General features: G+C 40.2%; 1 protein-coding gene and 1 pseudogene across 2 annotated transcripts; both read left to right on the top strand.

The window, feature by feature from the left end:
• The first annotated feature begins 5500 nt into the window (after nt 1-5500).
• Nucleotides 5501-63786, top strand: agpat5 (1-acylglycerol-3-phosphate O-acyltransferase 5 (lysophosphatidic acid acyltransferase, epsilon)). 2 transcript variants are annotated; one of them, XM_089117253.1, is made up of 9 exons: nt 5501-6297; nt 6774-6800; nt 10736-10802; nt 17484-17599; nt 17800-17889; nt 32144-32234; nt 39865-40026; nt 49107-49230; nt 58773-63786. In XM_089117253.1, exons 1-9 carry the CDS (start codon nt 6079-6081, stop codon nt 58996-58998), a joined length of 1122 nt encoding a protein of 373 aa, XP_088973379.1. In that variant the 5' UTR covers nt 5501-6078; the 3' UTR covers nt 58999-63786. The 2 variants fall into 2 exon arrangements, with proteins under 2 accessions (XP_088973379.1, XP_039508109.1); XM_039652175.2 differs by lacking the exon at nt 6774-6800 and having other exon boundaries at nt 5502-6297.
• A 57045-nt stretch (nt 63787-120831) lies between these two features.
• The window catches only part of LOC120463332 (uncharacterized), a 2850-nt pseudogene continuing 1785 nt past the window's right edge, over nt 120832-121896 (top strand).

Below are 121896 nucleotides of genomic sequence, written 5' to 3'. Positions count from 1 at the left end.
TTGTGGTGTATCTGTCTTGTGAAGCACCTTGGTCAACCTTGGTTGTTTTAAGTGTGCTATACTTAAATAAAATTGAATTGAATTGAATTGAAAATAATGACTTGTATATTTTCAAAGTACACTAAAGCTGATGATTCACAGAGCAACTTTTAGAGCAATTGTGCTGGGCAACGTTGTCGTCAATTGTAATGAGTAAATATTACTACCGTTATCCCCTTCCCCCACCATCTTACTTTTTCTTGTTTTACTTGCGTTTTCTTTTTCCTAGCATTTTAAACCCGATTACTTTTCTTTCTTGGAGCACAAAGCATGGACAGTCAAAGCTGTTACACAGACTGTTTCTATTTGTCCTGCATAGAATTTCAACAAAAAAAGTGATAGAACAGATGAGTGACACATTTAAAATTTTATTTAAAATACACATTTAAAATTTAGACAGGACAAAAACTTAAAACAAAGTAGATAATTGCCAAACTAAAAATCAATCTAATAAACACATTTCTACAGCTAATTTCTGTCTTGAACAACTGTTGGAACAACCCTCACATAACGTCCAACAAACCATCATGGAAGAGTGTGGGATGGCCGATGCGTTCATTCCTGCAAAGTATAAAAAGAATGTAAGAACTCAATTGATAATGGCAATCACAAATTACATAAAAATTCACTGAGATTGGTAATATTAAAGGGGACTAGGCTGGAAGATTTGACCTAAAATCAAAATCCAGATTAAGAGAACATTTTACCACAATTACAACTAATGAATGATTTTCTTGTACCGCAAACATGCTCAACTGTTGTAGTTGGGGTGTTTTTTGTAATCTGTATCTGTATTGCATTTTCAAACTTTAAACAAAAATCATTAAACTTAACAAGTTAATAGATGTTTTCTCTGGAAGTATGTTGGTTTGAGGTGAAAAAAGTTAGTCTGGAGCCCTGGTGGTCACACCCCAGTGTAACAGCGTGAGAAGATGGCCTCCATTGTAGTCAGCGCTCAGTTGGTTTAGTTTGTCATTTGCTAAGTGATCGTAATAAATAAACACATAGGCTTACACAATCCCTTTCGTCCTATAGATGCATCCTACAGAATATTTCTATCGTTCCCAGGACAGCCCTGAAAAAATATGTCACTGTTCCTACGTACTACATAGCTGCAATGCTATTAACAACAATTTGCTAAGTTAAACACAAAACAAATGCTTCTACAAAAGACTAGCACAATGATTTATCTACAATTTACCATTTGTAATGCATCTCTGGCCATGGCACGTTCTTTGCGGCCACTTCCGCGGTCAGAGACCAGGTTGAACCAGCGGATGGCGTGTTGGTTAATCTCGTTGTCCGATGCGCTGCTAGCAACTTGGTTCTTCCGTACAGCCTCTGTTAAGAGAGAAAGTCAATTGGTTGATGGGTACAAATTCTGAAAATTACCTCTAAGTCAAGCCAATAACCCACTGTTTTGAGAAAAGCTTTAGATGTTGCCCATGTTTACTATTGTTGGTGTGGCAGAAGACCTAATTTTGTGTAGACTTCCATTTAGTAACTCAAAACAAATGAATAACTAATCAAAACTAGATTGTATTGGATCATCCTTAAATCAACCTTTTCAAGAGGAAGTTGTAACAGTTCTGAAAGAATGTTACATTTCTTGTGCTGTAATTCAACTCCCCGCCTCAAGGGGGAGCTATAGAGGTTTCTTTGGGTAGGGCTATCCTTTTAAGAGAGACAAGTAAGAGTGTTTAGACAGGTATTGGCATGGCTTTGAGTGTTTCCTCAACTGAGCCGTATGCAAGAACCCCTATTTTGAGGAATCTTTTTGGTTCAACAGCTCGATAGGGTTCTCTGTTGACTTCATTCAATATGGACACTTCATCTGGACTATGTTGTGCTCTGGTTCTACACCTTTGTTGATTACGAGGACTGATGCTTTCTGATTTAAAACACTTTCTGTTGGACTTCTACTCCGGGACTTCTAATGAACTTTTGGAATATTGGAACACTCACTCCTAACAAGAGCTACTTGTGATGTGATGATTTGCTGACAATTTTGATGTTGTGTTTATCTGGGCTTTTCACAAAACCATAAATATACTTAACTCTACTCTTGGATGAATGGATCCCCTTCATTTAAGTATGTGACCAAACAAGAGAGTGTTACATATAATGGCGCCCGAACAGGGACTTCCTGAGGGGTATTGCACAAAAGTAGAATAAAGAAAGCCAGGATAACTGAACAGTCGTGGTTTGACCTAGTCTGATCAGTGCATCCTGGCTTAATCCGTTGCACGTTTGCTGAGCCAGGATGAGAACGCACGGATATGTCAAGCCAGTGTATATAGTTTGGATAAATGCACGTTCACGGCATTCTTAAAAAGAGCGCGAAATCGATCACAGAATCACCGATCCAAAAATGGACAAAACGCGTGCGGCATACTTTTCACCTAATGAGCAACAGCTTAGGAAACGTATGAAGAAGTGAAACATATAACATGTAAAAAAGCTAATAAAGCTGCCTGGCAAACAATAGCTGACCGATTGAATGCTAAGTCCATAAATAACCACACTCTAAAAAATGCTGGGTGGTTTTAACCAGGGGCGGCTCGCCCATAGAGGGCGCTGGGGCGCCGCCCTCCCTCCGACCTGTCTGTCTGTTTTTTTAATATATATTATAATTTATCATTTTGAAAAATAATCTGTGTTAATTATATGCTAATAATGCTTTTACTTTGAAAAGTGTTTTGAACTCACCAGAATGATATTTGCATTCACTTTCGTTACTTTTATCATGTTGGTGTAGTAGTATAGCCAATAGGCTGTCTTCTCAGGGCGCCAGTTCGCTCAGCCCCACAGTGCTGGAATTTAAGCCAATGGTTCCCCGGTTGCTATGCAAAAAAGTTTATATTTCGCCAATCAGCGTCGTCAAATTTTATGGTTTGGGGGCGCTGAAAATATCGCCCACAGTATCAGATTAGGGGAGTGCACCGTGCACGCGCACCACGGGACATTTTTTTACCTCAGATGAGAGCAGAATGGCAGCGCCAGTGACGTCGAGTGGAAATAATGTAAAGTTAGTCGTGGGAATTGACCTGTCTGTCTCTGTCACTCACACACACATAAACACTGTTTCACACACGTTTGATATTAAAATAGTTATAGGAATATTAATACCTGTGTGTTTGCTTTGTTTTTTGATGTTTTTAAGTTCTGAGCTAGATTACTGTGTTTCATACTAGTTAAAATCAACTTTCTTCTCATACTTGGGTGTTACCCTCAAGAATGTTGTCCCATCCTCTCTTTCAGAGCCTTTTCTCTCTCTCTTTCTCTAGTATCAACACATTGTTATCCATTATCCAATTGTCAATTTGTCAAAAATATGTAGTCTACAGCTGGGGGTTGATTAAACTAGATTGTTGTATTACCAATTATTTTTTGTATTACCTATATTATAATTTATCAATATTAAGCGTTTGCACTTTTTCTGTCAGCACACAGAGCATAATAAACATGCAACTTGTTCATTATCAGTAACTGTCAAACTGTTATTATTATTATTGTATTATTTGACCATTGTTATTGACTGGTTTAAGTTATTTTATTGGTATAGGTAAGGGCATGGCCTAAAATGCACCAGAATGCAGGAAATCACATCTACTAAATTCAAAATTTTCTGGGGGGGGACCCCCAGACCCCCCTCTTATTCAGCCCCCCCTCCAATATTTTTCATCAGCCGCCACTGGTTTTAACCCAATTTTGGGTCAAATATGGACAAACCCAAATTTTGGATTTAAAAATGCAATTAATAAATTTAACCCAACAGCTGGGTTTGTCCATATTTGACCCAAAATTGGGTTAAAACAACCCAGCATTTGAGTGTGCAGTGCTCCACTGTAACCCTCATAATTACAATTCGAGGAGTTACTTGTCATTTAACAAAATAATTGTATATTTTGCCTTAAATGTGACCAGTGGACATACATTTAACATGAAGAATAATTGCAAACACTTACCCACTATGTGTATATTTGATGTATTTAATTTATTTTATGTCTATCTCTTTAATCTTTTTACTCTTATCTATTTCTATGTAGGTTTTGTTTCTAATTGATTTAATGTAATCTATAATCAGATATTTTGCTCTATTTTTATCTATCTAATCTATTTTATCATTTGTATCTATTCCTCTTAAAGAACAATGTCTGGCCAAAAAAGGTCTTGGCAGAAAGTTAAGATTAAATACAAAAATATTTTATAGGCTGGTAAGTGACTTGTCTGCAGAGAACATGGTGACATGTTTGCTGACATTTAATCGCCTGTGCTGATTTTAGCAATAAAAAAAGTCATAACAAAGGGCAAGCCATTGTGAATAGGAAAAACAAATCTTTAGTCTATATATACTATTGACCTTGTTGTTACATGAAACCACATTTACGACTTAATGAGCCATTTCTTATTATCTCATCAACTGCAATAAAATAGCCTCTAATTTTTTCTCATTCAACTATACATTTCTACTCTATATTTGCATAGATATACATATATTCTATTTCTCATATTGTATAGTTCTTTTGCATTGTGTTGGCATTTATTGTGGACAGCAAAGTTATAATTGCTCAGGAAAATCTGCTTTCCTCACTGCAAGTGTATGCCAATAAACGCATTTTGAATCTCAAATAATATATTCATCAAACATCTGACAGTGAAATGAACAGCAGTTTTTAATAATAACTAAAATAGCAGTACGCATTCTTAGATGAATGGCAGTATAGTATTTTAATGCTCAAGCATAAAGTAACTTAAACATTAATATCTAGGGAGGAACTAGCCGGTAAATCACTAGGATTAATCTTAGCCTGGTTGTTAGCCTGCTCTGGAGCAGGCTAGCTGCAAAGTGTAAATCTCCATAGTAACTTAATGTAGATTAATTTAGCCTTCATTCGTGCAACCGAGTCAGGGCTAAATTCAGCCAGGATAACTGGAAAATCACAGCTTAATCCCTTATCTTGCTTTTGTGCAATACCCCCCAGGAATGACCCAGTTGTTCCTTTATGATAATAATCGTTTAAACAACAATCGTTTAAGCCGTTTTTGTTTTTTTTTGTTTTTTGGGGGGGGGGGGGGGGGGGGGGGGGGGGGGGAATTATTATAATTGATATTTTTGTTTTGACTTGTATGTAATATATTGTTATTTATTTTGGCGGAATGGGTTATTGTGGGGGAAAAACTTTGATTTTGATTTTGATTTGACTTTGATTTAACTTTGATTGTATGCTTTATGTTAATGCTTTCTGTTAATGCTTTGAAAAAGTTGATAAATAAATGTATAAAAAAAAAATATCGTTTAAACATGCTGAGACCGATACATATTTAGAAACCATGGCCAGTATGCTCGAAATCTTAAATGTCTAAAAGTTCGTGAATATTCAAGTATGTTCCGCCCACGGAAATCGAAAATCTCGTCACACCGGAACTCGTTTGTCAGCCAATCAGCGAGCTCGATACAGGCATGTGGCCGGCTGATAACAATCATGTAATATGGAGGCTGCCGCTGCCTGTAAGGCGAGTGTGACTTTTGGGTGCGAGCAATGTTGCTGGTTGTATTTGTAAGACATAACGTTTGTTTATATGTAGTTATAGTATTAATGGAGAAGTAAAAGTGTTCTCCATGCTTAGATCAGCTTAGGGTTTCTGTCATTGGTATGTCCTCTGTAGGTTTTAGCAAGTAAAGAATTGCATGTACTTTATTTTTTAAGAGTAACGTTAGTGCAAAGGGAAAATCAGAGTGTAGTTTCAGCAAAGTGTAGAAGCACAGTTATTGTCTCTTTATGTCTTTATGAATTGTGCCTTATAAGACTATAATCACAATTTGGGATGTGTTTTGCATTAAAAAAGGCATGTCATGCTTAAACCTGGAGGAAGTTTCCTGGAGACGTCAAATTTTGCATAAATAGTTTTCATTGAAATTGACTGCATTGGGCTAAAGGATCAATGCATTTTGGGCAGGGTTATTTACTGAGTTAGTTTGAGTTTCAGCGGTGTAGAGATTAGACTCGCTTGAGTCATTGTGGGTTTCCAGTCATAATGCTGCTGTCTGTAGTCGTGCACACATACTCGTTGCGGTACTGGCTCCCAGCGGCTGTGATGCTGGGCACTGCTCCGGCGTACTTGCTGTCCTGGAGCATCTGGCGGCTGCTGGCCACTGTGCTGCCCGCCAGACTCTTTCACAGTGTGGATGACCGTGCATATTCATTGTATCAGAGTATGGTCCTGTTCTTCTTTGAAAATTACACTGGCGTGGAGGTTAGTGTTATTTTTGTCTTTACTTTAATGTGTGTGTGTGTGTATATTGTGTGTGTGTGTGTGTATATATATATATATATATAAATATATATATATATATATATATATATATATATATATATATATGTGTGTGTGTGTATATATTTATAATAATTACACGCAGTATGGACAAATATTCTGTAAATCAAACTTTTGTTTTTGGTGATCGTTATACATACATTATGTGTGTGTTATGGGGGGGAGGTGCAAACAGGAACTAATTTCATGTAAATTTCATGTAATTTCATGTATCAATTCATAGCCTTTTTAGTTTTAGCACAGAATTTCCATAAGTTACATGCTTATAATGTGTTAAATCCATGCAAACAATAATTCCCTATAGCATACACTATAGCTGTTTGTAAAGTGTGTTATCACGTATTTGGGTGCTATTTAAGAAAAGTGATTTTTATTATCCTATATTATTTACTTACCAGAGTTTTGTGACTGCAATCAACTTGAAGGTATGGAATCTTGTTTCTGCCACAGCATATTTAGCACATTATAAGCTTGGAACGTGTGGGCATGCATGAGTATAATTATGTGCAATAGCCACCAGGCCCTGCTCCAGCGTTGGGTGCCGTGGGCCAAGTGAAACTACTCCTCAATGTCTGTGCATGGCCCTAAAACACAGTAATAAAATAAGAACAAATTAATAAATTAAAATGCACTAATAACTACTATCAGGGCAGGACTTGAGGGGGTCGCACACCAGACAAGAAGCGTCATTTCTTTAAAATTCGAACACATTATTTTTTATGAGTGTGTGTACACACTGGCAGCTCCATTCGGCATCTGTCCGCGGCGCCCAGCTACAGCTAAGTCCTGGCGCACCACAGAGCACCATTTACATAGTTTTATATTAAATTTAATGTCTGTCTTTTTAGAGTTATAGTACTATATAGTACTGTAGTTATAGTACTGTGGTTATAGTTTTATAGTACAGTTATAATTGTAATTACACTGTTGAAGATGCCATTTTTTTATTTTATTTTTACTTGCTCCACTCTTTTAGATAAACTTACCAAGCCAAAAGGTCAAAAGCTGAAATATTGAGTTATAACTATATATTCAGGATTTACATTTATATATTCAGATTTGTAACTATATATACAGATTTACATTTATATATTCAGAGATATAACTGAATATATGAATGTAAATTTGAATATATAGTTATAACTATTCAGGATTTATATTTAGGATTCACACGTATATATTTAGATTTATAACTGTATATGAAGGATTTATATATTCAGATTTGCAACTATTTACTCAGATTTAAATGTATGTATTCAGAGTTTTAACTATATATTCAGATTTACATTTAGAGTCCATCTGGAAATTCACAGAACTTCAGTTTTTCCACATTTTGTGATGTTACACCCATATTCCAAAATGGATCAAATTAATTATTTTCCTCAAAATTCTACAAACAATACCCTATAATGACAATGTGAAAGAAGTTTGTTTGAAATCTTTTCAAGTTTATTAAAAATAAAAACATGAAAAAAAAAATCACATTATTCACAGTTTTCACAGCCTTGACACTCAAAATTGAGCTCAGGTGCATCCTGGTTCCACTGATCATCCTTGAGATGTTTCTACAGCTTGATTGACCTCCAAGACAGGATTTGGGTTACAGAAAGACTGAAGGGTTACAGAAAAATTTCTGCAGCATTTAAGGTCCCAATAAACACAGTGGCCTCCATCCTTAAATGATAGAAGTTTGGAACCACCAGGACTCTTCCTAGAGCTGGCTGACCAGCCAAAATGAGCGATTGGGGGAGAATGACCTTAGTCAGGCAGTTGACCAAGAACCCGATGGTCAATCTGACAGAGCTCTAGTATTTCTCTTTGGAGAGAGGAGAACCTTCCAGAAGAACAACCATCTCTGCAGCACTCCTCCAATCAGGCCTGTATGGTAGAGTGGCCAGACGGAAGCCACTCCTCAGTAAAAGGCACCTGAAGGATTCTCAGACCATGAAAAACTAAATTATCTAGTTTAATTAAAGGGGACATATCATGCAAAATCCACTTTTTTAGCCCTTAAATGCATTTTGTTGTATATTTGGAGTGTTTATAAGTACAAAAAATATGAAATTATTCTCTTTAGGTGCTTCGTTTATATCTTTATATTCTGCTTTGGTCTTATTTTTCAACCTGTTCAGATTTTTCTGTTTTCTATGACGTTTTTTGAACTACAACGTCACCGTATTTGCAGCGGAATTGCCAAATAAAGACATCGACTACCGGGTCGCTCAAAGACTCACATCAGAAAAGGGGTAGAAAAGGGACTTGTGGAGCTATAATGAGGAATTCAGACCCAAGCATTGCAGTTATGTTTTATATAGACCACAACGGTATGATTTATATGTAAAAATGAATGATTTAAAAGCATGATATGTACCCTTTAAACAAAGATTGAACTCTTTGGCCTGAATGGCAAGCATCTTGCTGTGGGGATGTTTTTCAACAGCAGGAAGTGGGAGACTGAGAGCACTCTGGATCTGAGATTGACATGGCGGTTCATCTTCCAACAGGACAACAACCCTAAGCACACAGCCAAGATAACAAAGGAGTGGCTATGGGACAACTCGGTGAATGTCTTTGATTGGCCCAGCCAGAGCCCAGAGGTCTGAAAATTGCTGTGCACCGACGCTCCCTTTCCAACCTGATGGAGCTTGAGAGGTTCTGCAAAGAAGATTGGGAGGAACTGCCCAAAAATATGTGTGCCAAGCTTGCAGCATCATACTCAAATAGACTTTGGGCTGTAATTAGTGCCAACGGTGCTTCAACAAATTATTGAGGAAAGGCTGTGAATACTTTTGGAATAAGTCTGTAACATAACAAAAGGTGAAAAAAGTAAAGCGCTGTGAATCCTTTCCGGATGCACTGTATATATTTAGAGTTATGATTATATATTTAGGCTTATAAATATATAGGCCTATTCATAATATATATTCAGAGTAGGGCTGCAAGATTAATCGCAATTTACATGAAGTCACTTAAGCTGATTTGGCTTATTGTGATTATGAAATCGCAAAAGCTGCCTTTTCTTCTCAGGTTGAGAGGGTGACAATAAGATGATGGAACGCAAATCTTTTAATAATGTCACTTATTAAACCCACTGCCTATTTAGGGCTGCACAATATTGTAAATAACTGACGTTGCAGTATTTAGTTTTCCTGCAATATATATATTGCGATATGAAAACCATTCACCAGGGGCCGTATTCACAAATAATTTTATCTTACCACTAGGAGTACTCCTAAATCGCACTAAAATATTATAGCTAGGAGTTTTCTCTTAAAAGTTATTCACAAAGCCTTTCAGAACTACTCTTATTAAGGAAAAATGACAACTCCTAAACTAAGAGTGAGTTTTTGTTGCTATGGATGACGTCAATTCTCATGCACGAGCTTCCTCGCAATGATCACAGTGATTGGTTGTTAGATGACAGGGCCGTCAAGCGGAACATAACAGCAACATATCGTGGAATTACAACATCTAAATGTCTGGGTCCTACACAAAATAATAATAATAATAATAATGTCATCAAAATGCATATATAATGTTTGTGTAGGCTCCAGTGAAGTGTAATTCTAAAATGGCAGAGAGAGAGAGAGAGAGAAAAGTCGTGAATTAAATTATTCAAGTCATGACTTATAAATTATTTAAATTAACTGCTATGGCGGTTGTCAGGTACAGACTGTAAATAATAAAATGCAAAATAACACAGCTTAGTCTGCACCGTATAAATTAAATATTGTTAATGTAATGTAATTATTTAATACAATTTATCTGTTAAAATTACAAAAGTCATTTTCCATCTTTGTGGTTTCTGACCATATCGTAGAACTTGTAGAAAATGTGAACCATTTTTTTTTATTTTTTTTAATGGCAATAATATTGCATATTGTGATATTGAGTAACTCCGAATCACCACAAGGGAAATTCCATCCCTGCTACAGCCCTAGTCTGTTCAGCAGTTCTGGGTCGTCTTCTTGGATATGTCATTTTTGGCTTGTGGGGAGTACTGGTTAAGGTGTTGTTAAGCCCATTGAAATGCTTAAATGTGGACATTTGTATGTTACCATCTGTATGTTCTGTATGTCTGCATTTGATATTCACCATCTGTTTAAATAAATATACCATGGATCATGGCCTGCGGCCTCGTATCTACGGCCAAGCCACAGTCGTGCTGATATAGAGCAATATCCCACTCTTGCTTGTGATTTTTCACTATATGTAGTTGAACAAAAGACAATTTTCCATCCACCATTATGTTAGAATCAAGATGGCCTTTTTTTCATACGCTAATGTTGCCAGGTTCATTCTAACTATACCTTTGCTTTGTTTTTTTTAATGTATTGTGTTCATGTAAATCTCTTTCCAGATTGTCATTTATGGGAATATACCAAAGAAGGAAAATGTGGTTTATCTGTCAAACCACCAATCCACAGGTAAGTTTCTGTTTTGCAGTCAATACATGATCTTATTTATAAACATTACAAAATCTTTGATTCATAAATTAGCGAAACATCTCGGTTACTATCGTAATCTCATTTCCCTGAGAGGCGAGAACGAGACATTGGGTAGCAACGTTGTGGGAACTTTGTTGGAACAGCTGGCCAATTGTTAAGTATGCAAATACTGACAGGCTCACGGGCAGTATAAAATCCATAGACGTGACAATAGTCAACCACGACTGAACGCTTGCACAGCTGATCACACAGCGAGCACGGTGGTTAACGTAATGTCTCGTTCCTGCCTCTCAGGGAACCGAGGTTACCAAAGTAACTAGAGACATTCCATTTTGAGAGCGGTTTGGCCTAACTCTACATTGCATAGCAACGCTGTGAGAACTGTATTAAATCCCGCTGTGAGTAGTGAAGTTAAGCCTTGAGAAATGGGGTCAAGGTACTCCAACCAAGGAAGAGACAAATAGTCAGCCAGTAGCCACACTGCTTGGAGTGCTCGCATCTGATGGACAGAACTAGACCAATGAGACTTCAGCACCGACCCTATCCAAATTTGCAAATCCAAACACAATGAAATTTAAGACTGCACTGATCCAGGGCAGACACAACACAATAAGCACTCCAAGTGTGAAGGTTAAATTGTGTCAACGGTGGTAGCAGTGAGAAAGTCCCTGTTTTAAGACAGCATGTCGGTTAGTACATCCACAAAAGCACACAAAAAGCTGGTCCGGCTGAAGAAAGGCGGCCGAGCGATTCACATACATCCGCAAAGCCCAGGGCAAACAGCGCTCTGAGTCACATGAGGATGACTGCTCAGAAGATAAAGTGGGCATGGAAACAACCTGTGTTTTGAAGAGGTTTAGAGAGGGATTCACTGACTTATGCACGTTGCCCTGTCTTGACTGAAGAGTGACGCTTGCAGTCACCAGGTCTGAAATCGTCGTTCACCGAGAATGTGTGTAAGTCTCCAATGCACTTCACAGAGGTGTTTTCGGGGAGAGCTCCTTAACAGCAATCAAAGCTAGGGGCTTGAACGGTGAGCCCTCAAAACTAGAGCCAGATCCCACACTGGCACAGATGGTGTCCATTAAGGACACAATCTCCTCACTTTCATGGTGCAAAGTCCAAGTGCGTTGAATATGTTCCCCGCGATGCTGCCAGGGCTAGACTCTGGCTCTGGACGGTTGGTTTGCCATCAACCACGGACACATCTAAAGATGATCTAAACTATAGTGTGTGCCGCGAACATTTTCTCGAGAGAGCTGCGAGAAGTGGAGAATGGTGGACTTCGCCTTGTTGACAACTAATCCAAGTGCGTCTTGCGAGTGATGCAGTATCCCGAGGACTTTCTATCCCTTCAGAGGTGTGTGTGTGTGTGTCTAAAATGAGAATTCATCCACCTCCGCAGAGCCATCTTTATTATGAGGGTTCAGAGGGCGCGTAGACTATGCACGGAATGATTTTTTTTAAGCGGAAAATTAATCATTTTTTTCTGAAATGTATTTATAGTGTCTTTATAAACCACTATATATTTTATAATGAGATTATAATTATACATGTAGCCTACATTAATATGTTTTAAATAGAATTACGATTACTGGAGGCTAATATATGTAGCAGGACATTCAGTTACTTTTGAAAGGACAATAATAAAGTGTCAGTGTATTTCATAAGACTTTAACTTTGCCAGCTATATATGAAAATCTAGCATTTGCTCACGTTTTACCATTGCTTTTTAGTGACAGTCGATATGCATGGAACATTGACGTGATGGCCATAGAGAGCCTAAGTCCTTCCCCTTCCAGGCGACCACCATGGGACCTTATTTCGGAAAAATATTGAATGGTAGTCAATGGCGAGAGACAACAAATATTTTGATCTCGTTTGAATTGTGCCCTGAATTACACATATGATGTTTGTCAATTTAAAAGATACATTTTAAAGTAAAGAAAGTCGCAGTTTGATGTAGTTGCAGTTTGACCCGTTGAGGTATAAGACTGTGAAAATACGTATTTACAAAGACTACAAACCCCAAAGGGGCACATTTTCTCTCAATGAATGAAGCTAACTTTTACTGAGGCTGTCTGTCATTATTTCATACAGTCTTGCATTATAATCGTAGCATTACGCCGTCCTACCTGAGTGTTTTGTACCAGACTGCACACACACGAGCAGCGGATCTCGTTTTTCTCTTCCCGGGAGATGTAGTTCACAGAGTGATTTTCACATAAAACTAAATGTAACTCTTCTGTTGTATGACAAACTGCGACGTTTTTGTCTTTCAGAATTATCTTTTAAATTGACAAACATCATATGTGTAATTGAGGGCACTGTTCAGACGGAATAAAAAGATAAGTTGTCTCTCGCCATTGACTACCATTCATATTTTTTCCGAAATAAGGTCCCATGAGCCGGAAGCGGAGGGGCGGGACTTAGGCTCTCTATACCACACACACTCCCTCCCTTCTTCTCACAGCTATCCACGCCCATTTAAGTTGCATTTTTCAAAAAGATTTTGAGCTAGACTTGAGCTGAAAGAGGGGGGTTTAATGACCCTTTAAGGACTATCATCAAACCCATGAAGAGGCGGATGGCCTGGGTGGAGTGCTTGGTGTCACCATAGGCTTCTCCAGACATTAACATTGGTAAACATCGGTAAACATGGCGGCAGTGGCGGCGCGTGAACAACGCGAGGCTTAGCGTCTCTCCAGATTATGCTATTTAGCATTTTTTTACCTACTCTTGACTGGATTATTCATCCCGAATAGCTGTGCGTTTATGTCTTACAGCAGACAGGAGCTTTTGGATATTTGGACTCAAAACTCCAATAGTTTTATCGCCGATCTCCGACTCATCCCAGAGATCTCTAGAACATCGGAGGCTGCTCACTTTTCCCGGCCGGGCGGAAGTGCATGCAGACGGCGCAGAGAACGTAAACAAAGGCGGGGTAGGCGCGGAGGGCTACGAGCTAAGCTAAAGCTAACACCACTCCCTCCCTTTACCAAGCATTCTACTCGCAAATGGCCGTTCTCTGGCAAACAAGATGGATGAAATCCGGCTCTCCTTTACCAATAACAGATGGATTATGGATTCTAATATCATGATTTTCACCGAAACATGGCTAAACAACAGCTGCCCGGGAAATGCTATTGAGTTAGCAGGACGCCACATACATCGAGCCGACAGGATAGCAGATGACTCCGGCAAGACCAAAGGTGGAGGTTTGTGCATTTATATTAACAATGCTTGGTGCACGAACTCTGCTACAACCGAGAGTCACTGCTCACCTAATGTGGAGTTTTTAACGGTCAAATGCAGACCTTATTATCTCCCCAGAGAATTTACTTCCATAATATTCACTGCAGTGTTTATCCCCCCAGATGCAAATGCTAAGCTGGCAATTAAAGATCTTTATGCAGCCATTAGCAAACATCAGACTAAACATCCTGAGGCTGCCTTTATTGTTGCTGGTGACTTCAACCACTCCAATCTAAAGACAGTCCTCCCCAGATTTCACCAACATGTCTCCTGTCACACCCGAGGGGACAAGATTTTGGACCATGTTTATTCTAACATTTCTGGAGCCTACAAAGCAATATCACTCCCCCACATTGGACAATCGGACCATCTCTCCCTGTTCCTCACACCACGGTACTCACCCCTCATCCAACGCGTGAAACCCACCGTGAGGACGATAAAAGTTTGGCCAGAGGGGACAGACGCTGTGCTCCAGGATCGGTTCAAAAACACAGACTGGAATATGTTCACACATACAGACTTGAACCAGTACGCCACATCTGTACTGGACCACATCTCCATGACTACACACATTGTCACCACCCAGAAACAGATTATCATGTACCCCAACCAGAAGCCTTGGATGAACCGGGATGTCTGTCTCCTCTTGAAGGCCCGTAATACCGCCTTCAGGTCAGGGGATGCACAGGCCTACAGTACAGCCAGGGCTAAGCTGAAGAGGGGCATCAAAAATGCCAAACACCACTAAAAAGGGAATGTAGAAAAACACTTCTCCAACTCCAACCCCCGACGTATGTCGCAAGGACTCCTTTTTGCTCGTTTTTGAGCGGGGGAACTCAACAACTGTGACTAAGGCAGTGGTGACTTCCGAACATCGACCTCTGACTCTCTCCCCCACTGATGTAGGAGCGGTGCTGAGCAGGATTAATGTCCACAAGGCTCCAGGTCCTGACGGCATCCCTGGGCGTGTTCTCAGAGTGTGTTCTGGGGAGCTGGCAGGGGTGCTGACGGACATATTTAATCTATCCTTGGCCCATGCTGTGGTACCAGCCTGCTTCAAATCCACCTCCATCGTTCCGATACCCAAGAACTCCAACCCATCAACCTTAACGACTACCGCCCGGTAGTCCTCACCCCAATCATCACTAAGTGCTTAGAGCAGCTGATCCTAGTACACCTCAAATCCTGTCTCCCCCCCACCCTGGAACCCTACCGATTTGCATTGATTCAGAGAAAGAGATTGCATCGAGAACAGGAGCACAGAGGACGCAGTCTCCATAGCGCTGCACTCTGTCCTCTCACACCTGGACAATAAAAACACCTATGCCAGAATGCTGTTTATAGACTTCAGTTCAGCATTTAATACAATAATCCCCTCACAACTCATCAGGAAACTTACAGACCTAGATAGCAGTTCCCTCATGTGTAACTAGTTACTGGACTTCCTGACCAGCCGGCCCCAACATGTCCGGCTGGTTAACCAACGCTCATCCATCATCACAATGAACACCAGAGTACCACAAGGCTGTGTGATGAGTCCCTTCCTCTACTCCCTCCTCACCTATGACTGCAGACCTGTCAACTGTTCAAATAACATCATTAAGTTTGCAGATGACACCACGGTGATCGGCCTCATCGAAGACAGCAACGAGGCCGCCTATAGGGAGGAAGTGGTTCGTCTGGCTGAGTGGTGCGACACCAACAACCTGCTCCTCTATACTCAGAAGACCAAAGAGCTCATTGTGCACTTTAGGAGGAATGCTAGCCCACACCTACCCATCTACATCAAGGGGACAGCCGTGGAGCGTGTGAGCAGCTTTAAGTTCCTGGGAGTCCACATCTCAGAGGATCTCACCTGGACGACTAGCTGTTCCAACCTGGTCAAGAAGGCTCACCAGCGCCTCTTCTTTTTGAGCACTCTGAGAAAGAACCACCTGTCCTCAGACATCCTCGTGAACTTCCACTGTTGTACCATCGAGAGCATCCTGACCAACTGTATAACAGTTTGGTATGGGAGTTGCTCTGCTTCGGACCGGAAGGCGTTGCAGAGGGTGGTGAAAGCCGCTCAGCGAATTGCCGGAGCATCACTGCCTTCTATAGAGGACCTCTACAGGAAACGTGTCTGAAAAGGGCTGGGAAAATTATCAAAGACCCCAGTCACCCAGCACACAGATTCTTCACCCTCCTGCCCTCTGGGAGGCGCTACTGGAGCCTCCGGACTAAGACCACCAGGTACCAGAACAGCTTCTTTCCTAAAGCTGTCAGACTCCTGAATTCTGCCTCCTGACATCTCACCCCCATTAAAACTTATGGATTGAACATATATTACTACTGTATCCATATATCTCACCAACTTTTTTAACTGCACTACTGTAAATACTGTATAGACATCACGCTGTATAATACAATAATTATAGTTTTACAGCTGTTTATTGATATTAATACTTGCATATTGTATATTTATAGTTTGTCATAGCCTTTATATTTTTAATCATTTACGTATAAACTTTTCATAGCATGTACATAGCTTGTAATATATTCTTGCTAAAGCACTTCTGGATGGATGCAATTGTATTTCATTGCTTGTACTTGTGACATGCAATGACAATAAATTAAATTGAATTCTATTCTCTTCTAAGCGAGAGTTTTGATGCCGCGTGCAGATCCTTGATGACGTCAGCGTCCACAACACCACTATCCAGGGACTGCAGAATTTTGTCTTGAAACACCTGCACCTGCTTCCGCCCCATCCATGTGGGCAAACACAGTCTCCGTGGCAGAGTGGGTGTGCGCCGATTGGGGTGCGAAAACTTGGATCCACGGAGAGGACAGGTGAGCGCAATGACTGTGGCTCCAGGCCCTGTCATCATCTACGCATCCAGCCGGGGGGTCTCACCAGCTGCTCGCGGGCGGCAGTGGGCCTTGTCCCTGTTCTAGCACGAACCATATCCCTCCTGGTCCAGGCAGACGATGCATAACTCATGTTCAGGTGGTTCGATGGGGCCTGCACAAATCTGGCAAGTTGAAGCCATCAGATGCTTACAGAAAAAGGTTACTAGTCCTCCTGGTGCAGCTTCCATTATTGCAGTGTGAAGAAAGAGATTCTGACGCAATTTCGTGTCTGTGCATTTTATACTGCCCACGAGCCTGTCAGTATTTGCATACTTTGTGGCAATTGGCCAGCTGTTCCGAGCTGGTGTTAGCCAATAAGATTTCAACAAAAGTGGAGAAGGGAGGAGTTTCCGCAGAGTTGCTACGCAATGCAGAGTTACCGCTCTCAAAAAAGGAACCATGTTTTTTTTAATATACCTATGTCGATTGTTAAGTACTACGGTATGTATATCTGTGTAACATTTTTTTCTGACAGAGCTGTACCATTTGTAAGGGTTGTGCTCTCTATTTTAGCTGATTGGATTATTGCTGACATGTTAGCCATTCGACAAAATGCACTTGGACACGTAAGATATGTCCTGAAAGATGGTCTGAAGTGGCTTCCTTTGTATGGATGGTATTTCTCACAGGTAGAGTACACATCTAATTCAAGGAAACTGTCTCTTATTCATAAAACGCACATACGTTTTTATGTAAATATTGCAAAAATGCATTCTTAAATAAAAAAGTATTGAATTGAATGGTTTTAAAAAACATTTTTCATTACTCTTGTGTTTTATGAATAAGACCGGTTGTGTGTTTCTGGCTACATAATTTTTGTCATTCACAGCATGGGAGTGTGTATGTGAAGAGAAGTGCCACCTTTGATGAGAAAGCCATGAAAAAGAAACTATCATCTCAAACCAAACTGGGGACGCCTGTGAGTATATATCCATTGCACTCACTGTATGAAAATCCAGAAAAAGGGGCACGGGAAGTGTTTTCACAGGATTGTAAATGTAACGCAAAATTTTGTTCATTTTCATTTATTCATTAAGCATTTAGTAATTTAGTTGTAATAAACACCTAAAATATCTTCCCAAGCCCCTGTCCTGAAACTGTTTTTTGTTTGGTGTAAAACATTTTCTTTTTTAAATGAGGGATTTAAGAGCCAATGTTGTTGTTTAGGGATATTATAAGGCATAACTCAGAGCATTGTCACTGCTTGCCATGTATAGAATTAATTTAATGTGCAGTTACGTGTCTTAGTAAATTAACAGTTTTGTTTAATGGTTTATTCAGAATGTGTCTCAACCAATCAGAATTTTGGGCATATTGTTGACCTTGTTTGGTGAGAATTGCATGGAAACAATTGGAGGAATATTTAAAATTCTGTCAGCAATATTTAAAACATCCAAAATGGCAAAATTCTGTTGGGCAGAGCTAATGATTAATTTAGAAAGTTGTCCGGCTTTATGAGAACAATATACACTCACCGATCACTTTATTAAGTGCACATGTTCAACTAATTAACACAAATATCTAATCAGTCAATCACAGGGCAGCAATTTAATGCATGTAGATATGGTTGAGATAATCTAGTTCAAGCTGAGCATCAGAATGGGGAAGAAAGGAACCTCCACCTCCACTCAACCTGCGCTGTTTTTGCACTGTCCTCCGCACTGTCCTGGCCTCGGGCTTGACATCACTCGTTACCATGGAATTAGGGCTGGGCGATATTATCATATATCATCGATGTCTGGCAAGTATCGCGATTTTGATTATAACACTCGGTTACCAGACGATCATCGACAATATTGGGAAAAAATATATTTCACATATCTCCATTAGTTACCACATTTATTCACATGCAGCAGCCATCTGCCGAAAGCTAGTTATTTTAGTCGATAAATTTTTAAATATGGATGATTTTTTTTTACACGATCGTATCGCTTCACTTCAAAAGGCCTTTAACCCGCCAGAGCTATGTGGAGGACTTTTATCATGGAAGGATGCACTTTGATAGACTTCCAAAAAATATACCCATTCACTCTCATTATAAATCTTGGAAGAGCCAGGACATTTTTTTATTTAACTCTGATTGTGTTGATTTAACATTGAGATGGCGCCAGCAGTGTGCACGGTGCAGCGTCTCCCTGCCCTTTTCAGGCTTATTGTTTGTTTTTATTATTGCTGAAGTTATCAAAATGTCTCAGCTCTGTTTGTATACGATCGCCAGACACTTCTTTCTGTTCGAGACCAACATGCTTTATTTCTAAAGTGTCAATCACAGGAAACAGTCTTCGGATACACCCTTTCCTCCATTCTTAGCTCTGCTGGTAGACCTGCAATGTACACCTAATGTTGCCCCGCAGAGGAAACACTCCAGAAGACGGAGAAAACGTGGTGGTAAGAGTGAGAGCATAGCTGCGGTCGGCATGGAGAAACGGTTCGGGACTGCAACACAATTGTCTTTCGCTACTTCCCTCGGACTTCAGGATGTGGTGTCTCCGCCCGATCCAACTCGGAGCTGGTGTCGCTGTGAACCGGCAGCCTGCACCGGCGAAAGAATATGAAGAGCTCTTTTCCAAAAAGCGATAAACGCCATTTTTAAAAAAAATGAGTTCGTCGTGTCATTCTGCTGTGGACAGAACCCTTTCACTGCTCCATCAACGTTTCATGCCAAATCGCTATATTTCCTTGTTTAAAATGTACTGCAAGATACAGTTTCTTTCCAAGCCGCGATAAGCGCCAGCCCTGTTTTTAGCCTAAACACGATAAATCCTCAAATTCAATGAGCGCTCTACACAATCCAGCACGGCGGCACTCTGAACAGAGGTTTATTATGTTCATTCATTCCTCAAAATGAGTCCCAGTTTTCTAGTCGACTAGTAGTAGATCATTTAAGCCATTTGTATTATCAGTAATCACATATATTGATTTAATTAAATGGGAGAGAAACCATATGAGCGTTTTTAATTGCCTATTCCGCATTTCAACGTATGCATAAAGCTTGCCACAAAGAACTGGCAAAAAGTAATGATTATGCATGAAACATTTGAATTGTTTATTAATAAACTAGTGTTTTCTGTCAGTGTCAGCAACAAAGATAAAGTTGATGATGCTTACTCGCCATCTTCGCAGTGAACGCGCATAGGCCTATAGAAACGCATACTTCGAATTAGCCTACATACGCAGAGAGTTGCCAATTTATTTTAGTTTTTAATTGTTTTGTTTAAAAGTAGATATTTAAAGCTTTCTGTAGCTTAGTTCTCAGGCCTGTGTGAGGCAAGCATCGCGGTGTTTCGGTTCATATTATGAGACGCGCTCCGGTTCACCTGCGCGCCTCTGTGTCCTGATTATATTGTCTGATATTTACTTCTAATGTATTAATCCAGTCAATTTGTCGATGAAACATTTATTAAAATGAAGATACAATTTATATAAAACGAAATTTACAAGCTTTCTACAAAACAAAACTTAATAAGTGGTCAAAATCATGTCTGACGCACTCCAAATATTTTCCGATATTGGGCAGCTTTTGAATTTTGATCCTATCTTACTCATCTCATGCGGTTCCCTTTTCATAGCCTACTCAACATAGATGAAATAATAAAAATAAATAATGTAATATTATTAAAAACAAATGTGAAACATATATTTTATGTTTATTTTGTTTTTTGTTTTTTTTTTTACTTATATTTAAGCGTCATGCTGCTCCGCTTTGCTCACATGTTATGTAGCCTGTGTGTGTGTGCATGTGCTGGAGGGGTGCCCATCCCTTTTTTGAATATCGTTATCATATATTGATCATTTTTAATAATTGGTTTTTTTTTTTCATGCATATGTTGAAATTGGTACTATTTGTTTGAGGTTTGACTCTTTACTAAAAATGACTTTACTAAAAATGATACAAAAAATGGATGGATTTATAGCGTTTTGGGAAAAAATAAAATTAACTTTTAAATTATCATTAACAATATTGTTGTTTGATTTAATAATTATTGTTCAAAATGTTCAGACTGAACCAATAAAACATTTAAACAGGATAATTTGAATATTCACAAAATGTGTGGGTCTAGGTAAAAAATGTAGTTTTCCTGAAAACTATTGAAATGGATTTATAGCGTTTTGGAAAAGAGCTCTTCATATGTTCCTCGCCGTCCCCGGCATCTGCGAGTGACCGAACGCGGTTTGGACCAATCGAATCTCCAATAACTGACTCAAGCCAATCCTCTATGTACGGAGGATACTGTTCTTCAGTTGCCACTGATCAACGTTAGATCCTTGACTAATAAGACGTTTGTTGAATTACTTACTTTTGTCCAGGGGGCTTGATTTTATGCTTCCGTCAGAGACGTGGGTTCAACCCGGTGATTGAGCTTCTCAGAGCTTCTTCCTTCGGCATGTTCGTTTTTTTGACTCTCCTCGATCCACGGGAAAAGGCGGAGGATTAGCGACAATTTTTAAAACCAGTCTTAACTGTAATAAATTCCCATGCGAACAAGCTGCAACTTTTCTAAATTAATCTCAACTTATCAGTGTTTATATGCACTTGTTTATCACACTCCAAAATTTAATAAGGATTTTATTAAGGACTTTTCGACGTTTGTGGCTAGCATTGCTGTTAATTATAATTTTTTTTTTTTTTATTACATTTTTTAATTTTTGGTGATTTTAATATTCATGTTTGTTGTGTTTCTAAGCCGTTGGTCAAGGAATTTTTAAATATTTTAGAATCTTTCAATCGGTGAATTGCCTGACCCATAACAAAAGGCATTCTTTGGACTTGGTCTTTTCTCATGGCCTAAATCTCTCCATAAAGGACATTTCTGATGCAGGCATTTCTGATCATATACCCGTTTTGTTTTCTGTTTCTTTGCTGTGCTCTCAAAAACAACGTGCCTCCCTATGCGTCAGCGACACGTGATAAATCAATCTACGGCTCCACTTTTTGCTGCAGCGTTTGACATTTCTCCTTTAATACCTTTGGATTAGTTTTTTTCTTCAAATTTGGACATTGATGAGATGGTTACTTCCTTCGACTCTACGTGCACTGAAATTCTCGAAGTAATACCACCATTTATGCACAATAGTTCCAACCTAAACAGAGAACCATGGCACAACAACACTACTCGCGCTCTCAGATAATCTGCATGTAACTTTGGTCTATTTAAGAGACTGCTTGTCCATTTACCAGGACGCTGTTAAAGCTGCAAAGACTTGGTATATGTCAAACCTTGTGCAAACCAACTGTTACAAGTTGGTTTGCACCAACTTGTTTGCACCAAGGACATTAAAAACCTTACGTCCTTTTTAATGTTTTAAATAGGATAATTAATCCTCCTGAACACACTGGTATTATTCCTAGTGCCCTTTCTATGTGATAGATTAAATTTTTCACTGACAAAGTGCTCAGTATCTGGGCATTAACCCATTGTGTTGTGCCTGATCCAAGCATTATACCTTTATGCACAGCTGTCTTTGAAGATTTTATCCCAATATCTTTTTTCTGATTTGCCAAAGACGGTTCAATGTTTAAGACTTTCGGTCTTCTCCTTGGACAGCCTGCCCGCCAAGCTGTTCAAAGATTCGTTTGACACGGCTGGACCTTTTACCTTAAACTTGATAAATATGTCTCTTTCAGCTGGGTATGTTCCAAGAGCTTTTAAAAAGGCTATTGTACAAGCTCTCTTGAAAAAACACAATTTGGACCCTTCTGATTTGTCTAACTACTGGCCAGTTTTTAAGTTGCCTTTTCTATCAAAGGTCTTAGAAAAAGTGGTATATGCCCAACTTCAATTACACCTAAATTCTAATAATATCAGTGAAAAATTCCAGTCTGGTTTTAAATCCTGTCACAGCTCAAAAACTGCTCTTTTAAGAGTTTTTAATGATCTTCTTTTGATTTCTGATTCTGGTAGCTTTGCTGTGCTAGTACTTCTAGATTTGACTGCAGCGTTTGATACGGTTGACCATAAAATTCTCTCGTCTAGACTCTAGTCCTGTGCAGGCATTACAGGCACTGCTTTGAAGTGGTTTCAATCTTAGCTGTTTGACAGATCTTTTTCTGTCAACCTCTGGCCTTTTCACTCAATGAAAATCCTGATTACTTGTGGGGTGCCTCAGGGATAATTTTTGGGCCGGGTCTTAGGCTGAATCCCAATTCTCTGTCTTACCCCTTACCCCTTCCCCTTAGTTTTGCGCGTTCATGTGAGAGGAAGGGCTATCCCAATTATTATTTTGATCTAGGGGTAGGGGTAGGGGTAAGGTGAAGGGGTATATACCCCTTAAGACCAAGAATTTTCGCGAGCTTACTTGAAACCAAGGGGTAAAAAATGCACTGCGCAACTGGCAACAATGGTGGGCATACCATCCAGAGTTGAAAGTTTTTTCGCTTAAATGATTGATAAAAAAAAATATATGACCGTCTTGTTTTGTGCTCTACACAGTTATGTAAATATATATTTGCAACTATGTTGTTCATTGAAACGTTTTTAAAAATCGCTACTTTGCTACGCTAGGCTATGCTAACGTTACATTGCTGATTTGCACAATCAGTCCCACATTTCAAGATCACCCAAAATGTCCGGGATTCAGCTTTTGCTTTCTACAGTCGCCATTCATTATGTGTACATTATTTGACACTGACACGTACGTGATCAGCTTCTCAGATGATGCATTCAGCTTCAAACGGATCCCGACTGAGACGAAAACACGGGAATATTAGATCAACAATACATTCAGATTCACCGGTTTAAATGAATGAATTCAGTCCGATTGAAACAACACCTTGTGTATGTAAACATAATAAATAGTGAAGGCAGAAAGCAAAAGCCCAATCCCAGACATTTTGATGGCATCCTGAAAGTTTCGAGAAGTTGTGATCAACACTTGTTGCCCCGGTTGACACAGACGCCAGTTAAGGACGATGTAAGATGACGTAACCGAGTGGTGTCTCATTTCATAGGGGTATGTTTGCACTAGAGCTTACCACTCGGTTTCAAGGGACAAGGGCTAGGGGTAAGACGAAGGGGAAGGGGGAAGGGGGAAGGGGTAAGACAGAGAATTGGGATTCAGCCTTATTCTGGCTTTATATTCTGCCCTTGGGATCAATCTTACAAAAATACAACATCTCTTTTCATTGCTTTGCAGATGATATCCAAATTTACTAACCTTTAAATACTAATACTAATTCCATCGAAGTACTGAGAAATTGCTTACATGAAGTAAAAGATTGGATGTCACTGAATGTTTTTAATTTAAATGATAAAAAAAACTGAAGTTATAATTTTTTGGGAGTCCGACATCTCAAGTTTTAATAGTGTTCTTGGCCGAAAACTCTCAAACTGCTGCTCATGCGTAAAAGGTCTTGGTGTTTTAATTGATAGTTCTTTTAAACTTGAAAGACAAATTAGCTCAGTGGTAAAAGCTTCTTTCAACTCGGACTTCTTAGGAAGGTGAAGCCGTACCTGCCACATAGCCAATTGGAAAAAGTTGTGCATGCCTTGATCACAAATCGTTAGAACTATTGTAATTCTTTATACTATGGTCTCTATCAGTGCTTAATCAGCTGACTACAATTATTGCAAAATGCAGCTGCACGTTTATTGACTGAATAAGTGCAGTGACCATATCACCCCTGTATTGGTGTCTCTTCATTGGCTGCCTGTTGCTTTCAGAATCTATTTTAAAATTTTATTGCGCGTTTTTAAATCTCTAAATGGTTTTGCACCTTCATATTTATCAGACATGCTTATTTTGCACACTCCAGTTAGACCACTAAGGTCGACTGGCCAACTGTTCTTGGACTGTCCAATATCTAGACGAAAGACAAGAGGGGACAGAGCTTTTGCCGTAGCAGGTCCTACGCTCTGGAACTCTATCCCTCTCAATATCAGAGCAGCTTCCTTTGTCGAATGTTACCTTTTTGCATTGGCGTTTATTATCAGCCGAGCTGTGACATTTTTTAAATTGTTGTCTATTTTAAGTATTTTTTGGAATAGTTGTTTCTAAATGTTTTTTGAAATTTTATTGTGTTTTATTTCTGTTATTTCTTGTACTTGTACAGCACTTTGGGGCATTAATGACTGCTTGTAAATGTGCTTTATAAATAAACCTTGACCTTGTGTTCATCTGAAAGAAGAATCGCATATGGGGAAATTTTCATTTCTGGGTAAACTATCCCTTTTGAGAAACAAATTACAAAAGTCAGTCTATAGGATTCGTCCACTGACACAGTCTATAATAGCTATTCCCCCTGTCATCATTAGGTTAATGTTAATCAAAGAACAAAAGAACAATAAAATCACTCTCTGAACTTGACCAAATAGCTTTTGTAACTTTAATTAGCCTAATCTTTATTTTAATTTGCTTGTTCGTCACTGACTGCTGTAACTCCAACGTGTTTGTGACTGCTTTGAGATGCGTTCCCTGTCAAACATAATGTATTCTTACTTTCCTATTTTTTTCTAATATTTTTTCTTGATTACACATCTTTATTTGATGTTAACATTGCTATTCATTATGTCATTTATTTTGTTCTGGAGACGAAAAAATTAAACTGTATCCTAGAAATTCGGAATAGTGATGATATTTCCCATTTTAAAAAGTAATTAAATATCAAGTCCTTTTTTAATCCGATCTTGTGATTTCAAATTTTACAAATAAAATTTAGTTTTTTATACAGATGGGTGAAGCAATTGCGGTGCTTTGAATATCACATGTGCGCGTTCAGAGTTTCCAATATTGGCAGCTCCGTTAAGCTATAGCATATTGGTGAGTTGCAGTAGATTTTAAAAAATAAAAATAATAACCTTACTCCAATATCATTTTTAATCACTTCTATTTCTAAATAAATAAATCTGTAATTTTTATTTTGTTGTGTGCTATTTACCTTTCGTATGTGCACAAAGAGGTGGTGGTGTTATTATTATGTCAGCTGTCTGGAGTGGACCATTCAGCAGCCAGATCTTGTCTAACAGGTGCACCTTTCACTGTCACATCACTGTTATTCTTCCGCATCCCTTGAAAAACAAATCCTTGTCGCCCAAAAACGTCCTATTTCCCTCATGATGACGTGTTAAGACAGAAGCGAGGAAGAGAATGTTTTTTTTTCCTTTTGTATATAGCTAGGTTTTGTGTGAAATTAGTAATGAAAGCACTTAAATTGTGTGCAAAGTTTTTTTTTTTTTTTTTTTTTTTTTTTATAAAAACACAAATGTTTAACACCATGAAATTGTTTGTAATTATTTAAAAAAAAATTAAGAATGGTTTAATAAATGTGGCACATGTAAAAGTAACTGTAAAAGCTTTCTCTTGCCCTTAAATCATTTTGTTACCATGGGGCTTTTTGCAACTCCAAGTGGCCATTTTTTTAAAAAAGCCTCAAACTTGAAACAACTTCTTAAGACTTGTAGCTTTGGGCTCCGTGCGTTTCTAGCTGTCTCGGGCGTCTTTATTTTATTTATTTTTTTAATGATAAAAAGATGTTATGCTAAAACCTTTCCATTCAAAAATACTAACTTTTAATTTATTTTACTTGTTTTAATTCTTAAACTTGAAAATTAATTTGTTCTAAGTAACTCAATGCATGAAGAATGTATAATAATACACTTCCTTTTTACCTTTTTTCGCCATGAATTTGTTGCCCAACCGTGGCGACACCATTTGAGATATCAAAGATCTATTTGCAATTTAGCATCCTCAATGATTTGGCATCAATTAACAAGTTTGGAGATTATCACATGAATCCCCTGTAGGACTGTTTTAAGGTGCGATATAGTCCATGAGCCCAGGCCACAATTTTCACTAATCGGTACCACCCAAGGTGGCAAATTCTTTTTTTTTTTTCTTTTTTTTGCCATGAAAGTACCGATGGTATGGAAAACCCCCATTCTAAGGATGATGTTTTTGAATACCTCCTGGTGTTTCCATGTAATTTTTACAGCTTTGGCATATAATGCCTGGTAAAAAACAACAACAATGTTGTTGAGCTGCAGAAACTTCATGATGCTTATCAACTGGTTAAGTACCTCATGTACTGTTGTTAACTGTGTAGAAGGAGCATTGATTGTGGGCAAATAGCCTGTACTATCTTCTTGTACACTTGTATCATTGTGGGTGAGGATGTTGAACCCAGTCCAGCTGCAAACATCTTTGTTAGAAAGACGAGCCATTAGCCACACGTAGTTTCTGTCTGCTGCATCCTGTAGAAAGGTGGCATGATTAGTGTCAACTGTCTGTATAACAGGACTTTTGGTACGTTCTCCTGCATTGTAAATGGGAAGTAGCATCTCTACTGCTTCAATGCTTCTCTTCTTAGTTTTGGGGATGCAAGGCAAAGCTCTGGTCTCAGCAGGATGATCAGCAATAGGCTTTGTTTGCACAGCAATTCCATTCACTCCATGTGATGTCCCTTCACCACTGATTGTCTCCTCTAGCCTGTCTATATTGTCCCATGCCAATGTTGTGAAGAGACCAGGCTTGATGTTTTGTGGTAGTTGGATGGCACCTCCACTTGCTGCTTGCTTCTGAAGGCAAAGGGCTGTGTCAATTGATTCTACCTGAGAATATGAAACACCATGGCAGTCTATTCAGTATCTTTATCAGTTCCACATTTCCGGTGTGAGTGACTGGACAGCAAAAGGCAATATGTTTTGTAGGCTTGACTTTGCCACAAGTAACAGCATAAAGGTCTTGGCTGAATGAAGCTGTGAGCCTTTTCACCCCCTATGGGCTGAGTTATTACCTATTTTGGATGAACCTGTTAGGAGTTTCTGGAGAAACTCCATGTAGGATTACTGTTCATCATCTCAAAATCTGACACGTGTGGTGCCCATGCTTGAGTAATATCTTGCTTCCGAATATCACCTCTGATCTTCAGTGCCAATTGCGATATGATGTCTTCGCTAATACTTGATTTGTGCTCCTTCAGTTCATCTTTTAGTTTTTGGCAAACCTTTACAAGTTCATCCATTGTCAAATTGTCAGGGTATACCAACAGCTTTCCTTTGTCATTTGTTATGATGTGTAAAAATTCATCAAATTCAGATTCAACCTTGTGACGTAGGTGTTTCTTTGTAGAAGGTGCCACTTGTGTTAGACCACATTCGGCCATTTCTGTCACCAATTTAGAAGTCAGGTCTGTGAATGGTACCACTGTAGGATGTTCAATCAGTCCTTCCCTAATCTATGCAAAAACTTTGTAGAGTGCCATTCTCTCTGCTGCTTCATAATCACATTCTGCTTGGGCCAAGTTAATTTCACCTTTGTCTAAGGCCCCGTTTACACGAAGGGAAAATGCAGATATTTCCCTGCGGATTGGCCTCTCGTTTACACAAAAACCACGTTTTTATCACAGAAAACGATTATTTCTAAAAACTCCGGCCAAAGTGGAGATTTCTGAAAACGCCGGTTATGTGTTGTCGTGTGAACTGGGAGAAACGGCATTTTAGGTTCTCTCTTGTCGATTCTGAGGATTCTGATTGCTTTGCATGGCTTTATCCTTAACCCCTACACTGCCGCCAATAGGTTTGGCATAGATATGATGGCGCTCGATGGTGTATTTATTTATGCGGGTGTGTGAACAATGTTATTTTTGAAAACAGAGAGGGGGAAAATATTCGATTTGCTAAATACCCGGCTTTGTATAAACGTAGTCTATGTCTGTATTTGGATCCTTTGTGTACACCCCGTAGCAGGATCTGTGATACTGACCTTCAGCAGCTACTAGTTCACGACTGACTATTTCACAGTCCACACTACAACAAAATGGCATTGGCAAATATATCCGCTTTGGAGAGCGTTTTCCAAAACCTACGTTTTCATTGACTTAAAACGCCATCTCAGTGTGGACAGAAGGCCAAACCGGAGAGAAAAATATACGTTTTCAAACGAAAACTTATTAGAGTGGACATGGCCTATGGTTAGCATCTGTTGTCACATTTCCTGACAGCCGCTCTCTCTGATTCTGCAGTAATCTGGTTTTAAAATCACATGAAATTTCAGCCATCTTAAACTACTTCCCATCTCTGCATCTCCACACACTCAATCTTTTTTTAATTACACAAAGTTGTTATTGTATAAAATAGGTATCAAAAAAAGAATGAATATTCTGCTTCACAGTGACGCTATTAGATTGCTTGTAGAACAAAGATGGTCTGAGTAATCTTGATTTGAAAAATCTAATTAAAATAAAACAAAGTGGCTTATCTGTACAACGAGGTATGGAGGAGTAATATGAAACTAGCACCAGTATTTGTTGCAGAATATTATTTCATATGAAGTACATACATATTTTTTCAAATTGCTAGATCATGGATTGCCCCACCATCATGGTTCTGAGATCACCAGATTACAGTCTTGTCTATCCATATCTGAAAAGATACCCCCCTTAACATCAATATCTTTTGAGATAGACTTACAAATATACAGTTAAGTAGATGCAAAAAAAATAGTTTTCTTTAATATGAATGCTAATATAAAACGTATACCACATATATCATGTCAAATTATGGCAGATCTGGATAGCCCTGACTGTCCTGAAAAAAATAAACATATAGCATGTATGGTTACCTCTTATAATAGACTTCATACAAACCTGTGGGGCAGATACTGTAGGACGATAATGGCAATAATAATGATTGTCCCAAAATATTAGTAAAGCTACTCATTTGAAAAGGTTATCATTTTTCAAAGTACTTATATGGACTCCACAAACAACTTGGTACCAAAGAGATTTTGCCACCTTTGGTGGTACCAAATTATGGCTTGGCCCATGGACTAATATGTATTTTAGCAGCCTCTATCGTGATGTTTCAGATTTCCGATTAACAGATTGTTTCAGATTATGTTTTACATCCTAGGTTACATTAAGTTACATCCTAAAGCACCTACTTTTTATCCTGAAACAGTCTTTTGTATTCATCTCATGCATATTATAGTTTACCTTGCTATTTTATTACAGTTTACCATTATTTCAGCATATCTGAAAACTTGTAATTTATCACAATAAAAATAGCAGAGGTCTGTCCATAATTCAAATGCTCTGCCGATGTTGATCCGTGTTTTCATCCTAAGTCGATCTGATTCATTTTTGACCTGACGAGCTTCAGCAGATAGATTTTTGTTTTGTTTTTTATATTTTTGTGGAGTTTGTGTTGGAGTGTGTGTTGTGCTGGAGGCAGGAGTTTTTTGGTGTTATCAGACTCCATGTCGTTAGCTGCAGTGCCGTCGTATAGACTGTATATAAAAAGGAGAGAGGCTCGGGAGCCCGCATGCACGTCACATCCGATGGATTTCGCAGAAAAACCAACCCGGAGACTTCACATAAAAATAGGAATACTGTCCTTCAGAGGTAATAGCAAAACCCGACAAGTGGATCATTGTAATGTGTGATTACAACCCCTCAGGGTCGGTGCTATGGTGGGGCATTCGAGGGCCGTGCCCCCTCTAGCGCTCATTGATGCCCCTCCTACCACAGTTTCTAATACAATGCTAAATCATAAATCAGATGTAGGCTATACAATACCAAATGTCCAGCAATCTATTTGAATAGTATATTGTGTTTAATTTGTTGTCTGTTTTTCATTGTATGTGCTGTTGGTCCAGTGGCAGAACTTTAGACTGCCGTGCAAGAAAGTATGGGTTCGAATCCACACTCGCATAGCTATTGTTTTCCCCCATCATTATAACCGATTATGTGTCAAGCAGGGACATGTTTGAGTGTATTTTACATTGTGATTTCACCGGTACGAATAGAGATTTCTCCGCAACAGATCAAGCGCGCGTCCGTGTCAAGATGTTTATTGTGGCTGCACGAGCCACAAGAGAACACTTTATCCCCACCACAGATCGAGTCAATGAGCACTTTGATCACTTGATTTAAAAAACAACACATTTCAGCGTGCTATATCGCCTCTTATTTAACAAATGAATACTCTGCTAGGTAACCGGATATTTATTTGTATTGGTACATCCGTGCGGGACAACATCGACCCTGGCAAAAAGTCGTGGGGAAATTTGCAAATAATAATTATAAATAATAATTTATAATTATTATTATAATTATTTTTTTTTTTGCTTAAAAATATTTCTTGAATGGCAGTGTAATTACATGCTGGTATTTTTTAAAATATAAGTACAATGTAAAAACATGTATGTACACAATAAGTCCATCGTATCAAATTATTTGTTTCAATGTAAGTACATAGTACTTAAAGCCAGTTAATATAAAGTGGGACCAAATTAAGTGAAATTAGCAGTATCAGTATAAGGAAAAGATGAAACTGTTTACAAATGGGAAATCTCATGTAGTTGTGAGGTCTAAAATTTGAACTAAACTAAATATATTACTTTAGGGGGGGAAACTTGATTTATGAATTATCAGATGATTTTAACTCATTTTATACATGTTTTGATACTTTGATTTTGATAATGTTTTTGATGATTTTACAAATGAATTGTCTGATCATTGTAGGAATTCAGTGACTCAGAAACCTCCTGTTAAATGTCAAATTACTAAAGCTGATGTGTGTAGTTGTTTTGGTCAGGTTAATGTTAGAAAAAGTCCAGGCCCTGATCACACTGGTGGTAGGCTGTTGAGGAACTGTGCAGAGCAGCTTTCAAGGATTTATTCATTTATTTTTAATAAATCATTGCAACTTTCTAAAGTCCCTTGTCTATGGAAAGATTCCATAGTGATGCGAATCGCGAAAAAAATATTATCTTTTTCTTAATGATTATTGGCCTGTAGCTCTATTTATTGTTATTTTTGTTTTATAAATATATACATATTTTTTTTGTTGTTATAAATATGAATGTAACCTTTTTCCAGACAATGAAAAGTGCCTTCTACTTGTCTCTGTGCCTGTATGGAATTTTTGGGACTAAAATAGTTTTTTTCCCATGACACTATGACACTATTTGAGCTATCCAGTTGTGTCATAAATGTTCCTGTCATACTGTTAGTTGGAGCCAAGCCCTTCCTCTTTCTTCATAAGCAAAGGGTTTGTGGGATTCTGCGTCCCTTTACCATATTTGATATTCCTGAGTTTTGCATTTTTTCCTCTGTGACACAACTGAGTAATGTCTACCTAGAATTGCCCTGTCCCACGACTGTGATACTCATAATTTATTAACAGTAGTAAGTGCTGCATTTTTTTATGACTCTGTTCCACTTTTTTTCTGCACAGATGTATCTTGTCATTTTCCCAGAGGGAACCCGTTACAACCCCGAGCTCAAGAAAGTAATCAGTGACAGTCAGGCTTTTGCCTCTAAAGAAGGTATTGTTTTTCCTTTATTAAGCTTTATTCATTTATTTCTACTTCCATGTCTTTATTAAATTTGGGTATGGGGGGAGTAGGTGGAAGTAGTTGTTTGGGTTTTGTGTGGGTATTGTGTGTGTGTGTGTGTGTGTGTGTGTGTGCTTATTTTAGTGTTAATTTTTAAAGGTACCTTTTAACTATTTCTGAAATTATTAATGTATTGTAATTATTAATGTATACAAATAGTAAAGTAAAGCTGCCCTTCAGATATATACTATTTTATTGTAACGCCACGCCAGCAGAGGGAGCCCTCTCCTGAATATTGACTGGTTACCGCTCCCTCTGCTTCTACTTTCATTTCCTGTTTGGATGGTATTTCAGAGGAGTTTGTGTGTTTGCACATTGCAAAGTATTGCCAGTTCATCTGCCTTACCAAGCGTTACTTTTGTTCTCTGCATTCTGACATTGTGTATGATTCTGCCTGTTTATCTGATTCACGCCCTTTGGATTATCCTTCTGATCTGGTTGCCTGTTTTTTGGACTGATGATTGTGTTTGGACCTTCTGCCTGTTTCCTCATATCAGCTTTTTGGATCACCCTTGTGTATATTGCTAGATCGGACTGCTATTGTGATTCTGACCTGTTGCCTGGCTTAACATTCCTTCCACTACAACCTGCTGTTAATAAACAACCGCAAATGGATTCCAATGCTGCCTCAGCCTCGTCCTTACAGAATACTTCGCCTAAACTGAATCCAGCGGAAGTTTCCAACCTGCAAGCAGCTTTTGCTTATCAAAGTGAAGTGTTAAAGGGATACCAAGAGCAACTCGCGAAGCTTCAGTCTGTCAACGAACACCTGACTCATTACATCCAGTCTCTCCCATCGACCACACCTAAAACTGTAAGCATTGCTTTACCAGACAAATTTGATGCATGTGCTGATCAATGTAAAGGCTTTATTCGTCAAGTAAAGATTTAGTTTGATAACCAGAAACCAAGAAGACAAATTTTTATCAAATGGAAAGAAATGTGCTTTTATGATGACGTTATTATCAGGCAGAGCTCTGGACTGGGCCGCGGCAGTTTGGGAAACGGATGTGCGATTTAAAACATCTTTCAATTATTTCATCCAACAATTTCAAGAAGTGTTTGAATATCCCGCTGGGGGCAAGGATATATCAGCACAAATTCTTCAAATATCACAAGTTGACCGTACTGCTGCTGATTATGCCATCATGTTCAGAACGCTCGCTGCTCAAAGTGAATGGAATGACGTCTCACTGAAAGCTGTATTTCAACGGAGTCTCAACCCTGATCTGCAAACTGAGCTGGCTTGTAAAGGAGAGGACTTATCATTTTCTGACTTTGTGACCCTGGCTATCAAGATTGATAATCTGATGAGACAAGCACCCAAACGTAGGAGTGTGGGGAAATTTCAACACTCTACGCCTGCAACTTCACAGACGATGACTACATTTACATTTATAGTGACGAACCTATGCAACTCGGTCTATCAAGATTATCTAAGGAGGAACGTATGAGAAGACGACAATTCAATCTGTGTTTCTACTGCGGTGAAGCCGGCCATCGCAGTCAAGGATGTCCATATAAGATCCAAACAACCTCCGGGGTAAATCTTGAACATTTTTCTAACAAATCATTCAAGCTTCCCATTCAACTAAAGACTGAAAATGCATGTATCTCATTAACAGCGATGATCGATTCTGGAGCAGCTTTGAACCTCATCCATAAGGAACTTATCACAAAGTATGATATTCCCACCCAACCATGTAATCCTCCTATCAAGATCAAAGCCATAGATGACAACACCATTGGAACAGGGATTACTCATCAGACCATACCACTAACACTCCAAGTAGGCTTGTTTCATAAAGAATTAATCTCTCTGTATATCGTTGACTCTCCTAAACACGAAGTGATCCTCGGATTTCCATGGCTATCCATCCATGACCCCGTTATTTCCTGGAATTATGGAGAGCTGACCCATTGGTCTAATTTCTGTAAAAACCATTGCTTTTCCCAAGTTCCCCAACCATGTTTCACTACTACCATTGACAGCCCTGAAACGGACAAGACTGTGAATATTCCCAAGTGTTATCATGATCTGGCCGAAGTTTTTAGTAAAACCAAAGCTTATGCAATTGCCAGCCCATCGCCCCTGGGATTGTTCAATTAATTTACTCCCCAATGCCATGCCCCCTAAAAGTAAAGTTTATCCCCTGTCCAGGAAGGTGACCCAAGCCATGGAGGAGTACATCGAAGAAGCATTAAAGCCACACCGTGGAACTCTTCAACCTTTATAATATATTACCAAAACCCATTGAGATGGTAGATCGACTTGCAATAGGTTGAATGACGTGTCTTCCGTCTCTTGAAGGTGTCTGTATCGCTTTTACTTGCACTTTGTCACTTCGGGTTTCGGATGGGAACCCGAGCATAAAAAGAACTACAAAATTCGACCGCTTTACGGCATACGTCACTTCCCCCACCACCTACAACTTCCTCAGAATCTAACGTTAGTGCTCAACTCGCGTTTGATTGCCGTCTGTATGTTTTCGTCATGCCGAACAACAGCTATAAGGAAGAAGGCAATGGTTTTATCAGAGGAAACTAAAAAAAGAAAAGGGGAGAGTGACAAATTAAAAGCCAGGACTAGGATTAACACATTGGTCCAGCTTTCGCTTCGCTCGCTGGTGTGAGCTAACGGAGGAGGAAGAGTGCTCGACCGATGCGGACGCTTGCCTGCACAAAAATAAGATAGATAAATTCATATAAGCAGTGTAGTATTTTCTGGTATTCCGGCCACAGCCGATGGTGTTATGAGTGTAATAAAATGCCCACAGCCCAGTGTTCATTTCTACAAACAGCCCGCCTCAGTGCAGGGCTCGCACTAATAAAATCGGCTCATGTCAAATATAACGCTACATTAAATGTAGTGAACGTACACACCACATGTCCCACGGTTTCTGTAAAAATAAACCAACACACATGACGTTACAGTCAGCTCTGGCCGACGGTGTTTTCAGTGCAGTGAATGTGTCCGCTGTCCCGCGCCCACATTCACTCACAGACATGATAATCCCCACGGGGATCACCCCGCTCGCTCGCTCAGCCGGCGAGAATCAAGGGAATCAAGCGCGGCAAGGTTGCCCGGCCCGCCTCATACACTGCAAGCACCATAGACAGTAAAAGCACAAGCAAACACAATCTAAAGACACGGGAGGCTGACCGGTTGACTGTTTGTTGACTTTAATTTGCGACAGTGCTGCGGAGCTTGTGGCCTCTAGGGACGCTGGACGTGAAAATTACATGTCGAGCACCATCTAGTGGCCAAAAATTCCGCAGTGTGGCTTTAAGCTCAGGTTTCATCCGAACCTCCACATCTCCAGCTGCAGCTGGATTCTTCTTTGTTGAGAAAAAAGATGGCGGATTAAGGCCGTGTATTGATTATAGAGGTCTGAACAATGTCACAGTGAAATTCCGCTACCCCCTTCCATTGGTTCCCTCAGCCCAGGAACAGCTCAGATAAGCCACCATCTACACCAAACTTGACCTACGGAGTGCCTATAACTTGATCAGAATCAAAGAGGGTGATGAATGGAAAACTGCCTTCTTCACCACTAGAGGGCACTATGAATACCTGGTGATGCCATGTGGTCTGGCTAACTCTCCAGCTGTTTTTCAGTCATTCATTAATGAGATCTTCCGAGATCTTCTGAACCAGTATGTAATAGCTTATATTGATGATATTTTAATCTACTCAAAAAATGAAGATGAACATATCAACCATGTCAAGACAGTCCTTTCTTGTCTACTCGCAAACCGACTCTACGTCAAGGCAGAGAAATGTGAATTTCACGTCAGAGAAACTACATTCCTGGGTTACAAGATCGGTCACCAAGGAGTTAAAATGGATGAATCCAAAATCAAGGCAGTCACAGAATGGCCATAACTATCCACCGTAAAGGAGCTACAAAGGTTTCTGGGGTTTGCCAACTTCTATCGGCGCTTTATCAGAAATTACAGTATGATTGCTTCCCCCTTGACATCCCTTTTAAAAGGAAAACCTTCGAAACTAAAATGGAATGAAGAGGCCAACCAAGCATACAATGCCTTGAAGGAAAGGTTTACAACAGCCCCCATCTTAAAACATCCTGATCCTGAGCTCCCGTTTGTGGTGGAGGTAGATGCTTCGGACTGTGGAATTGGAGCTGTACTTTCCCAACGTCACAGCCAACCTGGTAAACTATATCCATGTGCGTTTTTCTCAAGAAAGTTAAGTGCAGCAGAACGGAATTATGATGTGGGGAGCAAAGAACTTTTGGCCATGAAAGCAGCCATCGAAGAGTGGAGACACTGGCTTGAAGGAGCAATCGATCCCTTCCAAGTAATAACCGACCACAAGAATCTAGAATACATCAAGAGTGCCAAACGACTCAACTCACGCCAAGCTCGCTGGTCTCTGTTTTTCACACGATTTCAGTTTACTGTAACATATCGACCAGGCAGTAAGAATAGCAAGGCAGATGCCTTATCTAGGCGATATGACCTTCCCACAGAAAACATCACACCAGAATGTATTCTCCAACCTTCTATTGTCATCGCCCCAGTCACCTGGGACATAATGGAGGAAATACAAAGAGAACAACTACAAGAGCCTGCACCTAATAACTGCCCTCCTGACAAACAGTATGTACCACATGATCTACGTCACAGAGTAACGCAATGGGTCCATTCTTCTGTCAGCTCTGGCCATCCGGATATATCTCGCACTCTCAGACTACTAAGGAACTCATTTTGGTGGCCTTCGATGACCAAGGATGTAGCTACTTACGTCAAAGCCTGACAAGTCTGCGCCCAATCTAAAACCCCCAAAGAGTTACCTTCTGGTCTCCTCCAACCACTACCCATCCCACAACATCCTTGGTCCCATCTTTCCATTGACTTTGTGACCGACCTACCGCTCTCCAATAGCTTCACTGCTATCCTTGTCATAATGGACTGCTTTTCCAAGTCCTGTCGGTTGGTTCCTCTAAAAGGTCTCCACACTGCCATGGAAACTGCTCAAGCATTATTTCATCCTGTCTTCTGAATTTATGGTATACCTGATGATATTGTCAGCGATAGAGGAACTCAATTTACTTCCCAAGTTTGGAGAGCTTTTTGTAAGCATCTGGACATCAACATCAGTCTCACGTCAGGGTGCCACCCTCAGTCTAATGGACAAGTGGAACGATTAAACCAAGAAATAGGCAGATATCTTCGATCATGCTGCAGCCGAGAACAACACCGCTCGTCGGAATTCCTCCCATGGGCAGAATACGCACAAAAATATCTAGGTGATATGACCTTCCCACAGAAAACATCACACCAGAATGTATTCTCCAACCTTCTATTGTCATCGCCCCAGTCACCTGGGACAAAATGGAGGAAATACAAAGAGAACAACTACAAGAGCCTGCACCTAATAACTGCCCTCCTGACAAACAAACAGTTTAACTCACTCCTCAACTGGCTTGACCCCCTTCCAGTGCATCCTTGGGTATCAACCTCCTTTGTTCCCGTGGTCTGGCGAACCCTCATCGGTCCCTGCAGTGGACGATTGGATCCGGCGTAGTGAGAGGGTGTGGGAAAGTGCACATGTCCGTCTTCAGAGAGCTGTAAGAGTTCAAGAACTCCAGGCCAACAAGCGACGTCGCCCACATCCTCCCTACCAACCAGGACAGCCGGTCTGGCTTTCTACGAGGGACCTCAAGCTGCGGCTACCGAGCAGGAAGCTCAGCCCTAGGTATGTTGGTCCTTTCAAAATTCTAAAAAGAATAAATGAGGTCACATACCAATTAGAGCTTCCTGCTAATCATTGTATCTCTCCATCCTTTCACATTTCCCTCCTCAAACCGGTCCACCCGGAGTCTGACCCCAACGCTGAGGCTTGAGAGCCGCCACCTCCACTGGATGTTGATGGAACTCCAGCTTACAAGGTGAATGAGTTACTGGACTCTAGACGGAGAGGGGGTCAGCTCCAATACCTGGTGGACTGGGAGGGCTATGGACCTGAGGAGAGATCATGGGTAGCCGGTCGTGATATTCTGGACCCTTCTCTCATCGAGGATTTTCATCGTGCTAGACCTGATAGACCAGCGCCACGACCACGGGGACGTCCACGTCGAGCGCCAGGAGGCGCTCCTAAGGGAGGGGATTCTGTAACGCCACGCCAGCAGAGGGAGCCCTCTCCTGAATATTGACTGGTTATCGCTCCCTCTGCTTCTACTTTCATTTCCTGTTTGGTTGGTATTTCAGAGGAGTATGTGTGTTTGCACATTGCGAAGTATTCTGCCTGTTTATCTGATTCACGCCCTTTGGATTATCCTTCTGATCTGGTTGCCTGTTTTTTGGACTGATGATTGTGTTTGGACCTTCTGCCTGTTTCCTCATCTGCTTTTTGGATCACCCTTGTGTATATTGCTAGATCGGACTGCTTTTGTGATTCTGACCTGTTGCCTGGCTTAACATTCCTTCCACTACAACCTGCTGTTATAAACAACCGCAAATGGATTCTAATGCTGCCTCAACCTCGTCCTTACATTTTATATAAATAACAATGAAACCAAAGTAGATACCGGTATTTGTACGTACTTCTATATTGTAATGTATGTATTAGGGTGAATTTGTTAAATGAAAATGAGCATTCATTGGTTATTCAACATCATATGTTCCTTTTATAATGTTATTTTCTCGTAAACGGATTGAAGAATAACATCGCTCTGCTAACCACACAAAGCTATAATACAATATAAATATAGAAAACAAGACTGAACACCTTTTTTCACACTTAAAATTGACTTGGAATTCACTTCTTTGATATTTGAAAACAGTAGTTCAGTAGACTTTGAACTGAAACTCGGAGGAATGGCAATTTCAGTTAACTGGTCAATTAATCAGCCATGGCTGCATTTCTCAAAAGAATTTTAAAGGGATAGTTTACCCATAAATTAAGATTCTGTCATTGTTTGCTCACCCTCATGTTATTCCAAATCAATACTATTTTAGTATTGATTATCTTCAGAAAACAAATGAATATATTTTTTATATTCTCTCATCATTTTGTCCATCCATTGAAAACCCATTCAACCAAAACATTCTTGCAAAAAATAGTACAAAAAGACAAAGGAAACAAAATTTTCCATTTATCCCTTTAAGCATACACTAAGAACAGTATATCATAGAGACAGTTGGTGACTGTTGTTTTTTTTTTTATGTACTTGGGTATGGAGCTAGGATTTTTTTTTTTCTCAGAAATAATTTAAAAATGTATTTATATTAAAAATGTAATTAGATTTTTTTATGTTCTATTTTTACTCTCAAATATTATTTTTTGCTATTGGTATGAACTTTTTCTCTCAAATATTTTTCTCTCTCTCAGATCATTTATTATCTCGCATTTAATAAAGACACAATCCTAGCTCCATACTTGGGCAGCCTTTCTCAAAAGCATTGTAAGCCTAAGACAATACATCATCTATCACTAATAAATAGTTCACATTTCTAGATGTTATCCCCATTTTCTAGATCAATGTTTCTCAAACAAAATTTACTTGCAATAGTCATGTTGTCTTGCCTGTTGCAGGACTTTCCGTGCTGAAGCACGTTTTAACACCAAGAATGAAAGCGTCACACGTTGCCATTGAGACCATGAAGGAACATCTGGATGCTGTCTATGACATAACTGTTGCATATGAGGGAACTCTCACAGCAGACGGCCAGAGACATCCAGCTCCTACAATGCCAGGTTTGTTTGTTGTAGTACGTTGAGTTTGCAAGCAACTAAAACTCAGGAAATGGGGTGGGTGCACAGTGTTATACCACTGAGTGAGTGCTGGTAGATACAGATATGTGAATTTCCTGTCACTTCCTGTAAACAGTGAGTGTTGCAACATGTTATTCTCCATTGGTATAGGTTCTCAAAAACACAAAAGCAATAGAAAACATCCTGTAGAAAACATCCTGTTTTTCACAGGAATAAAAACAGTTGCAACATTTAGATAGCTGTCAGGATATTATGTCTACGTCCTTTAGGAAAAAAAAAAAGCAATAGGGTTGTTAAGATACAATAGTTTCAGTAGTTGATGCCAACCAGTAACATTTGGCAATTCTCAATTATCTTGTTTAGTCTGTCACGCATCAACGTTTCTGGGTGCAAGCTCTCTGTCAGATCCCACAAGCAAACACAACAAATAGTGCTAATATATTAGTGTTATAATACTACTAAAATATTAACCTTGATATTAACCTGTATCTCCATACTGAATTCTTGGTTGAGATCGTTTAACTTTTTTAATGAATTGTTCAAATATTGGTGTTTAAGACAATGTGAGCACAGAGACTGAAGGGAATTTTTAAAAGATTAGCTTGGTGTCCTATAAATAAGCTTATAAACTGCTGTTGAGATAGTATTTCTCACTTGAAATGGAGTAGAGACTTGGACCTTGTTCATTGCATCATGCAATTATTACTGTAATTAATTTTGTTAATAAACAATCATGCAAAAACGTGGTAAAGGCTGAGGGTGTAATCTAACCCCTGTCCAGTTGGTTTAGCACACATGAGTTTGGCACAATTGAGGTCAGTTTAGTACATTTTTTATGTTTTGTTTGAATTACAATTGTATTTTGTAATATATTGTGTTGTTCATACGTGCTTGTTCAGGCATAAAAAGTCATGTTTTAGTGGGGAGCAGGGCTGGACTGGAACAAAAAATCGGCCCAGGCATCTCGCTGGCTCATCCGTACCATCAGATTCGGCTATGCAATTCAGTTCGCCCGGCTAGGCTTCAGCTACTTTCTTCAACTACTCTTGGCTGCAAATATCAATATGTGAAAACCTCTGGTTATCCTTGTATTACATTACACTGTAGGGCCAACAAATATAAAATCAGAAATATTTATCACATGCACACTCCAGTTATGTTTAGATTACTTAATCCTATTGTATTTTTATTTTTTCCCCTGTTGTAACCTGGTTTCATTGAGTGATATCTGAGAGGAATTTGATTTATAGGACTGCTTAGCTCAGGGGTCGGGCACCTTTTTTTGACCAAAGAGCCAATTTTTTTTATTTTTGGTTAATGCATTTTTCCAAAAGAGCCACAGTAAAAGAAATATACAATATTATTATTATTAAAGATGTGCTTTTTTAAAATTAAATTTCAACAGCATCAGGCTAATTATTAGGTCCATAGACAACTAAAAACAAACAAATATTTAGCAAACAAAATTTCAATATTAATTGTGAAGGGCTTTCACAGTGAGGTTGAGTTATCAACTGATGAGCATCGTTCCTCTCTGTCTGCGTGTGTGTGTGTGTGAGAGAGAGAGAGAGAGAGAGAGAGAGAGAGAGAGTACTTAAGTACTTACATCTACTGTGTTTACGTGAATACTCGACATGGCATTTTGATATACATCTGTATTTATTTGGCCATTTAAATGTGCAACCGTAAAGCTAATCAAATGATCGATCTCCTATCTGGCACTGTATTGTGTAATGTAATGTAACATCGGCGTAACAGCGACCATAAGTAAACGTTATAGATACAAACAATTTTTTTTTTTTATTAAGCTAAGATAATCAAAGGGAAGAGTGCTCAAAAATCACGAGGGTTCGTTCTGACCGTTGATTTTGGCTAACGTAATAGACTCCCTGTTTTTGCTGATGCTGAATCATCTTTAGCATACAATACATTCATTACAAATGTAAGTTAAACGTGTGTTCAAACTACACCTGAGGAAATCACTTCACCTTTAGAGGCTCTGTATGTGTGTGTATATATATATATATATATATATATATATATATTATGCAACACGCACGTTTAAACAAATAATAAAATCTGAACCAGCGCTTCTGCTGTATTTAATTACATGTGCAAAAACACATACTTTAAAAAATAAATATAAAAAAGCATTACATGTTAAGAATTTTAAATAGGCTATATAAACTATTATAGCTTCAAAATATAAAAGCTAGTAAATAAAGAGAAACAAAAAAAAGCATTACAAGCAATAAACAAAGAGTGGTCTCAGTATTTAAAAGTGGGCTGTCTGAATGTCATTATAATAATAATAATAATTCATCACATTTATATAGCGCCTTTCTGGACACTCAAAGCACTTCACATAGAGAGGGGAATCTCCTCAACCACCACCAATGTGCAGCATCCACCTGGATGATGCGACGGCTGCCATAGTGCGCCAGAACGCTCACCACACACCAGCTTACTGGTGGAGAGGAGACAGTGATGAAGCCAATTGGTAATATGGGGATGATTAGGAGGCCATGATGGACAGAGGCCACTGGGCAAATTTGGCCAGGATGCCGGGGTTACACCCCTACTCTTTCGAAAGACATCCTGGGATTTTTAATGACCACAGAGAGTCAGGACCTCGGTTTAACGTCTCATCCGAAGGACGGTGCTCTTTGACAGTATAGTATCCCCATTACTATACTGGGGCATTAGGACCCACACAGACCACAGGGTGAGCAGCCCCTGCTGGCCTCACTAACACCTCTTCCAGCAGCAACCTGGCTTTCTCAGAAGGTCTCCCATCCAGGTACTAACCAGGCTCAGCCCTGCTTAGCTTCAGTGGGCAACCAGTCTTGGGCTACAGGGTGATATGGCTGCTGACTTATTCAAGAGCTGGAGTAATTTCCCCCTCAGTAGATACGATAAGCTGCATTCACACTAATGCACATATCTCTTTTAAAATTGTAAATGTGGTTTGTCCTGTTGTTTTAAGATATAACTGACATTAATATAAGATATAACTGACATGTAACTGATATAATAATTTAAGATATAACCGACATTGGTTACATTAATTTCGCTTCATAAAAGCATTTTGACGTGCAAGTACATTTAACCAATAAGTCGCTCACAGTCGCATGCACACGTGCTCTACACAAAGCACGCATTAGTATTTAAAAATGAAAGCAGCCTTCTCAGTGATTTTCATATTTTTAATATATAAACCAACTGCATTCCAAAAGACATAAATAATGCCTTTGTGAAGCATTTTTAAGGAAAATTCCTGCGGGAGAGAACGCGCACTGCAAGAGTAACGGTATAACATCAAGCAAAGCGGCAAAACCTGTGCTATGAAGCCCGCGAATGTCCTTGTAATTCGGTTAAACCCCGAACTTTATGAAATACTATGTTTCGGAAGGTTCGAGCGGTGTCGTGTGTGTGAGTGAGAGAGAGAGAGAGAGAAAATAGAAGCAAGCAGAACGCGGTTGCAGCGTCATCACTGTGTTTAAAAACTAAGCTCAGACTCGATTCTGAAATTCTCTGAATCGATCCAGAATTGTTGGGGAGAGAATAAATAACACATTATCATTAAAAATAAACTGTTCTTTTCTATACAGAAAACCTATACAGCCAGACCTATATGCGTAGCATGCCAAAGTTGATGCTTGCTCTTGCTGACTGCTTTTCTCTCGCGTATCATGTGACCAGTGTAATCGCAGCTTTTGCGATTACAAAATCGCGTTTCATCATATCGCGATATTATCAAAAATGCAATTAATCGTTCAGCCCTAGCCTTAATACATTGATTCACGGCTTTTTAAAATGTCACAAAGTGTTTTGAGGTGGTTTTGAACGAAATATTGAAATATTGAAGTTTTATAATTGAGTATTTTTACATACCACACAGAGTGCTTATGTCTATTCAACACTATCTCACGACCAATTCGTACGAATTCGACGCATGATTAAAAAGTGTCTAATTCGTACGACCTCACTCGTACTAATTCGTACAATTTGTCTAAACCCACGTGATGGTTAGATTTAGGGTCGGGGTAAGGGGTAGGTCATTCATACGAATTCATACGAATTGGCCAATTCGTAAAATATGTACGATTTAGCAAAATCGTATTAAATTCGTACGAGTGAGGTCGTATGAATTGTTACGAATTAGCCACTTTCTAATCATTCGTCGAATTCGTACGACTTGGTCGTGAGATCGGGTTGGTCTATTCTAAAATCGGCTTTTATTCTGGCATTAATTAGTGTTCGACAAACACATTAATTAGTGTTCGGTGCTCACTTGAATTTATTTTTCTCATAACAACTAAAATAAAATCATCTTTTAAAACTTAAGTTCGGTTCTTCAGCAGTCAGAGTGTGTGTGCGTGTGCGTGCGTGCGTGCGTGCGTGCGAGAGAGAAGCGCTCTTCTTCTCATTCCTCAATACCCCAGACATTGAAAGCACCCAATTTATTTTCACCTAGGGCCTACTGAAAAGAATGTATCGAATCGCAATTTTGCAAAGTAGCCTAATGTTTAGAATTCAATTCAATCAAATTTATTAATCCCACAAGGGGCAATTAGTTTTAGAGCAGAATGTAACCCCTGTGTGTGTTATGATAACATCAAAATGTTTCTCAGTTGTGTGTGTGCATCACACGTTAAATGTTTTAGAATGTAACACAACATTCAATTGCAAATATGCGCCCTCCCCCACTTGAAACTAAGGCCTTGTGTCCACCAAAGCGTTTTCCCACACGTCTGTCGTATGTTTTCAATTGTTTTCAATGGGAGCACCGCGTTTTTTAAATGCCATGAAGGCAGTTTCTGAGATTAGGCTGGCATTTTTAGTATGTTGTTTTTCTTCAAATAATTCAAGAACAATATATACAAATTGAACATGGTTTATTTGACAAACAAAGACAAAAAACCTTAGACAAAAAACAAAGACAAATACCCTACGGAAAAAATCCTTCAAATTTGTATGGTACATTGTACCGTATTTTTTTATGTAATCTACAGTGTATTTAAATATCAGAAACATAAATAATACATATTTTTTGAAAACACTGATCAGTCGTGATCCTGGTTATGCGCAAGCCGAGCGAACAAATGTATCTGCTGATGAAACGGAGCTCCGGTGTGATTATTTTAAATGAAAACATAAATGTAAACACACACACACACACACACAATATATATATATATATATATAAATTTGCCTCATAAATCTGAGAGGGCACGTGCCCCGCGGTTTGAGTAGGCACCTCTGATCATTTCATAATGTTTTCTCACCTTTGATTAAAATGTGTGCAACCCCACCCACATTTCACAGCCATGTAAAAAAAAAGGCTAGTGCCACATAACTTTATCAGAACTTCTTTTAAAAATTGAACTGTCGTCAGACCATGGACATCTCTTCATTTTACAGTTCCAGGATGAGGAGCACAAGAAAGTAATAATAAGGCTACTGATTTTATCTTCTGCTTTTAATTATTATTTATCACAATAATAATTATTATTAATTAAATTATTATCTATCACAATATTATTTATCACAAATGGTAACGTTGTCCGGAAGGTTAACGCCCATTACCTTTACGGGCGAAACGTGAGCTCCGGTCCAGATGTAAATATGTGTCGAACTGCGGTATCAGTTTGAGGCAGAATCAGACCGAGAAAGCGGCGATGAAGAGAGTACACAGAACCTCACCACACACGGCTCTTACTAAACGTTTCTGAATGATAATTTGCTACATTTTCTAACTTTATGCACGTTTGTTTTAAACAATAGCATCTGACTGGCAACAATAGTAACTGACTGGCTACTAATGTTAAACACAAACAGCGTTGGCATTAGTTTACGTTCTTGATCAAATCGAAAATAACGCCATAAAGCATATCCACAAGTTTCCGAGGGGCGCTCTTGTAAAAAATAAAGTGGGTGAAACTTCCGGTGACGCGGCGGAAGTAGCATTCCAATGGTATTTTGTGTGTTAGTTAGCGAAGAGGCTAGCTGTTTTTCGGAGAATTATTTTACTATTTAAAGACGCAAATCTTTATGAGAGATGTCGTTACGGAGCTCAGGGACAACATGTGCTGTTCACGGTTGTGACTAAACTAATTCAGTGGCTTAAACGTGATTGTTTTGAACATTAAGCTGAAAACGAAATCACAGTGATCCTGCCAGCCCGTCTCTGATCCTGCCAACGACTGTGGTTTCCATCACCTCCCAAAAGACGACGAATCTTCCTGTGTACATTTGTTTAAATTCTTAATATTCTATAAACTCTATTAGCATGTGTTTGGCTGTTCGCTACTGATGTTACACCTAAACTCAGGATTAAAGCCTGTGTTGACAGAATACCAATGTGCCAGTTAATGTATTCAAGTAGCACATTCATTTATAATTTTGAATAAACTCCAAAGCACAATGACTAAATGTGTATTTTTTATTTTAATTGTTTGTCAGCTCACACAACTGTCTTTCACCATGCCTTGATTAATATTGATTATTAATAATGTTATTATAATACTCCCAATCAACTACTGCGGAGGGTAAAGGTACTGTTATTTCACCCTTTTGAATTTCGTTGAGGTTGTGTTCCCACATCGTTAGCTAGTTTGGATCGCTATAACTTGAATGACTGTCAACTGTTGAATGAACGAGTATCAAGCATGTCAAGTCGCGCTTTGTTTACTTCCAACCGGAAGTCGCGCCCACTTTTGACGCAAGGCCTCATGGGGCGTAGGAAACTTGTGGATATACATGAAAAATAAGTTTAAAACATTAGTACGTACAAAATTCAGGTCCATAATGTTTGTACGCGTTTGTCGTAGACACAATAGCATTACTAGTAGCCTATAGTGGCTAAGCCAGCGCTGGCATTTGAAAAAAATAAAACACAAGGCTACGTCTGGAAATATTCATGAAAATACATTTAAAATGATTAAGTCTTAGCCTACTTACAGGTTGTGGCCCAACAACTGCTGCCTCTGGTTTTAAAGTTGAAACTGCGTCACGTTTTAGTAACAGTTTCTTTTTAAATCCGGTGTTGAACTCGTGGAGATTCTGGAAGCTGTCTTCCGTAAAATGCGCAGCACAGAGAGCTAGATTACGATCGTCATTTTCAGGAACATAATCAAACATAAATTGTATCCATTGTTGACGAAGTACAGCGTCTGTGGAAAGTTTGAATACAGAAGACCTGACAGATGGATGAACAACTCACTCGACGAGCTGGAGCTGCTGAAATATGCGCATGTCCTTTTCTGCATATTCCGGAGGGAGGGTTGATGCAAATGTGTGGGTTAGTGACGTACCATAACCTAGCTGTAGTCCCAATCGAGTCGTTTTTGTAGGCAATTATACTTCCTGATTTTAAAAAGACGATATCTCTGCTTACATTGAACTTTCAGCGCTGCAACTTTGCAGATACTGTTCATTAGGGTTGGGAATCGTGAGAAATTTTCCGGTTCCGGTTCCGATTCCGGTTCCGCCAAACGATTCCGGTTCCGGTTCCGGTTCCCATTCAATTAAAAATATTAGTAAGAGAAAAATCCACAATCCTTTTTGTGTTTATTTCTTATAGTACTTGACAAATTAGTTTAACAGACTGGTAATGTAAACAAACTCAAAATATTATTAAGCAATCTTTGCAAAAAAAAAAAATATATATATATATAAAGGAAATTAAAAAATTCTGCATTCTCTATAATAATTTAGACCTCTCCTTTATTGTATCTCCAACAGTGAAGAATACCCTCTCAGAAGGAGTAGAATATGCTTTAACACACATATGTGTGTAGAACAGATTATTTTTTTAAACGGTTTGAATGATTGATTCATAAAGACTTTACTTATTTCATTACTGGATAAATCCGCGCTCTAGTAGTTAATAAACAGAACTGCATGCGTCTTGCGGAAGAACATTGTTGCCGGAGCTACTTCTCTCTGTTTATGTCCATGACGAGTCACGCAGGCATTGGGCTACTCCGCAGCAGCTGCGATCCGCCGGCCAGTCTAAACAAGAAGTCCGAGTGTTAACGCTTATTACAGGCTTTACGTAGTGATTCAAGATAAGACAAAAACACGGTTTGAAAAAAAAAACATTATGATGCACTCGCTCATTGTATATATTTTGTAAATTCTGAACACAAAAAATATACGGACTGCATCTGTTTTGACCACTACCGTCAATGTTTACTCAAACTATAATCTCACTAATTCTGTAACGGAAATCATTTGAATATGTGAAACAAATAAATATTGAGACTGTGTGATTGTAAAGCAGTTTCATATCGACAACTGCTCTCTCTCTCTCTCAGCGCAAACAGATTTGAATGTAGGCTAGAGAGCGACTCGGCGGTCGGCGCGCGCAGTGTGCGTGTGTCTGTGTGTGACAAATGCAGCGCGTGTGAGAGCAAATCGCAACTTCAGTGGTGAAGTTTTTGTCATTTAGGAATAAGACGGCGTCTTCTACTCCCAGAACTTCGCCCACATGATGATATCGCATCGGCATCAGAACCGTTTTCGGAACCGAAACTTAGGAATTTTGCACGGTTCCGGTATTTTTTCAAAAACACAACCGGTTCTGGAAAAGAACCGGTTCTCGATTCCCAACCCTACTGTTCATGCACAAACAGCAACATTACACACTATTTAAAATTAAAAAAGTGAAATCGCAGTCAACCCCCCCTTTAAGAAGCCCTCCTATTCTCCACTCATTACCTGTATTAACTGCACTTGTTAACTTTATAAAAGATACCTGTCCACACACTCAATCAAACAGACTCCAGCCTCTCCACAATGGAAAAGACCAGAGAGCTGTGTAAGGAAATCACATACAATTTTTGACCTGCACAAGGCTGTGTGTATTGATAATTGTACCAGATGTTTTTTTTAAAATATATTTTTAATGAATTTTGTAAGTAAATTGATTGTGCACTTAAAACAGTTTTCATATACCGCTTTTAATTGTTGTCTTGGATATTCTGTTTGTTTGTCTTCTGTCTGATGGTTGTGTGAACTGCCTTTTATTTCTCTAATTAATTTTCTCTGTGTGATAGAGTTCCTGTGCAAGGAATGCCCCAGAGTGCACATCCACTTCAACCGTCTGGACATAAGGGAAATCCCTGCTGAGCCAATCTTCTTCCGCAGGTGGCTACATGAAAGATTTGAAATCAAAGACAAGTGAGTATCCAAAGTAGCCACTAATCCATCACAGTCACCAGCTACAGTACATTACTGAACATTTATTTATTTTGTTTATGGTATGTTGACAATCACTTATCACTGCAGGTTTCCCACTATCATGGAAAACTTAGAAAGGTCCTGGAAAATGTATTGGTCAGAAAAAGTGTTTGGGAGGTTATTTTGAAACTGTTGCTTGCAAGAGTTACAGCTAAAAGCTACATATACAGATGGCATCATTGAAATGCCTATCTCTTCTGATTAGTTTACCCAGTCCATCTTCTGTTCGGTCTAAATCCCATCCACCTAAGTAATTAACATTCCTGTTGCATATTTCCTCTGTGAGAGATACGAGACCAGTCATCAGTAATCATGCCATCGGCCTCGCACCGTTCTCCCGCGGCCCATATAGCCTCGTCCTGCTCGCCACAGTAAACATATAATGAATGACGACTGTAGAACGCAAAAGCCAAATCCCGGACATTTTGCGCGATCTTGAAACACATTTTTGGGCAGACTTATCATGGAGACTCACTAGTAGCCTAGACTTGTTGTTTAACTACTGCGCTCTGTTACCAGTAGGCGTGGCCTCCTAGGGCAGCGAAGCAAGTGCATTCTGGGAGTTGTTGTCTTTCATCCACATAAGCCAAAAATACATTTTCTGGCTTTTCTCAGTCCAGAAAGCTCCAAATTAAAAAATGTTTTTCACATTTCTTCTACATAAATGACCCATTTTAAAATACACATTCTTCTTTCCAGAGGTGAAGTATCCCTTTAATCTGTATTGTGCCATACTGTAGGTCAAGTTCACAAAATAAGTTACAGTAAAAAGTTAATAGCACATTACACTGTGTATCATGTGCTTACTAAATGCACCCAAATGGTTAAGAAAAGCTTACGCAAGTTGGTCAGAATCAAGGCACCTTTATAACATAGCACTTTATAAAATGCTGATAATTTCAAAGGAGCTTTACAGTGATAACAGAAAAATTATGCATTTTGGCTGTGGTTCAGCTGAAGTCAGTTCAGTGTTAATTCAATTCTGTTGTAAAGATCTTCATTTATTAAATTAGTTAATTTCATCTATAATGCAGTTCTGCAAAAAATTGTCATCTTCCAGTTCAGTTCAGTTCTTATGCAACCGTGTCAGATCAGTAATTTTGTTGAATATTAAGTGTTCCTGTGGTGGATTTTCCCCTACGCACCCTGACTTAAGTTTACATAGGGAACAGTCTACAGTTGACACTTTATAAAATTATACTCTGGTGAATTTAATTTTTGGAAGAGATTTTTGAAAGGGGGGCGTTTAGGTGTTTTTGAGGTTTACATCAAAGCGTTCACAAGTGTACATCAAAGATCCTGGCAACCTGCCTGCCCTACAACATTCTAAAATCTGATAGTTTAATGCAACATGTAAGCTATGAATTGTTTCTTTTGCAATGACTTTACTTTTCCTGTCATAGAATGACTAGAATCCAGCTCTCACAAGAAACAGCATTCTCATACACAAAAAATGTGTTTATGTGAATTAACGTACCTAAATGTGATTATAGAATGAGCGCGAAACGTTGTTTGGATAGTTTCAAGATGGCTAAAAAATAATTAATAATACAACAATAATTTAATTGTTCATGTGTTCTTGTTAGGAGATTTTGTATTTTGTTTTACTGATTATGAACACAAATAAATCATGACAAATTAATTTTAGTTGTATTAATTATTCCATTGATGAAAACACAACCTGATACCATGGTATTTAGGCCTACTTATAACATAGTTTTTCAGGAAAAAACAATCTCCTCGTGCAAATTTGTTATTTAAAATGTAGGAACGGTCATAATAGAAGCAATTCGGTTGCAACGCGAATACAGTGTGGCACGCTCGTTGATCTCATTCTGCAATATTCGACATTCTATGTAAATGTCTTGGAAATAGAGAGAAAAATTTGTGCTGTAAAAATAATGATTAATGCATGCTAGCACATTGCACTGTATCATCTCCTGTCATTTACCACATCCTTGAAAATGTTACTTGAATTGGGTGGATCTGTTGGACATTTTGATTGATAAAAACATTGGCAAAGTAAAAGAGTTCAAAATTAGTTTTGTTTGACAGTAAGACTATGAATCTACAGTGTTCTATTTAGCTCACCTTGATTATGGCAGAAAAAGTTAAAGTTTTGCCTTTCTTAAACAAAACAAAAATAAAAACATTTCTCATTTCTCTTTGTTTCTTTAGTAGTACAAAATCATATTGCCAGAAGGTAAAAGGACCTCATAGCATCTGCACAAACTCTTTCTTCACAAATCACATAAATATTATATATCATGGCTATATCATTATTTTATTTAAATGTTTTGTTAAATCATGGGAATGAATTAATACAATGTTCTCACATTTTAACAACAAAAATGAATTTTTTAATCAACATTATAAAGTGTATCATTTCTTTTAATTTTAATATTGTAAGCAGAAATGTTAGAAAACTACGGAGCCCGGGAAGTCACCTATGGGGGAAAAAAAAAAACAATCCGAGGTGACGATTTTGAAATCCGTTCCCTCAGTTTATAAACTGTACTCACGAATTCTTAAAATGTTCCCTCGGTTTAACAATTCGTGCCCACGGATTAATAAACCGTACCCACGAGTTCCTAATCCGTGCTCTCAGATTTGTAAACCGTGCCCTCAGTTTTTGCAATCTGTACCCACAAATTCATAAACCGTGCCCACGCTTTCGCAATCCGTACTCATGGGTTTGTAATCCGTACTCACGGATTTGTGGCTCGTCCCCCAGAGTGTGCCAGATGATTCAACCAGGCCTCCTGTTTAGATGCGGGATGCATTGCATTGTTTTTAAAATCCTTTTTTTAAATGGATAATTTCTTGCATTTTCTAAAAAAAAAAACTACATTTAGGCTACTTTTATCTTTAAAGTCCATTTTTTTAGAGGAAAAAGCTCAGTATAATAAACGAAAAAAATAAATAAAATAATAATAACACACAGTTCAAAAACTGTAAAAGATTTGGTTATAGCCTAAGTTATAAATTATTTTATGTTAAACATATTACTGTCTTCGGTGAACTCATTCATAGTAATAAACGGAAATAATAATTAACGTTAGCTATCAAAAATCCATTTAGGCTACATAGGCCTATTTAGAAGACACTTTTATCCACAAAAAAAGTCTTAAGTGCTCCCCACCCCCCCCCCCCCCCCCCCCCCCCCACACACACACTTCCTGGGCTCCGTAGTAAACGGCTTTCATTAAAAAATTGTACAAAAAAAACAACAAAAGCAATAATTCAGCTTGTTTTTACATTGATTGTGGAAAAAAATAAACTTTGATAATGAGGCTGAAACTGGAAGAACAATCAAGCAAAGTGTCTTTTATAAGATTTTAACAGAGATGCTCTGTCTGTAAGACAGACAAAGAGGGTTATTAGGTTCTTATCCCCTTCCCCGATGTGTTAGGGCTTGGTTAAAACCGAAAAACAACTCCTTGGATGGTATTCAGGCATTGTCCACACTAATACATTTTCATTTAAAAAATGCATCTTTTTCATCTGTTTTTGGCCTTCCTTCCATACTGAGATGGTTTTTTTAACGGAAATTACACTTTTTCAAAAAAACGTTTCAAAGTGGAAAAATCTAAAAACACTGTTTTCACGTTATAGTATGCACTGTCAGTGGTATTGTACCTGTAATGTGCTATTCACATTCACACGGTTGCTAAAATGTTACTTTAGTACACTCTTCATATCATAGACCTGCCATGACAGAAAATGTACTTGCATTTGCTTTCCTGCAGCAAAACATGAGAGCAGTTGCGCTTAGACCAAACATATAAAGGTGACTGAGTGCGACCTGGACGCATCAGTGAATGGTAATATTTTGCTAAATAAAATCCTACCAGAACAATTGCATGGTGGTAACTTTATTCCTTGATCCATCTACATAGTGTCAGTGAGTTTTTATGAGGGTGAGCATGAGCAGTAAGGTGAATTTTGTGTTTTCTGATCTTGATTCAGCTTGAGCAAATTTCCAACTTAATTTGCAGCGGCAACCTAGACCGAGAATCACTGGGCCTGAACGGGTCAATTGGTGGAAATTGAACGAACAAAAGCAGCAGCTTGCGATGGCCCTCCAAGCATTAGACGAGTACTGGAGCGAGTACTTCGCAGCCATCTCAAACGAAGAGTTCCCACATCCACCTATCCACAGCTTGGATCCCACCCCTGGACCTGTACCGCCAATTACTGTCTCTGAAGTCACGAAGGCCGTGAAGAGGTTGAAGAATGACAAAGCCACCGCCCCAGACGACATCCCTGCTAAAGCCTGGAAGTTGATGGGGCACAGAGGAGCTGAGGTCCTTTCCACCTTATTCAACAAAATCATTACTGAGGGCAAAGTCCCGCACATTTGGACGCTCAGCACCACAGTGCCGATCTGGAAGGGCAAGGGGGACGTTGCTGAATGCAAGAACTATCGGCCGATTCGACTCCTATCCCACTCCATGAAGATTTTGAACGCATCCTGGACAGCCACCTTCGTAGCATTATTAAAATCAGTCCAAATCAATGCGGCTTCGTCAAAGGACGTGGGACCATAGACGCCATCCACGCTGCCCGCCTCCTGATGGAGAAACACCGGGAAAAGAACAAGCCAGTCCACATGGTCTTCCTGGATCTGGAGAAGGCTTTTGACCGCATTCCCCATGATCTCATCTGGGCCTCTCTCCGACGTCACCATGTACCTGAAACCTACATCAGCTGGGTGCAACTCTTTATACCAAGACGTCAGGAGTGTGGTCCGATCCACAGCTGGGATATCATCCCCTTTCAACATCAATGTAGGAGTCCACCAAGGATCAGCCCTTTCGCCCTTCCTGTTCATTACATGCATGGACACATAGACGCCCCACCCATGGTCCTTACTCTATGCTGATGATGTGTTCCTTGCCGACAGGGAGCGGCAAGACCTTCAAGACCAATTGCAGCAGTGGAAAGATCGCCTGGATGCAAATGGCTTGCGACTCAACCTCGCCAAGACGGAGTACCTGGAGTGTGGCCCTCAGATTGATGGCACTATTGGCATCGACGGAACGGATCTAAAGAAAGTTCAACACTTCAAGTACCTCGGATCAATAATCTCATCGAACGGTGACACCCTCCCAGATGTCCGCGCACGTGTGAGTGCCGCCTGGTCAAAGTGGCGCCAAATCACGGGAGTGCTATGCGATCGCCGAATACCCATCCGCCTAAAGTCCAAAATCTATAAGACCATTGTACGCCCTGTAGCCCTGTATGGAGCCGAATGTTGGCCAGCGACTGCCAAACATGGCCAGCTTCTACATGCCATGGAAATGCGTATGCTCCGCTGGTCACTCGGGCTGACGAGGCTAGATCACGTCATGAACATCGACGTCAGGAAGCGTATAGGAATATCGCCAATTACGGAGAAGATGCTTGAGGCCCGTCTCTGTTGGTACGGCCATGTAACACGCAGCCATGAGAACTCAGTGGCGAAGACAGCTATGCACCTTGACCCACCCGGTAACCGGCCACGTGGCCGCCCAAAGATGAGATGGATGGACCGGATCAAGCAAGATATGAAGGACGTGCAAGTCGCCCCGGAGGACACTACGGACCGGAATAAATGGAGAGCAGCCTGCCAAAAAGCGGACCCTGCACCTGCGCGGGACAAACGTTAGGACGAAGAATTCAGCTTAAGCATTAAAAAGTCTGCTGATAACTGTTTAAAGCTAAGCACAAAAATGTGATTATCACAGATTAAGCTAGAGTTTCCTTTATAAAAGACACAAACATTTTGCTATGTTCAAACTTATATGGTTGGAAAATCTTGACCATAGCAAACTATATCAATGACAGCGTTCAGGGGTAGAAAATTAATGAACAGCTTGAAAATTCTATCTATACAGTGATCTGAATAAGTTTGGACACCCATGCTAAAGTTGCCTAAAAAGATGCCTAAACCTCCTCGCGACAAAGATTTTTTCATCGCCCGGCTCGTCTATAGGGAGGAAAAAACTAAGGAATGTAAGAATACTGTCTTGACATAGTGAGTACTTTTGCCATTACTTTTGCCATTCTTCTGATAATATTCAACAGAACTAACCTCATTGAAGAGGTAACAACTATTATGGTTTGATTTTATTTCAAACATAGCTCTCTGTTTATATTATAGTTTCCTTTTTTTTTTGGGGGGGGGGGGGGGTCTTATAATGTTATTTTTACACTTTCCTTGGTTTGGCCATTATCTCTGTCATCCGAACTGTTTTGGTGGTCTTTGAATTTATTTTGGTTTTGTATTTTGATAATTATGTTTGTTGACTTCATTCTGGGGGATTTTACTCTGTCGTTTGGGGATAGACTCTATCCGATAGAGTTGGGGTGGGGTTGCAAGTTGTTTTTCTATGTCTTACTTGTCAGTTGTAGGCCAACTCTCTGCCGTATTACAGTGCCTAATAGTTTAGTTTTATCTGCACGATTAATTCGCACTCTTTATGGCTGGTTCACTTAAACTTATTACATGGAACGTTCAAGGGATTGGACATGTAATTAAGAGGAAAAAAATCTTAACTCATTTGAAAAAACAGAAACCTGACATAGTACTGCTTCAGAAAACAAAATTATCCGACATTGAACTCTCAAAGCTGAGGAGAGACTGGGTGGGCCAAGTTTATTCTTCCTCTTATTCTCAGAACAAAAGAGGGGTAGCCATTCTTTTTAATAAAAATCTACCTTTTATTTTAGAACATAAGGAATCGGATCCTGAAGGGAGATTTATCTTGATCACGGGCTCCATTCTCAATCACCATATAGCTATCCTCAACATTTATGCTCCAAATGTAGACTCCCCTCACTTTATATCTCAGATGATTTTATTGTTTACTTACCACTGTAAAGGCTTAGGTTTTCTACCCAGAGACTTTAATTGTATAATGGATGCTTCTCTAGATAAATCCTCATCTGCAAATGTATCAAATCCTAAATCATCTAAGGCGCTCAACAATTTATGTTCGGATTCTGGTTTAGTAGACATATGGCGTCAACTAAATCCAAAAGTGAAGGATTATACATTTTATTCCCATCCTCACAATTCATATTCCAGGCTTGACTATTTTTTTCTTCCTAAAAATATTCTGCATGCAGTTCAGTCTTGTCATATTGACCCCATCGTCTTATAAGATCACGCTGCTGTGCGTTTACAAATTGACCCTGCTTTCAGTATTCCTAGAACTTCCAACTGGAGGTTTAATACATCCCTTTTAAACAGTGATCCCTTCTCTGCCTTCGTCTCAGACAGTCTGTCTCAATATTGGCTGGATAACAGAAATTCTCCTCTGTCCTCTGCCATGATCTGGGATGCAGCCAAAGCCACTCTACGCAGTCACCTAATTTCCTACACTTCCCACCTTAAGAGAGTCAAAGACAGCAACAGGAAAAATCTTGAAAAAGAGGTAACCACATTGGAACAAATACATAAGCAATTTCCTACTGTGTCGAACTTAAAAGCCTTGGTGAATGCTAGAACTAAACTAAATATGGACCATACCTCGCATATTCAGAAGCTTCTGCTCTTCACTAAACAAAAGTATTATGAATTTGGCAATAAATCTAGTCGGTTATTGACATACCAATTAAAAAATCTGAATAATAACCGGTCAATTAATATGATACGAAATACAAGTGGTATCTCTTCGAGTGACACTTTAACCATAAACAATACTTTTAAGGAATACTATAAATCTCTTTATAGTTCCGAATCAAAAGCAAAAGATTCTAACATCGCTGCCTTTTTGAGTGATCTCACGTTACCGGTATGCTCCGAGGATGATCGTATTAATTTAAGTGCCCCGTTTTCAGTTGAGGAGGTCTGGTCAGCAATTCAGTCCATGCCGAACGGGAAATGTCCCGGTCCAGATGGTTTTCCACTGGAATTTTTCAAAAAATTCTGGCCTAATATTCATCTGATTCTTATGCCTGCGATTAATGGTATCTGGAAGGGTGAAGTTTCCCCTTCGTGGAGACAAGCTTCAATTAGTTTACTCCTAAAAAAAGTTAAAACCCTCTGGACTGTTCATCTTATAGGCCCATTAGTCTGCTTAACGTGGACTATAAGATATTAGCAAAAGTTTTAGCTCGTAGATTGGAACCTATTCTTCCCAAGGTGATAGGGGGGGGGGGGGGGGTTGCAATACTGACATGTTTGTATATTGTACAATTTATTCAACTTGCAGCGCCCGGGGTTTGTTTGTTGATTGTTTGTTTATTTTTGTTTTTGATGTTTGTATTATTTGAAAATCCTTAATAAAAAAAAAAATACAGGGTGCATACAGTAAGTCAGGACACCCCTATGTTAAATTCCCATAGAGTCAGGCAGATTTTTATTTTTAAAAGCCAGTTATTTCATGGATCCAGGATAATATGCATCCTGATAAAGTTCCCATGGCCTTTGGAATTAAAATATCCCCACAACTTTTGCAGCGATTTTTGTGTGAGCATATCAGTGAACACCCCAAACCACTCATGGTTTTACTTCAGTTAGCCTAATAGCTGGTTTGATTTGCATTGAAAGATGATCTTATGGAAATTACCCCATGCCAATCTCAAGGCATGGTGAATGGTGTGTGATGATGTGGGTCTATTTTAATTCCAAAGGCCATGGGAACTTTATCAGGATGCATATTATCCTGGATCCATGAAATAACTGGCTTTTAAAAATAAAAATCTGCCTGACTCTATGGGAATTTAACATAGGGCTGTCCTGACTTATGCACCCTGTATTTTAAGGAAAAACATTTATTTATTTATTTATTTATGAGAGATTATTCATTGACAAAGAAAATTTTTGTCCTTAAAGGTTGGAGTTTTCCTCATTTTTCTAATTTAGGCATTAAGATCAATATCCAAAAGATGTTTTTTTTATTCCTCTTTTTAGGCAACTTTAGCATGGGTGTCCAGACTTATTCACATCACTGTACATGTAGGCCGCAATGAGATGCACTTTTCCGCTGATTTGTCAAAGATCAGACCATGGCCGTCGTTATTTTTTGTTATTTCGTATTATTGTTATTATTGTTGTTGTTGTTATTATTACTACTAGTAATTTTTAAATAGTTTTTTTTTTTCTTTATGTAGAAATTAAAATTTCAAATTCCAGCTTTACTGAGCAAAGAAGCTAACTCTCCCTTTGCACATCCTGTTAGTGACTTGGTATTTTCATTTGTGACTGGGTTGTATTTAGCACAAATAAAATGATCCTGCCAGAAGAATTGCAAAACATTGGCTTTTTGGTTGACTACTTACTGTTCTTTAAAGTAGTTAAGGATTTTAGGAGAGTGTTTTGAGTGTAAAACTGCTATTTGTGTCATGTTGTTGTAATCTGCACACTGTTGGAGTTCATCACGCTACATTGCTGTTTGGTTTGGCATTCTAGACCTGTCACTGCCATTAAATCTAGTTGCATTGAAGTAAATGTTCAAAGCATGTTTTACAAATGTGTTACTCTCTTTGTTTAGGCTTCTTACCACTTTCTACGAGTCTGAAGACCCTGAGAAAAAGTGCAGGTTCCCTGGAGAAGGTCGAAAGTTACCTCTTAGTCTTACAAAGACATTGCCTTCTCTGCTGATTTTGGGTGGTCTCACTTTACCAATGCTGTTAACAGAGTTAGGTAGAAAACTCTATCTCAATACCTGGCTCTATGGGACTCTGATTGGATGGGTGTGGGTAAAAGTAAGTCCATAAGCTAGCCATATTTAAAAAATTAAATAAAACTCCATCCTAACTGCCTATATCAACACGGAGACACTTAGGTTTCACCATTGGATTATATTGTTTATTTCTCATTAGTTACTTTTACTTCTTAGTAAATAAGCCTCTTGGTTATTGGTTCCATGTTTATCATTTGGTTTTTTACACTCCTAACTTTCAAGTTAAACTGTACGTTGTCTACACTGCAAACAAGCAATGAGATGTAAAAAAAACGAAAACATTCCAGTTGTCAACATGCTTGCAGCACTGTAGACAGATGTTTAAATTTAAAATGAGAATGTTTCAGTTTTGTTGCATTGCATCATTTGCTTGCGATGTTGACCCAGCGTGAGGGTTTCTGTTCCATCTGAGCTCAACTGTAATCTGAAATGCACAAATAGATAACCTGTAACAGAGATAACATTTTATATTAAGGTTGGGTAGCAGTTTTGAAACTTCTTTTTGTCATTTAACCATTTTAAATTTTCAGTATGCAAGCCTTTTTTGTGGTTCTGAATGGTTTATAATGACAGTTGTTTACAGAGTCTGTTTTTCACCTGATGTTCTTGAGAACGTTTGGAGTATTATTATTTTGTGCTTATTTTGATTGTGCTTAATCCATTTTTGTATGCATTGGGTTTTGGTTGCATGTGTTTCACATCAATTATCTTTCTATTTGATTTAAGATATATCTAAAGTTTGTCAGATATTGTAATCGTTTGCACTATTGCTAAATATTTCAAAGATAGTTGCCAAACTTGCTGGTTGCAGGGGTATTAAATATAGTTCTGTCAAAAATGATAATTCTGTCTTATTCAGCTTCATGTGGTTCCAACACATGCTGCTTTCTTTCTTTGAAGAGTCTCCACATAGCCCTTTTCAATGTTTTTTTCCATAATTTAATCAAGAGCAATAATTTTTCTCCACATTAAGAAATTAGACATTTGTCATGGAGTTTCATGGTTCAGTGGTTGATTTTTAATATAAAAATGTAACAATTATATGACTGACCAAACCTTGGTGAAGTGAAAAACAATTGATTCAGTTGATTCAACAAGTGATTCAGAGCTTTAACATGACTTCCCTCTAAAGATCTAAAAATATAGGCTCCCACATTAAAAAGATTTATTTACTTGCTGCTGATTGCACTTACCCATAAAGTGCAAAAAAAGTCCATAACGTTATTCATAAAGTGATTGTCATTGAAGTCCATGATCTACAAATATTTTAATGGGAAATTAATCTGAATCTTTGGAGAGTATGGGAATCTTACATGAAAATAAGTCAATAGCACAAATGGCTTCAGTATAAATGTATAATCCTAAACTTTAACCTAAGTGCTTTCTGCACTGATCACAGCTGGGAACCCACAATTACAGAAAACCTTGAAAAAGTGTTGGGAAGCTATTTTAAAACTGTAGTTTGCAAGTTGCATCTACAAGCTACATATACTTTAAAGTAGGTAAACTTCTTCCAAATCTTAGTGTGTATAAACATTAAGCATCTACATTTATTCAGAGCCATATTTTTCAATAAAACAATCTCAATAGGGTGTTTCAAGCCCCAATAATAACCCCAATAACCCATTTATTTCTTTAGTTAAAGGCACTTTTATTTTTTTATTTTTTTCAATTTATAGATTAATTCAATCAAGATACAGATCAATTAATTCACATTTAAAGTCATTTCATTATGCATAGCTTGTCAGTCAAGCAAAGCTCTGTGATCAGTTGGAAATCTGAAAGCACTGTGAGTTTGAGTCGCTTATAAACGTACATGTGAAAAAGCAACATGTGTCAAACATCTTTCCAAACATGAGAAGCATTTATGAACCTCTTGTCCAACAAAAGACAACATTTATTAACATGTTTTTACTCCAAACTCACTTCATAATGTCAGTTGAGTGTTTGAAAACATCCTTCTGTGAGAAACCGTTTAAAAGCGGATATGTCGTTTAGTATTGAAATATAACTTTATTTTCATGAAAATACACGAAAAGGCTAAAAAGAACCTAGATAAACCATTAGGGGTGTAGCGAGACGCTTATCTCACGAGACTAGACCGGACACGAGATTGGGTTCACGAGAACGAGACGAGATTTTTGCACAATTTTTCAGAAATCCTCAATGACAAAATTCATGACTGGAAAAATAGTATGCATTTCGCAATCTTTTAACTAATAATGCACTAATGCATGTCATTTCAGGTCTACTTAAAGTATGAATTATCAAATGCATTGAAAGTATATACAAGCACTGTAAAAGGTTTTTATTGACTGGCTTTTCTCCTGTTTGATTTCACATGAGTCTCTTCAGACCTTATACATTTAAGAGCTTCCAGAACTTCTGATTGAGGCTGTGTGTGACCTCCTAACTGAACTCATTGAAGTCTGAAGTGCAAACAATAAGTGCAAGTGCAACATAATCAAAGTTAGCACACACAGACTCTTTATAATTGTTTTGAAATTGCTGTTTTATTTTGCACCGGCAGTAGGGTTAATGCTGTTCATTAACCCTATAAGTTCAGAAACACAGCCTCCCTTTGTCTGTTGTCCTTAAGACATTACAGTACTCTCAATATTCGAAGCATAGCTGTCAACATTGAACATTGAAAATAAGGGAGATTTCCCAGATTCCATCCCCAAAATGAGGGATTTTTTTTTTTTTTTTGAACACGATTCTTACCCACAAACTTTAATAATAAAGCACTAATCATTAAAAGTCTAAATAGTTTATAACTAACTAGCCTACATATGTAAGAGAGAGAAAGAGACAGTGTGTCATTAAAAAAAATACCATAGAGCCATAGAGAATGTTTAAATACTCTAATATCAGCGTATGAGGGAAACCGACGGGCTTTGGGGAAACGGAGGGGGACTTAGTGGTGCTTCAGAGGCTGAGTGCAGAAGATGATTGGGAGAGGTCTGTGCATCCTATCAGAGCGTGCGCTGTCACGGAGTAACATACTGGACGTGTCCGTACGAGCGCGGCAAAAATGACAAGTTGGGTGCCCAAGACCCGCAAGACAACGGTTCACATGACATGACTGTGTAAAGCTTTTTTGTGACAGTGCACGGCGCCGTTTTAATTTCAAATTGGTGATCGTGTGTACTCTGTGTATAGGAAGCAGCGGTGCTGAGCTTGCAAGAAAAGACAATTAGAGTTTAGTCTATGTTGCGCAACGAATCCTCCGCCATTGTCACGCGATCAGTGAACTGTGATTCGTGCTGCACTGTTTGCAACAGCAACTCGTAATGGATGAGCTGGATATATGAGGATATATTATTTATTATACATTTATTAAACAGCAAAACGATAGTTTAAGCGAATGTGAGTGCACAGTAGCAGTGGAATATTGTAATCTCACCCACACGCTCAGTCATGGCGATATCGCGAGACAGCTTTTCACTCAATGGGAAATCTCGTCATGTTTTAGTCTCGCGAGATCTCGTGGCACGAGAGGTGGGGTGCTACCACAGAAACCGAATTCTCAGGCCAGCAGCATGTGTCCAAATTTCAGTCTTAACCGTTCTATTTCATCAGAAACGATCTTAAAACAGGGCTTTAATTGTAAAATTGCCCTTTAAGCTACACCGATAGTACGATGCCCATAGGGATTTCCTGTAATGACATGCATTATCGTACTTCTGCAGGGTATATTTGGAGATTCTGCTTGAGAGCGCTCTCTGACTTTCAGATGGAGTAGCATTTACTACTGACCACAGAGCCGTGCTTCACTGACAAGCTGCACTTTAAAAGAAAATTTCCTTACAGCCTTTCCCAAATTGCATGCAGTTTAATTTCGATTAATCATGCAGCCCTACCCTAAACCTAAACTTAACCTTAATGTAGTGTTGTTAGTGGATCCTCAGAGATAGAATTAGTTTGTTGCAGTAGTACATCCATGATTTTTCTTAAGTCAGTTCTGGACTGGTGACTTCATGATTGTGCTGTAAAATTGGCTGAGCGGTGGAGTTTATGTAACCCCTCACACCCGGGTCCCACTCAATTTGCTCCGAGCGGGCCTCGAACCCGGGTCTCCGGCATGAGATTCGGGCGCTCTAACAAGGAGGCTAAAGACTGCAGCCTCTAGCGTCTGTCGCTAGAGCGCTTATTGAGATCGGGGAGTGAGGTTTACTCGCACAGCAACTACTAGCTGGCCTCCGTTACACTCACCCCCCTAAACCTCACTCTCATCCGGGTCACGGCACCAATGTAACCCCTCACACCCGGGTCCCACTCAACCCGCTCCGAGCGGGCCTCGAACCCGGGTCTCCGGCATGAGAGTCAGGCGCTCTAACAAGGAGGCTAAAGACTGCAGCCTCTAGCGTCTGTCGCTAGAGCGCCTATTGAGATCAGGGGAGTGAGGTTTTACTTGCACAGCAACTACTAGCTGGCCTCCGTTACATTTACACTTGCCTTGGGAAGAAAAACAAAGCTTGACAATTTCTGTATAACATGTCAGAACTATTTTGGCAAAAGGGGAATCATTTGAGACGAGGTTTTTACTACACCTCAACTGTATTGTGTACTATGGATTGTGTTTAAGTCACCAAACCTTTGTGATACTATACAAAGTATTTCAAATGCAACCAACTTTCTTAAACTGGTGCTGCATTGATCCCTGTCTTTTAAATATTTGTTCATGCAGTATAGTTTATATAGCAATAATAATGCAAGCCCATCTCAGAATTTACTGTCTATAGACACTCATGCTCATTCATTGTCTGTACTAAATCACAATAAAGTTTTTGGGGTTTTTTTGCTTTTGTTTTTTAACAAATGCATTGTCTATTGTTTGATTTTTACTTTTGACCTTTGTCAAAAGTGAGGTGGGAGTCATATTTAACATATTAAAGCCACACTGTGGAACTCTTCAACCTTTATAATATATTACCAAAACCCATTGAGATGGTAGATCGACTTAAAATAGGTTGAACGACGCGTCTGCCGTATCCTGAAGGTGTCTATCGCTTTTACTACAGTAGCACTTTGTAACTTCGGCTTTCGGGTAGGAACCCGAGCACAAAAAGTACTACAAAATTCGACCGCTTTGCGGCATACGTCACTTCCCTCACCACCCCAAACTTCCTCAGAATCTAACGTTAGTGCCCAACTCGCGTTTGATTGCTGTCCGTATGTTTTCGTCATGGCCGAACAACAGCTACAAGGAATAAGGCAACGGTTTTATCAGAGGAAACTAAAAAAGAATAGGGGAGAGTGAGAAATTAAAAGCCAGGACGAGGATTAACACATTGGTCTAGCGAAAGGAGGAGGGGTGCTCGACCGATGCTGACGCTTGCCTGCACACAAATGCCGTTTCCAAGGTAACCCAGATAAATTAATATAAGCAGTGTAGTATGTTCTGGTATTTTTTTATTATTATTTAGTCATATTGATATTGATTGAAATCACAATTTTGGCCAAATTTTGGAATCTGGAATTTTTTTTTTAATTTCTTTTTTTACCTGTCACTTTTTGTCAGCCATAAATATTAGTATATTGTAACAGTTATGTCTTTCTTGTTTGTATTTATTTCCTATTTTTATATAATAATAATGGTAACACTTTACAATAAGGTTCATTTATTAAACATTAGTTAATGTATTAACTAACATGAACTAACCATGAGCAATACATCTGTTACTGTTTTTGTTAATCTTTGTTAACGTTAGTTAATACAAATCCAGCTGTTCATTGTTTGTTCATGTTAGTTCACAGTGCATTAACTAATGTTAACAAGATTTTAATAAAGTATTAGTAAATGTTGAAATTAACATTAACAAAGATTAACAAATGCTGTAGAAGTATTGTTCATTCTTAGTTAATGTTAACTAATGTAGTAACTAATGAACCTTATTGTAAAGTGTTACCATAATAATAATCAGAATTTTAATCAGAAAATTTGCAATTCGAAAACACATGGAAAAATCCCGCGTGTGTGTTAGTGATTCACATTTACATTTTCAAAGAATGTCCAAATCTAATTTTCTAATATTCTGTGTGAAATCTCCTCTTTAATCCAGATTTGTACAAATTCAATACAATTTCTCCATTGACATTTGAGATATAAGCCATAAAAACGTAACCATACATGGTAGACTTAAAACCAGCTACAGCTGTACTAAGCGATTGTATATGCTCATATAAACGGCAAAAGTTCATGGGGTACTAACCTTGTTTTAAGATAAATGCCTTTTATTCACGATGTAAGTACTACATTACCCACAATCCTGAACAATCCCACAATCCAACAGTGATGCGTCTGATTGGTGGAAGTCGTGTCACGTGTCTGAAACCCCGTGAAGGTACGTGAAGACTGAAGATCGCGTAATGACGTAGGGCTAAGGCCAATTTATACTTCTGCGTCGAGGGTACGCCGTAGTGTACGGCGTTGGCTACGCATGTAGGCGACGCCGTTGTGAGCATTTATACTTCTGCGTTCAGGTCTTGGTTGCTCTGCAGTACTGCTCCGAAACGCTAGTTGGCGGCGGAGGGTTTTAATGTTCCACTGTGTTTAGATTCCTCGCAGCTAGGTTACTACAAGCAATAGCGACTGAAAGAGAGCTGATCATGTTGGAGTTGGAGCTTATTGAGGTGGAAAAACAGTTCACTTTAGTGAAATTACTAAAACTGAAAGGCAGAAACGAGAGAAGATGTCGGAGGAGATGGTACGTGTGGAAATCATAGACAGTGGTGGAAATGCGTGAGAAGGTACGTGCGGAAATGCGTAGGAGGAAATGCAATGCTACCAAGCCGACCAATCACAGATCTTGCGGTCCGCGTCGTCGCGACGTGTAGTTACATTTTTGAAGAGGTGCGCGTCAGGCGACGGCGAAGGGTACGCGGCATGGGACTGTGCGTATGCTACGCCGTACCTACTGCGCGCACCCTACGCAGAAGTATAAAATGGCCTTAAATTCATTGGTCGCACTTCTGAGACGCCCGCGCGCAGTGGCGTCATGCCCATTCAAAGTGAGGGGGCACGTGCCCCCTCATATTTTTCCTCACTGATATATTTTTTTTTAATTTCTTTTCATTTTTTTGCCTGACTATTTATTCCTAATATGCTCCATAATTACCAGAGCTTATAACGACACGCCCGTTTTTCCTAATATGGTGTGTGTATATATCAAATCTACGCGCGTAGAGCTCTAGAATCTTTGCTGTGTAGACTATGTTCAAGTCTCAAGCAACTCCCACGTTGAACTGGCAATGTTTTACAAGTGGTAAGTGGGAAATGCAACAAATCGGCATTGATTAGTTATCGGATGATATTAAAAGGTAGTGGGATTATTTATGGTTGACCTGGAAATTTTATCTTGATCAAAAAGTTATGGAATTGATATTAGCTGCGAATTCAGAGCAACTTAAGTTATGTCAGTGTAACTTTATCGATAGCTAGCCTAGTCTAACCGTAAACTATTGGCTAACGTTACTGCCTTCCATACAAAGCTCTTGCAACTTGCTCTCTCCCCCTCGCACGTATTAATCAAAATAAATCGACACGGTGGTAAAACGTCGGAAGATGAAAGTTTAATGTGCCTTATCTTCTTTGTTCTGGACATTCAGCGAGAGGGGGTAAAATCTTTCCGTGGCAGGGACAGCTGCCACCGAGACCTGTCACTCCACCCGTCACCGCTAGTGGCAGCTGTCACTCGACCTGCCACCGCTATATGCGCCTGTCACTCGACCTGCCACCGCTATATTCGCCTGTCACTCGACCTGCCACCGCTATATGCGCCTGTCACTCGACCTGCCACCGCTATATGCGCCTGTCACTCGACCTGCCACCGCTATATTCGCCTGTCACCCGACCTGCCACCGCTATATGCGCCTGTCTCTCGACCTGCCACCACTATATTCGCCTGTCACCCGACCTGCCACCGCTATATTCGCCTGTCACCCGACCTATCACCGCTATATTCGCCTGTCTCTCGACCTGTCATCGCTATATTCGCCTGTCACCCGACCTAGCATCGCTATATTCGCCTGTCACCCGACCTAGCACGGCTATACGCGCCTATCCCGTGATCTGTCACGGCTATATGCGCCAGTCCCGCGACCTGTCACGGCTATACGCGCCTGTCCCGAGTCTTGTCACGGTATAGACGCGTATAGACGCGCCTGTCCCGCGATTTGTCCTGGCTATATTTTCCTGTCCCGCGACCTGTCACGGTTATATGCGTCAGTCCCGCGACCTGTCACGGCTATACGCGCCTGTCCCGACTCCCGCGACATGTCACGGTTATTTCCGCCAGTCCCGCGACCTTTCACGGCTATAGGCTACTATACGCGCATGTCCCGCGACCCGTCACGGCTTTATGCGCCTGTCTCTCAACCTATCACTGCTGTATACGCGCGTGTCCCGCGACCCGTCACGGCTATATAGCCTACGCGCCTCTTTCTCATGGTTAAATAAATCTAGATATGGGCTAGTTAATATTCTATGCAGCCTATTCTACACAATATAGTAGTAGGCCTAATAATGATTATATTTAATATAGGCTATATGCTGTTTGAGAAATATTTCGGAAAAAAAGAAACTCCTTTTATTAGCCTATTATAATTAGCCTACTATTAATAATTAGCCTATTATTTGTGAATTTCCCCACTGTAAAATAAAATAAAAACAATCAGGCGAGCTATCATGATTTCTGGAGCGCGTCTCATAAATGAACTGAAACAAAAGCCTATCTAAAGCTTGAAATATGCAAATGTCCACTTTAAACGAATTAAGCAAATACCGATTAGCCTAGCCTATACAGTCCGAAAGGTGCATTTCTCTAAAGCGCAGAGAGATATGTTTAGCCCACACTATAAAACAGTTTATTTAAACAATAAAAATCCATCTTTATTTTTCAGACACATTAATTATGATTAGCCTATAAATCACCTATAAATCATCTGTTAAATCATTTGCCTCGTCCCCAAAAATGTGCCGCATGATTCAACCATGCCTCCTGTTTAGATGCGGGATGCATTGCATTGTTTTTAAAATCCTTTTTTTTAAATGGATAATTTCTTGCATTTTGTAAAAAAAACTAGGCTACTTTTATCTTTAAAGTCCATTTTTAGAGGAAAAATCTCAGTAGGCTATACCAAGCGAAAAAAAAATCAAATAAAATAATAATAGCACAGTTCAAAAACTGTAAAAGATTTGGTTATAAGTTATAAATAATTGTATGTTAAACATATTACTGTCTTCGGTGAACTCTAGTAATCATCAAAATCCATTTAGCTACATAGGCTAGGCCTAGCCTAAGACCAGGGACGTGCACAGGAATTTTGAGGGGCAGTTGATCTGACCTGAAAAAAAGGGCACCGCACCATTCATATTGACCAGAATGTCCATCTAATCATCATTTTAAATTCAATATAGCCTATAAATCAATAGTCAATCAATGTCAAATTGCCAATACATTGGTTTATATCTTGCATAATTAGTGCAGTTGTTTAGAGTTTTTAACTACACTGAGACTAGATAATCAGTGTCTTTATAATGTGTACTTTGATTGGGAGTGCCATCATTCACGTATTGTACAGTATTTCTCTGGTCTCCACATTTCTGCTTGAAAAATGCGAGTTTCATTTCGTGCACGCGCATATGAACGCAACACACGCGACGCGGTTATGTTTTCCGAGCTGCAGTAAACAAACACTGTTGTTGCACTTTGTCGTTTATCAAAAACAAAACCTAATAAATAATGGTATTTTACTCTCACTTTTGTCAGGCAAAAAGTGATGCAAGAGATGCACTGCCTGCCCAGACAGACCATCAAACTTTGCTGACAGAACAGAACACAAGTTTACCTGACTGCTGTTCCCGCAATTCACTCTCATGTTTTTCTTCTTCCTCTTTTCGTGACGAGAAGGATAGTTTCGCTTCATTTTGTCATGGACTTCGTACACATTAATTAGCGCGCGACACGAGATGGAGGCGCGGCCTGAGTAATTTGCGGTGCCTTACCATACGCACCGGTCGCGTGCAGTCTATGGTCTTGTGGAAACAGTTTGACTTTCAATTTTTTTTTTTTGGAAGTGAAGGCTTTGCGATTTTTATATTATTTTTTGTCTAGGCCTACGTGAAATTCTACATCCATTGTACGATTTTTTTTTTCCTCAGAAGGGCAGCCTGAGTCGAGAAGGGCATATGGGCAGTTGCCCGGGCAACCTGAGCAACCCCCCTGTGCACGTCCCTGCCTAAGACGCTTTTATCCACACAAAAAAAGAACAGAGCAATTCGTCAAATGTCAGTCTAGACAATAATAATGGGCTAAGATTATAATAAACACAGGTTTTTGACGCATCCAAGTGTTTGTGGAGCGCGCATGCATGTCACTGAGTCGCAGCCGCAAACACTGGCATGTTCCTATCAACAGTGGAACAATTTAAAATAATCTAGCATTTCTGGTCATACAGAAAAAGTACTACATTAGCCTATAGGCTACATAATAAATTTTTTGTAACTACTTTTATTTGTGTAAACTCACAATAACAAGAAAACGGTGTATTTGTAAAATAACAAGAACACGGTGTGTAAAAATAAAATAAAACAATCAGGCGCGTTTTTCTTTCATGATCTCCGGAGCGCGTCTCATAAATGAGCTGAAACAAAAGCATATCTAAAGCTTGAAATATCCACTTTTAAAGGAACAAATTCGAATCGAAAGCAATACCGTCTGATTATACAATCCGAAAGAGACATTTCTCTCTAAAGGTGCATCCGCTTCACAGCGGAGATGGAGATGTTTAGCCCGTCACTAGAAAACTGTTTATTTAAACAATAAAAATCCATCGTTATTTTTTTTAGACACATTTATTATGATTAGCCTATAAATCACTTATAAATCATCTCTATATGGTTCCCGAGACATGCTCTTCTCATTTAGCACTGCGGGCAAAATATAGTTTTTTTTTCTAATTTGATTTTAGAAAGTAAAAAAAAAAATTCCATATTAATTTGCGAATATTTTAAATGTTTAATAAAGGCAAAAAGTCAATGTTATTTATATTTTGTGCACAAACACTTGGATATGCGTCAAAATCTTGTGTTTGTTTGTGATAATCTCAGTATTATTATTGTCTAACCTGTATTATGACTGACATTTGACGAATTTCTTTGTTTCTTTTTTTTGATAAAAGCGTCTTATAAATATCTAAATATGTAGCCTAAATGTAATAATAATAGCCTAATTATTATTATTAGGCCTATTATTTGTGTTTATAACTTTAAATGAGTCCACTTAAGACAGGAATATGTTAATCATAAAACAATTTATGAATGTTTTATTTTTATAGGCCTTTAACTTTGTGTTATATTTATTTATTTTTTGTATGTGAAGTCCTTTTAAAAACAATGCATCCCGCATCTAAATAGGAGGCCTGTTTGAAATTAATCATGCGGCACACTCTGGACAAGCCACAAATCCGTGAGTAGCCTACGGATTACAAACCTGTGAGTACGGATTGCGAAAGCGTGGGCACGGTTTATCAATTTAGGTACAGATTGCAAAAACTGAGGGCACGGTTTACAAATCTGAGAGCACGGATTAGGAACTTGTGGGTACGGTGTATTAATTCGTGGGCACGAATTGTTAAACCGAGGGAACAGTAGAATTCGTGAGTAGGCTACAGTTTATAAACTGAGGTGACGGATTGCAAAACCGTCACCTATGATTGTTTTTTTTTTCCCCCACAGGTGACTTCCGGAAGTACTAGTGATGTGGCCCATTATTTTAAAGTGAAAAACATGTTAACTCCTAACTAACTACAAGCGTTACCTTGTGTAGACTCCTAACTAACTACAAGCATTACCTTGTGTAGACAAGGTAACGGTTGTAGTTACTTAGGAGTTAACATGTTTTTCACTTTAAAATAATGGGCCACATCACTATGTAGATTTAAAATCTTCGTTTCCCCTTGTTATTTAATTTAATGAAAAGACACCAGTCATTCTGCCAATATATGTTATTTATTTTACCAATTTATATAAGACATAAGGGAGAGAGAGTGATAATGGACCCGCAAAGATCTTCCTTGTTGCTTCTCTGTATTTTTCCCCTCTCTCTGCCTAAACAAAGAGCTTACACTGTACATATAGGCTGTTCCAGAGAAACATCTGCTCTCCATCAATCATTGAAATGTATATTCTGCTCCGATGGAAAGAAACATAATACACTCAACTAGGGCTGGGCGATATATCGAATATGTACGATGTATCGTTATATTTTTTGAAACGATATGGAATGAGGCAATACCGTTTATATCGATACAGTAGTTTGATATGAGCACATCTGAAAAATAGCGGAGGTTGCAGTGTGAGCTGCTGCAGTGAAAGTAGCTAGGCTACGTAGTACAATTTGTCCTAAACATGACACAAGCTTATATTAATTGCGTCAAAATCACTTTGATATAGTTAACAAGTTTAAGGCAGCTTGCCGCCCTGTCAAATGCTCTGACAGACACTGTTGCTGACTGACAGATACTTGCGCTGTTTAATGCGTTTGAGATGTGGTGCTTTCCTCAGTGCTTAACTTACATTTCACGTATTCTCCATCTGTAAATGTTAGAAAGTAAAGCAAATATGTCCATTTCACAACAAATATGTCCATGTCAGAAGAGGACGAGCTTCTGCAAGTGAATCTCCGCTAAAATTCATGCTTCCTTGAACAAGCGCCGGCGCGCGCATGCGCGTGAATAGTACTACGTAGTACGCAATAATTCTGACTAAAATAAACATATTGCTAAAATATTTGTTGTTGGAGAAAATAAATGTGCCATATGTGGAATTTTAAACCTACAAGTATATATTTTTAATGAAAGTGAAAGTGATTATAATGGGGTATTCAAATGCAGGCTAATATAATTAGTTTGTGCTTTTGTTTTTGTTTTTATTTTCATTTTTAGTTTAGCTTTTAGTCAATATAAAAACAAAAGCTTTTTGCACATAATATATTGCATAGCCTATATTATATTTGTTTCCATATCCTTCAATATCAACATTGTTTGTAGGATATCATTGGGCCGAATGTGAATATATATATATATATATATTTATTTAAATATAAAGATTTTCTTTATCTAAATAGAAAACGTAGAAAGTACCGAGATATATATCGTATACCAAACTCTAAAAGTCTTCCACATACAGTATTCAGAAAAGTTGATTCATAAAAATGTAGATTATAAATGATTATGAATGATATATGAAAAGTATAAAAAATGTATATGAAAAGTGTAAATCACATGTATAATACTAATGATTATAATTATTAATAAAAACAATAAAAAAAACTAAAAACAACATTAAATAATGAGATTGTGAATCTTCAACTAGTAGTTCCTGCGGGATGACAAGGTAACGCTTAAGTAGTTATTGAGGAGTTAACATGTTTTTCACAAATGATACAAGTAATTTAATTTTAGATTTGACACATACTGTACAGGTTCTGTGAGGCACTAATATTCCAACAAACACTGTAATCTGGAAGATGTGGTTTTGCGCTTATCGTAACATAAATGCAGCCAAATTCAATCATGTGACTAACATTCAATAGAGCTCATAATAGTGAAATAATCCAATCATGAGAGTGTCAGCATCACTTCCTAATTATTTAAGATTTATTTTTAAAAACTGTCTTTATTAGGATTATTTTATGTTTAAGTTTTAAATAAACATGTATAAACTTCATAAACTGGTTTCCACAAAAAACCCATTTGAGGCACGTGCTTCTGAAATGTTATGACCATGTTAAGAGTAAAACCCCCACAATTGTTCACTTTTTAGACATGTTACTTTTGTGATTAGTAATTAATTGGTTATTATTTCTTAGTTCACAAGTAATTCTCAATGAGGATATATTTCTTTAGTAACAATCAAATACCTACCAAGGAACTACCTTTGTACTAAATTACCTATTACTTAATGATTAGTTAATATTGCTTCCATATTAGTTAATAGTATTAACTTCGGTAGTACTACCTATTACTTCCTGCATAGCTACTTGTTAACTACTGACCATTATTTTAAAGTGTTACCAAAAAAATTTCAGAGGGGAGAAGCCCCCTGACCCCTCCTAACATGATCACCCGTCAGGAAATAATTGCAACATCTCAGATTGTGCCCCCCCAGAATTTTGGCTTGCATGACGCCCCTGCCCGCGCGCCATTGGTTAGCAGTTGCCACAGCTTAGCTAATGAGCGAGCCAGATACTCAATGTTTTTGCATGTTGAGCTGCAAATGCGTTTGCTTCAGTAAATCGAGGAAAAGGAGTTTCCTTGCACATTCACTATATAAAATTTACTGGAGAAAAAGTTCACACGGCCGTCGTCAGATTTGGAAGTCGCTCAAAAGGCTCTTTCACGGTGGCTTTCAGACGACTTCAGTGAGGCGCGGTGGTTTATGGGAGGAGTAGTTCCTTTGCTCGGAAATGAAAATATGTACACAGGCTTGTACCCTCGACTTTTTTTGGATTTTCTCTTCGTTTTTTCACTTGAAATGATGTATTGTATGCTTATGAGTTCAGCCGTAGCTGATTATCCTCAGACATGCTCTAATACTCTTTAGATATGGATTTTACAAAATGTCAATGGGAGAAATGAATAGGAAATTTACTTCCGGCACCAGCGCTCTCTCGGGCTGTGGGCGGGACTGTGATGCTCTATTGAGAATGAGGAGTCACGTGCCGATTTGGGCGGGGTCTGAGCCGGTCGACCATGATCATAGGAGACGCTATCGGTTACCAGGGGCAACGCCTTTAGAACCCATAGACTAAACATTCCAGAGCTCTTAAATTTTCGCGCATTTATTATTTTGGCAGGACAGAGACGGATCTAAGAATACGAGAAAAAAGGAAGAAAGTAAAGCAATGCTAAAAGATAAGGTGAAAGAAAAGGACCTTACAGGAACAAACTCACACAAAGTGCAAAACAGCTGTATTTGGAGAAGCAGCATCGATATATTTGTTCTTTTGCACTAATAACAGTATTATTATTTTATTATTATTACTTATGTTGTCCATGAAACTTATGTTGTCCAAATAGCCTAATTTCAGTTCTCAATAAATATTGTTAGGCCTTATCAAGTTGTTTCAAACATTTATTTCAATGAAATAAAACAGTAATGAACAAGGCACTCAAACAACACTTTTGCATATGTTCGTTAAGGCACAGCAAACAGTGAAAATCGTATACTAAAGGCATCAGCAAACCCAGCAATCTGGCGTCTCCTCGTCAGGTCAGACTCTCCCTGCTGTGTCCATTTCGGTAACCCCAAAAACTGTATTCCATTGTTCCTATGTTTTCCAAATGTATCGTGTGAGTTACTGGAGGAGTTCTTAATGCAGCAGTTACTTCCAGGCATGGTAAAACAGTGCGGTATTGCGAGAAACTCCTCTACTACCGACCGAGCTAAAAACACAAGTAAACAATACTGTTTGCCGTGGGAATCCTACCAACATGGCGGAGAGGGGAGGGGCACTGTAAAATCACGTCAACTCCTCATTCTCAATACTTGTTTCAGGTGGATATATCTCCAGTTACTCAGAGCTACCAGAGCTTCATGATGATAATTATTAAAGGGCACCTATTATGGAAAATTCACTTTTACTTGGTGTTTGAACATAAATGTGTGTTGGCAGTGTGTGAGCAAAACCACCCTAGAATGATAAAAATCCACCCAGTGGTTTTTTTACAATCTCAATAAATCATATGCACTGCCTCAGAACGAGCTGTTCTGAGATTCAGCTCTTTGTGACGTAGAACGGGAGACAGGGGGTTGATTGACAGTGTGGCTGTGGCCTAGACCCCGCCCTCGGTGATCTGTCTGTACACATCATCCTCCATTGTTTCAGCGACGACAGCCGGTAATGTCTCTTGGAAACATAACTTAAGTGTTCTGTCGTGGACTTGTGGGTTAATCCTGTTGTTGTAGCTTAAAAGTTAATCCTCAAGTGTGGATCGTCATCTACTGTTTGCGATCCACCGTCACATCCAGTAACAGTAAGTGTGTTTTATGATTTTTGAGCAAATAGTCTTTTCAGTCAATGTCAGCCAATTCAACAACAAATGCGTCTAAAGTTGTTGTCGTTGTAGGATGTCTGTGTAGGCTATATAATTTAAACCTTATTTGTATAGTGTGTAACCACAACCACAAACTGTATATGTTGTTGTTCTGTATGTTAGCCATCTCCTCACATTTGCCACAGAAGCACCCGTATGACAAGTAAACATGACGCCACAGGTCCCCGTCCCTCGCATAAATGTAATTTCGCTTGTACGTAGCAAACTTTATCACAGTATGTGTATGTAATTTCAAAAAAAATTGCGCCAGCATTAGTGTTTATGTGTGTCTGTGTGTGTGTGTTGCACATGCCCATCATTTCAAAGGGAACGCGATTACAACGCTAAAGTACATAAATGTATCAAATAACCATACCGAGACGTACTGGTCCATTCTCATTTATGTTTATTCTGCCGGAGTCTCTTCGTGCTATTTATATATTCCGATTCAAACGTACGCTGAATGACATTCAAAACAGCGCGTCTCTCACTCTCTTAGCCCTTCTGCTTACCGACTGCCATAGGTATCAAGTTACGCCCTCATCCAAAGGCAGGGCGCGGATATGCAGCTCATTTGCATTTAAAGCCGTATACCTCCGAAACAGGTCATTTTTAAGCAGGCACCAAAATTACATTTTCAAATGGTTATAATAAATTACCTGTGGGGTATTTTGAGCTGAAACTTCACAAATACATTCTAGGGACACCAGAGACCAATTGTAAAATTGTTGTACATCTTGTAAAAAGGGGCATAATTGGTGCCCTTTAAGTCAGAGCTCTGAGGAAATGCTGATGCAAAACAAACAACCCAAAGTCCCCAAAACTATGTCATATAGGCCTATATAAAGTAATCCTGTTGCCTTAATTATGGATTTTTTCTTAGAAAAAAAATAATGTATTCTTTGCTCATTGTTGCAGATAATTGTTCTACTGTATTACAGTATTTACTGCTGTAAAAAAAGAAGAAGAAAAAATGCAGCACTTTTATTATATACAATAAGAAGCTATTGTATTTGCTATTGTGTTTATCTTAAAAGACAACATGTTTTCAAAAAAGGACCTTTACAACCTTATCAGAGCTAATGATAATATTATTCAATTTTAGCACGTTTTAAGCCCCATTTAATATGTGGCTAGTAAAAGTGCTGTGTGCCTAGTAATTTTGGAAAACCACTAGCCACATTGGCTGTGAGCAAAAAAGTTAATGTCAAACAAATAAAATATTTGTGAAAATTAGATTCAAAGCACTGCCCCACTGCCCCACTCCTGACAGTGTTAGGTTGAGTGGGACAGTTAGTGGGACAGGCTAATGCTAGCAAACACAGTGCAGCCATTTCATGAACAAAATATTAAATTTTAAAGTTCTAAGTAAAATTTTATAATGTGTATTAATATACAATTTTAGTTTGGTAAATTCAATATGGTACCCATACACAGAGGAGAGGGACAGAGAGAGAGAGAGAGAGAGAGAGAGGAAAGCAATACAGAATAGGGCAATACAGAAAAGGAAAAGACAGCAAAGTAGGAAAGAAAACTAAATCAGTGAAGAGAGAATGGCAGGAGCTATTGAAGAATATGAGCCGGAGGTGACTGAAGGACACAAACCAAAATTAAGGGTTTTAACCAGGGCATGGAACATCCCATAATCAACACTGCAACAGTCAGTGAAAGAGTTGGTGAGTGGCTACCGCCAGCCCCTGTTCTCAGCTCAGGTAAAAGGATGTAGGCTTAATGAAAGTTATATTCTTTTAATGTTGAGTGAAGTTTACAATGTTAAAATATTTGCATTAGTTCTAGAAATTCATTTTTAAAAAATCCTTCCAAGTATTAATTCATTCATAATGCACACACATTTTCAATGTATTCTGGTTTTATTTACATTTTATACAACATCCTAACTTCATTGGAATTTGGGGTTGTACAGTATTTGTCATGTTCATTCTAACCATAATATTTTATGTTTATGTAAAGTGTCCCACTTTCCCCTAATAAATTTTCCCACTCAACCTGAGTGCTTCCAGTTTGCTGAAGAGGGTGTCAGATGTTGTTTAAAGATGAACAGTTTGTTAATAAATACATACATTGGGGAAATTTCACCATAGTGGCCTTAATCACAATCTATTTAAACAAAACACATACAATTTGAATACATTCTAACTGACGTTGGTTGTTTAAAATGCAATTTACCAAAAAGTTTCCCACTTTACCTGACTTCACCCTATATAAAATTCTGATGTTACATCAGCCACGCAGTAGTCCATATTTGACCCAGACATTTCTGGCCAAAGAGTCATCAAAGCATAACTCATTTTACATTAGACTTATTTTAATGTTGCGTCAACCCTATATTAGTCTAAATTTGACCCATTGAACATATTTCTGGTCGAAGTGTCCTCGATCTTGATGTGCATCCTTATTGAACATACTTCTGACCAAAGAGATCTCGATCCTGAAATTTCTAAACATTCTCATTGTCTCTTCTCCTGATGTTTTATCTGTCATACATTCGTAGTTTCAAGGTTCATGGGGAACATGAGTATAAAAAAAACAGTTAAAGCAGCCAGAGAAACATTAAAAACTTCAGGGTCAAGAGCCAAACTAAAGCAAAAACACATATCTCAATCATGGTGACATCAAATTTTTGTTCAAGTTTTTTGCACTTTATTTGAATTAGCATATTTTACTTTAATTTAATGGTTTTTGTTTGGCAGCCGTAGTCATTAGGGGTGGCACGGTACATGAAAAAACACCCGAACCGTTCGGTTCGCTTGTCTCGGTTCGGAGCGCGTGTGCGTCTCACGGTTCGACGCATGCGCAATGTAACCTCGTGCCCGTATGTGACGTGTTTTCTTTTCGCGCGACATAAACTTGTTCGACTTGGACCGGCGCTGCACAGAGCGATCGGTGAATAACATCAATCTAGCGCGAGTCGGCTCCGTATGCATTCATCACTTTCGCGGTATTTGATGTCATTACCGATCGCTCTGTGCAGCGCCGGTTCAAGTTAATAAACAAGCCAGTAAAAGTGGAGTATGGAGCGCTGCAGGTCACGGCACGCGGAGAAATGGCAAGTGGGAGAGATGAGGGAGTTGGAGGACGCGCCAGCGTCGTATAAGTCTATGGTATAAGTCCGGTGTGTCGGAACATTTTGGATTTCATGTTATGATATTTTAAGTTAACTACAGTGGCACTTTATGTATAGATAAGAGCTTCAGTCATACGTTTCCAAACCCTGCACTTTAATTTTAAGTGGAAAAAAGTACCCTCACATTTTGGGAATAGAAGCATTGTTGATACTGTTTTTGTGTTGAGGTTGAACTTAAATTTCACTTTATGTTTATGGCCTTTGCTATTGCTATAGCTTAATTATCTATAGGCAATGAGGTTTCATGTATATTGACATTTAAAAGACAGTGTTTTAAGAGTTGCTCTCTTTTTCTTTTAAAAGATAGAATTTTGGTAAGAGCTACAAAAGTTAGCAGTGATACATGAAGGTTAATTTCTTTGTGTAAATAAGATTTATGTGATAAAAATGCACAAGTTCTTGTATGATAGTGATACACATTCTCCTTTTTTTGCCAAATAAACAAAAAGCATGTCAATTTCTTCTCTCTTGCTGTATCTAAATCTCACCTAGCTTTCCTCTGAGATAGTCCCAAAATGTGCTTAAAGTCAAAGAGTCAAATTCAGTTTGTGCATGATTGCATGAATATAATATATATATTTTTAATACTGTATCCTAAAGTGTGGATAATTAAGCTATATATCACATGCTGAAGTACATTTCTGGAGTGTTAAAGATTAAAAGAAAAAATAACAAGAACCGTACAGAACCGAAAACCGTGACCCTAAAACCGTGATACAAACCGAACCGTGGGTTTTGTGAACCGTGCCACCCCTAGTAGTCATTTAAAGGTGGGGTAGGCAGTAATTTTTCCAAACATTTTTCCAAATTTGTTTAAACTTTCTATATATATATATACAGTATATATATATATATATATATATATATATATATATATATATCAATGCATAATTAAAATGTAAGTACTCTGATAAAAAGAGTATAAAAATCGAGTGACTCTAGACCGTTTAATCTGCACTAAACGCAGCTCATTATTTCAAACCGGGACGAAACAACGGATTGGCCTAGGCAACTGTCACTCTCTCGCAACCATGGCAACCACCCTTTTGCCACACAGGACCTGCCCACTTGCGCGTATCCAGATACCTGTTCACATGCCCTTGTTTGAGCTTGAAGATGCAAAACTCGACGCAGGTCCTCTTTTCCAAGAAGTGCTCCTTGCCCTGCACTTCGACCACCCCGTCCTCGGCCTCTAGCTGCACGGCCTCTTGCACGACCCAATCTGCTTCGCCCTCGACCACGGATCTGTCCTCGAGCTGGCGATGCGGTAGGCTACTTGTCTCTGGAGTGTCAACATGAAAACATGACTTTTGCGTAAACGCCACTTTCAAGTCAAGTGGTGTGTTATCTATACACATTTTCAGCTATCTGCGTGTATGCGTGTATGTACACACCGTTAAATGTCAGAGTGAAACGAAGCAAAATGTAGATCTACATCTGGGGAGCAATATTTTTTCCTTGGATGGTAGGGTAATTTATAAACTCATAAATGCTATTAACCCCACTGTCCTCATCAGAGTCAACAATGCTTTCATCATGGAAACTCTTAACGTTACATGCCGAACACCATAGGCTATATGTTATGAATCTTACACGAAATTCATCTTCATCACGATGGCAATCTTCATAAATGATGGCAATGGAAAAACGTGTATAATGCAACTTGTTTTTAGCTTTGCCTTTGGCTATAGATGACTTTACCAATAGCTTGATGCTTGATAGTGAGTACTAAAATACATCTTATTTGTTTATCTTCATAATTATAAAGTTAGTTTTTTTATTACATGTGATTCTGACATGATGTCAGTCACTACATGCACTGTGCTCCTTCCTCTCCGCTCGTCTCAGGTAAATAATCCAAGAGGTCCTCGCTGCAGTCTGTAGCACGATGACGTAGCTGGACGGTCCAATACGTGTTGGACCCTGTAACGCGCGCATGCGCACTAGTCAAGTCAAGTCATCTTGATTTATATATCGCTTTTAACAATTTAGATTGTTTCAAAGCAGCTTTAATTTAATGTAACAGATTGTTTTTGCTTTATAGCGGTTCATGAATAATGTTATTTTACAGCTAGTTAGTTTTGATTCTGTCGAAATGATAATTTGTTATTAAATTGGATGACACCGTTCTCTCTAAACAGACTTTAAACGCGATCCTGTGATAAACGCTGATGGCACATGCACATTAAGAATTCATAGGCCTAGTTAGTGTAGAGAGTTGGTGAACAATCGTTGATCTTCCAAGAATTTAAATATGGTAACGAGCGAAGCTCTTATTTTCAGAGCTTTCAGAATAAAACTTTTTTTTTAAATAATTGCGACTTTTTCCTTACAATTGCGAGTATACTTTTCGCAGACTTTATTTCTCAGAATTGTGAGATATAAAGTCAGAATTGCGTGAAACAAAGCCAATCGCATGTTATAAAGACATAATTGCTTGAAATAATGCCTCAATCGCATGTCATAAAGACATAATTGCTTGAAATAAAGCCTCAATCGCATGTTATAAAGACAGAATTAGGTGAAATAAAGCCTCAATCGCATGCTAAAAACAGAATTGGGTGAAATAAAGCCTCAATCGCATGTTATAAAAGACATAATTGCTTGAAATAGCCTAAGCCATCGCATGTTATAAAGACATAATTGCGTGAAATAAAGCCTCAATCGCATGTTATAAAGACAGAATTAGGTGAAATAAAGCCTCAATCGCATCTTATAAAGACAGAATTAGGTTAAATAAAGCCTCAATCGCATGTTATAAGGACAGAATTAGGTCAAATAAAACCTTAATCGCATGTTATAGAGAAATAATTAGCCTAGGTGAAATAAAGCCTCAATCGCTTGTTATAAAGACAGAATTGCGTGAAATAAAGTCGCAATTGTGTGCTATAAAGTCAGAATTCTGACCTTTTTTCTCGCAATTCTGAATGTATAACATAAATGCGAGTTTATTATTACAAGATTTATTTTCCCCATGCTGTTATTATTTTAGCATTTTCCTTACTTATTCATCAATAATTACTTATAATTATTTAACAGAATTATACTACACAGTTTGAACATCATCTCAGTACAATATTGAGCTTACATATCACTTAAAACCAATGCATTCGAATTATAATCAGAGATCGGCACTGCGCATGCGTAAATGACGTCACCAAAACACACATCCATCCACTACGTATTGGACCATCCAGCTACGTCATCGTGCTACAGGCTGCAGCGAGGGGTGTCTCAAATAATGCGTCTTCAGCTCGGCTGTCGGAGTTCATGTGTTTTGGGGGCGTGGCTTTGGAAGGAGCCCAGAAGGGAGGGTTTGAAGTGAATGGAAATAATGAGCTGTCTTTAAAACAGTCGTGAGAGGTCTACAGACACTCGATTTTTATACTTTCTTTTTCAGAGTACTTATATTTTAATTATGCATTGATATATACATAAAGTTTAAACGAATTTGGAAAAAAAAATTTTTATACAATTCCAGCCTACCAATACCTTTAACCCTTTTTTCACGATTTTTGCACAATGAAGATATTTGATCATAATAATGCAGGAAATACCTGTAAATTTGTGTTTTTCGGTTTAATTTAGGATGTTTTACATTTACATTTAACAGTTTTATCATTTAATTGTTTTGTTACTGTTTAATTGCAGATTATATTTGTAATTTTACATACAGTAGGTACGGAAAGTATTCAGACCCCCTTAAATTTTGCAGCCATTTGCTAAATTCATTTAAGTTTTTTTTTTTTGTTGTTGTTTTTTTTTGTCCCTCATTATTGTACACACAGCATCCCATATTGACAGAAAAACACAGCATTTATTAAACACATTTATTAAAAAAGAAAAACTGAAACATCACATGGTCCTATTCAGACCCTTTGCTGTGACGCTCATATATTTAACTCAGGTGCTGTCTATTTCTTCTGATCATCCTTGAGATGGTTCTACACCTTTATTTGAGTCCAGCTGTGTTTGATTATACTGATTGGACTTGATTAGGAAAGCGACACACAAGACCTTAACAGTGCATGTCAGAGCAAATGAGAATCATGAGGTCAAAGGAACTGCCTGAAGAGCTCAGAGACAGAATTGTGGCAAGGCACAGATCTGGCCATGGTTACAAAAAATTCTGCTGCACTTAAGGTTCATAAGTGTAGTGATGGGCAGATCGAGGCTTCGTGAAGCAATTAAACAGTTGAAGCAAATGTGCTATATTGTTTCGAGGCTTCGAATCAATCCGACACCCGTCTCCATGGCGACACCTAGTGGTCAATTGCAGGTGTTCATCTGAAACAACCATTACAACGAGCCATTTAAAAATGTGTTGTTTTTTATTTTTGTATTTTTTTAATATATGATGCTTGTAACTTGCAGTCTCTTCACATTGCATAATGTTATTTTGGTCATGAAAAATGAACATTAATAAAACAAATCAAGCCACAATGTCTCACTTTGTTATAGATTTTTATTTAAATTTTTTAATTTCTCTGCTGTTCTTTCTATTAATCTGTCTATATATATATATATATATATACACACATATATATGGGGGGGGGGGTCTTTTAATCGCGCCTGTCACGAACAGTTACAGTGGCGTAGATCGTAGAGCGTGTAGTTCTTGACAGAGTAATTGATGAGCTTGGGTTCGAGCCTGGCTTTTGTCGAACATATGAGATGTAAAAAGTATAAACTAACATGGTCTCTAGCGTTATATTTTGCCACTGAACTAAAATCGAAACCATTGTATGGCTTTTTGCCTTCATAAAACAGCACAATAGCAACTTTAAGAATAGGTATTCTGTGTGATCTTTTCCGACCGACCGATCAATCAAACCCTGATTCGGCAGAACACTCCACCTGATGAAACACTGCTTCATTTAGCCGTAGTCACGTGACGTGGGTGTTTTGAATCACGCTTCGGATCAGTGTTTTGAATCATCTGCGCTTCGGGATCTCGCAAAGCTTCGGAACGTCTGTTTCGCGCCAGCCATCCCTACATAAGAGCACAGTGGCCTCAATAATCCTTAAATGGAAGACATTTGGGACAACCAGAACCCTTCCTAGAGCTGGCCGTCCGGCCAAACTGAGCTATCAGGGGAGAAGAGCCTTGGTGAGAGAGGTAAAGAAGAACCCAAGATCACTCCAGAGATGCAGTCGGGAGATGGGAGAAAGTTGTAGTAAGTCAACCACAGGTGGCAGGGTACTCAAACCTGCCTCGTCCCATCCAGGAGCCACACGTGTAGCCTCCACAGATCGGGACGAGGGTGCCACAGGGTGCCCCGCCTCTGAGAGAGGAGGTCCTTCCTCAGAGGAATTGGCCAAGGAGGTGCTGTCGCGAGGAGTATCAGTTTGGAGAACCAGGTCTTGGTGGGCCAATATGGGGCGACCAACAAGACCTGCTCCTCATCCTCCTTGATCTTGCACAGAGTCCGTGCGAGAAGGCTCACTGGGGTAAAGCATACTTGCGTAGACCCCGCGGCCAGCTGTGCGCCAAGGCGTCTGTGCCGAGCGTGCCCTCGGTCAGAGAGTAATACAGGGCGCAATGGGATGAGTCGTATGAAGCGAACAGATCTATCTGTGTCTCCCCGAACTGGTCCCATATCAGCTGGACCGACTGGGGATGGAGTCGCCATTCGCCAGAGACTGGACGGAACCGTGACAGCTCGTCGGCTACCAGGTTCCGCTCTCCTGGAATGTAAATAGCACGAAGGGACCTCAGGTGCTTCTGACTCCATAATAGTGGCGTACGAGTTGCGACTCTTCAGCAACTCGAGGCAATTGATATGCATAAGGCCCTGGGGTCCTGTCCAGGAACCCGCGGCTGCATGGCTCCGCAACCCATGGCAGAGGCATCTGTGGAGACAACAACATGCCTGGAGAGGGACTCTGCCTGTAAAACGCTGAGGTTCGTCCACGGGAAGAAGGTCTGACGGCAGGTCGGAGTTACTGGAACTCTGAGCGTACCGTGATGCCATGCCCACCTCGGGACTCGATCGCGAAGCCACAGCTGAAGCAGTCACATATGAAGAAATCCGAGTGGCGTAGCCGCGCGAAGACTACAAGACAGCTGTGGTAAGATTTCATATTTCAATAGAAAAAAATAACTTGCATCAATTAACTGTGTCAGTGTTTTCATATTTTGCTCATTGTGAATGGTATAGTAGGTAGTCAACCACGTTTAAACCATATCCGTACTGGCTGGGCTGGTTCAACACGGAATGGTAAAGCAACAAGAAAGGTTTGGCCTGGTAAAGAAACGGCAATTGTATGCTTTCACTCACAATAACTGATTTTCTGAAATCAAAATGTGGATAGTGATCGTTAACACCAACCAATGAGATTGCTAGTTGCGAATAAGTTCCTTCTACTGCTGAAGGAACTGAAATGAATGAAAATTAGCTCATGATTTACTCACCCTCTAGTCATCCTAGGTGTATATGACATTCTTCTTTCAGACAAATACAATCGAGTTATATTTAAAAATGTTTTGGCTCTTCCAAGCTTTATAATGGATGTGAATGGCTGTATATTTTCCAAGTCCATTTACTCGATAAAGTTTTAAACATGGATATTTTTCTCACACAAACGCATCGCTTTGCTTCAAAATGGTAAATGGACTGCATTTATATAGCGCCTTCATAGACCTAATGGCCACCAAAGCGCTTTACATATTGCCTCACATTCACCCATTCACACACACATTCACACACCGACGGCGGTGTCAGCCATGCAAGGCGCCATCCAGCTCGTCGGGAGCAGCTGGGGTTAGGTGTCTTGCTCATGGACACCTCGACATTTGGTCAGGTGGTACCGAGGATTGAACCACCAACCTTTCGGTTCGTAGACAACCCACATGAACCACTGAGCCACTGCCGCCCCTGTTTATAAAGGCAAAAGGCCTTTATAAACCCCCAGAGCTGTGTGGGGCGCTTATGCACTTCAAAACAGAAATGCCTATTCACTCAGGTATTAAAACTCAGAAGAGCCAGGACTTTTTGGAGGGTAAACTATCACTTTAAAGGCTAAATAATTCCAAATAAACATTTTTTTTTTTTGACCGGTAAAAGTCTTTGTACATTCTGTTTAAAGGGTGATTTTTGGATGCTTGTTCCTTTATTTGTGCATACATTTATTTTTACAGATGAACACGTTAGCCTTGAGGGGAGGCACAACAGTCAAAGAAAGCGTATGGCGAATTCTCAGCTTCCTCCTTTCAAATGACATGGCCCGTCAGATTAACTGGAGGGGAATCAATGGAAAAGTTGCATTTAAAGACACCTCTCTAAAAACTGTAATCAATGGTATGGCTTTCTGAAATGAACTGCCTTTTATTTGTGCTGTTTGGTGTGCCTATAAATGTAAGATTTATAATAAATAATAATTATTTGCTTATTTACTGTTGTTCATATGTGTCATTGTAGCTGCTGTCAGAAGAAACCGGTTAACTGCCACTGCAACAGATCAAGAGATTGAAAATTGGATCAAAAGATGGCTGCAGCTTGCCGCAGACAGGGATGGAGGCCGTCGGGCAAGACAAAAAAAATTAAGATGGTTTCCTGGTTCTGACACTTGCTCACCCATTACCTTGTTTGAACTGCCTGTTCAATGGACTCCCATTTTGCCCTGCTCTCTTTTTGAACTATTGATCTGATTCGCTGCTTTGTTTTATAAAATTGCAATTCAGTTTTCTCCTGTTTCTGACACTCGCTTGACCTTGTTCCTAATATGTAGACCTTGGTCTAATGTTTTCGTTAGACTGCCTTCTGCCTCCTCTCCTTCTGGAACCCTGCCTGTTGTATTATTTATTTAAAATGTATTTATTATATTAATTGTTTCCTGTTTTTGATTTGTATTTATAAATATGTATGTTTTCTTTGGACTGCCTTCTGGTTTATGGCAATCCTCACCTTCTGGAGCCTGCCTGTTTTTTATGTATTTATTAGATTTATATTATATAATATGTATTGTGTCCTATTTTTGAGTTATAATTATAAATATGTATAATTGTATAAATGTATAATATAATATGTTTTCTTTGGACTGCCCTCTGGTTTCTAGAAATCCTCACCTGCTTGACCCCTGCCTGATTTTTTTTATATATTTATATTCTATTTAATTATATAATATGTAGTGTTTCCTGTTTTGATTTATATTTATACATATGTAAATGCATTCATCAAATTTCTATATTTATTAAATCACTTTTGACTATGATTACCGGTATTCTAGTATTTTTTTTATTATAGGATAATTCGATCTGGGCAAATTATCCATGCCATTTCTGAGATCTGGCCCAGATATGGCCCATGCCATTTCTGAGATCTGGCCCATGCATGGCCCATGCCATTTCTGAGAACTGGCCCATGCCATTTCTGAGATATGGCCCATGCCATTTCTGAGATCTGGCCCATGCCATTTCTGAGAACTGGCCCAGATGTGGCCCATGCCATTTTTGAGATCTGGCCCATGCATGGCCCAGATGTGGCCCAGTTTGTTTTTAATATTGGTCTAGACGGACGATACAAAGAGGAAGGGAAAGATGTGGGGGGTATCAAAGGAGGATATTCATATCGGGCTGGCAAATAGACTCCAATGGCTTTTCCTTTTGACAACTTTATTTTCAACCTGGAATAACGTTAGGCCTACTGTGTTTTCTTTTAAATGTATAACGTTATAGGGCAGAGGCAAATATGTTCTCAAGTCTAATTTTTGAGGACTTGTTGAACTCTTAAGATCCCCTAAAATTCGTAAAGGTTTTGAAATGCTGACTATATCCAAGTGTTCTTATTGCTGTATAGATTTCATACTCCATTGTTACGGAAATAAGCGTGTTGTTCAAATGAACCTGATTATAATATGTAATAAATAATATAGTAATATCATAATATGTGTATTATGAGGTGGTCCGTGAAAAATCTTGATTACAAATAGTGGTCCACACACACACAAAAGTTTGAAAACCCCTGGTTTAAAGCTCAAATATGTGGTTTGTTTATAAAGATAGCGCCTATTTAAAAATGTATCTGAAGTTTTCGGAGTTGTAAGCTGCACCCCCGCCCAGCGCTCGTCTCCCCCGCCTGGAACAGCCGTACCTCGGCCAGTGCTTCTAACGGTTGCCGCTGGCTCGGATGTCTCTAGTCTAAAGGTTAAACATGAGATATAATTCGTATAATTTGTGTTTATCTTTGGTCTCATTAATCTATAAATGGTTCTCTGGTAAATAGTTTTGGCTGAGGGCAAAGTCAAATTTCATAACTTTATATTTAGGCTATTTTAACATCGTATCCTGCTGTATGTTTGACTGAAGCTACTTCTGTTAAAACGACTGATCAAGAAAACTGAAATTTAAAACAAAGAGCTAAATATTAAATATATTTCACTATTTAACTTATTTTTGTGTTTGTATATTCTGTAGTTAAAAAATGTCTTATTCTATTGCTATTATTATAGCATTATTAATAAACTATACTATTATCAATATTTTTATATAAATTATACTAGTATTCATTACCATTTTATTTGCTGTATATATTTGTTTATTTTATTGACTAAACTATTTACTATTACTTCTCACTTTATGTTATTATTACTATTTGCATTGCACTGTATGCCCAGTTGTACCACAACATGTATTATCATAAAGGATCCAGTTATCAATGTTATTGCTAAAATCTGGTCAATCACATAAAATGCTTTTTCCACAAAGAGCAAACTTAAATATCTCAGTATGGGGGTCTTCACCATTCTTATCCAAGAACGTTTTTATCCAGAAAAACGCTGCTCACCCGTTTACACGTGCAGCTCCGCCCATATCAATTCTCATTGGTTAGTGACATTAGGAATTATAATGAAAGAAAAAAACTAAGAAACGAAACACTTTAATTTAAACACTTTTGGGTACATTTTTCTTCCACAAATGTAAATGTTCAAAAACACATAGTCTCTATTTACTGTCTTCAAGAGAGAATTTGCGTTGTAGCCCATTACAAATCCCTGTGGTTCATGAAGAAGCCTCTCTCTCTGTATGTATGTATATATAATATATATATATATAAAGGTGATATATAAGTTTTTTTGTGCTATATATATATATAGCACAAAAAAACTTATATATCACCTTTATATATGAAAGCACGGTAGCCTATAGCACATGCATCCTACAAAACGCATGTGCAAATTTGAAATAATACTTTTAATAAAATTATTAAGTATTAAAAATCTCTAAAGTAATAATGAAAGCAATATCCATAGTTTTAACTATGCCTGATCCAAGTTCAGCGTATAAGGAATTACAGAGTATTGTGTAATATCTTTGTAGTTTTTCACATTCTGTAGCACTTCACCATGTAAATAACAAAATAACTGTAAACATTAATGGCACCTAAATATATTTCTTATTTTAAGCATTCCTCTGTAATAGTTCTATGTGCATTATATAGGTTATTATAAAACATTTATGCCAATAAAGTTTGAAGTTAAAATAACTACATACAGTACATTGTCAATCTCTGCAAACCATATTATGCATGCAAACTCAAAAAAAAAAAACTCATACCAGTGATAACTTTTATTTCAAAACAAGTTTGAAAAATTGTGTAAAGAGATATTCAGATAATCACCTACACACAAATACATGCACACACACACACAAACAAACACACACATCATGTACACACACTCTCACACAATCTACTCAGCCTGAAATTCCCCTCCATCATTGAAAAAACTAGCCCTCAACCTCCTTCACGGAAGAAAATGCATGCAGGACTCCCCTTCTGCCATCAAATCATGTGTAAAGTGGTTCTGGCGTAAATTTTCGGATTCATTAAAATGTTCGTATTTTCCAAATGTTAGTAGGCCTACGCAACCTGCTCCCAGCCACGCGTGTGTGTTTAACATCCGAACGTTTTGCTCATATTAATAAGGCTGCATTTTAATTCACCTTAATCGGGTACATATTTAAACAGCATTTTGAAAAAAATATTTTATATAGTAATTACGTATGGTTTTTCTTTTTACTTTTATTATGAGAAGAAATATCAGATCTGGTGATCGATGGCGGTCCTTCTCCTGCATGTTTGAATACGATTTTTCCGAAGTGAACTAATTCGTTTTTTGCTGTCAAGCTTAATGTTGAAACATTTTCTTCTCACTTCTGTTCGATTAACAGATGAAACTCCATTAACTGCATCTGTAATATGCTGCCAAGCTTCCTTTTTTTAGGACCTGATAGGCCACTATGTACGCTTGAAAATAAAATGTGGCGTTTTGAATGATAATAAAACTTCAATTTCTGCATCCGAGAAATCTTTTTTTTTTCATTCGTATTCATAGATGTCAGTCAGATATTATGGGCCTGATTTATGAACGTGCACGCGCATCCCATTTACGACTGGTTGGAATTCACTAACACACACACATTTTACAATCACATCTGACCTTTACGAAGTATTTGTGAATCAGGAGAAGAGTTTTCGGGAAGGTCTCCCACTCTCATACTTTCGGGAAGGTCTCCCACTCTCATACGACACGCAAATCACTCTCATATTTACTCGCATATTTACGAATGTTTCATGAATAAGACACATTGTATTTGTGCATATATAATGTTACTATGATAAAGGCTCCAGTAATAATTTTGCAGTTAGAAGTCCTATGACTTGAACGTAAAATATGCACACATGAATAGCTAATCTATCCCTTTATTTCATTATTAGAAAGGCTGTACAGCTTTTGATATGTGGGAATCTACAGTAAACTAATGACAAAATCTGTGTTTAGTCTAAATCAGGAAACCGCAGAGCAGCCGAGTACATCTGCGAGCCCTGCCTTGAGGTCGCATATCCAAGTGGAAGGAGGCAGTCACTTTCACCTGTCAGATGTCCAGCACCACCAGACCAGCTGGAACAAGGATGGAAGACCGAAAATGATCCTGATGTGGCCCCCATTCCACAGTTTTGCCCCGACTGGAACCTGGAGTGCAATTGGACACCTCCACAGAGCAAAGCACCCTTGGCCTTTTCAAGCTCTTTTTTTTAGAGCTGATTCAAGGACATTGCGTGCCAAAGCAAACAAGCTGGCAGAGAGAAACATTGTTGCTGGGAAAAGGTACAAGTGGACCACCATCAACCCTGCAGAGATGTTCAAATTCATTGGAGTTCTAAAGCTCCCAGCAGTAAGAGACTATTGGAAGAGAAAAAAACATTTTTATACAATCAAACATCAAATATTGAAACATCAATATTTCAAGTCTTTCAAATGCATTGCACAGTGCCATCTAGGGGTGGTTTTGGATATTTTGTAAATTGAGACTATAGAGAATATTAAATTTTAATGAACATTTGGTTCCCTTTATATTCTTATTTCTGTGTTTTTCACAAAAAATATGGTGACTGCAATCACAGAAATGTAAATATTTGTTTTTTTTCTTTATACTTTTTCACCCAACTGTTTTTGCAGGTGTTCTAAAGCCTCTGAGGAATAAATATTTGTTGGGAATTCCTTTCTTTATGTTTCGTATTTTTATAAAATAAAAAAAATAAAAATTCTGTTTTTGTATTTCTTGGTGATCAAATATCACATTATAACACATATAATTGTCTCAAAAAGTGTATTGTCAATGCATCCACATTGTAGCTGAGAATCTACAGAATCCAGAAATATGTCTCAATATGAAAATTGACCATTCCAGAAGTCATACATCGTGCCAGGTGAACTTAAAACACCCCTTAGACTTTGAAGGGTTAGTGTATCTATGTAAATTCATATTATTTACAAAACTGTAGGCCTAAATGTTTTTTTTTCTGCCTAAACCTATGTTTTATTCTTAAAATTGATTGTGTCTTCTTGTTGTATTTATATGTGTGCACTGCAAGATTCAAAACCAAGGTAGATTCCCTGTTTGTACAAGCACACTATAATTAAAGCTTTTTCTGACTTTGATTCTGAACTTATGCGACTACACCCACCATACAGCACGGATCTGAAGTGTTCTCCTGATTTCTGATTCTCCATATGATCTCTGATTGATTCTCAATTCCATGATATTTTAAATAAGAGATTCAGGTTTAAAAACCACTGCAAAGGTCACTTATTCTGCTCAGCGGCCCATAATATCAGTTCAGTTGGAGTGTCTTGTAATTTAAGCTCCTGTTGCTTATTCCATTCCTCTGTGTGGCAGGTTTCATCCTCATCATCATCTCCTTCCTCCTCGTCCACCCAGCCGCTCTTTGTCCCCACTGGAATCATGTGGCCATGATACTCCAGCAGGTCAAGCTGGTTAAAGCCTTCTGGAAACTCCATCACTGAAGCGAGAGAGAAGTGAGATATGAGATGGGACACCCAAAAAGTAACGTCATTTGGATTTGGACCCTTTTAAAGCATGGAGAGAGACCCTTTTTGGGTCATCCAAAAAGTAACTTCATTTGGAATTGGACCCTTTTAAAACATGGCAGAGACAGAAAACAGCCTGCGGGCCGGGTTTCCCGATAACGATGTATCTTAGCTCTTAAGAGCGCTCTCTACGTGCAAGGTTACGAACGATTGCAGCAATTCCACGTGCGTTTCCCAAACGAACTTAACATGAACGCGCAAGAACGCGTTCTTGCTAAGTAAGCGTCATAAGTAAGCGTCGCTATCCATTCCCGAAGTGCTGAAATATAACCTTATATGGAGTCGTATTTTGAACTTTTAACCTAATAATCGTCATTTGTTGTGGATTAGAAATCAAGACAAATCTATATGGATATAAAACACCTATCCATAAGTTTCCGAGGGGCGCTCCTGTAAAAAATAAAGTGGGTGAAACTTCCGGTGACGCGGCGGAAGTAGCATTCCAATGGTATTTTGTGTGTTAGTTAGCGAAGAGGCTAGCTGTTTTTCAGAGAATTATTTTACTATTTAAAGACGCCAATCTTTATGAGAGATGTCGTTACAGAGCTCAGGGACAACATATCACTCCCTCCAGGAAATAAACGAGACCATGGTTCTGGTTACTGATGGATTTATTACAGTTGTCATCTTTCTCTCCTTCGTCACATTCACCATCAAAATCCACCGTCAAACTACAGTATGACAATGCACAAGATAAACACATTCACAAATATTAGAAAGAAGTAAATACAAAAACACTTCGGGAATATGAACATAATACACATACCTCGCTGGCTGCATTTAACCCAGAAGGAATGAGTTCACTTGAAACACCCGGCTCAAAAGGAAAACACAAAAAGCATCTTTACTTTTATCTCAGAAAAACGTGTAAAACTTCTATTCCACACGCGGAGAATAACTTCTGACCAAAGTCCGTTCTTTCCTGTTGCATCTCAAAAAGCGTCCGTGTGCAACACACCTTAAAATTAATGCACTTTAGTTCCCAGTCAACATAAACACTCAACATTCACGAATAGATTAAACAAACATAACAAAAAACATGTTCAATAACAGAAATAATATGTATGGCAGTTATACTCCCACCAAATGACTATTTTGTCATTTCACCTCACAATTCAAACCCTTTCACACTTTAATTTGACCATACAAGTAAACCTTAAACCTTACAGTAACATAAAATACTGTTTTTCGTGAAATGGTAACCATAACCTTTAGTCTGCTTCAAGCAGTAAAACTGTCTTTTGTACAGGCCTATCAAGGTAGACTGGTCTGGAAATACGTCTTCCCTGGCTGTCTAAGGTCGAGTCACTAATTAACAGTTTCACCTTTCGAACCTTTCCATCAGTGCTCGGATACACCTCTGTCACCCTTGCCAATCTCCATTGGTTACGTGGAGAACTGTCCTCCTGCAGGATGACAATGTCGTCAACCTTCGTATTTCTCTTCTCTTTCTGCCATATTTGTCTTTGCTGAAGATTAAGGAGATACTCCTTCTTCCACCTTGTCCAAAATTCGTTTGCCAAAAACTGCACCTGGCGCCATCTCTTGCGCAAGTATACATCCTGACTCACAAACTCTCCTGGAGGTGGGAATATTATGTTAGACTTCATCATAAGAATGTGATTAGGCGTGAGAGGTTCAAGGCTTGTTGGGTCATTTAAATGCTCAGTTGTGAGAGGTCTGCTATTTATAATAGCCATCACTTCATACAGAAAGGTTCTCAACGAGGTACTGTCGAGTCGTTGAGAAGACTGATCAAGGATTGCGCTTAAAACACTTCTGATCGTCCTTATCTGTCTTTCCCATACACCTCCCATGTGGCTCGATGATGGGAAGTTCATTACGAACTCGCATCCATATTCCTTTAACTGTTCATGATCCAAGTTTTTCATTGCCTTCATGAGCTCTCCTTTTGCACCAACAAAGTTTGTGCCTTGATCACATCTCAACTGTCTTACATGTCCGCGTATTGCGATGAAAACACGTAATGCATTGATAAAGGCATCAGTAGTGAGGTCATCAAGCATTTCGATATGTATGGCTCTAGAACACATACAGGTGAAAAGAAGACCATATTTCTTTAGTTCCTTTCTTGCTTCCTTCACATAGAACGGTCCAAAGCAATCCATGCCACAATATGTGAAAGGAGGCGTCATTTCCATTCTTTCTTCTGGCAAATCTGCCATTTTTGGATCTTGTGTGCTCCTTCTGTACTTTCTGCATGTTGTGCACTTGTAAATATGTGAGGCAACTGCACTGCTGCATCCTATGACCCATACTCCATTGGATCGCAATTCATTGGCAGTTATTCCTCTTCCTTGATGCTGCACCTTTTCATGGTAGTACTTAATAAGCAACGATGATACATGACTCTTATTTGGCACAATGGCAGGATGCTTGACATGTGGATGAAGAACAGATCTTGCCAAACGTCCTCCAACCCTAAGCACACCATGCTCATCTACAAACGGATTCAGTTTGTGTAGTTGTTTTTGGGTTTTACTTCCTTGCCTTGTGTTATACCTCTAATTTCACTGCCGAATGCTTCCCTCTGAACCAACTTGATTATAAACAGCTCTGCTTCCCGTCTCTCCTCAAGACTTGTTGCTCCACTTACTTTATCTTTGATGCCCTTGATCTGCTTAGCATGGCGCTTTAGAAGAGCAATAGCCTTGACAGCTCTTTTCCAGTCAGAGAATTTTGTTAGGCGTTCTAACAATGACCTCTCCTTCCTCACCTTGGTGTTGAGCACCAGGGCCTTCCGAAGTTCCGGATCATCATCATAAACTTCTCCCACCATAACATCTCCTTTGGGTAGCTCCTTTTCCCATAAAAAATCTGGGCCAGTGAACCAGTTTGAAGCAAGAAGCTGATCTGCGGAAACACCTCTCGACGCATGATCCGCAGGATTATCTTCAGACCTTACAAAGTGCCATTGTTTAGGATCTGTAGTGGACTTGATTCGTTGGACTCTGTTCGCCACGAACACATGAAACCTCCTGGCATCATTGTTTATATAGCCTAGGACGACCTTCGAGTCAGTCCAAAAATGTTCTTGAAGACCCTCTATTTCAAGCTCATTTCTAAGCATAACACTTATTCTTGCTGCCACAACTGCAGCCGACAACTCAAGCCGTGGCACTGTGGTTACCTTGGTAGGAGCAACCCGTGCTTTTCCCATGACAAGCGTGCAGTGAACATCTCCGTTGACGTCGACTGCTCTGAGGTAAGTACATTCACCATAACCGATGACACTTGCATCTGAGAAGTGGTGAAGTTCGTACTGCTTGACATCCTTGAAGTTATCTGGGATATAGCACCTTCTGATCCTTACATTAGATAAGTTTCGAAGATCTTGTAGCCAGATTTCCCACTGTGCACTCAGCTCTTGTGGAAGTGGCTCATCCCAAGTTACTTTGTCTCGACACAGTTGTTGTAGAATCTGCTTTCCACGGAGAATAAAAGGTGCTACAAACCCCAATGGATCGTAAATGGACGCTACTGTAGACAGTACACCTCTTCTGGTATTTGGGTGTTCCTTGACAGTCACTCTGAATTGGAAGTCATCAGAGGATACACACCATTGAACGCCAAGAGCTCTTTCCATGAGTGGCTCACCTAAACCCATATCCATTTCCTTGACACTTTCAGCACACTCATCCTTTGGTATTGATTTCATTACCTCCTTACTGTTGGAGATAAATTTGTGAAGTCTAAGTTTGCCTGTGCTGAGGTCTCTCGCCTCCTTAATCAGTTGGATTGCTTCAGCATCAGATGTTGCGCACACCAGTCCGTCATCAACATAAAAATTCCTTTGGATGAACTTAACAGTGCTTGGGTTAAATTTATCCTGACCTTGAGCGGCTAGATGCTTAAGTCCGAAATTGGCACATCCAGGTGAGGAGGCTGCCCCAAATAGGTGGACCTTCATCCGAAAAATTGAGGGTGGAGAATCTAGGTCACCGTTCTCCCACCATAAGAACCTGAGGTAGTCTTGGTGTTCAGGCCTTACATGGAATTGATGAAACATTTTCTCCACGTCACACATGATGGCAATCGGGCCTTTGCGAAACCTACAAAGGACTCCCACCAAGGTGTTTGTGAGCTCTGGACCAGTAAGAAGTTGATCATTCAGTGACGTTTCTTGGAACCTTGCTGAGCAATCAAAGACCACTCGTATCTTCCCAGGCTTTTGAGGGTGGTATACGCCATGGTGGGGAATATACCAGACTAGTTGATTGTCAAGCTCTTCTTCAGGGACCCTTTCTGCGTCACCACGAGCAATGATGTCCTTCATAAACCCCAAGTAGTCAGTGCAGTATTGCTGGTCTCTCCTGAGCTTTCGTTCCAAAGACATTAGGCGTTGAACAGCACATGATTTATTGTTTGGTAGATTTGGTTCCTCTTGTTTAAAAGGTAAAGGCATTTCAAAATGGCCGTCTTGCTTCTGTCTGATTCCGTCTTTCAGTTTAGTCAAGAAGTGAAGATCTTCTTGAGAGAAGGTTGTCTCTTCTCCACCTCTCTCACTGAAATCAGATTCCAACATCTTAATTATGTCATCTGGAGTGACCATTTCACTGACCTGGGTATGGCAAACATAGTGTACTTCTCCTTTAAGCTGGACCAGGGGCGTGGTAGTGGGGGGAAAAGTGGACCTGACTACCCAGGGCCCCGTCTAGGGAGAGGGCCCTTTGAAATCCCATTTTTTTAAACCTAATTAGAATTAATTGGGCCCTCCAATTGATGTCATTAATAATAATTTTAAAAAACATATTGACCAAAATGAACTCAGTGCTAGACACTCTGGACCCCCTTCCAAATGGTTTAGTCCGCAACGCGTCGACCGCCCATAGACGCAGCGGGCGGCAAACAAGTAATAACGCAGTGAGTCTAGAGCCTGTAACGGGAGCCTGATCTGATCATGCTGTGCAAAAAGCCCAAATCGGGCTTTAAAAAAAAGAGATGAAAGAAAAAGATAGGAGGCAGAATGCGGGGAAGCAGCTGATGACTGCTTTCTTCCCAAAAGGTGAACTGAGTTTGCTATATGCACCTAACGTTACATCCAATTAAAGTTAACGTAACTTAGTCAACTCCAGACAGCTGCTGCTAATGCAGGGTTCCAGACTGCGACCAAATTGGTCTCATATGCGACCATTTTTTTGAGAATTTGATTGTGCGAGTTAAAATTGTATGTGATGTGGTCGCGTCGCATATTTACGAGTGGACGCTCGCGCAAAAGAACACCGACCGTTGTATCAGCTGCTGCAGACTGCAGTCCGTAACTTATGTTCAAAACGAACGAGTAGGCTACATCATGAATCCATTTTCCAAACCGTGTTTTTGACTTATCCTGAATCACTACACTACGCCTGTTATAAGTGTTTATATTCGGACTATTTTTTTATCCCGGATTCCCGGGGTTGACTCGGATGCGAAGTTGCCCAGTGACTGCGTGACTCGCCATAGACATTAATGGAGAGAAGTAGCTCCGGCAACAGTGTTCTTCCGCAAGACACATAGACGTCACGCGCGCATTGCACACTGATGGTGGAACACGCCAATTACGAATTCATGAATAAAAATATAAAAATGAAAATGTCTCAGGAAACAAATTATTACAAAATGCAGGAGGTAAGGAGTGTGAGATTTCTGATTTTTGAACTAACTTATAAAATTTGATAACGAAAAATCTGTTTTAGCTTGTTGTAATACTCTAATCTTTTAAAATGTATGTACATTTGAATGTTTAATGATTTTTAAAAGATAGAAATATGATGCTAATAGAAAAATGACAGACACAGAAGATTATGATTCAAATGTAAATAGATAGATTGAATGTAATTCAAATGTAAAATTCTTTAAATTACAGATTAAAATTACTGTCCAAAATCCATGAAAATCCTGAAATTTGGCAATGATGATTAATATATTACAGGTATTTATGGTAAGCCTTTGCTGGCTTTGGTCCATTAAAACCACTATTCATCGGCATGCATTGATTAATCCCATGGCATGTAGCAAAAAAAAAAAATAATAATAACCGCGACGAAATCAAATGCTGATGCGACCAACTGAGAAAGTTGGTAGCATCAGTTTAACCTGGTTTCTGATGGTACAGTTGTCTCTCGTGTTGTTGTGTTCTCCTATTTAAAAATAAATGTTTTTCATTTAAAACTTGCATCAGTATCATGGATCAAAATGTTAGTACACAAAACCGATGTAGCCTAAGGTTTAAAGGTATTTGAGCACAAGTAGGCCTAGGCCAAATGCATCAATTCAGGTGGTGAATGAAAGAACCAGTCATTACTATAATCTGATTTTATTATTTAAACACTGTTTATATTTGTTTATATTCAAATAATTAAAAAAATACATTTCATTCAAAATTGAATTTTCACTTTGCTAACCCGCATCGTACAATGCCATGTGTATGGGGCCCATTGACATTGAGAGTGTACAGGGCCCAGAATTTGGTGCTACGCCCCTGAGCTGGACCATTGCATTCACTTCAGGCATGACTTGTTTTACGATGATGCGGTGACTTACTCCAATTGCATCACCGTAGTGTTCACCTGGGTCACCATAACTCACTATGCTCCAACCTAAGTCAGTCTTCTGAGCAAATGGCTGGCTTTCCTCTCCACAAACGACTTCTCGTGGCATTAGAGCTTGTGGGCAATTGTACCCAATCAACAGACCAATTTCACAATCCTTCTGAGGTGCAATGTAGTCAGCAAGATGCTCCAAATGAGGCCATGCCTTTGCTGTCTCAGGCACTGGGATATGCGAGCGATTAGCAGGGATGAAGTCACGAGTGTAAACTGTGGGCACTGTTAACTTCTTGGAGGAAAATAGGCCCCTAACTTGTAGGCTATTAAGTCTTTTACAGTGAATGATTGTCCCCTTTGACGACATTGTAGATAGTTTTAACTTCACTTGTTCAGTGTTTGTATCAAGAACACCTGCCACTTCATCAAGAATGAATGAAGAGTCACTCTGTGAATCTAACAGAGCATAGACGAGAACTTCCTTGTCTGGATCACTTGGCGTTGATACATAGACAGGTACTATTGCAGATGTCTGTGTACTGTTAATATCTTGTACAACTCTGTTAGAGGTTGTTTCCTTTGTGACGTCTTGTGGGTGAATTCCTTCCTTAGATCGTTCTTTCTTTAGTTCTTGGGCCCCCTTTAAACGTTCTTCATGCAGGCATGTGGGATGCCTCTTTGAGCAAGAATCGCAGACCATCCGGTTACTGCAGCTCTTAGACTGGTGACCAGGACTTAAACAGCCGAAGCACAGTTTTTCACTTTGCATAAATTTAATGCGGTCAGCAACTGGCTTCTCTCTTAATTTGTAGCACTTGTGTAAGCTGTGACCTGTTTTCTTACAAAACACACATGTGACTATTTTCCTTTCACTGGTGTTTGTTGTGAAGATCTTGGCACCTACGGTTTGGTTCTTGGAGGTCATAATGTTCTGGCTCCTGCTCTTTGCTTTATCCAACTCACTTTGCCGTAATGCATGGAAGGATGTAATGGGGTTGCAGACGATGCTTGCCTCCATTGAAAGGAACGTCACAAAATAACTGAAGTTTGGGAACCTTCCGTGTTCAAGTTGATATTTTGTGGCCTTTCGGTTCCATCTGGAGCTTAACCAGTCGGGTAACTTGGCAGTAAGTTTTTGATTCTCAATTCCATCTTTAAGAATGTGGAGATTGTCATTGTTAGCCATAGCACTTTCACAACTGCGTAAAAGGTCCACAAATTTTCTCAACTCAGCACTCTCTCTTGAAGCTATTTTTGGCCATGTATGTAGTTTGTCTCGGAAAGCCTTGGCAATTACAAAGGGTTGGCCATATCTTTCATTGAGCAGGTCCCACGCTGCATTGTATGAATCTTCTGAACCAGCCAGAAAATGACCTTCTAAGGCTTCTCTAGCAGCTCCTCCGACATATTTTTGAAGGAAAAAGACTTTCTCTGCTGTTGGAATATTCTTTTTCTCTATTAGTGTCTGAAAGGATGATTTCCAATGATTAAACTTAAGTGGATCTCCACTAAAGACCGAAGGCTCTGGAATGGGTAACCTGTTTGCTGTCATAGCTTCAGCTAAGACCTTCACCAGCTCTCTCATGTCATCTTGGAGTTCACCTCTTGGAGTCACATCTCTGTTTGGTGGTGGATGCTGATCAGCAATAGTCACTTGGTTGATTATCTGCATATCTGTAGCCTCAAAGTTTTGCGGTACAAAGTCTTGGGTTGGATAAAACTCATTTGCATTGTACACTTGAAGCTTTGCTTTAGCCGCATTAAACCTCTTTAGCTCTTCCAAACGCTCAAGCTCTCTTTTCAAATTTTCAACTGACCTTCTTCTTGCAGCATTCTCTTCATGCTGTCTCTTTAACAGAGCAGCCTCTTGTCTCTCTTTTTCTATCTTGCGTTCGATTTCTTCCTTTTCTCTTTGAAGACGGCGAGTTGATGCTGCTGCTTCTTGGTCTGCAACTATCAACTTATCTTCAGCTTCAAGTCTCTGCAGTTCTGCTTGGTGGCTTTCTTGCTCAACCATAATCTTCAATACAGCCTGTGTATGTGCATACTCAGCAGCAGCTTCTTGTCTTTTGGATGAGGATACAGAAGAGTGGATGGAATTAGACTTAGAATTATTGCTCTGAAATGAAACACTGGAGGTTGAAGACACGAATACAGATGAAGCATCAGGCCAAATAATTTCTTCCTCATTTCCTTGAATTTGAGACTGTGCATTCTGTATTACAATTCTTGTGATGGACGCACATCTGTCCAACTTGCGTCTCATGTCATGAGCTGGGCTGTCAATCTTTCTGAATTCATCATAAACACTGTTCAGCTCAGATTCTTCTCTTTGAATGCCTTTAATGTGTTCTTGGAGGATATCACTAGGATCTTGTTTGATTACAGATTTCTTAGTCACCTTGGTCAAAACCTTCCAGCGTTCATAAATACTGTCAAAGCGAAGTGATAGTCCTTTCATCTTTTCCTTCTGCAATTCCTTTCCCTTTTCTGTTAATTTTCTATCTCTTTCACTTCTACGAGATCCTGCAGGCTTTACTGCTTGTTGTACTACAATGATAGACTTCTCTGCCACTTGTTCTTTTTCACTTGTTTGTGACATCTTACATTTACTGGGAGTTGCTTGTAAACACTTAACATTAGCTGCGAAGTTAACAGCAGAATTTCCCTTTTTTTTTTTTTTTCTTGAATAATCAAACTAAATTAGGTCAATGTCCTTTGATCAATCCTTCAATTGAAACAAACTTTGTAAAGGCTCGGTGCTTAGAAAATAAAAAAAAACTTCACAAAAAAAAACCCTGAAAAATATTGGCTTGCTTAATGTGCACTTTTTCAAGTTATCACTTGCTTTCTTCAATAGACAAAATAAATAAATTCCCCTTACACAATTTAAACCACAGTTATTATTATTAAGGTTGCACAGTCTCTCTTGTAGTGTTCAAACTTATTGTCACCTTTCAGTACACAAGCTTACGTGACTGACTTAAGGACGTCTTAATGAAACACTGAGAAATGCGGGTCCTTAACGGTAAACGTGGGCTTATCTGTGTTACGTTACATCCCGTCTTGCTGAGTTGAGACACATCAGATCCGGGCGAGGCACGAGCAGGTTCGGGAACGTTGACGCAAGTCCGAGCCGGGCACGAGCAGGTTCGGGATCGCTGACGCAGGTCCGAGTTTGACTATCACTCCCTCCAGGAAATAAACGAGACCATGGTTCTGGTTACTGATGGATTTATTACAGTTGTCATCTTTCTCTCCTTCGTCACATTCACCATCAAAATCCACCGTCAAACTACAGTATGACAATGCACAAGATAAACACATTCACAAATATTAGAAAGAAGTAAATACAAAAACACTTCGGGAATATGAACATAATACACATACCTCGCTGGCTGCATTTAACCCAGAAGGAATGAGTTCACTTGAAACACCCGGCTCAAAAGGAAAACACAAAAAGCATCTTTACTTTTATCTCAGAAAAACGTGTAAAACTTCTATTCCACACGCGGAGAATAACTTCTGACCAAAGTCCGTTCTTTCCTGTTGCATCTCAAAAAGCGTCCGTGTGCAACACACCTTAAAATTAATGCACTTTAGTTCCCAGTCAACATAAACACTCAACCTTCACGAATAGATTAAACAAACATAACAAAAAACATGTTCAATAACAGAAATAATATGTATGGCAGTTATACAACATGTGCTGTTCGCGGTTGTATGTATAACCGGACTAAACTAATTCAGTGGCTTAAACGAGATTGTTTTGAACATAAGCTGAAAACGAAATCAGAGTGATCCTGCCAACGACTGTAGTTTCCATCACCTCCCAAAAGACGACGAATCTTTCTGTGTACATTTGTTTAAATTCTTATTATTCTATAAACTCTATCAGCATGTGTTTAGCTGTTCGCTACTGATGTTACACCTAAACTCAGGATCAAAGCCTGAGTTGACAGAATACCAAATGTGCCAGTTAATGTATTCAAGAAGCACATTCATTTATAATTTTAAATAAACTCCAAAACACAATGACTAAGTGTGTATTTTTTATTTTAATTGTTTGTCAGCTCGCACAACTGTCTGTCACCATGCCTTGATGAGTATTGATTATTAATAATGTTATAATACTCCCAATCAACTACTGGGGAGGGTAAAGGTACTGTTATTTCACCCTTTTTAATTTCGTTGAGGTTGTGTTCCCACATCGTTAGCTAGTTTGGATCGCTATAACTTGAATGACTGTAACTGTTGAATGAACGAGTGTCAAGCATGTCAAGTAGCGCTTTGTTTACTTCCAACCGGAAGTCGCGCCCACTTTTGACGCAAGGCCTCATGAGGCGTAGGAAACTTGTGGATACAGGCTGAGAAAAAAACAAAAAAAAACAAGAGAAGATAGGCTACCTTTCAAAAAGATAAAATGAATGTCCTTCCAGAGGAGAAACCAAACCCAGAGGGAAACAAAGGTTTTGATTTTATTTTTAACAGATTTAACCCACAGATCAAGTACCTCTGGGCCATAAAAGTGTTCATGGAGGTCAAAAATGTACCTATGTAATATAACATCAGAATGTTATATTACATAGTATATGAGTATGTATGGAAGTTCAAGATCAAGTACTTTTGGGCCAAAAACATGTTCAGTAGGTAAAATATTTTTCTGGCTGAAGTGACATCATGAGAAGTAAATCTCCAACCAACCAGAATACCCTAGCAACTACCCAGAACACCCTAGAAACAAACCAGAACAACCCAGCAACCATCTGGCAACACCTTAGCAACCAGCCAGAACACCCCAGCAACCGCTTAGCAACACCCTAGCAACCACCCAGAACACATTCGCAACCACCCAGAATACCCTAGCAACCGCATAGCAACATCATAGCAACCACCCAGAATAACCTAAAAAAACACCTAGCAACCACCCAGAACACTGTAGCAACCTCCCAGAACACCCTAGCAACCGGGTGCTGAGATTTGCCGCTTCAAGCTCCACTTCACATTTTCTTCAGAAATGTCCTATAAATGTGTCCCTGGAGGTCAAAATTGACCTATGTATATCTAATATAACATCAGAAGGTGTCTAAAAGTTTATATTGTCTTAAACTTTTTGAGGAACATTTGACCAGAAATGAGTTCAATATGTCATTTATGGACTTCTCTATGGCTTAGGAAGCATCTGTTGGAGTCTGTTATAACATCAGAATGTTATATTACATAGTCTATGAGTATGTATGGAAAGTTCAAGATCAAGTACTTTTGGGCCAGAAACATGTTCAGTAGGTAAAATATTTTTTCTGGCTGAAATGACATCATGAGAAGTAAATCTCCAACCAACCAGAATACCCTAGCAACCACCCAGAACAGCCTAGAAACAAACCAAAACAACCCAGCAACCATCTGGCAACACCCTAGCAACCAGTTATATTACATAGTCTATGAGTATGTATGGAAAGTTCAAGATTAAGTACTTTAGGGCCAGAAATATGTTCAGTAGGTCAAATATCTTTCCGGCTGAAATAACATAATGAAAAGGATCAATTAATTACCCATAGGCTAGAAATATGTTCAGTTGGTCAAAAAGGAACCTATGACATAAGATTGATTCTATCAGTTGATATTATTTAAAAACTTTTGAGGAAAAATACACTAGAAATTAGTTCAATAGGTCAGATATGGACTTTTATATGGCTTAGAATCAAGTACCCGTGAGCCAGAAATATAGTCAAAAAGGAACCTATCTATAGCTTATAAATCATCAAAAGTCAATAAGTTAATATTTATTAAAACCTTTGACTCTTTCGCATGGATTCTACTACTAATTATTTTGTGCACTGACGAAAAAACATCACTGGAGCGGTCGTGCAATGTTGTAGAATAACTTCTACAAGAAATATGTTCAGTTGGTCAAAAAGGAACCTATGACATAAGATTGATTCTATCAGTTGATATTATTTAAAAACTTTTGAGGAAAAATACACTAGAAATTAGTTCAATAGGTCAGATATGGACTTTTATATGGCTTAGAATCAAGTACCCGTGAGCCAGAAATATAGTCAAAAAGGAACCTATCTATAGCTTATAAATCATCAAAAGTCAATAAGTTAATATTTATTAAAACTTTTGACTCTTTCGCATGGATTCTACTACTAATTATTTTGTGCACTGACGAAAAAACATCACTGGAGCGGTCGTGCAATGTTGTAGAATAACTTACTTGTTCCTTTGTGCAACAAAGAGATGTGTAATGCATGTGTTTTGTAACAAGGGAAATAATTGCATTAGTTGTTGCATTTCAGTAATGAAGAGAAATCGTTGCCATTAGCTGTTTCCTCACAAGGCATGCAATAACTAACTCATTCCGTTGTTCAACGAAAACACATCTAACGTCTAACGTTGTGCATTAAAGAATATGCAAGCAATAACTAACATATTTCTCTGTGCAATGAAAAGAAAACACCTAATATGTTTCATTGGATTGCATAACAATCTAACTTGTTCTTCGTTGCAATGAAAAGGCATAACGTGATGTTTTCTTGTCTGTGCACAAACAATCTGGTTTGTAAATTAGAAATGCATGCGACTGCACATGCATACATTTTCTTTTCATTGCAAAGAGGAACAAGTTCGATATTTTATGCTTTGCAATAAAACAACACCCGTTGCTTTGTGCAATGAAGAGATGTGGATTGTGCATGAAGAACGTTGTGCATCAAAAATAATATATATGTAATATGCACTTTATTGCATTCAAGAACTAAACCATTCCAGTGCTTCCTTAGTGCCTTTACCCACACTGGATAACGTGTATTGTTTCATTGCAATGCTTACATTTTCTAACATATTCTTCTTTGCAATGAAAAGAAAAGATAAAACACGCGTGCTTTTCCATGCATTTCCATTCTACAACTAATTAATTTGTGTTTTGACGAGAAAACATCACAAGTGCGATCGCTTTACAATGCATACAATAACTTGTTCCTTTGTGCAACGACGAGATTTGCAATGCTTGTGGTTAAGGATTACATTGCACATGCACGCGATAACTAACCTCTGTGCAATGAAAAGAAAACACCTAAGATGTGTTTCATTGCATTGCATGACCTATCTAACTTGTTCCTCGTTATGCATATGCACGCAATAACTAACCTCAGTGTAATGAAAAGAAAACACCTTACATGTGTTTAGTTACATTGCATGACATATCTAACTTGTTCCTCGTTATGCATATGCACGCAATAAATAAACTCTTTGCAAGGAAAAGAAACACCTTAGATGTGTTTCAACGCATTGCATGACATATCAAACTGTTCCTCGTTATGCATATGCACGCAATAACTAACCTCTGTGCAATGAAAAGAAAACACCTAAGATGTGTTTCATCGCATTGCATGACAGATCTAACTTGTTTCTCGTTATGCATATGCACGCAATAACTAACCTCTGTGCAGTGAAAAGAAAACGCCTAAGATGTGTTTCAGTGCATTGCATGACATATCTAACTTGTTCCTCGTTATGCCCGCCTCGTTGTTCCTCGTTATGCATATTCTCATAGACTCCTTTTGATGCTTCTTAAGCCTTATAGAATGTGATGGATTTAGAGAGGACTCAGAAGCGAGGATGACAATCACAGCTCCTTTAATAACAAATGGCAGGATGACCACAGGTACGTGTAACAGAGGAATTATATTAATCAGCAACATAAGGCTCCAGTAGAACAGGCAGTCGAACTTGAACAGAAAACTCCCTCTGTGGTTCAGGCAAAGATGAGCAGAGAGCTGGAGCAGAATTACACTCGAAGTCATCAGCGATAAGCTTCTAGACTGGACTGGACTTAGACACCTGCATGCATCAAAACTTGCAAACAAACTGACAACAAGACAAGGAAGAGAAGGTAAGAAAAAGCCAAGATAATGAGGGGGGGAACGAGAGACAGGTGAAGAGAGATGAGCCTAATGAAAAGTGATAACAGCTGTCAGTAATGAAAGTGAAAGCGGCAAGTGAGTGAGTGAACGAATAACCAGCAGGGGGAGACAGAGAACGAGCCAGGATCATGACAGTACCCCCTCCTCAAAGAGCGCCACCTGGCGCTCCCTAGGAGGAACCCTGGCGAGACCGGAGGAAATCATCAATGAGCGAGGGGTCCAGGATGTCCCGGGGGGAAACCCAGCTTCTCTCCTCAGGCCCGTACCCCTCCCAATCGACCAGGTACTGATGTCCTCGACCCCGACGACGCATATCCAAGATCTTACGGACAGTATAGACAGGAGAATCCTCCACACGGACTGCCGAGAACGCGGTACGAGAAGTCGAGCGATTGACGGGCTTAACGCAGGAGACGTGGAAAACCGGGTGGATGCGACGAAGGTTGGGAGGTAAATGAAGCTTGACGGCGACAGGATTAATAATCTTGACTATACGGAATGGCCCGATAAAACGGGGAGCCAACTTGCGAGAGTCGGACTGAAGAGGTAAATTGGAAGTGGAGAGCCACACTCTCTGGCCAACACTATAGCGGGGACTCTTAATGCGATACTTATTAGCCGAGATGCTCATACGTCTCCTAGCACGACAAAGGGACGATCTCACTCTCCTCCAAGTTCGCTTGCAGCGACTGATGAACGTCTGAACGGAGGGACAGTTAGACTCTGTCTCTTGCGAGGGAAAAAGCGGAGGTTGGTAGCCGAGACAACAATGAAAGGGTGAGAGCCCCGTGGCAGAAGATGGGAGAGAATTGTGGGAATATTCTGCCCAGGGAAGCTGCTCAGCCCAAGACGCAGGATTACGGAACGCCAGACTGCGGAGAATGCGGGCCACAATCTGATTGGCACGTTCGGCCTGACCGTTAGTCTGGGGATGAAACCCCGAAGAGAGGCTGACAGTGGCACCAATAAGGCGACAAAATTCTTTCCAGAATTGTGATGAGAATTGCGGACCCCTATCAGAAACGACGTCGGTGGGCAAACCGTGCAATCTGAAAACATGATTAACCATTATCTGGGCGGTCTCCTTGGCAGAGGGAAGCTTGGCGAGAGGAATGAAGTGCGCGGACTTCGAAAAACGGTCGACCACAGTAAGAATGACGGTATTACCGGCCGAAGCAGGGAGACCCGTGATAAAGTCGAGCGCTATATGAGACCACGGACGAGTAGGAACTGGTAGCGGGCGTAACAGACCAGCGGGCGGAGAATTACCAGCCTTGGTCTGGGCACAGACAGAACAAGAAGCGATAAAACGGCGCGCGTCATGTACTAAGGTGGGCCACCAAAAGCGTTGGCGAATAAGCGCGATAGTGCCCCGAACGCCGGGGTGGGCTGACAATTTGGAAGAATGTCCCCACTGAAGGACGGCTAGGCGAGTGGGCACCGGAACGAATAAAGAGCCCCTAGGACAATCTCGCGGAGTGACGGCATGGGAAAGGGCACGCTTCACCTGTCTCTCGATTCCCCAAATCGCCGCTCCCACCACACGACCAGGGGGAATAATCTCCTCCCGGGTGGAAGAAGAGGAGGAGGACCCAAAAAGGCGAGACAGCGCGTCCGGTTTAACATTCTTGGACCCGGGCCGATAAGAGATGGAGAAGTCGAAGCGCGTGAAAAACAGCGACCAACGAGCCTGGCGTGCGTTCAGTCTCTTTGCGGAACGGATGTATTCTAAATTTCGATGGTCGGTCCAGACGACAAAAGGAACGGAGGAACCCTCCAACCACTGGCGCCATTCGCCTAAAGCCAGACGAATGGCGAGCAGTTCCCGATTGCCGACATCGTAATTACGTTCCGCGGAAGATAGACGGTGCGAAAAAAAAGCGCAAGGATGTACCTTGTTATCGGAGGCTGACCGCTGAGAAAGAACGGCGCCTACCCCTACCTCCGACGCGTCGACCTCGACAATAAACTGTCTAGTGATATCCGGCATGATCAGAATGGGTGCGGTGGTAAAGAGAACCTTTAGACGGTCAAAAGCCTCTTGAGCGGATTCTGACCACCTAAAACAGGACTTAACTGAGGTCAGGGCGGTGAGCGGCGCGGCTACTTGACTGAAATTGCGTATAAAGCGGCGATAAAAATTAGCAAATCCAAGAAAGCGCTGTAACGCGACACGAGAATCAGGAACGGGCCAGTCAACTACCGCCTGGACCTTAGACGAATCCATACTGATTCCCTCAGCCGAGATGACCGAACCTAAGAATGTAACGGAAGGCACGTGAAAAGAGCATTTCTCAGCCTTTACAAAGAGGCGATTCTCGAGTAAGCGCTGAAGTACGCGGCGTACATGCTGCACATGGACTTGGAGGGAGGGTGAGAAAATCAATATGTCATCGAGATACACAAACACGAACACGTTTAGCATATCCCGAAGGACATCGTTGACAAGGGCTTGAAAGACGGCGGGGGCGTTGACCAAACCGAACGGAAGGACCCGGTATTCAAAGTGCCCGAGGGGTGTATTAAAAGCGGTCTTCCACTCGTCCCCCTCTTTAATTCGTACGAGATGGTAAGCATTGCGAAGATCAAGCTTAGAAAAAATCTTTGCTCCCTGCAAGATCTCGAAAGCTGAAGACATCAGTGGTAAGGGATAGCGGTTCTTAACCGTGATGTCATTCAGCCCCCGATAATCTATGCAGGGACGCAAAGAGCCGTCTTTTTTCTTGACGAAGAAAAAACCCGCACCGGCCGGAGACGAGGACGGGACAATTGTGCCAGCCTTGAGAGAGTCCGACAAATAATTCTCTAACGCCTCCCGCTCAGGAGCCGAGAGGGAATAAAGTCTTCCCCGAGGGGGCGTGGTACCCGGGAGAAGCTCAATACCACAATCGTAGGGGCGGTGAGGAGGGAGAGAAGTGGCCCGGGAACGACTGAATACCTCCCGCAAATCGTGATACTCCTCCGGTACTCCAGACAAATCCCCTGCCTCTTCCTGAAACACAGAAACAGAAGACACAGGAGGAACAGCAGACACAAGACAATCAACATGACACGATAACTTCCAAGACAAGATGGAGCTAAGGGACCAGTCGATATGGGGATTATGACGTTTAAGCCAGGGATGGCCTAATACTACTGGAGTAAAGGGCGAACGAAAAACAAGAAAAGAAATAGTCTCTCGATGATTACCAGAAACGGTAAGAGTCAGTGGAACGGTCTCACTTAGAACCCTAGGTAGGGAACTACCGTCTAGGGCGAAAAGGGGGGTTGAATGCTTTAAATAGGTGAGGGGAATACCCTGCTGCCGGGCCCACTCCTCATCCACGAAATTTCCCTCGGCCCCAGAGTCGATCATGGCAGAGCAGGAGACAGATGAACTGGACCACTGAAGATGCACAGGTAGAGTAGTGCAAGAGTCTGAAGGGATCTCTCTAGAGATTGCGCTCGCCAGTAACCCTCCGCCTACTGACGAGCGCTGGCCTTTTACTGGGCACGACAAAGCAAAGTGGTCGGGAGCAGCACAGTACATACAAAGTCGATTAACCAGTCTCCTCTCCCGTTCCTTAGGGGAGATTCGCAGACCTCCAAGCTGCATGGGCTCGGGATCCGGACTCGGAGAGGGAATAACGGAACCAGCAGTAGGCGTGGCCCCCAGGACAGATTCCATGCGGCGAGCTCGGCGTCGTAAGTCGAATCTCTTCTCCACTCGAATCGCCAGTTGAATGAGCTCGTCGAGCCGAGCGGGGACCTCTCGGATAAGGATCTCCTCTCTCAGCTCGGAGTTGAGACCCTCCAGAAAACGAGCGACCAACGCGGGTTGGTTCCAGCCACAGGTGGTAGCTAGAGTCTGAAATTCTATGGAGAAATCAGAAACCGAGCGCCTCCCCTGCCGGAGAGAAGACAGCAACCGCGAAGCCTCCTCTCCGTGAGCAGAACGGTCGAAAACCCGGATCATCTCGTCCTTAAACAGTGCGAAGCTGAAGACGCAATCCCTTTCCGCCTCCCAGTTAGCCGCTGCCCATTCCCGTGCCCGGCCGGCGAGAAGGGAGATAACGTACGCCACCTTAGTGCGTTCCTTCGCGTACGTCAATGGTTGCAGGGAGAACATTACCTCACATTGGGTCAGAAACGACCGACACTGTGTGGCCTCACCCAGGTACATGGGCGGATTATTTATCCGGGGCTCCGGAGAGTCATGAGACCCCAGCGAGGAGGGAGGCTGGAGACGCAAGTTGTGGACCTGACAGGAAAGATCCGACATCTGGACGGCCAAAGTCTCGACCGCGTGTCTGGCTGCGGAGATGTCCTCCTCATGCTTGCCCAGGAGAACACCCTGATGTTTGACAGCGGACTGGAACGCGTTGCCATTCGCTGAGTCCATTCTTGGTCAGTTTGTTCTGTGATGGATTTAGAGAGGACTCAGAAGCGAGGATGACAATCACAGCTCCTTTAATAACAAATGGCAGGATGACCACAGGTACGTGTAACAGAGGAATTATATTAATCAGCAACATAAGGCTCCAGTAGAACAGGCAGTCGAACTTGAACAGAAAACTCCCTCTGTGGTTCAGGCAAAGATGAGCAGAGAGCTGGAGCAGAATTACACTCGAAGTCATCAGCGATAAGCTTCTAGACTGGACTGGACTTAGACACCTGCATGCATCAAAACTTGCAAACAAACTGACAACAAGACAAGGAAGAGAAGGTAAGAAAAAGCCAAGATAATGAGGGGGGGAACGAGAGACAGGTGAAGAGAGATGAGCCTAATGAAAAGTGATAACAGCTGTCAGTAATGAAAGTGAAAGCGGCAAGTGAGTGAGTGAACGAATAACCAGCAGGGGGAGACAGAGAACGAGCCAGGATCATGACATAGAATGTCTATATCTAAAGTATTTAACTCATGTCTGGTCAAAGGGTCCTCAAAAGTTTTTAAACAAGAAAAAACTTGCACACTAACCTCTGTGCAATGAAAAGAAAACACCTAAGATGTGTTTCATTGCATTGCATAACATATCTAACTTGTTCCTCATTATGCATATGCACACAATAACCAACCTCTGTGCAATGAAAAGAAAACACCTAAGATGTGTTTCATTGCATTACATAACATATCTACCTTGTTCCTCGTTGCAATGAAAAGATATAACGTGATTTTGCATGCAATTCTATTTTACAAACTAATTTATTTGTGCACAGACGAGAAAACATCACATGAGCTTTACATTGTATAGTATAGCTATTGAGCTCATTTCTGGTAAAAGGGTCCTCAAAAGTTTTTAATCAATATAAGCTTATAGACACCTTTTGATGATATATAAGCTATACAAAGGTTCCTATTTGACCTACTAAACATAGTTCTGGCTTACGAGTACTAGATTTTAAACTTTCTAAACAAGCTCATTGACTCCTTTTGATGTTACTGAAGCCATACAAGAGTCCTTATTTTACCTAATGAACACATTAGCCATATGGATTGTTTATATCTGACCCATTGAACTCATTTCTGGTCAAAGGGTACTTGATCATTAGGTTACAATACATTGATATTTACTACTTATGATGTTTTATGAGCAGGAAGATATTTGACCGACTGAACATATATCTGTCCCACGAGTACATGATATTGAACTTTTTATACATAATAAATAGTTTACTTCTTATGCTACTTCTTAGACTACTTCCTAGGCCTAGAGGTTCATCTTTGACCCACAAACATAGTCCTGGCCGACGAGTACTAGGTCTCGAACTTTCTATAAATTCTCATAGACTCCTTTTGATGCTTCCTAAGCCTTATAGAATGTCTATATCTAAAGTATTTAACTCATGTCTGGTCAAAGGGTCCTCAAAGTTTTTAAACAAGAAAAAACCTGCACACTAACCTCTGTGCAATGAAAAGAAAACACCTAAGATGTGTTTCATTGCATTGCATAACATATCTAACTTGTTCCTCATTATGCATATGCACACAATAACCAACCTCTGTGCAATGAAAAGAAAACACCTTACATGTGTTTCAGTGCATTGCGTGACATATCTAACTTGTTCCTCGTTATAACTATCCACGCAATAACTAACCTCTGTGCAATGAAAAGAAAACATCTAAGATGTGTTTCAGTGCATTGCATGACATATCTAACTTGTTCCTCGTTATACATAAGCACGCAATAACTAACCTCTGTGCAATGAAAAGATAAAACCTAAGATGTTTCATCGCACTGCACGACATGTCTAACTTGTTCCTCTTTATGCATCTGCACGCAATAAAAAACCTTTGTGCAATGTAAAGAAAACACCTAAGATGTGTTTCATCGCATTGCGCGGCATATCTAACTTGTTCCTCGTTATGCATATCCACGCAATAAATAACTTCTGTGCAATGAAAAGAAAACACCTAAGATGTGTTTCATTGCATTGCACGATAGATATAACTTGTTCCTCGTTATGCATATGCACGCAATAACTAACCTCTGTGCAATGAAAAGATAAAACCTAAGATGTTTCATCGCACTGCACGACATGTCTAACTTGTTCCTCGTTATGCATCTGCACGCAATAAAAAACCTTTGTGCAATGAAAAGAAAACACCTAAGATGTGTTTCATTGCATTGCACGACATATCTAACTTGTTCCTCGTTAGGCATATACACGCAATAAATAACTTCTGTGCAATGAAAAGAAAACACCTAAGATGTGTTTCATTGCATTGCACGATAGATATAACTTGTTCCTCGTTATGCATATGCACGCAATAACTAACCTCTGGGCAATGAAAAGAAAACCCCTAAGATGTGTTTCATTGCATTGCACGACATATCTAACTTGTTCTTCGTTAGGCATATACACGCAATAAATAACTTCTGTGCAATGAAAAGAAAACACCTAAGATGTGTTTCATTGCATTGCACGATAGATATAACTTGTTCCTCGTTATGCATATGCACGCAATAACTAACCTCTGGGCAATGAAAAGAAAACACCTAAGATGTGTTTCATTGCATTGCACGACATATCTAACTTGTTCCTCGTTAGGCATATACACGCAATAAATAACTTCTGTGCAATGAAAAGAAAACACCTAAGATGTGTTTCATTGCATTGCACGATAGATATAACTTGTTCCTCGTTATGCATATGCACGCAATAACTAACCTCTGGGCAATGAAAAGAAAACCCCTAAGATGTGTTTCATTGCATTGCACGACATATCTAACTTGTTCCTCGTTAGGCATATACACGCAATAAATAACTTCTGTGCAATGAAAAGAAAACACCTAAGATGTGTTTCATTGCATTGCACGATAGATATAACTTGTTCCTCGTTATGCTGATGCACGCAATAACTAACCTCTGGGCAATGAAAAGAAAACCCCTAAGATGTGTTTCATTGCATTGCACGACATATCTAACTTGTTCCTCGTTATGCTTAAGCACGCAATAACTAACTTCTGTGCAATGAAAAGAAAACACCTAAGATGTGTTTCAGTGCATTGCATGACATATCTAACTTGTTCCTCGTTATAACTATCCACGCAATAACTAACTTCTGTGCAAAGAAAAGAAAACACCTAAGATGTGTTTCATTGCATTGCACGACATATCTAACTTGTTCCTCGTAATGCATAAGCACGCAATAACTAACTTCTGTGCAAAGAAAAGAAAACACCTAAGATGTGTTCCAGTGCATTGCACGACATATCTAACTTGTTCCTCGTTATGCATATAAGCACGCAATAACTAACCTCTGTGCAATGAAAAAAAAACACCTAAGATGTGTTCCAGAGCAATGCATGATAGATATAACTTGTTCCTCGTTATGCATATACAACTAACCTCTGTGCAATGAAAAGAAAACACCTAAGATGTGTTTCATTGCATTGCACGACATATGCAATTAAATGAATATGCAAATGCACACAATAACTAACCTCTGTGCAGTGAAAAGAAAACACCTAAAATGTGTTTCATCGCACTGCATGACATATCTAACTTGTTCCTCGTTATAACTATCCACGCAATAACTAACCTCTGTGCAATGAAAAGAAAACACCTAAGATGTGTTTCAGTGCATTGCACGACATACAGTATCTAACTTGTTCCTCGTTATGCATATACACGCAATAACTAACCTCTGTGCAATGAAAAGAAAACACCTAAGATGTGTTCCAGTGCATTGCACGACATATCTAACTTGTTCCTCATTATAACTATCCACGCAATAACTAACTTCTGTGCAATGAAAAGAAAACACCTAAGATGTGTTTCAGTGCATTGCATGACATATCTAACTTGTTCCTCGTTATGCATAAGCAAGCAAATTACTAACTTCTGTGCAATGAAAAGAAAACACCTAAGATGTGTTTCAGTGCATTGCATCTAACTTGTTTCTCGTTATGCAAAAGCACGCAATAACTAACCTCTGTGCAATGAAAAGATAAAACGTCTCAGGTTACAACTGTAACCTATGTTCCCTGAGAACAGGGAACAAGACAATACGTCGAATGACGCTATGGGGAACGCCTCAGGCGTGACAGGTGTCTGAAATCAAATATCAACTCACAGTAATCAGGTTGACCGGCGACAGCCCGTGCATCATCAGCTTGAATGATGAGCGCGTCAATCTGGATGTATAAGAAGGGCGCCTTGAAACCGTGACAACATCCTATCGTCTGAAGGGACTGTTGCAGGCAGGCCCCGAGGCATGGCAACGAGACGTATTGTCTCGTTCCCTGTTCTCAGGGAACATAGGTTACAGTCGTAACCTGAGACGTTCCCTTTCGAAGGGAACTCAACAATACGTCGAATGACGCTATGGGGAACGAAATACCCACTCCGCCATGCTGAGGGGAGTGCATGCCGAAAGGCAGTGACAACTGTCAGAACCAGTAATTCCAAGAAACACTGAAATCACTCACCCTATGTTACATCGGGCTGTCAGTGACAGCACTCCCTACCGGTCATAGCCCAAGCTAATGAACCAAGAAAAACCAGAACGTAATAACGTGAGTAAATCAGGGCCAGCTCAAAGGCTTTAGGACCACAACTTCAAAATAGAAGGGGTCCCTTCTAGGGAGTGTGGCTAGGGGGCCAAAGGGACCCCCAGCCAGTCACTATTCAGGAGAACACTCCTCCTGAAATGCCCCCAGGCTGGCCTGGTGATCTGTACTAAGACACACAGTCTGGCCATAGCCTGTCCGTCCAAGACAGAGCCTCTGGAAATTGCCTAGAAAAGGCATCCAAAAACTGAAGGCCCGCGAAGCTGGCGGAAACCATCGAGTTTCGGATCACAGAGACGGGATCCTCCGGAGAGTGTGACTCAACCTCGAACCAATGGGAATCGTACACTCAATCCACGAGTTTCCACCCAGTGCTCGCTTTTGAGCACTGAGGAAGTAAGAGAGGGATCAAAATCAGGAAGGTCAAAGAGACCTAAGACCTGATGACCCCATGTGTGGGGAGCTCCGATACATGAGGGCTCATGTCAGGAAGGCCGTACGTTGTGCGGCCTGAAACCCAACGACCACAGCATGTGGAAGCTCATCCTTCAGGAAAGCCAGAGGCTAGAACCTGACAGACCCACAATGTGGGGCTACCTTCGAAAAAGGTCTAATGAGACCTAAAACCACCAGTTGTGGGAGATAGCTCGAACAAGGGAAGTGCCTGTCGTAATGTATTGCGACAAAGACACATCTAGAGTGGGACCCAAAGTGAAGAACCGGAGTCTGAACCACATAAGAAGGGACCGAAGCATACTGCGCGTGACCCTCACCATAAGAAATGGATTTTGAAAAGTGCACAAGACATCTCGTCGGGTGACTTACCACAATAATAGGTGAAGTATGGGTTTGTGTACTTCACTCTGAATTCAGGAAGGCCTGGTGAGGCCTGTAACCCAGCAACCACAGTGTGTGGGAGCTCATGACCAGGAAGGCCTGTTAAGGCCTGTAACCTGGCGACCACAGTGTGTGGGAGCTCATGACCAGGAAGGCCTGGTAAGGCCTGTAACCTGGCGACCACATTGGGTGGGAGCTCGTACTCAGGAAGGTCAGTGAGACCCAGCCTGGTGACCACAACCTGTGGGAGCTTACTCCACCAAGTGGAAGCTACTTCTTCCAGAAGTTAGCCAGAGAAGGGCGTCCCTGTAGCCAGTGACAGGACGCCACTTAAAGTGGGACCCAAGGGAAGACCGGGGTCTGAGCCACATAAGAAGGGACCGAAGCATACCACGCGTGACCCTTACTATACAAAATGGATTTTAGAAAGTACACAAGACATCCCGTCATGTGATTTACCACAATAATAGGTGAAGTAGGGGTTAGTGTACTTCACTCTGAATTCAGAAAGGCCGAACTTGAGGCCTGTAAGCTGGCAGCCACAACAAGTGGGAACCCATAATCAGGAAGGCCTGACAAGGCCTAACACCCGATAGTCCCAATGCATGGGGAGCTCACATTCAGGAAGGCCGCTGAGGCCTGCAGCCTGACATGTGAAGACTCACCACTACAACTTAGCGACCACGAAAAGTGGGGGTTTCGCATTCAGGAAGGCCTGGTGAAGCCTGCAACCTGACATGTGACAACTCACAACCAGGAAGGCCAATGAAGCCTGAAGCCTGGTGACCACAGAGTGGGAGCAAAGTGCTCAGGGAAGGTGGTGAGGCTGTAGTCTGGCTACCGCATCATGTGGGAGCCCACATTCAGGAAGGCTGGGTGAGGCCTGTAAACTGACTACCACAGTATGTGGGAACTCATAACCAGGAAGGCCCCTTTGAGGCCTGTAACCTAGAAACCACCATGTGTGGGAGCTCATCACCAGGAAGGCCTGGTGAGGCCTATAACCTGACCACCACAGTATGTGGGAACTCATAACCAGGAAGGCCCCTTTGAGGCCTGTAACCTAGCGACCACAATGTGTGGGAGCTCATAACCAGGAAGGCCTGGTGAGGCCTGTAACCTGTCGACCACAGTATGTGGGAGCTCATAAACAGGAAGGCCTGGTGAGGCCTGTAACCTGGCGACCACAATGTGTGGGAGCTCATAACCAGGAAGGCCTGGTGAGGCCTTTAACCTGGCGACCACAGTACGTGAGAGCTCGTATCCTGGTGACCACAGTATGTGGGAGCTCATAACCAGGAAGGCCTGGTGAAGCCTGTAACCCAGCGACCACAGCATGTGGGAGCTCATAACCAGGAAGGCCTGGTGAGGCCTGTAACCTGGCGACCACAATAAGTGGGAGCTCATAACCAGGAAGGCCTGGTGAGGCCTGTAACCCGGCAACCACAGTATGTGGGAACTATAACCAGGAAGGCCCCTTTGAGGCCTGTAACGTAGCGACCACAATGTGTGGGAGCTCATAACCAGGAAGGCCTAGTGAGGCCTGTAACCTGGCGACCACAGTATGTGGGAGCTCATAACCAGGAAGGCCTGGTGAGGCCTGTAACCTGGCGACCACAGTATGTGGGAGCTCATAACCAGGAAGGCCTGGTGAGGCCTGTAACCTGGCGACCACAATGTGTGGGAGCTCATAACCAGGAAGGCCTGGTGAGGCCTTTAACCTGGCGACCACAGTATGTGGGAGCTCATAACCAGGAAGGCCTGGTGAAGCCTGTAACCCAGCGACCACAGCATGTGGGAGCTCATAACCAGGAAGGCCTGGTGAGGCCTGTAACCCGGTGACCACAATCAGTGGGAGCTCATAACCAGGAAGGCCTGGTGAGGCCTGTAACCTGGCAACCACAGTATGTGGGAGCTCCCACAGATGTCTCTCCGTGGCCACCATAGCACCGACAGAACAGCAGATTGCTTGGTGGCCCGGAGTCCCGCAACAGATCGGTCTGGTAGGCCTGAGGACCACAAGGGCGTGCAGAACCGCACCTGCCTGACCTGCTGCCGTGTACGCTCTGTCATTCAAGCATGAAGATGTCTTGAGCAGCTTGGATGACAGGGTCAGAGCTCTTAGTGAAGAGGACCAACCAGAGACGAGATAGTTAGCCAACGTCTCGTCCACTGGCGGCCTCGACACTTATCCGTTCTCCACGGCTCCCTCCACAGCAGCGAAACTAGCCCGCTGATGCAGATAGAGACGTGGGGAGAACGGATTCTTCCATACCCTCTCGATCCCAGCGTGGAGATCGGAAACGAATGGAAGGCTCATCCGGGCTGGTGGCTTATGGGTGGGGAGGAACCAGCCATCCAAAATACCATGAGCGGGTTCCTCCCAGACGCGCCTCCACTGCAACAGCAATCTGTCTGAGGCGCGCCCCATAATGTCAACCAGCTCAGCGTACACTGGGCAGGAGGGCTGAAATGATTCGGTCTCAACCAAACTGACATCCTTTTATATATATATATATATATATATATATATATATATATATACAGCCAACTCCTGCCCTGCCCAAAGAGAACAGTTACAGATTCACCAAAGAGAGAGAGCGCGCTCATTTTCTCTCTTCTTAGATGTTCAACATTAATCTGTAACTCACCCTCGTCAGCTGGTAGATCATCCGCGAGGTTAACGCCCCTCTTCCGATAATCTGCCAGCTCCATCTGAAAGCTCCACGAGCTCAACCGCCACTGAGCCTCAGCCCGAGCGGGAACCGGAACCGCGGGGTTCAGATGCCGCGCCCACTTCCCTCGAGAAGTGGGTCAGACGAGAGCAGAGAGTTCTGAAAGGAAAACTCTCAGTTCGCGCAAAAAACTCCCTCGAGAGCTTCCCGCGAATGCTCTTCTCTCAGGCAGAACACGCACAGATCGTGTGAATCCTCCGGTGTCAAATATCTGGACACAAGTCGGCACACTCGCGCAAAGTGTTTCTCCACGTCTCTGCGCGCTTAATCGTTGATACTATCAAACAGACAAACAGTCCCTGAAGACGAAAAGATGTTGTCACGGTTTCAAGGCGCCCTTCTTATACATCCAGATTGACGCGCTCATCATTCAAGCTGATGATGCACGGGCTGTCGCCGGTCAACCTGATTACTGTGAGTTGATATTTGATTTCAGACACCTGTCACGCCTGAGGCGTTCCCCATAGCGTCATTCGACGTATTGTTGAGTTCCCTTCGAAAGGGAACCTAAGATGTTTCATCACACTGCACGACATGTCTAACTTGTTCCTCGTTATGCATCTGCACGCAATAACAAACCTTTGTGCAATGTAAAGAAAACACCTAAGATGTGTTTCATCGCATTGCGCGACATATCTAACTTGTTCCTTGTTATGCATATCCACGCAATAAATAACCTCTGTGCAATGAAAAGAAAACACCTAAGATGTGTTTCATTGCATTGCACGACATATCTAGCTTGTTCCTCGTTATGCATAAGCACGCAATAACTAACCTCTGTGCAATTAAAAGAAAACACCTAAGATGTGTTCCAGTGCATTGCATGATAGATATAACTTGTTCCTCGTTATGCATATACACGCAATAACTAACCTCTGTGCAATGAAAAGAAAACTCCTAAGATGTGTTTCTGTGCATTGCACGACATATCTAACTTGTTCCTCGTTATGCAAATACACACAATAACTAATCGATGTTTTATTAACAAGTTTCGGGAGGATCACGTTCTAATGATCAAACAATCAAGTCAGCCAGCTGTCAGCAATCAGTAATCAACTGGTTCACTCAATCAGCACAATTAAAGCCTATAAAAACACACAGTTGACTCACCCTTATTCCTCGACTGTTCTCAGCATTTGGTGTACTGCTTTGCAAAAAGATGTCCCAAATGCAACTTTCAACATCCGATGACGACCTCAACCATGCTCCGCCGCCATCAGCTGGCCCCAGGACAACTTCTCCACCTGATACCGCCTCCGAGCCCCACGTTTCATCTCGTGGGCGCCGGTCGGTACAAACAACTCCTTGCATGCCAAGACGCCGGGGCTTACCCTCACCTCCACCGGCGAGGACTCCAGCTTCCTCCCCAGCGTCCTCCTATCGTTCGGCCGTGCCAACGATTCCGCCTATTGAAAAGTGGACAGTCTTGAGTCTAAGACAAGCGCTGATAAACTCAGATTTTCAGCCCTCGCGCAGGATGACTAAAGTGCAACTTTACAACATGTACGTTACCTTGCAATCATCAAACATCTCTCCTAGATCCACCCCAGGTTCCAAGGCGGCCAGCAGGCCGGGAAATTCTCGCGAGGCCCTGAACTCGCCTCGCCCGACTCTGCAACCTTCCCGTACAAGGTCTGGTTTTCCGCGCGCTTCGGCCCGGAGCGCCAGGATTTCTGCGAGCCTGGGTCGCGCTCCAGATTCCACCGCCACGAGACATCACTCGCCTCTCGCTTCACCTCAGCTTTTCAGCACGGCGCTTCCCGCCGCAGCGCCATTCACAGCTGGGCCCGCCGGCTCACATTCCGCTTCCCAGTTTTTTCCTCCTGCTGTTTCTAACCCCTTTCCTCTGCAGTGGCCTCCGGCTCCCGTAGCAAACGCTAGCGTGAGGTTGCCTCCGCTAGAGGCAGAGGCTCAAACTTTCCACCAGTTTCCTGCGACTAACCCCTCCCCTTTTCAGTGGCCTGCAGCCCAAGCAAGCGCAAGACCACCTCCGCTTGCAACACAGGCTCAGGCATCTCATCCATTTTCTCCTTTTCCCTCTGGTGCTTATTTCAATCTTCCTTCTCAAGCCCCACAGGCCGACCTAAGCGTGAGGCTGCCTCCGCCGACAGTCGCAGTCCAGGCTTCTCTCCCTTACAGCTCTCTTCTAAATGCCAAATCACAATATTCTCTTTTCACAGCTTCCCCGATGCCAGTTCCACCAAACGCCGTCGCTCTGGAGCCTCCCCCGGTGACTCAAAACATCCGAGCACAGATTATGGCAGGTGCGGATGTAGATCTCTCACATTTACTTTCTCTTTTTCCCGTATCCGATTCCAATCGTCAGTTAGACTGCGGGGATTTTTCAGTCACTTTAAAAAATCAAAATACACATTCGTCACGTTTACTTTCTTTTCCAGAGTTTTCAATTGCTTTCAGCCACTACACAGACATCATTTGCTCAGCCTTCCCCCATAGGCGACGCGAACTGAACGACTATTTAGCACTGATAGCCGAGCTCGCGTTGTCCTACGGGGGAGGGCACTTTTACACTTACCACAAACTCTTTTCAGCAAAATGCGCCGTTAGGGTTTCTCAGTGGAACCAATGCCCTTACTGGGGAGCACTAGACACTGACTTACACAGTAGAGTCTTCCTCGGCTGCAGGAATATTTCCTGCGCGGTCTGTAGGTCAGTGTCGCATCCCACGACATCGTGTCCCCAAGTTAACCCCTTCGTTTCTCCACGCCCTGAAACAGCTCCAGTCAAATCCACTAGCTACACACCAAGACCGGCGACTAGCAACCTTCACGAGGCTAAATTCAGCTCCAGAGCACTCACAGACAACAAACAGCCTTGCAACAATTTTAACATTGGCAAATGCACCAGGCAGCGTTGTCGGTACTTGCACATATGCAGCTTTTGCGGCGGTGCTCATGCCCGTCCCGTATGCCCTGTATATAAAGATGTCAATAAAAAATCTAGAAATTATTTATCGACTCCTGTGAATATTTCTCGCCTTTCCATCGAACTAGCTCACCACCCGGACTCCGAATTCACCGAATATCTGCTGTCTGGCCTACTACACGGCTTTAAACCTGGAGTGGTTTGTCCGCTCTCCCAAAACATCATCTGCGATAATCTCCAATCGGCTCTCGCCGAGCCCGACGTGGTAGACAACCTGATTAAAAAAGAAGTCGAGTCAGGCTTCATGATCGGCCCTTTTGACGAGCCTCCTTTCGAAAATTTTCGCATTAGCCCCATTGGAGTGCCT

The sequence above is a fragment of the Pimephales promelas genome, chromosome 11 (genome assembly GCF_988280905.1).
Source record: "Pimephales promelas chromosome 11, fPimPro1.hap1.1, whole genome shotgun sequence".
NCBI lineage: Eukaryota > Metazoa > Chordata > Actinopteri > Cypriniformes > Leuciscidae > Pimephales > Pimephales promelas.
Note: the sequence above shows the minus strand (reverse complement) of the source record. Positions and strands in the feature narration are given on the sequence as shown.

Excerpts from the sequence above, each read along its gene's own strand:
- agpat5 (XM_089117253.1), top strand. The coding sequence starts at position 6,079 with ATGCTGCTGTCTGTAGTCGTGCACACATACTCGTTGCGGTACTGGCTC. Across the intron at positions 10,803-17,483 it reads GTCAAACCACCAATCCACAG|CTGATTGGATTATTGCTGAC; the intron begins GTAAGTTTCTGT and ends TCTCTATTTTAG. Across the intron at positions 40,027-49,106 it reads TCCAGCTCCTACAATGCCAG|AGTTCCTGTGCAAGGAATGC; the intron begins GTTTGTTTGTTG and ends TCTGTGTGATAG.